The sequence below is a fragment of the Phaethon aethereus genome (assembly GCF_964289735.1).
Source record: "Phaethon aethereus genome assembly, chromosome: 10".
NCBI classification, from domain to species: Eukaryota; Metazoa; Chordata; class Aves; order Phaethontiformes; family Phaethontidae; genus Phaethon; species Phaethon aethereus.
In genome coordinates this window covers 16,275,067-16,406,403 of record NC_138586.1, presented here as the reverse complement: position 1 = coordinate 16,406,403, position 131,337 = coordinate 16,275,067, and the positions used below count along the sequence as shown (strand labels likewise).

Below are 131,337 nucleotides of genomic sequence, written 5' to 3'. Positions count from 1 at the left end.
CCAGTGCTTTCTGCATATTTTTCCACCCAAGCTGCACAGCAATTTCCACTGAGGATAAGTGTTGTCAATTCGATTTCTAATAATGGCATTAAAATGTATGAGCTATTTCTCTGGAGTCAGGGATAATATTTTCAAAGTGCCTGTGTGATACAGGAATGTAAATCTCATTTTTCATAAAGTGAAAATGGTCCCAGGTCTCCCTGGAAATCATGTCAGATCAGAGCCGGGTAAAGACTACACTGAAAAGCATTCTCTATGGGGTCGGTTAGAAAACACTGATTCAAATGTAAAAAAAGGAACAAATATCTTTAAATCTTTCATCAGGGTTAGGATTCAATTTCAGCCAAAACCAGAGAGACCCAGCCCAGAATGGCTGGCAGAGCCCTGCCCTGGTTTGTGGCATCATCTGCAGGATGAAGGCTGTTTCGGAGAGGGAGGCAGGGAAATTGCCACCACCACCACCCCCCTCCCATTCTAGTTTTTTGGGTAACCTAGCAAAATTTCAGTTGCTTCACTGTCTTTGGAAATGTTAAGATCAGTGGACTAATACTTGGCAAGAGATAGTTTGGGCCAAAGCAGGAGGTTGTATAAGCTGATAAATTTAATTTGCCTCTCATTTGCTGAAACAGCAAATACCTTCATACCTCACCTCCACAGGGACAGGCCAGGGCGTTCAGTGGCAAGAGAAGGTCCCCTCTCCTCTCTCATGGTCCCACTGAGGGTCTCACAGTAGCACTGCATGTTACAGCAGTACATTTCTATCAGCGCTCATTCTTGGAGCAACGGGCAAAGTCTATGGGCTGTTATATTTATTAAACACAAACTTTGGAATAAGAAAAATAAGGTACTTAGAAGAGTGCTTGATTTTAAACAGAGAAATAAACCAACTGGAATTGGTACAACTACTCATGTGTTTGATTAAGCCATCCTCTGCTCTGTGGCTGGATCCAGGCCCAAAAAACGATTTTGTTTTCTTTTTCAAGTAGCAGCTAGACAAAGTCGGGGACAACGAGTAACACAGTCTGCAAAGAGAAACAGCTCTTCTCAATACAATTACTGCTAGCTGTCAAACTACTGTCCAAATCAAACTATTAGAGGATCAGCTCCATGTGACAAAAAAGCAGTGCTAATTTCACACAAGTGCCAGAAAAAACTGTCAAAAAGCTAAAGCAGATGTGAAACAGTGGCTTGCTTGCTTTCGAAACCAGCTTGTGCAGCCACATTGCATGAGAGCCCACAAGCACCCGCGTCCCGCTGGGAATGCTGCAGGACAATGGGGAAAGGGTGAGGTTTCCAAATCATCGAGGACTTTTCCTGCAATAGCAAGGACTCTACTGTCCCTTTGATAAAGTCACACCTTGAGCCAAATTCTCTTCTCAACTGTGCTAGAGCAAGCCTGGTAGCAAGCCTTGCCTGCTTTGTACCAGTGTTGAGCAAGGTTAGACTTGGTCCTGGCCAAGTCCCAGATCTGCAAAGTACAGCAGTGTTTTTAGTTGCCCAGAGACAGCCAAAAACCAAACACGCTTGGATAGCAAGTAGGTAAAACACTGGGGTGGGGATATGCTGCTGGGTGAGGATGTGGGGAAGAGACATTGCAGACCCGTAGGGATGCCTGTCCCACTCCCAAACACTAACGTCCACTGCTCCAGCCCATGGAAAAGAGGTGACATAAAGGAATATCAAACACCACATGCAAGCAATTCACGCGTGTGTTAGACAAGCAGTGCCCCGTCTCCAAAGAGCTGCTGAAAGCAGAAGATAAAATGCTGCAGTGGCATTTGTAGGGTTTTTTAGCTGCCTGCCAGCTCAGTTATGGGCAGTGTGGGGGACACGGTGGCCAGGGCACAGGGCTGCACTACACAGCAGAGTAATACAGACTCAAAACCAGCCATGGGGATGGCCCAGCGCTGAGGGCACTACCAACCCTCTGCCAGCTATAAGAGGCAGATGCATGTGGGTGAACTCATGCCTCTCACCCATACCTCACTCAACTATAACTCCTCACGTTAAAATCACCTTCTTTCAAATGCCAACCTGCTACATGTATTAGGGTTTCATGAAGCCCTTCCCTAGAGCCAGGGTCTGAATTCACTGGTGGCTGTGACAGAGCTGCCCGTGATGCTGAGGGACTTGTTCATGTCACCAAAGCATTTCCCACATGGCTCCAGAAAGGAGCTGGAAAAAAATCTATCCACAGGCCTGGAAGCAACTTGCAAGAAGGCAGAGACAGATCATTCCATACTTGTAAAATTATCATAAAAGACTTCCAAAATACAAAAATACCCCTGCTGAAACCACTGCCCTTTTTGTAGATGCAACCTTCATCCCTTGCTCCAGAAAGCTATGAGGTTAATCCAAAAAAAATCGTGGTTTTGCATCATGTGGGTAGGTTCATGGATTACACTTCAAGGGCTCAGCTTTTGTCTGCATTTGTGCTGTTTATAATTGTTATCTGTTTTCACTGTCTTAAAAGATTCAGTGAAATCCATCAGTGGGCCTCTGGTAAGTGGCTTATGCATTGCTTCATCAAGACAGCTACCAGGCGATATGCTGATGTATTTCTACATCATTTCATGTATTTGGTAGCTTAGCAGCAGGGAGCAAAAACCAAGAAAGGGCAACCACTGTGGAGACCACTGCCACACCTTTGTCAGCCTCCCCCCTGCAGCATCTTAGTGCAGAGAGACAGGTACTGCTTCCTCCTACAGACAGACTTTTGTAGTTAAAATTTTTATTTCTTCAGAAAATGTGAATTAATTGAATGCAAGTACATCTGGAAACATCTCTGCCTTAGCAGAGAAAGGTGCAGGATGCTATCAAAGCCCTGCCTGGACCTCCCCTGGCTGGGCTGCCAAAGTGCACAGCCTTTCCCACTGGCACAGCCAGCAGCCTTGCGAGAGCCCCCTCCAACCCCAACCTCCGTCACCCAGGTCTCAGCCCTGCAGCAGAGCAAGAAAGCCACCTCTCTGCTTGCAGCAGTGGCTCTCACAGCACCCGCTGTGCGCTGGCAGGAGGTGACCCAGTGGCTGTCCAAGAGCAGGTCCTCATGATACCTAGTGTTGCCTGCGCGCTTATTCCTGTGAGAAACGGCAGGGACAGGCAGACACAGAAAGCTGCCAAACCCTGCCACTAGCATCAGCCCTTCAAAAGTCAAGTCCTGATCTACTTAAACTGAGGACACTTCAGGGTGAAATAATGGCAGAACCCGAATTTTCAAGCTCCTGCCCTAGGTATGTTGCAGAAGAGGGTTAGGTTTTTCCAAGTCCTTGCTCCAGCCCCTGGAGCAGCAGCAAGGGAGACGCTCTGCCCATCAGATACACCTATCTGACTGTTTAGAACTAGCCCTTTTCTGCAAGTCAAGCATCCCAGTTTTCTCCACAATCCTTGCACAGGAGAGGTTTCCAAGATAGGGGAGATGGCAGAGGAGGCCACCTCTGCAGCACCTTATCCCATTCCCGGGGCTCTCCAGCCCACAGTCCCATCAGGAATATCATTGCCAAACTTCCAGGAATTGTAAAAGCTCAGGCTCAGCAACCAGCCTCACGCACCATCCCTTGCATGATCTCGTTTACAAGGCAAAAGCTCTCTGGCAAAACAACTCGTGCAGCCTCCAAATGTCGGTGGAGCAGACAGCGTTACTGGCGCTGGCTCCCTTTCCATCCGGCTGCTCCAGCTCAGGCACGGACGCTGCTCAGAGGATGAGCTCATCGCTATTTCAGGTTGAATTTGCACTTGGCAATCTCCCTGGTAACCAAAACAAATTACTCATTGGTTTATAATAGATTTATTGGTTGGTCGTTTCAGTGAAGTACACAGAGAGCTTCACCACGTTATAGCACCAACACAGCCTGGGGTGTAAGAGCGCAGAGGATGGTATTTACAGCCATCGCTATGGAGATGAGCTGCATTAGCACTGGAGGTCAGAGGGAAAGCTGACTTCGGGCCTGACCCCAGCGACATGAAACTAAGAAAAGGAGGTGTGAGATATGGCCTTTGCTCACACACACCACAGGTGACCCAGCATGGCAGCCCCCTGCCATCCCAGATACCAGACAGGTCTTACAGCCTCCTCCAGTGAAAAGGAACCAGGGAGGTGCTGTTTGCAATCCTCTCCAGCCAAAAATCAAAAAAAAATCTTTCCCCAGAACAGGTATCGAAGGGTCTGACACTAAACACATCCACTAACACCAGCCATCATCAGCTTCATTTCACATGTCAGGACTATGAGGACACAGGACAGTTATAGGACTTGCTGCCTGTTTATGCTCTTGGGCAGGAATTTGCTCCCATTCATCATCACATGCATCAGCACAAAGGGCACTGAGAAGCCAGGGAAGCAGGACTAACCCCCGGGTATTTGCCCACTCTGATCTGCAAGGTGTAGAGCGCTTACAAGAGATCAGCGGTGTCCGGGTTTCTAGACCTGAGCCAATATACAGCTCAGAATCTGCCCAAATCACCTCTTACATTTAACAAAGGATTTGGGTAGGGTTTTTTTTTTATTACTGAACAAGTTTTTGCAAGAAAGAAAAACTCTGCCCTGACAAGCTCAATCCAGCAAGGTGAAATATTGGTCAAGATATGTAATCCATGGCTAAGCCCCCTTAGGGGGGGCTTCTAAATGAAAGTGGGCAGGTTGTGTCCCCTATCCACTGCAAGAAACCCATCCCACCACAGAGACAGGTCCAGAGTCAAAGTTTCCACCTTCAGCTAAAAATCATTATGGTGATAACAGTATAAGAGAGAAGGGAAGATTATGGCAAGAGGTGGATGATTTGCATCCAACAAAGCAAATCCAGACAGAAGTAAACAGATTTGCATCCCCACTGAGTGCCTTTGTGCCGCTGCGGGCTGAACACTGCTTTCCTGTCCTGCTCCGATGCTGCCACCACTGCCATTTCCAGAGGCAGCACTGAAATATCTTTTACATCAAGTGGCATTTACCTGGCAGGCTGTCCCAGAGGGGAAGCATGACTGGCTTTCAATGGGCAGAGCAAGTGTAGATAGGAAACATGATTTGCATGTGTTGAGTGAAATATATATCTCTGCATATTTTTAAAGTGAAATGAGACCAGAGAGAGAGATTCTTGCACCCTGGACTGCTCATTACTGCCTCTCCTACAGTACTGCCAGAAGCAAGACCACATCAAGACGGAAACTCTTGCTTAAGAGTTCCACTTGTTAAGTGGAAGCAAATCAGTAGGAATTCCTCAGATCTCTGAATGACGACCGCACACCCCTGTGCTTCTGGAGGTGCTGTCTGTGTTTGCATTCCCTCAAACCACCAACTGCCCTGTGATCGATCCTGTACTAAAGAGCAGGACATGGTGCCAGGCCCCCAGGATGCTTTTCAGGATCCTAACACTGCCTCTGCAGGCTGTTCATCTGAACAGACATCAGCCAGAACAACTCATCCACTGCATTAGGTAAGTCATGCTTAGAAAAATCTCCGTAGTACCCAGCAGCAGCGTGAGTGCACATAGCTGTCACAGGGCAGCACATCTTCTGGGATGCAGGCAGTCCTGGGGATGACACACCTACAAGGTATTTTAAAGAGCTCTTTGCATGTCAGTTTGATGAGAAGAGTGGCAAACCAAGAGGCACAGAACAAAGTGGAAAAGGCTTGAGAGTCCAAAAATGAGATAAGACAGAAGCTGGAAAGGCAGGCAGGCAGTGCCTCAGAAATGACTAATTCCAAACCTTTGCTCCAGTGTTTATTATAGAAAAGAGCAGATAAGAAAGGCGGCTGATGGCAACGACAGCCAGGGGCAGCCAGTCCCAAGTTAAACAAATAGCAAATGCCTTGCAAGTAGCCTGCCAAGTCAGAATGGTTCCCACAACTTGGGGCATTTCTTTAAAGAAAGTACTTTCTTTTCTCCCACCCCAGCATCCTATCAGCAGGGGGGCAGCTATATTTAGGGTAGTTTCATAGTTACTCTTAAGGGGAATCTTTGGTCAGAGACCACTAGAAACACATGAAAACTGAATATTCCCAAATGAAGGCATTGGGGAAGAGGTGGGAGCCAATTCCCTGCAGGAAAGCAAACTAGCAACCACTGTGGGCTGGACCAGCCATGGGTTTAGTGTGATGAACCACTTCTATTTTTCTTAGCAAAGGAAGAAAGGCACGTCCAGCACAATGGTTCATAAGACAGTTTTGGAGGATTGAGTGGATTTTCACTGTCTCTGGCCAAGCAAAACAGTGGAGAGCAATTCTTGCTCTGCCAGAAGTTCTGAAGTCCTCTGCTGCTTAGACGCTGGTGTAACACAAGAACCCTCACATACCGGGGCAGCTGCTTCAGTGTTAAGGCTATCTTGAAGCAAAATAGGTGGATTATAGTTCTCTGTACCAACTGTGCCTCCCACCAGGAGTCCCTTGGCATATCTAGCACATAAAATTGCTTGGAACAGTGGTCTCTCAAACCCATCATTTCAGTAGACAGACATCATTTGATTTGAAGCTCCCTCTATCTCAACGCATTGTAAAGCATGAAGGTCTCTGATGTCTTGAAGACAAGTGGGAGGATTTTCCAGGAGGGAAAGTTTCCATGGTTTTGGTTTTTTGTGTGTGTTTTGTGTTTTTGTGGTTTTTGTTTGTTTGTTTGGGGTTTTTTTTGCTATTTCTCCTGTTCTTCCTCCCCATCTACCTCACAGTAAAGACATCAGAACAGACTCATTTCACTGTAGCACTGCAGTTCAACAAGTAAACTGCCTCTGAAACATTTTGGTCCAAATTACTAAACCTCAAGCTATATCTGTCAGGCAGCCTCTTGTGAGACAGATTTTAGTCTCCTCTTTTCCACTCTGCTCTGGTTTCATCTTTCCAGGGGTAGAAAGATACCAGAAACAAGGAAGCCAAAAAGCCACCCTTCAGTGCTTATTCCCAGCAGGAATCTGTTTTTTTTTTTTTTTCCTGTTCTTCATTAGAGGTCTGGGTGACAACTGGTATTCTGCATTTGATCCCAACAGACCACAAACGCAGCCATGTTGCACCACTTTTAATAATCCCTCACAGTTAATGGCTGTTGACTGCCTACTCATGTGCCAAACAGCCAGCTCTGCCGAGCAGGAGGAAGAAAGATGCATCCCAAATTACATCAGTCACTAGGGTCACCTCAAGGAACAAAAAAAAAAATCAGGCACATCTGTGGAATAAGTGGGTCTTCTGAAAACACCAATCTGAAGTCAAGAGGTTTTGAATTTCCTATTTACAAAAATAATGCAATTCTGTAGCAGCATCCAAACCAAAATTGTAACTCTGCCTTAAAGTTTCCAGTCAGGCGCACAGCAAAATACCAGCCCTTCCACCCCGGGCTGCAACTCCACCACTGTCGGGAACCCTGTCCTGGCTCTCCAGCCTTTTCCAGGGCACTCTAATTCATCCTTTTTTGAAAGGATGCTTCCTCAGGACCCTGTCCATCCCATTCCAGGTTGGCTATAATGCAACCCTTGCCCTGCTTTCAAATAGCTCCAAAGCCCTAAATGTCATTTTAGCCCTAAATATCATTTTAGCCCTGTCCTGCCATAGAATACAAACCCTATTTGCCATTTTTTCAGAGGGAGATGAAAAAGCTGGAGAAGCACAAGAGCATCCATCCATCCATCCGTCCATCCGTCTGCCCATCTATCCCCCAGACAACACCGTGCTCTCTTGCTCTGATAGCAGGAATTTGCTCTGGCAGCATTCTTGGCACCACACACCCCCCTGAATCACTCTGCAAGTATCAAGGGCCAAATCCTGCTCCAGTACATGCTGCAGGGAGACAGAGGGAGGGTTAATGCTGCCCTGCCAAGAAGGCTTTTTTGTGGCTTTCCACATGCCAGCTTGGAGCAGAGCAAAGCCTTTGTGGGAAATATTTTGAGCAGCAAAATGAGTCAATCTCTAGTAGAAGATTTTTGGCTATGGGCCTGGGGAGGGTGAGCATGTGGTCAGCACCTGCATCCCCTGGGATTGAGGGTAAGATGGCGGGACAGGGCTCTCTTCTCCTGCCACCCTTCCCCTCTTTGCACCCTGCCTGTTTTGCGGGGCTCAGCAGCACCCACCCACAGGCTCCCCCCCAGCACGTAGACCTCATTTTAGCCCAACTTTCTCACCACCTTTAGATACCACAGGACTACTTCCCTGCACCGAGCAACTCATAATCCTTATTTAAGGGACTTTATTCTACCAATTTACACATCGTTTCAGAGCTCAAGTTTTGGAAGTATTTTTGCTGAGTCTGCAGACTCCCTTTGGGCATAGGCAGAGGGTTAGCAGGGAGAAACGCTCATCACAGACCAGCCTCAGCCTCTCGGCCCCAATTCATTCCCATAGAAGCCAGCTGGGGTGATGTCCCAAGACCTGGCTCTCAGCTGCCCATCTACAAAAAGCTCCAGTCAAAAGGACATCAGGGAGTTGAAACAGGGAGGGATATATCCTGTCTCTGAATCCCATGGAAGCCCCAGTGCCTTTGCTCCTACACCCAGCCATGTGGCTGCAAACAGGGTTTTTACTGGACGTAGTGATAAATGAACTGAAGACAGAATATATGGCACAGTCCTTCTAAAACCGTGCTGCAGAAGTGGAAGCATGCGTTTATCTAAATAGCATTTAATCCTTTAGAGTCCTAGTGTCTCAAGAGCCATCTGCTTAAAACTTCTCTCCAAATCAGGGTATCTAAATGAAACATGAGGTCTCTTCCTTCCTCCCACACTCCCTCTGCCAAAATCAGACATGAAACGACTGATCTCAGCCATTTCTGCTTTGTTACTCTCCCTGTCTGCATCTTTCATAATAGAGAACTGAAAAAAGATAAAAATATATATATTCCAATGAATCAAGCTGAAGTATTTTGACTTACAACGAATTTTTTATAATAAAATCACAGGTCAGGTCCAGGAAGGCTTATTGCCTAGACATCATTTCCATTACCTTTTCAAGCAAAAGTGATTCCATGTAGCTAAAGTTACTGAATCGCATCTGAAATCTCAGCTTTGCTTCCTTTGCACTCGTACATGCAGAGCACGAGGTGACGATGGCTGGGGACCACAAGGGTGAGAGGCAGGCAGCGGCTGCATGGCTCAGCCCTCCACACGTCTGTTGGTGACACCTGCATCTCAGTGTGACCCCAGAGGAAGCCTGGCATCAGCAGCGAGAACTTGGCCATTGCTCTCCAGGAAGCTGCTCTGATTTAGGAGCATACCCAAAGCCTGAGCAAACTTTGCTAGCGGTGAGGCTTACCTTGCTGCATTTAATGCCACTGGGACTTCAGGTCTAAGCAGCACCACAAAAAGGGAAAGTACTAAACAGAGGCTGGACTGTATTGTCTCCTCAGCAAAGGTCAGAGGAATTTTCCAAGGTTCTTTAAGGAATTGGCACCTAAACCCCCCAGTGCATCTGCTGGACGGGGAGTAAACTTAAAAGAACATAATTCACACAGGCTACTGCTGAGGGGACAATATTATTCCTGGCTCACATCATTAGTTGTCTCTACGGAAGCACTAGAAGTTTCAGCCATGTTCCTGCTCCCACAGCTAGGAGCTATATGTACTGACGGCAAGTACATGTTTCCCAGATGGAGATGGGAAGGTGATGACAGATGTGGTACCCAAACCACACTAAAGGAGCACAAATTTCCACCAGCATGCACACAGCACAGGCAGGGCTGTGGGATATCCTATATCACAGAACTACCGTCTTTTCACATAGGTATTGCACAAAAGGAAATAAGTTGCTTTTTGGGGGCAGTTACTTAAAGCTCTTGTTATACTCTAGTGCAATGGATGTGGACTGTAAGTCATATTCATTGGATATGGGCTTAGATGAGAGAAAGTGCATCCCACAGCATCATTCTCCTACTCATGGACACGAACAAGGACCTGACTGGGCTCCCACCAGCTGCTTCGTACCATGCATCTGGATTTTCCGTTCATGGTACAGTTTGATGGTAAGGCTGCTTCTGAAATAAAGGCCAGCCAAGACAGGCTGGAGTATGTTTATTTTCAAGTGTGAGTACCCTAAATGTTGCCTCCTTTTGAATGGCTGCCATTATTTACATCCAGACAGAGAATTACACCAGTGTACAAGCCATTGTTCACAGCAGGGGATAACTTCTCCTGTTAGAAACACTTCAAGAGCCCAATCCTACAAGCCTACCCCAGTGAAAATTCCCCAAGAGCAGTGTGAGTCAGAAGCCAGCTGTAAAACCCCAGCCCTGAACTGGCTCCTCAGAGCCACAGTCCAAAATCTGAGCAATTAACTCTGTTGCACTGAGCTCTTGAGAGGTTTTTTTGCAGTTATGGTATTAGCTCCGAAACACCTAACCCACTTTTTTCTAGCAGGTATGAATTTTTATATACTGAGCTCTCGAAAGAGAAATTAAGAACTGGTTTGTATTCAACAACGCTGTATGGGGCTGGGGGGCGGGCAGGGAGAGGAGGGTGTTGTCACTGAAGTGAAGTATGGGGGTGCTTTTATCATTGAAAAAGAAAGTTTAAATTTTAAAGCCATATTTGGTTGCTTGATCAGCTATTTGCTTTGTACATCACGGCTTAAGAATTTAATCAGTTTCCTTTCAGAAGTTTTTTTGTTGTTGTTTTTTAAAAACACTCTTCCTCTCAAAATAAGGTAAAAGACTAATTGGTAGGTGGATTGTTGTAATGGGTTTTTTTTCCTCCCCCCTTTCATGTGCTAGATTTCAGTGATTTAAAAAGCAGCCACATCCATTTCTAAACCACAGATTAGCTCCTGCTTACACAACACGAACTGGACCAGAGTCACACCATTAACTTATTTTTTGCCTAGTTCCTAAAGAAAAGATTGATGACAGAAACACCCATCTTGCAAACACATGGGCAAATAGTTTCACTCATACAAGTGATTCCACAAATCTAGATGGATACAGGGTGCAGTATTTGTATAAAGATAAAGGTGTTTGCATTCACATGGGGACAGCTGCAAGTGTGGCTCATCAGAAGCTCTGCAACTACCTGATATCCCATAATACAGAAAGAGGAAGATGCTATAACTATTTGGTAAAAGCTTGCATTTCCGTATTCCCCAATTCTGTTACTGTCAGCCTGCTCCCACCATTCAGAGGTTATCAGTCCACATCACCTGAGAGCCCACAAAACAGCTACTGCTTTAGCTATGTCCTCCCCAGCTGTCATTAAAGCTTTTAAACAGGCACATCTGATCACCTGCCTGGGAAAACACAGAGCTGAGAGCTCTTACACAGCTCTGCACCACTGCAAACGCTCCCTAAACACCCACTCGGCTGGGAAGCAAAGAGAAAAGCTGTATTTATACCCCAGTGGCTGCCTGTACTTTCAAAGCTACCACCTTCCAGGAGGAAATCCATGTATCAGAAAAAGGGGATGCAAGAGAAATCAGAAGCAAGCATTTAGATAAATTCCACCCCCAGAAAGCCCCGTAAAACAGAGGGAGTTTCTGAGGTTAACTCTGTGATCCCTGAAGAAACTGCTTGCTAGAAAGAGTGTTTTAGAAGTACATTATACAGCCCCAGACTTCCCATTTCCCCCAGCTCTGCTTTGACAAACCCTTCCCCAGCAGAGCAGTCACAAGGCAGAGAAAAGACCCAACACAAGCCCTGAAATCCAAAGATCTGCAAAGCATTGGATGCTGAAACACTCCCTGCCCTGCTCAGCGAGATGATGCTCGAGAGGGAGAGACAGAGGCATGTGCTTACTGGCTGCCGGAGAGCCTGGGAGCTGCTGCCTGGAGGAGGGAAGGGACGGACCGAACTTGCGTGCGGCTGTGCACAGCACCTCGGCAGTGGGATGGACGTGGGAGCGCTTCGGTCCAGGGCTGTGCCTCCGGCCTCGCAGAGGCAGTGCGGCTGGGCTGGGGTGTCCGGCTGGCGGGACAGAGTCTGCTTTGCCTCTTATAGCAGGGAGGCGCATTGCAATAAAAAAAAATAAATAAATTAGTCCAGCCAATAGCACCGTTCCTGCCTGGGGAGCAGCTGGAGCAGGGGAACAGCCTGCTCCTCCCAGGGCCCCTGCACGGTCCATGGGGGGAAAACCCCATCCAGCAACGGCACTTTGCCAGCATGGCCGTTCCCCTGCTTCCCCACGACAGCAAAGCGCTCTTACTGGGACCCATAGGGCTCACCAGGCTGAGCAAAGGCCTGCTACCCCCAAAGTGCTAGGAGCTGCACTCCCAGACCGTTTCATACAAGGAAAGTGCAGCACAAACAAACTTTGTTTGTGGGGGGAATTTATTGTCAGCCTCCCATCCTGTTCAAGCTGCCCTCTCCCAAAGCTAAAGCTTTTCCTGGCAGCTCTGTTACAATATGTCTCACCTTCAGGTTCACAGACAGAGTTTCCAGGACAGAAAACAAACAGAAGGGATGCGTTTCAAGTCAGCAGCCTGCAGGGAGGGAAGAAACCCATCTGAACAGAGCGCAGCAAAAATAATGCCAGGAGTACTTTTTTTCCAAAGCATGCATGAGAAAAAGTATTATCAGGTAGCAAGTCATTCCTATTTTTAAACAAATCTGCCTGATTGTGCCATACCACACCAGACAAATCTGACAACATTCACTCCTGTTTTCTTTTCCCCCTCCTTTCTCCATCCATTATCCTTCCCCCCCCCGCCCCATTCTTATGTCTTCCAAGTTTGTCCCACTTTCTTCTATTGAACATGTGATCCAGTAAGTAAGTAAGTTTGTTTTTTAACAGAAGGTGCTTGGCACTTGCACTACAAATAGACTTTTGTGGTGCCTTGCAGAGCCACAGAGCTTCTGACTAATGGCAGGAGAGGCTGGGCATCCTGGTGGCTATGCTGGATACACCACTGGTATCCCTGGAAAGCAGATCATTATATTTGGGCCAAGGAATTTCCGTTTGTTCAGTTAAAACGAAACAAACATTAAATAAGAGCAAACACACTGTCCTTAAAAAAGCATTTGTATTTCTGCGTGTCTATATTCTTTCAACAGGTAAATCCTACAGATTCTTCCAACATGCCCATTGTCAATATTAATAACGTCCCCAGCAGGGACAAGAATGCTGGGCTACTCTGAAGTTCAAGGCTCAGACTATCACCACTTGCCAAGAGCAACTTCAGGCACGCATAAAATACAGATGTGAAACACCACAGTTATTTATCATTATGGACTGAAGTTTACATTTGATTTTCAAAGGAATCCAAATACCCTTTTCTAGCTCATTTTTCCAACAGCTCTCACAACAAGCATAAAACTTAGTTACCATCAGCAAGAGCTTTCCTCTAGTAACCAACCATCAGACCAACAAGAACATTAACAAAAGGCCCCTGCCCCCAAAGTACGATATTGTTTATGTGATTGCAGCTGCAGAGCTCCAGGACTCATGACAACTCGCAGAGACTAAGACCCCTCAAGGGTGGGACATTCAGACGGAGGAGTGGCTGAGGACTTTGGGCTTGTCTAGTTTGGAGAACGGGAAGCTGACGGGGGACCCCATTGCTCTCTACAGCTTCCTGAGAAGATGGAGTGGAGAGGGAAGTGCTGAGCTCTTCTCCCCGGGATCCAGTGATAGGACACGTGGGAATGGTTCAAAGCTGCACCAAGGGAGGTTGAGACTGGGCATTAGGAAGCATTTCTTTACCGAGAGAGTGGTCTATGCCCCAAGCCTGTCAGTGTTTAAGAGGCATTTGGTCAATGCTTTATCTTGGTCAGCCCTGAATTGATCGGGCAGTTGGACTAGATGATCGTTGTAGGTCCCTTCCAACCAAAATAGCCTAGTCTATTCCAAATTAGATAAATCAAGCCAAGAGCTCCAGAAGAAGCACAAACTAGGTGTTGCACAGCTGTGGGAAAACATCACCAAGGCCAAGTTAGTCTGCAGCCACCTCCTTCAGGGTTTCTTCCTTCAAAGGAAGGAGCCTTTCCTGGTTCTGGCCATAAGCAGAAGTAGGAGGACACAAGACTAGCAAGGGTCCCGCTCCAGGAGCACCTGCAACAGTGGAGCTTAGTTAATATCCCTGCACCAGAGATTGGTCACTGCCCCTGCCACCATAGGCGTATTTGGGGACTGACCTTTGCGGGTGCATCTCAAAAGATCACAACCACATTACGCATCCTAGATAAGCACAACTGCACTATTAAGTGAACAAGTCTGATAACAGGTACCTGCAGCCCACCAGCAGTGTAAAAAGCAATCCATATCAGCAGGGAACATCATCAGGCTGCTGTCAGGATCCTCAGCCTTTTATTTAAAATATTAAATGCCTTCCACATACAACACAAACTAAAGATTTCACTGCCAAATCCCAAACACCAGCTACCATCAAAAACAACTCTCGGGCAGTATGTCTGTTTGCCCAATAGAGTAGGAGCTAAATAACAAATCGATCTATTTAACATGCCTCTCACTGATTACAGCACAGCAAGCTGTTATTCGAGTAACTCATTGCATTCATTGGATTACAGCTCAAGGCCTGATCCTACACTGGCTGCATCATCCCGATCCCCTTTGGCTTCGCCAGCTGGCCCCACAGGCACAATGTCACATCCAGAAAGAAGTGGCAGAATAAAGGTCTGCAAAGGCACATGGCACAGAGCAACTACTCTACCCCACCTTCAATATTGCTGCTCCTGACAGCGAGTAAATGTTTGCAGGATCAGACCTTAAATCTGCAGATTTAAAATGACCGGTATACCTGACAGAGAAAAATTTAAGCACTCTTAACCTCGCGCATATCACAACAGCTGCTTTATTCTGTTTGGAAAAGAACAGAAGATGATTTAGAGAGCAAGGACAGCACACAACTAGAGTCAAGGAAAAGGCACTGGGGCATTGCTGTATTACAGATACAGTATAGTGCTATAAAAGTCTCTGCTAAAACGTTGGATTAAACAAGAATAAACGGCAAGAATGACAACTCATTTCAAAGGGTTGAGACAACTCTGAGTCAACCCCATGCTATCACCATTGCTTGCGAAGGAAGATAATCAGTTACCCTGCACATTGATTTCTGGCAAACACAATGAATTAGGAAAAACAAAAAAAAAACCCCAACAAAAAAAAAAAGGGACTCCAATGCTCCAGTATATCCTTGACTAGTTATCCAAACAAAATGAACTATGAACTATGTGCAGAAGCACTTAAAACAGAGTCGGTTGAATTACTCACTCAAATCTTACTGCTAGGAAACTTTATTTGGAAATGGTGGAGCTCGTGGAGTCGTGCAGGGAGGCTGCTTTACAGCCAAGCACTCTGCAAGAAACCCCGCGGAGCAGGACGCTACCCCAGAGCAAAGGGCTCACCTCAGAGCATGGGCTGATCCACACTGCTGAAGAAAAAGATGTGTTTTCATCATCCTTTGGGTCTCCATGCTGTTCTTATTAAATCACTCCGCAGCCACAGAGGGAGGAAAGTCTTCCACACAGTGGGGCCCATTTTTGCAAGTTGATGCTCTGTGGAAGGAAGCCACGTGCATTTTAGGGTGAATCCACGCAGAATGGCATTCACATCCCCCTCGGGCAGGTTTGGCTGTCCTGGTTTCCACACGCCGGACTGGGCCCCACCCATGGTGCCCCCAGGCCAGTCCCAGCACTGGTACCAGCCCCTCACGTGAGGGCCGCCTCACTCACCTGCCCTCTGTGGGACACCACAGAGCCACAGCAACCCTTCATGCCAACAGGGATGACCTCCCCACGCAGGTCCTTCAGAGCTCCCCTGCCTTCTTCTCCCAGCACACGGGGCCAGAACCGCAGGGCCGGTACCTCAGCCCTGCCCCTCAGCTGCCCCTGCTCCCTCCTCAGCTGCAGGTGGGGGCAATCACCACACCCCTCGTCCGCCCTCCTTTCTCACAAAACAACATTGCCCCTTTGTCCAAAACGGCCAGGAAGGGCTCTCTTCCTTCCAGTATTGCAGCTGAGGGATTTTGGGGACAAGGCAGCCATCACAAACCTTCTTGCCTCCCCATCCACGCTGGCTCCCCAGGGTCTCTGCCCTGTTAGTTGCCTAATTGACAGGTTTAATCCCTGTAAACGCAGCCACCTCCCTTCGCCAGCCTCTAAGGGTGGGGAGCCTTCCCAGCAGAGGTGGCCTCATGCCCTGGCTGCTCCTGGGCCATCTATTTGACTGTCCATGACTCTGTGTGGAAGTCAGAGTCATGCCCTGTTTTGGGCCGGTTCTTTTCCCACTTGTGTGTAAAGCACCCATGGCCCACTCAGGGCATCCCAGCTGAGAAGCTGGGACGAGAGGAGTTATATTGGAAAGCTGGTCCCTTGAGGCCCCGGTGATGGCTCCCTCCTCAAGCTGTCCTCTCACTTCTCCAGAGGCTGTTTTTAGCCCCAGATGCACAGAGGAAGACACAGTGCCTTGCTGTGACTGGTTTCAAGAGATCTGAGGGGAAAAAAGAGAAAAACAAATAGGGAAAGGGATACAGCAGTCCCCAACCCTCTGAACCATCCCACCATTTTGTTGCCGTGGGGGATAACTTGTGGCCAGCTTGAACCCCCGCCCTGCAGGCAGCTGGGGCTCACCTGCAACCACTAATTACCTCGCAGGCCATTAGCAAAATGTCTCCAGGCAGGCGAAGTAATGGAAAAGCTGAAACATTTCAGAGTCATTCCTCTCGGGGAGTAAGGGTGGGGTTTTTATAACGGTGTGGTTAAAACATCAGTGATGTAAAACCCTTTTTCCATGGAGTTTAAACACAGAATGTGCCGCTTTCCAAGTTGCTGTGACCGAGAGCGTCGCAACCTGTCGGCCACGTACAACGTGCTGCCGTCCGCCGTGGGGAGCAGCCAGGCTGCCCGGTGCACCCCAGCAGTAAAGCGGCGTCAGTCAGCGCTGCCTTTGCATCTGCCGTGCCGTAGTTCTCCCTGTCAGTGGGGTCTGGAAACCATATACGTGCATGGGAGCGAGGGGTTAAATGGCTGCTGAGGGGCACCAGTGGATCTGTCTTCGCTGGTGGCTGTGCAAACCAGCAAAGGACGAAGTAGGGAAGCTCTGCTGCATTTAGTGGGCAAAACGGTAAGACAGAAAAAAGGGGTTATGGTCGTATTGGGTGACGTGCATACAACTACTCAGCTTTCCACCATTTAGTGTCAAAATACATCTGTAACATAGCCCTACAATACCATCAGCAAACCTGGATCAACAGATCAAAAGAGATTTTAAAAAGCCGGACAATCACCTGCTGAAAGACCACTATCAAGTAAGCCCGTGAGTAATTACAGTGACTGTGTTATTCGAGGCATCGCCGCTACTGAGATTTTCCTGAGTGACACCAGAATCTGCACATGGAGACAGGATCTAGCTAGAGCCTGTTCCCACCTTTAAAAAGCAACTGCAGGGATGGCTCAGCTATCAGATTAAGAGGAGCAGCCGTGTCAGAGGCCAAAATGCTTCTCCCAGTACAAGTTGCTCCTCTGTGCACGGAAAATTACAAAGGTGACTCCCGTTATAAAAGATGATGTACCAGGGCCCCACAAGAATGGACCCATCTGTTGACTCTCTGGCCCCAGCAAGGCTACATTCATATTCGAAAAGGCAACAGAAACAAAGGCTTCCAACCCTCTCTCCAGCAACAATTTAAGTTTTCAAGGAATGTTGGCAGCTGTCACAGCTATTTATCTGCAGCCTGCAGGGGACTAGTCAAACACGCCAGGTTTTCTGCCAAGGGTAGGGCTTGAGGTTTTCGGCTCCATGGTCATTTGAACCTCAGCATTTCCATCCACATTCATGCGCTGGGTCCCGGTGTTGTTTCCGCTGCCTGCTGGCTCGCAGGCAGGGATGTGGAGCAGCAGGCAGCTTGTGGCCATGGGCATCGTTCCACCTGGGCATGCACCCCTGGGACCTGGTAGCCCTGCGAGCACACACACCTCTGCTTCTCCATCCCCACGCACCAGCCTCGTCTGATCTCATGGTTTGTGTAAACCCTATCTAATCCTGAGCGGAGCCCACAAACTGAAGCATGGGGAATAGTCTGGGCAAACAAATAACCTTGATCCTGTGGCACTACTGCTATGACTAAAACTTTTCAGACACTGTCTGCTGAAGTCAAGGAAGTTTTCATTGACTTCAACAACTGCTGGGTCACAATTTGCTTAAGTGTTTCCAGACTTTGTCCCTTCCAGCAAACACCTTGGCCAGCCGTTCAAAAACAACAGAAATCCATCAAATATTTGAGTTATTTGCATAAGCAAAACAGATAAAATTTGAGACAAGATTTGGTTCTGGGTTTTTATCTTTTGCTCAGCTTGGTCATTATAGATTATCAATTACTGGATGGATACATATCCAGAAAGATTTAACATAAAAAAGATTCTAACAGCCATGAAGTAAAGCCATAGCAATATAATACAAGGTTTTACTTTTAACAGAGCAAAGGGATTTGTGATGGTATGTGTTATGGACACCTCAAATATGTTTATCTTTATCTTAATATACATACTTACCCTCGCAGTGGTCTTTTTCCTTGTTGTCAGGCTCACCAGGAGTTTCATGTTCCAGATTTGAAAAGATGGCTTCCAGGCATCAGACCAAAATTAGGCTCCTTTATTAATTTTAACTTTAGATTTTAGTCTTGGAAAAAAAAATTAATTCAATGTACCCACAGGCTAACATAAGTAAGTGTTTTAATAGTAGAGGAGGTTTTTGAAGCATCACAAATTTCATTTTGCTTGAGTCTGCAGCTAAAATCAAATCAATTAGAAAGCTGAAGACCATGAAGAAACACATACAACTGGATTAAATCATTGCAATGAACACGAGAAGCGATAGGCACAGCATGGGCTGGGACTTACGGCACTTGCATATGGCTCGGGGGACCAAAATTAAATTCCACATCCTGGTACAAACTTCTTGCTTGACTTTGGGTGAGTCACGTAACATCAGACCCTCAGGTGCTACCGGTCTGTCTCTAGGGCTACTGGCTACACAATGGACATACTCCTGGAAGGAGCAGTTGTGCTCAGTGCCTGCAACCCCTCACTTAGCTCGTTTGCGGCTGCCTTCATCCTGACTACATCGCCAGGCTGGAGGGGTTCACCTTACCTCACTGTGTCTCGGGTTCCTGTATGTACAAAAAGACATGCTAGCACTTTTTGCTTCCCACGCGTTTCCTAGGGAAGCGTGTTATCAAAGATGTGTGAGCTTCTCTTTAAAATTCAGGCTTTGCGAGAACAGACAGGTAGGAAGAGGACAAGCTTTCAGACATAAAAGCACCTCATGGAGAAGATTCAGGTTCAAAAAGCACAGCTGGAGACATGTCATCTCTGCAAGAGACTCACACAAACCTCCTCTGCTGCCACAGCCTCTTCCAGTCCACTCCGATCAGACGTGCGACGGGATGAGAGTCACACCCCAGCCCTCTCCACCACCCGCTGTCAGGGTGTCCACGTCTCTGAATGCAAAGCCTCAAGCTGGGGAGTCTTAATAAATGTTCTGCTGGCTCTTCACATAGTGATTTTGTGTGACTCACAATTAATGCCAGTGAAAGTCTTATTTAGTAAGATAGCTAATGGCAGCTGAAGTTATACAGATGCTTAAATTTGGTGTGCTCCAAGGTACCAACCTAAACTACCCAAACGGTGCCCATGGCTACACCAGGGGCAAAGTGGAGAAAGAAGGCGCTTGTCCAAGGACATGGATGTGATCTGTCCCAGGGGCTGGAGCTGAACTCCAGCCCGGCTCACCAGCCCCGAGTGCCTCTGGCTAAAGCAGAGTCAAGTCTTTTTCTTGTATATAAATGCGCTGGGAATCATACTTACTGCTCAGGCCTGCATTGATGATAACACAGAGAAGCCAGGTTACACCTTTCTGCCTTTTCTGCTTGTTCCTTGTGTCCGACAGCACCGGCTATCTGAGCATTCCTACTTTTTCTGTTGGATCAATTCTCCCTTTGCTACAAAAGCTTGTATTAAAATTGCAAAGCTATTTACGGAAAGCTTAGTTGCAAATAAGGTTGGGGTTTTTTATTCCCTATGCCAAACAAATCAAGTGAACAGTATCCCCTTAAACTATATACTTCGTGTTAACTTCATAGTTAGGCAAAAAGTAAGTCTGTGTGTGCTTTTCAAAGGCTTTGTTTCACAAACAACAAAAAAAAGGAATAGTCATGGGAAAACTGCAAACCGTTTGGCACTAAGGAAATTATGAATGCAATTTCCTGAGCTCAGTGTGCTGAAGGAGCTGCAGTAAATAGCTGTCAGGCAGCTTTCTCTACCAAAAGATTTTAGACATGATTAATGCAGTCTTTCAGTACTTAAAGGGGGCTTATAAGAAAAATGGGGACCAACTTTTTAGCAGGGTCTGTTGCAATAGGACAATGGGTAACAGTTTTAAACTAAGAGAGGGTAGATTTAGACTGCATATAAGGAAGACATTTTTCACAATGAGGGTGGTGAAACCCTGGCCCGGGTTTCCCAGAGAGGCGGTAGATGCCCCATCCCTAGAAACATTCCAGCTCAGGTTGGACGGGGCTCTGAGCAACCTGATCTAGTTGAAGATGTCACTGCTCACTGCAGGGGGTTGGACTAGATGACCTTTAAAGGTCCCTTCCAACCCAAACTGTTCTATGATTCTATGATACCCGGCTTTGGAGGAGATTTGTCTGTGTTGGGACTTTTGCTTTCCTTCCAGCTCAGATGGGATTTTCAACTGATTTAGTTCAGCTGGCACAAAGGGAGCATGGGTGTGTTTCCTTTGGTTTAAACCAAGTTTTCTCGTATCCATCCCTTAGGCAAAAATGAGAGAGGTCACTACTTTGCTGGATTCTGCTGAAGAAACGGGGTTTAAAGATGGTTTGAAGTCAAAGGTGAAAGACACCCAAGAGAAAGATCTCAGTTATATGCATGGATATAGAGAAGCTGTCTTCCTGCCCCTTCCAAATTGAAATAAATATCTTCAGTAAAAACAGATTGTGATTTTTATTTTTTTTCCCCTCAGCAGCTCAAGCAAGGGTTGGGAACAGAAGAAGGAACTGAACCAACAGCAGGGAAAAATATTTGACATTAAAGACTCTGGATCTGAGGAAGAACACGAGAGTTATGCAGAGGCTGTTTAGATTTTGATGAACGAGCCTCTCTCTGGAGAGCCACAAACTACAGTGAGAGGTGACAAAGCTGTCCCCCAAAAAGAAAAGGGCTCTGGGTGCTGTGCATTCTCTTCCCACCTCCCTCATGCACACCTGAGCTGGTCAGTGAAAAATGCTGCTAGACTGACTTTTGCGGGACTCATCGGTGCCTCATGTCGCCCTTTCCAGAGCGGTTGGCTGGGATGCAGGTGCTGGGTGGGTGCAGTGGGTGCTGCTGTGATGTGGCACCACAGCCAGAACCAGCTCTCGCTGCTTGAGTCAGCCGGTGCCCTGGGTGCGGCCAAGCTGGCCCCGCTGCCTTGGAGAAATCGGCAGCAACGCCCCTGGCTCCCTTCAGAGAGGTTTCTGCCCCTTGAGCAACCCTGCGAGTGTCCTTGGCAACTCAGAGCCACAAACATCAAGTGGTAGGAGCCAAGAGGGACCGGCCAAACACGAAACCTGGTAACTGGGCTATAAATATTTACACGCTACGCCTTGGCTTTACTCATTCTGCTGCATCAGGAGCGCGGCCAGCCACAGAAGTCCAGGTATTAACTGTCCTGCTTGTTGTAGTCCAGGACTTTCAGCCGGACCATAATCCCCATCATCTCAGTGTCCTGGGTCAGATCCACTCCCGGGGAGGCCAGTGGATACTCCTCTTCCCAGCCCGAGGTGCCAATGCATCCTGCGCTGATTTTGGCGTATCTGCAGCGTTAGATTTGCCCCTCACTCCTCCGATCAGCGGAGCTTTGCAGCCCAGCCAGCTCTGTGCTGCTGCAAACACAACTGCTCCAATGCCATCTGGGCACGCCGCCGGAGCCCCAGCTGGGTGCTCCTCCTTAGGGCAATGAAATTCGGTCTTGTGAGCACTGCTGAGGCCTGACGCTGGCCATGGAATCTCATATTAAATACCTGTAAAGCCAGGATGATCCATTTTTTCCAGGGAATTTTTTACTCAACCCCTACACCCTTGTCACGAGTGCCATCAGTCTATTATCAGCTCTGTCATCGGAGCACGGACAGTGCCAGCTGAAGCAACAAGTCACTGATGGGAGCTGAGTTTAGGCATGTAACCGTGCCAAACGGCGCTGGCTTCCCTCTAGTGGGACAATAGCATCCAGCCCTTTAAGGCATCTGACCCAGAGCTAAGGCATTTTATCGACAGCAAATATCTCAGCAACAAAGCTCCAGCTGGTGAACCAGCCCATGCAGAGAAGAAACGAAGTCACAACAGAAATTCATTTGCTTTTTGTAACAATTCGGTTGTTCTCATGTGGGCAGTGGACACAGCTCTGAAGTTCTGGGGTAGAAAACATGACCGGGACATGCCTTGTGCATTCGCAGCATTATATCGCTTGACCTGCCTCGTCGGTGGAATCCTTGATTTTGCACCTTGAAAAACGGACACCAATGCAAATAGCGACCTCAGACCACTCAACCAGACATAATTTAACTAAATACCTTTATGACGTTCGTGTCTATTCCAAAGCTAAAAAAGATGGCAGAGTATCTGGTGAAAGGAAGAAGTTTGTATTAATTAAATCTGGCCCTTCCGTCACTGAGACCCAGAGGCATTTCCAATTCTCTCTTATTACAGATCTCAAAAGCTTCAGAGGTGGGAGACTTCACACAACAGATCCAAAAGCACCAGTGATTAATCTTAACTGCCTGGGAAAAAGGAAAAACAAGCAACGTTGCATCTGTTATTCCCCTTCCTCTTGTACCTCTGGGAGTTTTAGGAGCGAGCCGTATCCCAGAAGAGGAGATTTAGCCTTCTGCCATCAAAGAGTGCAGACGAGATACTGTAAGACGCTGCAGAGAATGAGGATGCTGTGGAGATAGAGGAGACATGCTGCCCTTAGCTGTCTTTACGGTTATGCCTAAAGGGCTGCCGAGCAGAAAAGGTGCATTTTGGTACAGGCCAGTGCCACAGGAGGGGCAAGGGAGATGCCGTAGATGGGATGCAAGTGCAGAGCATACCCCCTCTGATTTTCTGTGATTAGCCCACCCTAAATCAGGCAAATGGGCTGCAGCTAGCATGGGTGCAAGGAGGAGGTCAGTGGGTTGCAGGACATTTACTGTTACCAACACTGACATGGACAACAGCTCCTCTTGCTGCGTTTGGAGAGCGAATGGAGCAGAAGCTAGCCAGGGGCTGTGGACATCAGACCACAGAAATGGGGAGGAGGATGAGGAAGACATCCCTGGCAGAAGGATCAGGCAGAATTCAGGATGCAGAAGTCCCTTACAGACAGAAAGGGCTCAGAGCAGCAGAGGCTGCCGGGTACCTGCAGCTCCTGGTTGTGGTTTAGCATTGCTTATAGGAGGAGGAAGGGCAAAGGAAAATATTTCTTCTGCTGCCTCAGCCTAGGCACATTTACATTGCAAAATGCTTTCATGCTCGGGCAGTTGGTATTTTCCTATTCACAAAGCATCCCTTGCACCGTGGTGCCTTCCCAGCTCAGGCCAGCACCCATGTGGGTAGGCTAGAATAACTAACCTTGCTGCTGCGGGTAGAAGAGCTGACATGCTGCTTAAAGCTGACAGCTTTAATTTATACGCTTTTTATCTTTGTCCGCATTCTTGGGAGCTTATGCATACAGGAAAGGGAGCAATGTTCACACATATCCTTAAAAGTAGCTATGACCACACTATTCTGCAAAACACGCAGGGTTGGGAGATTGCAACCATACATGGACTCCTTGGGGCTGCAGCATCGCCGGCACCCCTCGGAGGAGGACAGCTGGTGGAATTTCCTGTGAAAGGCCAATTACTAAAGACCAAATCCTGCTGTATATATGCATGTCTAAATATTGGACAACAAATTCAAGGCTCTGCTACCCCGGAGTCCTGAACCTTACAGAATCTCCTGAAGTCACTGGGATCTTGTAGCCTCTGACTCAGGCTCTAAGTGCCCAGCATGGACTGTAAGGGCTGGAGTAAAGAGAAGCACCAAGACGGGCTGTGCTAGAGCTGTATGTCCCAAGCATGCTCCAGAGCCCCTGGTTCCCAAACTCCATTCTGAAAGCAGACCTTTGCACACCTTTGGTACCACCCTGCCACACCAAGTGGTGACAGACTGGAGCTCTGCTTTCCACCAGCTTTAGGCTCTCCAGTCCCAGCCTCACCCCCGGCATCTCACCTCGGCAGCAGCCAACCCACCAAGACTTTGCCTTGCTTCTTATCAGGCTTGCCCGAGGGCCAGGACCCTCCAGGGACATCAGGCCCTCTGCACCGCTGTGCTGCTCTCCTTTTAGCCACGGTGGCGAGATCAGGGTGCTGGGAGCCAGACTGTCCCCAGTGCTGCTCCTGCCAGCAAGGCGCAAAGCAGCTTCTGATGTTAACACGGTTGAAGGCACCAGGGGAGTTGTAAATGCCTTTCTATTAAGTGACGCCCACATCGCTCCCAGCTCAGCAGAGATGGAAAGCAGCGGACACACATGGTGTTTGCACTGGACGGCGGTGTTGTGCTTGCACTGGACACGGACAGTACACAAATACTCCCACGGCCTCTGAATTCTCTCATCAGCTTGGCAGATTTTGTTATGATTGTCAGCAAGGACACCATTTCCTCATTTCCCTTTTACTTGCCTCATCTTCCAACTATTCTCCAATCACCGACACATGTGGCCAAAAGATTTTTTGCAATTTAGTATTATAAGAATATCTTAGGACCCACTAGCATCCGAGAGACACTTCCACCCACTCCTCCTCTCTTAGTCCCACCAAGATATTTCCTCCAGAATACTCCCCACATCCAGTGACAAACACCGTTTTGGGGTTGTGATGAGCAGGAGCCAAGAAGAGAGAAAAGTCCTCTTGCAACAGTGCAAACTGCCAAATTGGCTGCAGATGACAGCAACTTCTGGTGCTAGGAACAGCTTACAGCCCAGGTGATGCCCTACCTGTGAGAGCTGGGGAGCCTGGAAGGGGAAGCGCTGTGGAAGGAGGTGCCCTTGCAGGCTTGATGCTGTGGGAGGTATTTGAACCAGCTCTGATACTTGTCAGCAGCGCCAGCAAGGGTTGCAGCTCATCTCTGAGGGGCTTAAAACTGATCCTGCAACCAGCTTGTGACCACTAGCCTTAAACTCCTGAGTCTAAAAGCCTAACAGGGGGAAAAAAAATGCCAACAAGCTGCTGGCCTTAAAGGGGAAAGCAAGATGCAGGGTTAGATGTACAGTTTCCAAGCACAAGACCACCCCAACTGCTTCCAAACTCCTGGGTGTTTGAGAAGGTGGTGGCTTCTGCAGAGGGGCTCAGGGTGTAAGAGCAGTCAGTGTTGCAACAAGGTCTCCTCTTTCTGCAGATCAGCACTTGAGCTGGATGGTGCATAAGGCACGGTGAACATGGCAGGGGATGGAGAGGGTCTCTGGAGCAGGGGTGGGCTAGCAGCCTCTGCACTGCCTGGACCTCGCAGGGACACTGCAGTGATGGACAATTACTGTCCTTTCCAATATTGCCATCTAGAGGACCCAGCAAGGACAAGATCTCCTTGCAGGCCACAATGAGAGAAGGAAGAAGAATCAAAATTTGCTTTCTTTAATTCTAACCTCACATAAATGCTTCCCCAGCATGACCTGGAGACAGAGAGCCATGTGCACAGGACTGCCTGTGCCTTGGGCATAAGAATACAGGATTGCTCTAAACACAGTCTGGTGACTTTTTTGAGGCTGTAGATGCCCCGTGTTGGCCCAGTTCCCAGCACTTTACTGATCCCCACATGGCCATGGCCAGGTGATACGATAGCTTGACTGAAAGCCGTCCCTCATCAGCCCAAATTGAACCGGACTAATAAAATGGGGACTATTCAGCAAGTGGCGGCTCTACGCACCTACCTGCGGTGCAAGTCCCCCTCCCCAGACTATGCAGGTATCTGCCTCGTCCCTTCTTCCAGTGTCTCTGAGCAGCACGTATCCAAAATCTTTTTGCACGGCTGAAATGACATGCCAGTTCACGGCACAGCGAGCCCATCCCAGAGGATGCCTGCCTGCAGCCACCTGCATCGGGAAGGGTGGATGCACGCCAGCGGGTCCCGGCTACATTTTGGGCACCGGGGATAGCTGTCACCCATGGTGAGCCCAAGGGCCTGAATCATACCTTATTTCAACAAAACAATTCATTTGTAAGGGGTGTGCTGCACTTCTTTTGAGGGTTTGCGAGGGTAAAGAGCTGCCAAGAGGCATTTGTTCAACTGCTAAACTACATCCTTGTTTTAGCTATGTGCCCAAGTACGACCCAAGCCTGGGCTGGACAGCACGTGTACAGCGGGATTAGCAGTGTTTATTCTGATTGTCAGCATTTTGAGATGCAAGTGCACGGTGGAATTAGCATCATTTCATAGTAAGGAAATAAACAACATTGTCTCCTCTCCCACGGCTGTCACTTCCAGTAGCACAGGCCACCGACAACCAGCGTGACGCTGGACAAACCCTTCTCGTTTGCAGACTCCCGGTACTTTTGTGAGCTGCAGTCAAGGCTTTGGCAAAGCCCAGCGTGAGAGCTCAGGACTCGCTGCTCCATGTGAGGACCACAGTCCCTTCGGAAAGCAGAACAGGCAACCCCCGGGCTGGCTGCTGCTATGGATGAGAGACAAGTGTGTCAGCGGCCACCCTCCCGCAGTGATACAGAGCTATGAACAATGTATTTTTATACCATTCAAAGGATGAAGTTTGTTCTTTGTGATTCAAAGCCCTAAAAACCAGATTCCTGAAGTTTCGGAGGTACCCTCTATATTGAAGGATTGTAAAGCAATTGAACAACTGACCTCTTCAGCTGCTCCGACAGCACACAGCACCAAAAAAAGAGCAGACAGCAGACGGAGGGCAGAATCACCTGCCAGAATCACCAGCTGCAAATTCAACAAAAACACAGAACATAAAAGCCCACGAAAGCTCAGGAGCCTCAATTTTGCAACACCCCATAGTGATGCCTCTCACACAGGTCCACCCGCCACCCCAGGGCACGTGCGAGTGAGCAGCGTCACCCCAGCTGGGTTTTGCTGCTTGTGGAGGAGCCTGGGAGCTGCGACGGCTTTTAGCAGACATCAGCGTCTCTCCGCTCCCCAGCGCCTGTTCCTGCAAGGGAGGACGACGGCCGCAGGGCTGGGCTGTGTCTCAGGAGCGGAGGTGAAGGCAGGAGCATGTGCCCCAGCCCAGCTTGCCCTCCAGCCCACGGGGTTCAGCATCTGCATCTGTGGCTGCTGCCTCACCCCTTGGCCAAAATGAACAAACTGGTCTGAGAAGGTCAAGCGGCACGTCGTCACTTCGCTACAGATTTATTTCTGTGTGAATTAATGAAACGGTACACACAATTCCAGAAAAAAAAAAATTTATAGGCCCATAATCCTTCTTTCACAGTACAACGCAACAGTAAAGGATTTAATCAGTGTAAACAGAAGGTCCAATAGTGATCATCAGCTATCACAGATCAGCTGCACAAACACCACAACTACGGAGTTAATGCCATTACCACACAAATCGACAGTACTAGTACAAATCATAACTTTACCTACAGTGCTTTTTCATGTGCAAAAACCAGGAAAATTCAATTTACAGAAGGACACCTTCTCTAAACCTTCAGGAGAGCTGTGAACTGCCTCCTCAGGGCTGTCTTATCTGTTTGGCGAAAGATCTCGAGGCCTGATTCTCCAAGGTACTCTTAACTTCGTCTGCAGCATGCAAGCCATCAGGGCTCTGCATCTGAAAACCAGGCACTCGTGTATTCTCAGCTGCGGCAGGACAAAGAAAATAATCAGCTGAGGATGAATCTGAGTCATTTATTAGATCACTCCTGAATTTCAGCTTAGATTCATTCATTCACCAAGATTATTTGGAACAGTCCTGGTTATATTATATATGGATCATAAGAGTTCACAGGTAACCCATAAAATCGTCATTTGTTAACTTTTTTTTTTTACTTTAATGTACTAACTGAACCGCCACTGGCGTCAAAAGCTGAGGCTTATGGTGATGTATCGGCAAGCTTAAAGAGGGTGGATAAATTATAGAAGTCGAAGGGTCAGAGAAAGAGAAGAATGCTACCGAGGCTACAGTAAAACATTACGCTGTGGCCATCTCGCAGTGCTCGGCTGCAAACTTGCACCTCAGCTGGGGATTGCCTGGGAGGGAGCCCTGTGCTGCCCTTACGCTGCGCCGGTGCCCGGCGATGGGACCACAGGCTGTCAGGGGCAGCAGAACCATCCTGCACCTTCAGCTGCACCAACACCAGCTCTGTAAATTGAATTCATAGTCAGATTACACAGGAAAAAACAAGAGGTAGTTATTTATCATACCTCTTCAAAAAGGCAAAACAAAAAACAGGATGTAGAAGTGATGCAGTAAACCTAGAGTCAACAGGTACCTACTTTTTTTTTTCCTTTTTGGTTTGGTGGTTTTTTTTTTTAAACACATGACGTTAAGTTACAGACATCATATAAAATGCACACTTTATGGAATTCCTGCATAGCAGGAAACAAAGAGGCTAGCGCTAATCCAACAGCTATGTTAACAGCGAGACTGCCATTTACTGGTGCAAGGAAGATGCCCTATCTAAATATAAACAGAGCGTTACCCCCCTTCTAGAGGAGTCCTATGGCAACACTTACACATTTTGTTCAGAAGGAAAAAGAAAGCATTTTCTTGGGGGATAAACTGCCAAAACAATTATTTTCACATCCGTAAATTTAAGGCAATGTTACTTAGACCTGAGAAAATGAAGAAAACCAAAAAAAAAGTGTAAATTTATTTTCTCAACTATACATATACACTCAAAATTTCAGTATTTCCTGTCTCCTCCAACTCTCAGGTGGTGCTGGGGAAAACAGCCATGGGGACACTGCTCTGAGGTCTCAGGGTCGGATCCTGAGATGCAGAGTTTCTTCCAAGAAAAGCTAACGGGAGCTGAGAGCACTCAGACCCACACAGCTCTTTTTCATATATTCTCTTTTTAAACACCTCTGTTTAAGCCCTCTGGAGAGGGTTAACTCCAGAACGGGCCTTTAGTGCACCGCTAACCCTGAAAGGCCTGTATAGAAAAAACTGCAGCTAAAATAGATAATAAAATTACATACAGTGAATTTCTGTGATTCCCCCTTTTCAGGAGAAAAAGAAGGATGTCAGGGTTAACAATTTCACTGCACCTTTAGCCACTCCCATAACTACAGGGTGAATCCTTTAACACTAGTGTGAAACCTCAAATTGTTCTGTGCTCTTCCTTGGAAAATAAACATTAAAATTAAAAAACACAACAAAAATCAACTCGCAAACATTTCTCATTAAATGGCAAGAGATGTGAGAGAGATCGGGTGGGGATTACAGACACACGGCATGCTACGGAGTTATTAAACAAAGTGCAATGATTTTTGACTATACAGGAGAACGGACGGACAACTCCCCTTCAGTACCACCTGGATGCTCAATACCTCTGGAGAGGTCCGGAGGTACCGTGTCAATCTGTAGCCGTAAAGCTTGTGTTCAAGGTTGGCCGGACTCCACGGCCCCACGTGCAACTGCGGTAGCTCTGCACATCTCAGCTACATCCACGACTGCAGAAGGGATTTGCTCACACAAAGACACGGTCGCTTTCCAAATGTGAAATTTAGTTGCCAGTTGAGGATTTGATGGCTGGTTCTAGAAAGCTGCTTGAGCCACAAATGAAAGATGGATTCAGCCCTAAAATCTGCACGCCTGGTGTAGTTTCTGTGGGATCACCTCTTTCTCCTAAACATGACTACAGATACAAATCATCCCTCCCTCCTGCTCCCATCCGAGCAGCCTCACACCCACAGTCCTTGCCATCAGCTTTGGCCTGCTGTTAGCCCGATAAAGCAGGGCTGGGGCAGAGGGTCACTAAAAAGCAGAAAGTCTCCAGGTCCCAGCTCAGGTTCCCACAAAGCAAACAAACTTTTCACCAGCTGCTGCCTGGCAAGAGGGTCTGTGGGCAGATTTTTCACTGATACTTCAAACGTGACTATCCAAATATCAGAGCCTAAAAAAACCCCACAATCCTCATCTGAATAGAAAGCGATTTCTACTGCTTGCCAGCACCTCCTTATCCTCCTCTCCCAGGCTCAGAGGATGAACTCCTTTACTTACCCTGCTGGGAACGAAACCCTTCGTCAAATCACACATTAAAGAAGCTCGCTGTGTGCAAAAGACTCTTACGCTAAAACAGTTCCACCCTACACAGTGCAGTCAACACAGTTTTTAACTTAAATTTGCAGCTTGTTCTTTACAAGTGCTTGGCAGAGAATATTTATATTCTTCTGACACCATATAAATAATATTTATACAGCTTAGACATTTTGAGACATGCATTAGACTTTAGGTAGTACATATTTCTTGATCATATATGCAAATATTACTGTCAATTAAACTGAGCAACCTTATGCTGGACCATGTCTTGCGTTATCCAGGACGTTTGACGGTGGCTCTGAATCGTCCATGGGAAGGACCAGGCGTGTTCCCCGGATTACGAGTTCATGGTCCCCAAAAGCAAGCTCCCGATCAAGTGCGTCTTCAGAGCTGTTTCCCACGAACCGCCGCGACGTGCCACTGGATGCGACAGAGTCAGTGTTGACGGTGGAATCCCCGTAGGTCAGACTGATGTCCCCATCATTCAAAATGAGGTCAGAGTCATCGTCCTTCAGCTGCTCTTGATTCTGGGCAACAAACAGGAGGAAAGTGCTGTTTAACTCTTCTTGAACGTTTGCAATAACACGGTGGCGGTGAACGAGCAGACAGAAACACCAAATCACAGACTCTCCTGCACCAAGACCATAACCAGATGTGCCACACACACATGTGGGAGCCCAGAAGACTCGCACAATGCACTAACCTCACTGCAGACTGCCTAAAAGGGCGCTCTCAGCTCTTCATTCTGATGCCATAGCCAGATAAGTGGGGAATAGAGTTTTGAGTGGCTTTGACATGACCATGGGAATCACATCACCAACCCATCAAAGCCACAGGAGACCAAGTCTGACCAGCAAACCCAGCTCCTTGAAGAGTGTGGGTGCCCACAGGCTCTGCAGCGATGGTGGAAGAGGCCGCTGCCTATGGGCTCACCAAAGCTGCTTGTCACCCCCTTGCCTCTCTGGGCTGCTCAAACAAGGGCTCTTTATCATTTCAGGAGAAAATCAGCCCCGGTTCAGATGCTGGCAACCCTTTCGGTTGTGAGTGATGCAGCTGAAGGGGCTGCAGGAACAGCTCAACTGCAAGGCTGGAAGAAAGCAGGGGATGGGGAAGATCTGTGTCCTCACAGCTGGGACTGAGGAAGGACACCCATGACAGCTTCACTGAGGAACTACCATGAATACACCACGAGTCCCTTCATGTCCAAACAGTCAGCTGGAAAAGCAAAATGCTCACAGGAATTAGCCCATCCATCAGCCCCAGAATCCGACCTCCCACCAGGCTCCCATGTAGAGCAGCATCCAAAAGCTATGCAGAAATGTAACCACGTCAAACCCCACTGACAGTGTGACAGAAAGGACGGCAATGGACTCACTTCGTATGCCTGCGGACTTGTCAGGCACCGGGCAACAGGCCCACAGCACCCTGGGAGCGTGGTTGTCAGAGGAGGACCGCTGTGCGTCAGCAGAGGCTTTAGATAGCTACAGAGAGGGTTAAGGAAGAAAGAGGAATAGGGCCATGTCGGTGAGTCAAGGGGTGGGATGCAGAGGCACCAGCAAGGGATTCTGTGTCTTGAGGAAATCACAGGATGGAAAGAAACACAAGTCCCTGGAAGCACAAAAATTATTGGGATGAGCAACCTCAATGCAACCAAACACAGCGGGACTCGAGCAGACCAGGACAGCGTCCTGGTAAGAAAAGGTTTAGCAGCATAACTTGTCCCATCATCCTGTGCCTCTCAGCCTGGCAAATCGCTCCTCCACTAATTCATGACAAAGCATTTGAAAGGGAGGAGGGGCACAGATCTAGCAAGAGGGCTACAAATGAGAAGACCCCCTGCTCCTCCTACCCGCCTGCCAGTGAGATGGAGGACGCCCCAGCTTTGAACTGAGCTACCACTGCATTCCCACTGACAGCAAGTGGAAATGGTCATTTCTCGCAGCCACGGACACAAGGAGGCATAAATCAAAAACCAGCAGTGTAACGGGAAAGCAAATGCTGGCTCTTCTGCTAAGCAGGGAGCAAGTCAGGCGCCAAGTTAATGGAGTTGCTCGGAGACACAGGATTTGACACGGCACGCGCCAACCACCATTCAAGGATACTTGTGATCAAAGTTGTACCAGATGCGGAACAGCCAGGCGCTTTCTGCCTTCGTACTCCTCCTCTCGCTCTCCGGGATGCCCTGCAGGAGAGCAAAACATTAAACAGCAGCAGGGCAACGTGCCATGACCTGGATCAGGGCCAGGAGCCCCCACGGGACACCGCGTTATCCCCACAGGGACGTAAAATGACACACACCTTCCCACTGCCTCTTCAGGAGAAACCTTTGGGTTGCAGCGAGCATAAAGGCATTCACGCCACGACGGGCTGAGGGTGCTTCCAGTACCACGCTCTGCATTTAGCGGCATACAACAGCCTTAGGGAGGTGGTATCAAAGCACGGAGTGACCATTTTTCTGCTAGAGCCTTCCAGTTTTTGGCCCTAAGGTTTTAAGTGCCCTGGAGCCAGCGGCTGAGTCCAGACATCACGTTTAATTGCAACTGAGAGGTCCAACCTCCATCAAATTTCGTCTGAAATTTTTGTATGCAAATAATCATGTGTTAGGGGACTCCTGGCTTCCTTTTAGTCAGAGAAAAAAATATAAAATTGTTTGGAGGGGACTATGAATACAATTACGTATTTCACAGAAATTTGGCTTTCAGATTTATGGCTCTGGGATGCCTTTAGCATTTGACACTTTCTCTCCAGGCTCTGAATAAAATGAACCTCCACGGTGCAGAACTCACACCAAAATCAAGTAGAGCCACAGCCACAGCACAACTGGGCTGCAGGTGCACGAGCGAGACAGCTCAGGGCTACCGGGCAGGAAAAATCCTGACGCTGCAGGGCTCCAACATTTATCTCAGCACAGTCAGTGGTTCCTGGGCTGCCACAGAACCACCCACAGGAAACAGTGGGGACAAAAGAGAGGTTGAGGGTACCCATGGGTAAAAGCGGGACAGAAGATGCTACATAAAATGAGTCAGTAAATGGTGTTTCTGTACTGCCCTGGATGCTGGGATGAGGCAGAAAGCCCCCGTGTCATGCACATTTTGGTATTTATTTCAGATCCAGCGAGGGAGAGACTGAATCCATCGCAGCAGTAATGTGGACTGACTGAACAGTCCAGCGCTACTTCTATGCCCTTCTTTCAAACTGAATAAAAGCAAGCCTCATTATAACCACAGAGGGCACAGAAAAGCCATGACTCCCACTGACTGCAAACTCTTTCACCAGAGGAGCTAAAAACCGTCCTACAGCTGGAATGGAGCGGAGCGCAGGCGAGCATTGACAGGGTCTCGATGTAACCCCGGCACCGAGGAGCACAGTGCAAATTCCTCTACAGAGGCTGCCCGGCAGCACCGCACTCACCACGTTCTCCTGATCCGCATCCACGCCGACCCTGTGGAGGAGAAAACAAGGACAGGGTTAGCACACACACGTGCCGCCGTCCAGGGGGGAAGGACACGATCTTCCTCTTGTCTTTTAAACCCAAGCACGCTGCTGTAAGAGCAGGCAAGGGAGAGGGCATGCTGTGCCAGGAGAGCCCTACACGCACCGCACTCACCGGATATTCAGGCAGGACAGCATGGCCGTGGTGCCCCCACCGAAAACCCACACCGTAAAGAAGACGATGAGGAGCGTCGTGCTGAACATCATCTGCCGGGCGTAGGTGGCCGTGTCGCGGATGGCCAAGGCGAACGCCATGGCTCCTCGCAGCCCTGGTGGGGAAGGGACGGCGGAGGAGCGGCGTTATCCCACGGCACAGGCAGCCGCCCCCACCGCAGGCTTCCCCAGCTGGGGTTTACATCACGCTACCCCACGTGTGGTCCTGTCCCTCTGACGAGACACCCACCACCGGAGGAGACCACAGTGCTTTAACAGTGATGATTTAAGCTTAAGCACGCACTGTGAAAGCCAGAGTTACCACCACTCTTTCCCAGCCCAGAAAGGCAAACCCTCCTCCTGCCCCATGCTGTGCACTCAAGTGCAGGACAGGAGAAGCTCATTCCTACGTCTCAAAACCAAGGCATTCACATCACTGAGCCTAAGGGAGCCCTTTCCTGCCCAGCCTCTTCTCCAGACATTGCCCATAAGAGATTTAGAATTGAATAAGGAATATTTCCAGGTGGTCGAGGGCAAGGAATTGCAGATGGGCCACATGGTCAGAGGCAAACATGCAACAACATACCAGCAAACATCATCATATGCTGTAAATTCGTTCCGATCTTATTTCTTCTCCCCAAATTCAGTAAAAATGATAGTGGGTAAATATTGGCAGCTCTTCCTAGGAAGATAGCAAGCTGTATTTGCACACATTAAGGAAATTGCACTTTCTATGTCTCCCATTGCATCCCACCCCTGCACACAGAGCCAATTTCTGCTGCCTGACGGAAATGCCGGGGAGCCTCAGAAACGCCAGTCCTCTGGATGCAAAGATAATAACCCAGCTCTGAGTGCTACAGTAGTGTGGGAAGAGCATGGTACTGCCTCACCAGAGCAAAGCACACATTGCAATTCAGGAATACCATACAGAGACAAGCACAAATATACAAGGGAAATGATGAGAGGGCAGGTTCAATGAGTGAGAGGAGAGAAAAAACCCCATTTCCCACTGTACGCCCTCCCCCACCGGGTCCGTCTTCCACCACAAGAATTATTTGTCCTCTGTGAGGCTCAAGTTATCACAGCTACCACAACCCCTCTGACATTCCCCAGCATGCCGCACTTCACAGCTGGGTTTGAAGCTTTAAGCCAAGTCCCATTCCCAAAGATTATTCAGCAAAACAAAAGCAGCAGCAGTTGAGAAGGGGAGGAAAAAAAAAAATCTAATACTCTTTCTGTTTTCATAGCCTGCGAGATACAAGAATCACCAGCTCCTTCATATTGCTTTTATCTTTGAAGTTGTGTCTTTTAATACCAGCACCCAGATGGCAAAAGTAATCTTGGATCCAGTATTCAGCGCAGCCTTGAATAATATGGAAAATGCTTCCAGCTTTTATGTTCTTTCCTGAACATCATGAATTTGCATAAGAGACGTATTTCATGATGTCTCTCATGAATGAGCTATTTCATCAGCGAGTTAGCCGGTTCCTACTGAAGAGGCACAGCACAAAACTTCAATCTAACCACCCAAAAGGCATCTCCCTGCACCTCGCTCCCTTTACCCCACTGCAGCCCTGCAAAAGCTCATCGGGGAAATTCAGCAGACCCCGCTGCAAACCCATGCGCCAGCATTGGCAGAGATAACATTTTATTTATTGGTATAAACCTGCTTCCTTGCAAAGGGTGAAAATAATTCTGCGCATCTGAGCTGGCTTCCCTGAGACATGAAAAAATTCCTTCAAAATCCTTGTTTTTCTGAGACATACCAGGGCCGATAGCTTGTTTCCATTACCATCAGCCTGCAGAAGGGGAAATTCTTTCTCATGACATCATTCAGAGGCATCTACTGTAGCTTTAACCGTGTTATTTGACCAAAAAAAAGCTTTTTTCATGGTCAACCAAATGGGATAGCAGAAAAAAGGGGAAATAAATGGCTATAGCAGGTGATCCCCATTTGCAAAGCCACCCCTGGTGCCACGCCGCCATATGATGAAGCCTGGTGCTTCAGCACCACGTTCACATCGAATGCTGAGTCCCTGCAGCAGCTAACTCAAATGCCCACAAAAGGATACAAGATGGGGGGAGAGGGGGGGGAAAACCACAAACAGAAAAGCAAGGAAAAGAACCTCCATCTTCTTAAAATAACCAGCAAAGACACCACTACACAGGAGAAATCCCCTTTTAAAAATAAAGCTAGCCTGACTGAGAAAAGCCTCACACATTTGCATGAAAAAACGCAACTTAGGAATGAGGCACCTCTCTTCTTTTCTTTTCTTTTCTCGTTTTATAGAATTGGCTCCAAAGGATACAAAAGCCCCCACCACGAAGGTAGGGTTAAAGACATGGTTCTGGAAGGTGAACAGTGCAAGTCCCATGTAGGAGAAGATAAAGTTTTCTGCCAAGAAATTCAGAAGCTCAAACAACTGAAAAACAAATTAAAAGAGAGTTAGACATAACACAGATTTAACAAGAAAAACATGCTAGCCCATCCATCATGCAATAAATTCTTCTGCAGAAGCAACCCTAGTAAAATCCATCTGTAGAAAGACAGATGCACCTAATTCCGGGTAGAGGGAAGGAAAAAATACTGAACTTGAAATTCACAGAGGCTGAAGGGGGCTGAGGAGCTCTCACCTGCTTAGTTCTGTGTTGGGACTCTGTAGACAAGTTGTTATAGGTGTAATGGGCCTGTGTGATCCCACAGAAGAGTACGGCCACCACACCTGGGGAGCAGAGCATCACGTTAGAGTCCTGGCCATGAAAAGGGAGCCGAGCTTCACCCCAGTAGTGTAGGGGACAATGCAATAACCCCAGAACCCAGAGTAATTAAACTTCTGAAAGCAGAGGGAGAGCCCCGGCTGCAATCGATACCGCGAGAAACAAAACTCAACAGGCCCATCATCCCTGCAGATCTCCGTCCCAGACGCAGGGCTGTGCTGGAGCTTGCCTGTAAAGCCGCACGCTTCGGCCAGCAGGAACGTGCTCCAGGACATCAGGAAGAACAAACCGGTCTCCAGCAACGGGAACTCCCGAAGTTTGGTGAACTTGGTGACGTTGCAGATGGTTAAGGACAATTTGGAGAGAAACTGTAGGCTAAGAGGATATCAAATCCAGCCATGTATTGCAGCAACACTACATAGCCTGCACTTAATAAGACTATGGCATCGCCTTTTATTAATTTAGGCGAAAAAATCATGAAACACTGGGTCTCGGTGAAATGCAGTGCAGACAAAAAAGCAGCTGTTATGCAAACACTTGGAAAAAACAACAAAAAGGATATTAAAGCTGTCACAACTCCAGTAGCTGCTCCCATTGCAAAAGAGCCACTGAATATCCCCAGGAAGATCCCAATGGACTTGAACATCGCTGTGACATCAAACGTGTGGCTGTTGTCACCCGCCGGCTGGTATGCAACAATTGAACTGAAAGAGGGAGGGAAAGCACACTGTGGTGGGTTGACCCAGGCTGGACACCAGGGTCCCACCAAAGCTGCTCTATCGCTCCCCTCCTCAGCTGGACACGGGAGAGAAAATATATTGAAAGGCTTGTGGGTCGAGATAAGGACAGGGAGAGATCACTCACCGATTACTGTCACGGGCAAAACAGACTTGACTTGGGGAAATCAGAGTAGGGTAATGAGAAAGAAAACCTAAATCTTAAAACACCTTCCCCCCACCCCTCCCTTTTTCCCCAGGCTCAACTTCACTCCCGATTCTCTCCCTCCTCCCCGCCAGTGGCGCAGGGGGACGGGGAATGGGGGTTGTGGTCAGTTCATCACACCTTGTCTCTGCCGCTCCTTCCTCCTCAGAGGGAGGCTCCTCACACTCCTCCCCTGCTCCAGCGTGGGGTCCCTCCCACGGCAGACAGTCCTCCACCAACTTCTCCAGTGTGAGTCCTTCCCACGGGCTGCAGTTCTTCACGAGCCGCTCCAGCCTGGGTCCCCCCACGGGTGCCGTCCTTCAGGAACAGGCTGCTCCAGCCTGGGTCCCCCCACGGGTGCCGTCCTTCAGGAACAGGCTGCTCCAGCCCGGGTCCCCCCACGGGTGCCGTCCTTCAGGAACAGGCTGCTCCAGCCTGGCCCCCGCGGGGTCCCAGGTCCTGCCAGCAAACCTGCTCCAGCCGGGGCTCCTCTCTCTCCCCACGGGGCCACAGGCCCTGCCAGGAGCTGGCCCCAGCGCGGGCTGCCCACGGGGTCACGGCCTCCTTCGGGCATCCCCCGGCTCTGGCGTGGGGCCCCCCCCGGGTGCGGGTGCAGATCTGCTCCCCCGTGGAGCTCCATGGCCGCAGGGGCACAGCCGGCCTCCCCGTGGGCTTCCCCGGGGGCTGCCACGGACCCTCTGCTCCGGCGCCTGGAGCCCTCCTGCCCCGACCTGGGGGTCTGCAGTTGTTCCTCTCGCACATTCTCACTCCTCTCTCTGGCTGCAGTTGTACAGGTGGGTTTTTCCGCTTCTTCACTCCATCACCCCAGAGGCGCTGCCGCCATCGCTCATGGGCTCGGCCTTGGCCAGCGGCGGGTCCGTCTCGGAGCCGGCCGGCACTGGCTCTGCCGGACACAGAGGAAGCTTCTAGCAGCTTCTCACAGCTACCTGCTATCAAAACCTTGGCATGCAAACCTAATACACACACACAAGAACAAAACACTCCTTAGTCTGGAGGGAGAGGCACCTCCACGGTGCTACGTGAGGTTTGCAAAGTGCTACGACCGCGGCAAACATCGAGCCTGAGAAATCAGGGAGACAAAACCCAAGTCCCACACTGCAGTCCCCCCGGATATATAATACATACAGCCTGCCCTGTCCTGGGGAGTTTGGGATCCCCTTCACTCCTGGCTGGCTTTCTGCTGTTCAGCCCCCCCTCCTAGGCAAGGCTCTGTATTTGCTCCTTCTAGACATTAGAGAGTGTCAGATCAAAGCCCATCGCTTGCATGATCTCCTGCAAATCCATTTGCTAGGTGACACTCTGTCATTTATGATGGTATTTTGGGTGTTTGGCATCCCCTCTCTATAAGGTCAGGCACTCTGGGATCACAAAGCATTCAAGTGGGAAGCCTACATTTCTCCGTCAACTCCACAGAGGCAGTTGATGTGAATATCTCCTGGAGAACTGTAAGTTATGCCTTTTTACTGCATTTAACGTGCACTACATTGATTTTGCACTGCTCCAAGTTCTGAAGTGAATTTTCTCAGGGTAGCAAGGCAAAGGAACAGTGCAGGTTCACTACAGCAACTCTATATATCCACCAAACTTCAACAGACCTTTGTGATGAGATGGCAAATAGGTCTGCCACGCTGATCCCATCTCTGAATCTGCTCCCTCCTTGCACCAGCCATTCCACTTTTTTACTTGGAAAGGCTGAGATAAAGGGGTCCCCTAGCAATCTCCTAAATTTTAGTATCAACTTCTTACATCACTTTCTTCGATGTAAACTTACTGCAAACATTAACTTCCTAGTTAGCAATCCCTCAGCTGGCTCTGCTAAAACTCTTGCATGTGAACTTTAAACATTTGCTGTTTAACCTCCCGAGTCATGCTGGAATGGAAAGTTACTGCCTCGCACACACATCCTGCACCTTTCTCCCCTAACTACACACCAACATTTTGCTGCAACACAAATGACAATCTTCCCCTTTCCAACACATCACAGGTCAATTCCCTTGCTAAACTTCTTTGCTTTTAATACATTTCATTTTTCTGCATTGCCTTTTACACCACAAGCTGCAGATTTCTCCCTGTCATTTAATTTTTTTCATCAATCCCATTCTCTACTTCCCATTCACCAATGGTTCTTATTCTGGAGCTTGCGGTTTGGGCGGGTTTTTGTTTTTTGTTTTTTTTTTTTCTTTTTAAAGCCAGACTGGTTTTGTTTCCCCTCCATAACCAACTGTTTGGATGTTGGTTTTGCGTTTTAACCCATTACAGTCTTCCTTCTGGTTTTGCTTTTTGCATTGCCAGCTGCCCTTTGTGTGCTTTGTTTCCTCTGCCTCTGCCCATGGGGCTCCCTGGGGCATTCAGCCCCTGTGAAACCTCCCTTCAGAAGAAGCAGGCAGAGACTCTGTGGCTTCGTTTACCCCCCTGCTCCCAAACCACAGCCCCGGCACCTCGCTGCCCACCGGCTTTCGGTTCTGGGTTCAATTCCTCTTCATCCTGCAACCAGTTCCTGCCGCCAAGCCGGGCCAGGCCAGGCCAGGATAGCACGAGGCAGAACAGAAAGGCACGGATCCAGCTCCCCAGGCACAGGAACGGACATTTGTCCAGGACTGAAAGCAGGGAGGAGAGGAGGCTTGGGGTCATCGAGCTTCTGGCAGAAACCATGGAGTCCCAGCCCAAGGCAGCGCCAGCCCTGGCTCCTCGTCCTCGCCCAGAGAAGGGACAGCGCCCGCAGCGCTCGCTTTTACCGCCTGCAAGGAGCTGACGGCGCTTCTCGGGGCAATCACCGAACCCGCACACTCGGCCGGCCACGGCTGGAGCCCTCTTCACCCCCTGGGGTGAGGCATCACCCACCACCAGCTGCCACCCAGGCAGCAGCTCCTCCATCAACACAGCCCACCCCCCCTGAAACTACCCGATTCCCCATCTTCCCGACTCACCCCTGCACTTCCTCACTGGGGAGCAGGTCTTCTGCTTGTGGGAGCAGAACCGTCCCCACATGGGTCCCTCACTTACACCTCTTCTGTGAAACAGGCAAACGCCAAACTAAATTTAAAAAAGGGGAACCATAAATAGGAGTTCTGGACTGCTCTTGGAGGGGCTCTCCTCCCTGGTGCAAGAGGCCCTCACCTCCTCCTTGCACCCAAGATGTGGTTGTGTCCAGGTGACTCAAAGCTGCCCTTGAGATACCTGCCCCAACCGATACCTGCCGTGCTGACCGGGGCTGCCCTACGCTGCTCGTGGTGACCGTGAAGACAAAGACCAAGGCAAGCTTTAAGAGAGGTATGGGCTAACTGCTGAGAAGCCCTTGAGAATTCAGCATGCTGCTGGGCCAGTCTGCACAAAAGCCTTGCGGCAAAATAACTGCTGATTGCAGCTCAGGGCTGCTCTTTTGGTGCAAATTATCTTATTTTAGGGAGGAGGGTGGACTGAACTCAGCATGTGGAAAGAGAAGGAAATCAGAGCAACAGCTACAAAGCTGGTACTGAAAACAGTGCAAGAGGCAAATCACCATGCACGGCGCAGTCATCTCCATGTGCGGAGATCCACCACAAATTTAATTACTGTGATGCCGAACCCACCCACTCCCACCCAGAACCTCCCAGCAGAGGCTGGAGGAGCCCCTCTCCTCCTCACTCGGGATCACTTCTTAAACACAACCTGGCTGTGCAGCATCTACTCTCGTGCCAGCGGTGACACCTCCAGCATAAATGCCAGAGCGATACGAACAGTGTCAGAAACCTCAACAGAAACATTCAGTTCAGCAAACACAACTCATGCGGGTGGCGATACACAGCTCACAATATGTTACTTGCTGCCTCCACCTCAGTAAAACCCACGCAACCAGCACGCCAGAGTGACAAGTATTCCAGAAATATTTTCTGCGTTAGTCTTAGCTATACGTTAACCTGTCATCACTGCAGATATTATATATTTCCAACAAATTCTCATGATGACAACACAGTGGAAACGCAAATAAAATACGTCCTACATGCAGAGGACATAAAATATTAAAGAATATAAAACATTCTTTAGAAAGCCAGCAAGTTTCCCATGTGTTTAGTCCAGGGTACTAACTCTGGCTATAAGAAATACCACCTTCTTGATGCTCGGAAGGTGGGGAGAGAAAGGAAACAGCTGGTTTACCAACTATTTCCACCTAAACAAAAGCAGGTATTTGTGGATGGGAAGGAAGACAGGTAGGAGCAAAGCCATCAGCAAGCGGTTTCAGTGGGATCCTGTGGCTGAAAAGCAGGCATGATGCTTTTCCCATTTCAGAGGGACATGTAAACTTCCTTCTGGCTGGGTCAACTGGCGGTAAAAGCAAAACAAAACTATCCATCACGCAGGGGGAAGTTGTAAGGACAAGCTGCAATCCCAAGCTGCGGTCTGCAATGAGGAGAAGCATCAGAAGGTCACTACAGCTTTTGGGGACGCTTAATATGGAAATCTGCTCTTGCAAACACCAATGCTCCTATTCAACAGGAGCAAGGCCAAGTGGCTCCCCCCAACACCTGACATGTAACATACAAAACAATTAAAAATAAAAACAGAACACACTTACGAAGACAGCACTATGGCGACGGCATCATTGAGGACGCTTTCGCCAAAGAGAAGGGCATACAGCTCAACATCAACCTGGAGTTCATGGAATATGGCAAGAACAGTCACTGACAAATAGAAAAATAGAGAGACATTCAAAAAGGTGCCGTTATTTTGGTGTAATCAAAGACAAAACACCCCTTTTTTCAGAAAGCTGCTTTCCTGCACACCTGTGCCACTCTGCTGCGATGGTGCCAGCTGCCCCCGTGCTCACTTTGGTAGTCCTGCCCTTTAAGATTTGTATTTGCCTTATCATTTCCCTCCTCCTTCTTTTACTAAAACACACCCTGGGCATTAGCTCTATTAAGTCTTCTGTGGGCAGACATGAGTAAACTCTGCTCTGAGCTTCCTGAGGGTCTGAGCTCGTGGGCTGGACCACCATGCTAACACGAGCCACCCCGCTTTTGGGCTGGCGCTAGCCCAGAGCATCAGGCAGAGCCTTCCTCCACCTGCAGAAGGCCAAGAGGATGCAGGCTTGCCCAGGACAATGGCTGTCCTGTCCTTCCATCCCTGATACTCTGAGAAAAATCTTCAGATTCAACTCAGGTTGACACACTGGAAATGCCAGCACTGATGTGTAACATTTCAGTCCTAACTGGAAAAAGCCAGGCATCAGCTCCGAGTGGGGGTTTCTTGTGATTTACAGCCACATGGCAGAGATGGGAGCAACCCTCAAGCCCTTCCACGATCCAGCAGCTCCAAGAAGATAATGAAAACACAGCAGGTCTTGCATATCAGCCTTGCAAAAAAACCCACAACATCTAAAGCAACCCAGATGCAACACACGGTGCATCGTGCGCAGCTCCGTCTGCCACAGAGGGCTAAAGTAATTTCAATCAACTTCACTGAAAGTCCTTTAAAAGAGCATTCAGGGACTCATCTGTGCACACAGAAGGGGGTTTAATCCACTTCCACTCAGGGAAATGCTCCATTTTTACCTGTGAAATCTTCTTGTTCCTGTTTCGAAGCCTGAAGAAGGGGCACAACGCTGACAGCTCATCTGCAGCATTTCTAAGCATTACTTCTACCTACAGTCCTTGCCTGGCCTCTGCCCATCTGCCACCAGATCTGCCACACCACCATCCATGACGTCTGTGAGATGCTCCCCGCTTTGTAAACGTGCCCCCGACTCGATGTCAACATGCCCGCTAAGTTACAGGGAGGATGCTCGACCTCAGCCACAGGGGAACAGCTCCCCACTAAACTAACCAGTGGCCTAAACACACACCCATCCAAGATATGCTCAGAGAAGATGGGAAATGATTTTAACTTATTTTTTAATTTTTTTTGTTAATAAAAATATCAGCAGTAATAGCCACACCACCACCTGGCAAATCTTAGGGAAACGTAAAAAATAGATTATTAAAAATTCATGGGGAATGCACATCTCGCATCCCCACCTGGCAGCCAGTCGTGGCTGCTGCCACGTTATGCTGCGGTTATGTTGTGCGGCATTATTCTTGCATATATGCATATACACACAATGCTCCTCATTTTGCCTTTGAAAACAGAAATGAGTCATTGTTAAGAAGAGCAGGTACAAGTCCCAATTCATCTGGAAACGACAGCCACTGGCACTTGTTTCAGAAGGGCAGACAACTTGGCTTATCCAGGCGTGCAGCCTCTCCCTTCCAAGCAAAACTGACCAATATCTGCATTTTAAAAGATCTGCCAAAGCTCCTGTAACATCGAGAGGGGGGTGATGCTGCCCACCAGCCCCACCACACTGGTCTCAAATGAAGTAGCCAGGCTGCAAAGGAAGAAATTCAAGCCTTGTTCAGCAAAGGGCTGGGGGAAAGAGAGGCCTGCATTTGTGGCCCTGCATTTTTAGGTGAAGCTGGAACATGCAAATAAACAGCTACCGTGTAAAAGCAATTGTGAACTAAATAAAATTCAGTTGGATGAGGCATGTGTTTCACAGTTTTGATTTATAAAGCACATCAGTGGACCGAGATGTCACTACTGTCCTCAGCACTGCTCATTAAGATCAACTTTCAATTAGATCAGCACCTTCCAATATTCCACGCAAATGGAAGCGGAAGAAAATTGCTAAACTAACTAAAACTATCAGCTGAACCCTCCCCACATGACACAACTTGTTCTGTGTCAGCTGTCAGCACAGGATGGCAGAGACACAGTGGACCTGTCCCAAAACCCAGCAAAGTCAAGAGAGAGGCTGCCTAGGACTTCACTGCAAATAAAGATTGAGGAAAGCAGAGGTTTGGAAGGTATATTACACATAACTGGAAGGAAATAAAAAGGCATGGAGACAAATTTGACCTCTAAGAATGTCACAAATAAATCAAACTCCAAAATTAAGACGGAGGGAACTCAGAGATATTTCTTTCCCTTTTCACCACAACTCAAAACAGATCAAAATGTAGGTAAAATGAGGGAAAAAATAACCATCTAACATACCTGGGTCAGTAGCTGATACGATGGCACCGAACAGGAGGCAGTCAGTGAAGTAGAAGTCTCCCCCGAGCTGCCCAGTGACTTTCATCAGCGCCACGCAGCCATACACGACAGAGCTGGTGATTAGAAGAGGCAATTACTCATCTCTGCAGTACATTAAAACGACATTCAAATGGGCTCGATTCCCCTGAATTTGCCGGATTAACCCCCAAAGTTATCCAAATGCCGGAACAATGAAGAACTGGTGAAACCCCAGGACCACGCACATCAAAGCACCCACCACACTGGAAACACGGTGCCAGGGAGGAACCGGGACTGAAACTCCTCCACGAGCATAACATGGCTAAAGAAAAGCAGCAGCCAGGCTCCTGCGGTTTCATGATCGCTTTGCAGTGTTTCACGTGCAGACCTTGGCCTGACTTTGAAATGGCTGAAACTTTCAGCGAGGAACAGATAATGCGGATGCTGAGTTTGCTTGAATCCACCGGACTCTCCAGTGTAAAACACTCTGCGCCAGCCTGCACGCTACTGTTCAGAGCGGGAACCATCTAGCTCCGTCTACGCACAGGGATCAACATCTGAAACACAATCTGTGCTCGCTAGGCACCTGCTTCCAGCAAGTAAGGACAGGACATGCGTTTACAATCCTGCCCTTCCTGTATCTCGCACTTCTTAGGGCTGTGCTTTCAATAATTGGAAGCTACTGCCTGTTTTTTCAAGACAATCTTCAGAGAAGTGTGAAACTTTCCTTGCCACGTATATAAATATTCCGTATGGGATGCTGACAAAGCACTATGCCATCGGACAGCAATCAACCTGTCCACACAGTGAAAGTTTGGACACTAAATAATATTATTTGCTGCTGCTGAGCAGTGGGAGCAGAGAGCCTGTGTGATCTTCCAGGGCTGGGATTAGCGGCCGCAGCTCTGGGCTCAGAGCACTGCCTCCGAGCACAGCTCAAAGCCCCACAGAAGAACCAGACCAGCTCCAACACTCACCCGATCACCAGGCAGGAAATTGCGGTGCCGAGAAAAGCATATGCTAGGATGGATCCCAAGTTTCTGAAGAAGTGCCTCTAGAAGGAGGAGAAAAAAAAAAACAACCAACAACATGAACTATATTTTGCTAACAATTTATTTTTTCAAGCCTTGCACAGGCACCCATGCAGTGTCCGTAGCAGCTTGGGTCTAGCTCAAATGCCATGAGCCGGACAAGCATGGCTGAACGGTGCCCAGCACAACGGTGTACACCACCGGACCAGCAGATGTTAATGCAGCATTAATAAACATGACCATATCATTTTCTTGCACCCATGTATTTCATAAGGTGCTGTTCCAAATCCTGGGAACTGATTTCCTAACGCAGCAGAATTCCTCCTTCCTTCTCCTGCAAGCTAAACAGGATCATTTTCCTCTCCTTCCAAATCAGCATTTCAGAGTGCTGCTGCTTTCTAAAACCTTCCCACCCTCCTATGTGTTTTGAAAGCAAGGGTGGCTGAAATGGCCCAGCTGATCTCAAAAACCCCTGCGCAAACCCATGCTGGAAACGGTTGAAGTTGCTGACCCTTCCCGGGGCAGAGGGATGGACAAGATCGACTGGGGCACTCTCAGCCCTGTTCCCTACAATCCCGCCTGTACTGGGGAAAACCGTACCCAGCTCCGCAGCCTTGGCCTGCTGAGCAAGCATTAAAGCACTCTCAAGTATTAAAAATGCTCCGGAGGCAGAGGAACTAAAACGTAGGCACTGTAAAGGCACGTACCCTTTTCAAGCTGTAGCCTGCATAAAATATAATTGGAGGAAGCAAAATGTTGAAAAATACTTCAGGATCAAAAGTCACCTGTTAAGGGGAAAAAAAAACAACCAACAGTAAAATAGTTTGTTAAGACTTTGCAAGACAAAACACAAATAAGAATGTCATATAACATATATGTAGTAAACCCTGTACCCCCACCAGATGAAATGGTGTCGGGTCAACACCGAGGATGTGTCTGGGATCTTTTGGAGACACAGCCCAGAGTCTAAACATCTTAAATTAAGATCAGCTGAAACTAGAGTTTCATTACATTGTGTTCAACTTATAATTTAAAGCTGATCGCAATCTAACCGAAGTTTAAAAAAAAAAATAAAATCACTTGATCCAGCAGATACAGGACCCGACCCCATGGAGGTAGCGGGGAGCATCGCTCACCCCTCTAATCGCCGCCTCCCTTACCTTTCGCAGCATCTCATTATCCTGGACGTTATTGAGCTCCTGGGCGCTGATTTCCCCCTTCAGGGTGTACTCGTAGTACTTTCCACTGACATTCACCAGCAGCGTGGCAGGACTGGTCTGCACTTGGCAGCTCAGCGTCACGTTGTTGACGTCGCTGGGGACATGGATGCCGTAGCGCAGGACCACACCAACCAGGACCCCTGGGAGGGACACGCATCGGTGAGACGAGCCATGGCAAACTCCTGGGACCATATATTTGAGCATGGATGTGGCATCAGGCATGCCAGGACTCTGACCCTCTGCTCAGCTGCTGAGCACAACCACCATTCACATAATTGCCCGCGCGATATTAAACCATCCACCATGAGCCATGCAAACGCTCCGTGCTCGTGCTGACTTTCTAACACCAACCGTGGACGGGTCCTGAAGGCTTTTCATTACCCAGTAACCAGTCAGACCCTTGCCCTAGTGCAGCGAACGGCCAACACTGAGGGCCTGCTGGTTTTCTTAGGGCAAGCACTCTGGTGTTGCTGGCACACAGCTGGGGACCTGGGCCGGGCACCGCTCACGTGTGCCCAAACTACACACGTTGCATCTGGAAACTTGACGGGATTGTGTTTTGACACTACAGAAATACATTAAAGCCTTAATTTTAGTAGAGGATTAAAAACAGTACTCAGCAACCATCATGAGTGATTTGAGGACGCAAGCATCCTTCGTAAGACGCTGCAGCACTGCACAGCCTCCTCCTGCACCAGGGAGCTTTCGTAGCACGCAGCAGAGATCCCCATCTTATAAAAAAACGTGAAAGTTTTGCTTTCAGGCCAACCACCCAGGTCTGCTCCTTGCACCCTGCAAGCTTCAGCTCTGCGCCACGCGCGGCAGCCCCAGGGCAGCCCCACAAGCCAACGCTGCCTCCGGCTCGGCTGCTGCGCCGGAGTATCATGGGGTGAATTGCAAGTCAGCAATTTACACAGCACTTTTTGTCTGCAGCACAGCTGATGAGCTGCTCTCGGAGGTCTTGCATCCAGATTAATGGCATTCACACGGCACAGGCTCCTCCAGCTCCTTCTCACCCGCACGGTGTGCTGAGGGCTCTCCCGGCAGCGCTTTCTGACATCTGAAGGCTGGGGAGGAGGGAGGTCCCACAAGACATCCTTCCAGGCAGCCTTCAGCACAAAAGGGTTTGGAAACTCCTTGATTAAGGCAGCGCTGAGCTGCCACAGAAATCCTGAATCTTAAACCCATCTCTGAACCACACATTTATGAAAAGCTTTCAGACACGTGGGAACTAAACGGAGACCACGACACTCAGAAGGCTTCTCCATTTGCCGCCCAGGACGCCCCGGCTTCTTGACTGTTGCCTTAATTAAGATCTTGCTCTGTGCTTTCCTACAGGCAGGGCACAACCCCGACCAAGGGGAACACAAAACTCTTCCTCCACTGCCATCTCACAGGAGCAGAGCTCGGGCAGGAGCTCTGCCATGGCTGGGCAGGAGACTGCTGGGCCCCGGTGCGTTCAGCATCTCCTGCAGCCAGTTCCCAACCCGCTGCCCGGATCTTGCCTTCTCTTCCCTTGACAGCAGTTTTCCAGGACGAGATTTGCTCATTTTGCTGATGGCCAGAGGAAAAGCCCCCACCTCCCACCCCAGGGGATGTTATGCACAGCAGGACCACTCAAGCACATATCCAGGCCATGAGCAGAGGCAGAAGAATCGGCTGCAGAGACTCATCACTGCTAACTCCTCACACCAGTGACACAGACGGCTCCTCTCAGGGACCAGGCTTACAGACCCCGGAGCTGCTCCCAAAACCCAGTCCCTGGTCAAATACAGCACTTCTGCAGCACAGCTGAGCTGCTCTCGCAAAGCTACCGATGCTTTTAAGCCATGATCAGTCAACTGGGCTCACCACATGCTTTGGGCTTTATCCTGCACTGCACCATTGATGCAGAATCGCTCCAACAGTAACAGAAAAGGTCCCTCTTTGTGCACAACCAGGCATGGTCAGCTCCAGCAAGGAGAGCTGCTTCACGGAACGTCACACTGTGCAGAGCACCTGAGAGCTCCTTTTACACCAGCATCACTAACCGGGGACACCAAAGAGGAACCCTCTTGCTTACTTTTCTGCTAGCCTCTTAGGTCCTGTGATCTTCCAGTGCTCCAGAAATATAAGTATGGAAACAAAGGCAAGGATGTCAAGAACATCGAGATGCCACAGCACATATTTACATGAGCATGTGGTGGTGGAGTGCACAGCACCAAACACCCAGGTTTCCTTTCATCCAGAAGATAATGACACCCAGAGTACCATGGGAGACAACAAAAACTCTTCACTGGGATAGAGCAAGCTGCAGAGGGTTATTTACATCTGCTTATGACAATTAAGCAGCTTTAAACAGTTACAGTGAGAATTCAAATGAAAGGGAGGAAAGCTAGACTGGACAGCTCATTTACCCTCTATCCTTGCAACTGTTCCGCCACTCCTACGGAGCAGGCAGCACCAGGTCCACCACGCTCTGCCAGCCCTCCAGAGCTACCTGGGGTGGCTTCTAAAAAGTTTTTTTTTTTTAAAAAAAGTTGATTGTGGAGCTTCACATGGGAGTCAGAAACCTCCAACCACAGCAGCTGCCTGTCTTTTCTCAGCTGGAAACCCACGCAGCGATCCCTTTAAATGCCCAGGCTCAGTGCCTTGAGATGAGAGGCAGGAGGGACGGACAGACAGACAGACTGCTGGGAATTCAGAAAGGATCCTGACTCACCCACCTCTCCACTCTTAATCCCTGTCCCAAAGCAGCGCTTACATCTGATAGCACCCTGCTTGTCCTCGCCGTCTCGCTTACCCAGGCAGCTGTTCCCGGCCCCGCGTGCCAGCCGCAGACAAATTCCCACTCCGGCCAGGAATAGGATAAGGGAAAAGGGATGTATAAACCTATGCTCTCTGACAAGACCGCTGTGCTTGGGACTGCAAAAATCAGGCATTTTATCTTGCCCTGTAACACACTGCCTGGGAGGCTCCCAGAGCTGTCCGGACCAGGCTGAGAAAAGACACCCACGTGCAAATACACATCCACGCAAAGAGCTCTTGGTGTGCAAACCGGCCAGCAGCGCGCCAGCGGCTCCCGCCGCGCAGACACCGTCAGAGTTACTTACTGGGAAAGCATGCTGCCGCTCTGCTTAAAGCCAATTACTCTGTCAACTTTAGGATGACCCCACCACCGGCCCCTCCTGCCCAACGGTGGATCTCTAATCAACCCTCCCCACCTAACGATGCTCAGCTGGAGGCACCTGGGACAAACCTGACTCACATGCCAAGGTGTTTCAGACACCAAACCCAGTCCTGGGCTCAGGCTACCTGGACCAAGCCCAGGGGACCATGCAAGTCCTCCTGGTTCTGACGGTCTCTTAGGAAATGGTTCAAACTCTCTTGGCGCTCGAAGGGCTGTCCTAGCAGCAACCTGTGAGCTGCTCCGCCAGTATCGACATGCTTTGGCAGCCAAAAGTTTTACAAAACTGAGCCCTGGGAGGGAGCAGAGCAGAGGGAACCTGACACCGAGGAAGCTGTCAGCCAAAAGCTGCAAGGAGTAGAGAAGCTAAAGGCTAAGCTGGTAAATTAATTGAGTTCTTTTATGCAAAGTGCAAGAGATTATTTTCATTGCATTTCTCCCAACTTCATTAAAAAGAACAAAAGCCCATGGGCTTTTTTTTTTTAGGTGCTGTTGAACATTTCCGAGGTAAGGTTTTAAATGGAGACTAATATATTACCATTCAGGCACTTAACAACAATGGAAGCATACAAGATCCCCAGGCGAGCATTAATCTGGACACTAAAAGGAAAGAAAACTGTAGTGAGCAACTGAAGACATCCTGACAACAAGCAATTTAGACGTACACAATCCAGATGCCAAGTAGGAACAAGTACAAGGAAACTAAAATTCTAGAGAAGCTCCTGCCACATCCACCATCAGACCCTGAAAAGAACTGAACCAAGATTGTTCAATTAATCATCCTAAATGTCAATTACCTCGGATGTGGGAACTTCATTTTAAACATCAAAATGAAACTTAGAGGCTACTAATCACCTATTGCCCATCACCATGAAATGCCTCCAGCCTGTGCCCAGCTCTTGAACATCAGTTCTGAGCCGACAGTGTAATTTGTAAGATATGAATCCACTCAGAGCAACAGCTTTTAACTTACAGTAAAAACACAGACACCAAGGAAAGTCTGATGTATTTCAGCACAAAGAGATGTATGCCAAAGTTTTATCTGCCTTAGTTGTTGGGATTTTTTTTTTAATTAGAAAAAGACAAGCTTTTACAAATTGCTTCTCTTGCCCAGATTTCAGGTTCTGTTTTGCAAGCCTGCATGCTGCAGCAATTCCACATTTTCAGGGGGGCTGAAAGCATCACAGGGGGCCACAGTACCTGCTTTGCTCCATGCAGCTTTTAAGTTGTCGCTGTAAAACAGCAGCATCTCACCACTCCTTGGAAAATTACACATCCCTTTTCCTATGGCAGCTGTCACAACCTGGGAAGCAAGTGCCAAAAGCCTTGAAAAAGCAGGGAAAAACTTGGGATTTTCTGCATGACCAGATGAGTGACCTTACCAATCTCACCAGCGATTCTCTAAGCACAGTCTGCAAAAGAGCAGACAGAAAAGATGCATTTTACGGATCGGCAGGAGACCAAAACAGACCGGGTTATCCTCTGAGAGCAAGGGGAGCACTCAGGTGGGTCAGGGAGAACAGAGGACCAAGAGGAAGAAAACTCCAGGAGAAGAACAAGGTTAAGGGCAAGTTTGAAAGCATGACAGGAATAGAAAGTCCATGTGTTGGCGAGCTCCAGGGCAGCAGGAGAAGGAAGACCTTCCGTGCTAGAAGCATGTGCTCCTGCAGCACAGCTCCCGTGCCGGGGAGGTGACCACACCTGCCCTGGGCAAAAGGCCAGCAACGCCCGGCACCTGCCTCAGCGGTGGCTTGCAGGAATCTGAAAAGGCAGACCAGTATTTTGTGCCTCTGGGCTGACACAAGTGTCTCCACCCCTTCGTTTGGGAAGGACACTTCCAATTAACTGAAACTTAGGATCACAAAAGCCAATGGCCCAAATGGGTCAAGTCACAGCCTTCAGAGCAAAGCTTTCTGCTGGGCGGGGGACTCGGCCATGGTGCTGCTCTGACCAAGCTTGTACATCACCCACAACCAGCAAGGGGAAGGACTGTACAGAGGAGAGACACTTAAACCACAGAACTCAGCAGAAGACACCTTTTCATCCTAAACTCAACAAATCGTGTCTAGATAGGGATCCATGGCTGCATTCATCATTCCCCCAGACAACTCCCAGTCCTGCTTTGGTTGAATTCCAAGTCATGCTAGGTAACCCAGGCAGGGCCACATATGGCATCTCCATACAATGGTTCAGGCCACTTCACAGGGCCATGTCACCTCAATAAATCACAAGCCACCGTTCAAATCCAACCAGCTACGGACCTGCTCCCCCCACCCACAGCCTCACTCCACTTCTTGTGGGAACACAAATGGGGCACCTCACCAAAGGTTCCCGTCACAGCGAGAGGAGGAACACCAAAAGTAGGAGCTCCCACACACAGGTCCCTGAGCAGAAGGACATGAGGCTACTGTCCTTGCGGGTCCCAGAGCATGGCAAAGGGTGGGAGCATCTCCCCAGATGGCCTCTCCACTCTTCTTGGACAGCTTCTGGAAATTCAGGCACTCTAAACATAGGCTGGAAACACAACCCTTGGCCCCAGCGTGCGGGATGCAAGGCTCCTGACCAGTGCAAAGCCTGATCTATGGTGTCCCAAGGCCTCATGCTCAGCCCTGGGGCCGGAAAGCGGGACTTGCCGGTGCTCAGTGACATAGTTTCAAGGCCACTTGGCATGTGGTAGCCCCCGACCCTGCCAGCTTCACCCACACTGCAGCTGCCCTGCAAGGCTGCCTGGGAAAACCCAACCAGTTCCTCACTGCCAGAGATTTCAGAGCAACGCTGCCCTCGACAGCCCTCGATTTCTGGGGTTTGGCAATCAACCAACCCCCCGCCTCCAGCAACACCCAGATAACGCTCAGCACGGGGTGAACCTGGACGGGGCGAGCCAAGACAGGCGAGCCAGGACGGGGTGAACAGCCCAGCCGTCCCAGCGAGACGGGAGCATCCGGCTGCAGCTGGGAGGGGATGTGGTGTGTGTTCCCGGAGCCCCGCGCCCCTTCGCCCACGCGGACGTCTGCAAACAAGCCCTTTTGTTGCCCCTCAGGGCAAGGGGCCACCAGGCACCGAAGAAGGGAGTGGCGGGCTGCTGGTCCCCGCTGGTGGTGCCATGAAAACGGGCGGCCGGGCGCCAGCCCAGGTGCTCCAGTTGGCCCAGAGCAGAGCCGGGACTGGTGTGGATGGGGCTCCCAGTGCTCAGGGCAGGGCGGGCGGCCGCTCCCGCTCTCCCCTCGCCGCACAAGCTTCCCACGGAGGGGAGTGCGTGGGGGGGGGGGGAGGCGTGCGTGGGGGTGCCGGCGCCCCTCACCGTAGATCATGGCGAGGCCGGTCTCGTGGAGGAAGCGGGCGCGGCGGTGCTTGAAGAGCCAGATGGTGAGGATGGTGAGGGTGAGGAGCAGGATGAAGACGAGCAGGTTGGCGCTGTCCTGCCGGTGGCTCTCCTCCGCCGCCTTCTCCGACACGATCTCCTCCTCCAGCGCGCCAGGACGCGCCGCCACCACCTCCCCGCCCGCCGCCCCCCGCGCCCACAGCCCCGCCATCGCCGCCATCGCCAGCCCCGGCCCCGGCCCCGCCACCGCCTCGGTACCGGCCCGGCCCCGCCGCCGCCACCAGGAAGCGGCGCTGGGCGCAGGCGCTGCGGGGCGGGGACGGCGCCGCCGGGAGCCCGGATAGGGACGAGGCTGGGCGGGAGAGCGCGGCCGCCGGGCTTGGAGGGAGCTTTGCGGCCGAGACAAGGGGTTTGGGGTGTTTTTTTTTTTTTAAAGCTAGCGAAGAAGAGCGTGGAGGGGGGAGCGGCGGGGGGCGAAGGCGGCGCCCGGGAGGCGGAAAGCGGGTTGCGGGCGAGCGGGGGGAGGTTCGCCCGAGGGCAAGGCTGCCTGGTTGTGAGGGAGGCCGCAAGCCCGGGAGGGGCGGGGATCAGGCCGCAGGGGGGTAAGGGACAGAGGGGAGGCTTGCAGGGGTGCTGGGAAAGGGCTTGCAAGGGAGAAAGCAGGTTGCAAGGGTGCAAAAAGGGGTTTGCGAGGAGGTGTCCGGCGTGCAAGGTGTGCAGGAGGAAAAGAAATTCCCAAAACAGGCGTGCTGCAAGGAGGAAGCTGTGCACGGGCCTTGCCTTTGCACAGCCACGCGCAGGAGCGGCTGGCGGGGGGGCTCTGGAGGGGTGTGCTGCAGGCCGCCCCTGTCGCAGGCTCCCGGGAGGACGGGGCCATGCGCGTGGGGCCAGCGGCAGCCCACGCTGCTCTGCAGAGCCAGGGCTGGGGGGGCATGCTGGAGGGCCGCGGTGTGTTCACAGCGTGCCAAGGTGTGCGGGTGGTGTCAGGAGCCGCGGTCACCCCCGAGGCGGGATCAGGGTAAGCTTCGCCCCCGTGTTTACCAAGAAATAAGTGGGATTAGTGCAGCCGGTGGGGTCAAGGGCTGTGGTAAATGCCACAGTTCTCAGCTCACAGGCGATCTCTAGGAAACACCCTCGGAGTGGATTTTTGCGCCCTGGGGGCATGGAAGACCCAGGCGGCCTGGCCGTGCGGCACAGTCGGGTTTCCTTGCTTTGCCCAGGCCTTGCTCGGCCCGGAGTCGGGGCGTCCGCGCCTGCGCACGCTTTGCATTCCTTGACACCACTTTGTCGTGCACGGGTTCCTCAAGCTTTGAGGTTAAACACGTGGAAAGTGGAAATTACCCCAGGCCCGCGACGGCCCCACGCTCTGCTTTCAGCCGGGAGGGCACGGGCCGGCCCCGGGGGCCGATGGTCCGCTTCTCCCTCCGCTGTCCCCCCGGAGACGAGCCCACCTCCCGGGGTCCACCCCGACCCCGTGGATTCTCGGTCCCGCGGGCGCGGCCACGCCCCCTTCCGCGAAAGTCCACGCCTCGTGGCGCCAAGTCACGCCCCTCCTCGGGAGCGGCCTGGCACCGCCCTCTCGTGACGCCATCAGCGGGCGCCGGGGGGCGGCGGGCGCCCCTGGCGGCGGCGGCGGGGTGAGCGGCGGCGACGATGGCGGCCGCCTCCGTGTGGAAGGGGCTGGTGGGACTCGGCCTCTTCGCCCTGGCCCACGCGGCCTTCTCGGCGGCGCAGCGTGAGTGAGCGGGCGGCGAGGGGGACCCGGACTGGCGGCGTCGCCCGAGGGGGGCTGCGGCGCGGGGAGGCCCGCCGGGCCCCGTCACCGCCGCCTGGCCGCCGGGGGAGCTGCGGGGCGGGGGCCGGGCCGGGCCGGGCCGGGCCGGGCCGCGGCCGCACCATCATCATCATCATCCCCCTGGGGAGCCCCCGCGGCGCCGCCAGCCCCGCCGGCTGGGCTGACCCTGCCCTTGCGGGCCGGGCTGCGGGGGGAGCGGAGCCGGCGCTCGGCGGGAACTTACCGGGAGGAGCGCGGGGCTTGCCCCGTGCAGGCGCCGCGGCAGCCGGGGCAGGGCGGGGACGGGACAGGACGGGAGGGCTGCCGGCCGCTGGGTCACGGCTTCATGCCTTGCATCTGCCGTCCCCGCTGCCGCCATTCTCCCGCCGGGCAGCGAGGAGCGGAGGCGGTGGCGGGCACTGCGCGGGGTCAGCCGCGCCGGCAGCGGCGGCGTCTCAAAGCAAGAGCGGGAGCAGCCCGGCTGCTTGGGGGTGGTCGGGACTGACACACGCCCAAGACCTACAGCAGCAGCATCTTGTGGGGGTCTGTGTTGCTGTTCCATTTGCTTGCACAGGGTGTTTGATGCGTGTGTGTGTCTCTGTCTTGTAGATCGTTCGTATATGAGATTAACAGAAAAGGAAGATGAAACATTGCCCATAGATGTAAGTTTAAGTTTTTACAGTGTTTGAAAGGCCTAATGCTGTGTGGGTAGTTTAGTCTCTCTCAATTGCTTTTTTTTTTTTAATGTGATAGACAAGAATAAAGGGTAAAGTGGTTTTTAAATTGCACTTTCATTTGAGCTTCCTCTGTCAAAAAGACCCGTATCTTCTATCCTAACTTCCTGTAGTGCGTTATATCTGTCAGAGAGAACAAGCCCCAGGTCCAGAGCTCTCTCTCCTTCTTCAGAACTACCCTGAAACATCTTGTCCAGGAATTCCCTGAACGCAGCTCAGAGAGCTTTTGCATTCATCTCCTTCTTTGCAGCATAAACATCCTCCTCCCTCTGGCTTTTGTTGGCTGACATTTGTTTATCCAGTGTGGCTGTGTGCCCATTTGATCCTAGCACAACCTGCTTCAGGAAGGGGGGGGGGGGTAATTTATTTTATTTGCTGTTTTTTTAAATTCCACTTCAATTATTATCTGTTCCGTTTTTGCTTAATCAGAAAGGTAAGGAGATCAAATACCCATGACAACCAGGCATGGCGTTTGGACTGAGCAGCAGCTGCCACCACTGCACAGCATGCGTTGGCAGCCAACTCATTTCTCGGAGAGAATATTAGATCCTTAAGCGCACAAGAACGCGGTGTTTTGTTTAAGGATCTTGCTGAGGAGCCGTGAGAATCAATTCAATTCGTGCAGCGCAGACTGGTTGTCAGACAGCTGAAGCTCTTCTCAGCTCTACCACTGTTTTGCTATGCTCCATAGGTGGGGTATTTAATCTTCCTGTGCCTCAGTTTCCCCACTGTTGAATTGCCCACCTCTGTAAAGCAGTGACCTTGGATGAAAAGTGCAAGAGGCACTGTTTGAAAGATGAGATTTTTTGGGGTGAATATTAAGTAATGTGTGTGTTGCATTGTGCTTCCCTCTGTTACAGATAGTTCTTCAGACTCTGTTAGCCTTTGCAGTTACCTGCTATGGGATAGTACATATCGCAGGAGAATTTAAAGACATGGATGCCACTTCAGAACTAAAAAATAAGTATGTTTTATTTCTTCTTTTCATAAACACCTGTATCTGGTACTCTCTGCACAAACTGAACGCTGTGAAATAGCTCACTCTTCAGCTCAGTTCTTCTTAAATGCATGTTGTAGACAGTAACACTGAGAGGAACAGTCACACCTGGGAAAGCCAACAATTTCTTGAATTTCAGAGAGAGTTAGGTAACCGGAACAAATTAGGTAAACTTCTTGCTTCTCCTCATCCAAAGTTCTGCCGTGCAGAGTTGGTAGAGGAATGAAATGTCTACGTGGGAAGTAAGACCTCAGCAGTCACAAACCACTGTCATGAGATGGCTCACCCTATGTTTGTCTTTACAAGAGTCTGAATTACTTGAATCTCACACTGAACTATTCAAGGCAGAATAATTGAAAGACTTTAAGAAAAGAAGGGATTTTGAATCGAGATTATGAAAAGGGTATGAAATTGGATGGCCACATGTGGCCTCGCTGGCCATTTCCAAAAACACGGGGGAGTATGAAAATATTGTTGTATTTCATAGCATTCGCCTAAAACCCTTAGCGTTAGGCACAGAAAGGGATGGAAAGCTGGACAGTAAATAGCGTCAAGGTATTAACACAAGTGACAGCTGAACTAAGGCTGGCACATTTGGTACGTGTGCATGCAGTGAGCCACAGGCCTGCCCCTGAGCTCAAGGAAGGAAGGTGAAGTTTGTTGGTGAGGTGGACAACCTCAGTGTATTGAGCAGTCGGTACTTTTCACGCTTGGCTTTCCATTTCCTCTGTGTTTTGGTTTAGGAAAATTAAAAAGCAAGGAAGAGTTTTGGATTCAAAACTTGTATTTCTGTGTCTGTAAAAGTTGGTATACCCTAGTCTGACTTCTAAAACCCCTGTTCTAAAAAGAGTATTAACGTTGACTTTTTACATTTATTTTGAAGGACATTTGACACATTAAGGAACCATCCATCTTTTTATGTATTTAATCATCGTGGTAGAGTATTGTTCCAGTCCCCAGACACAGTGAATTCTTCTTCAAACCAAGATGCTTTGTCATCCAGCTCGTCACTGAAATTTCGAAAACTTGAACCTCTGCGCCGCTAAGACTTTTACAGATTATAATAATAATAATCCAGGACACTGAGATGTAATATTCAAGTCGGGGATGTAAACACTTTTTTAATTTCTGGAGCAGTATTTATATTGATCTTCCAGACTTTATAAAGTATATATATATATATAAACTAAGGACCTTCTTTGTACACTGTTAATGAAAATGACTGAATTGTGAATTGGCAATGCAGTGTAAATTATTCTACAGTTATGCTGTGAAACACATCTTCAAATTTTCATACATTAAAACAAGTTGCAGCTGATTTAACTTCAGTTTAAACAAAAAGCAAGCTAGTTTTTACTGCAATTAATGCTCTTTGACAAGAGGGAATGTTTGAGTGTTATTTATTTTCTCAGTTTGCTTGCACTACAGTTTATGGAACTCCTTCAGAAATACTGTGTGCACTGCATCACTTAACAGCAGAAAAAGGGGTGGCATCTCCTGTTCCTAAGATGCCCAGGAGACCTGCACGGTGTAGGCACAGGAAGTCAAAAAGATTGCTTTCAGTTTTATTTTTTTACAAAAATAGTTGTGTGAAGGGTTTGTTGGGGTTTTTTTCTTCCTATTTTTTCATTATCACATTATTTCCTTGTTGCCCTCCTTTATTTAAATGTGAACTGTCCTACGTTGCCCCAAGTTGCCTGGGATGTTGCTGTAAATTTGGTGCCTGTGTGGGGGAGGCAGCTCACGTCTGATCGCATAGATAATCTGCCATGCTCAGCTTGTTTACCCACTGTATTTATGTTCTCTTTGGTTGTGAATACGGGAATGTTCATCAGATGGCTGAATGCTGTGTTGGCACCAGATACAAGTTCCCGAGCCATCTTCTTTGAGAAGTATTTAAGTATCAATAAGAAATACCCATTCTGTCAGTGGTCCAGGGGCTGGGTCTGTTTGCTGGCACCCGTACAGTACAGGTAATCAACCGGTCACAGTGCAGCTACCCCCTTTTCTGCCAACAGAGCCTTGCAGTTTGATTTCTCTTTTCCAGCTAAGCCCTTCGATGATTTATGATTACTGTCTTGATTTCATGTATTAGGACAGATGATACAGTCCTTAACTCTTACTGATGTCTAAATTCTGATCTCCCCTTAAGGGCTGAATCAATGCTAAAATTTCTCTTGGTCTGGCATTTCACCTACCTGACATAGAAAAGGGATGGTAGTTCGAGATAATGATGGGGCCAGCTAGAATTTTGCCTAGTCTGAGGATGTCCCACTGCCGCCGTGGAAACTCAGCCTTTTGTCCTAGCATCTGTTTTTATTTTGTAACTGTTAAGAACTGTCAAAGGCAAAAAGCTTAGCAAAAATACTGTGTAAAGCGAAGCCTCTTTTTCTAGCTCTGCCCATCCTATGGAGTGGGTGCCCCAGTGCTAGAGCAATATCCTTAGCTGCTGCTCTACAATCACTCTTGAGCATCTGGGTTTGCTTAGAAGGGGTTACTCTGCCAGCTGAAAGCATCTGAGCTGCCAGATTACCTCCTAAAGTGTCCCGGTTCCCCCCTAGCTCCTGCCAGCCACCGTCACCAAAGGCCTCAAAAATACCAAGTATCAGGCCCGCTCTACTGTGGACAGAGCTCTTTCCGTGGAGAAGAGGGCTGCTGCGCGGCAGCCGCTGCATGGGAGAAAGGGCTGAACGTCAGCCGGGTGACCTTGCGAGGCACAGAGGAATGACAGAATTAGTGGAGGGAGGGAGAAACAAGGCAGGAGGCCAGTAACCACTGTACCAGGCTGGTACTGCGACTGTGGTTGGCAGTGAGCCATTTGCAGAGGGTCTCTTAGAGCAGGGCTGCTCACCCTTAACGGCTAAGAAGCCCCATTTGTGCTACTGTAAGGCTACGTGGACCTGCCCAAGGTGAAAGCTGCTGCTGTGGGACAGGGCGAGTGGAGAACATCATCTTCGCAGAGTGGGTCCTGCTAGGAACACCCCGTTGGCTGCATCAGGTCTCTTCTCGTGACAAGTAGCCTTACTCTTCAGCAGAAATGGTTATATCACAAAGCTGTACAAATTATTTTTTCTTATTGATCTTGCAATGTCCAATAAAAATTGATATCCTTAAAGTGTTTGAGTGTTTATTTCTGACCACCCTGGAGCCTGCTGCAGCAAACCCCTGATGACTGAATATTTAAGTGACTGCCTCGCACTGACAAGAAGCAATTGCCTTAATTACGGCAGCTCTGTGTGAAAGTGCATGCCTGGCCTGGTGTTCACTGCTATGAGGTAAGATTAGTAGGGGTATCAAAATAGCATGCTAAAAGCAGCTAAACAAAGCATTTATGAGGGAAATGTCACCAGCCTGGGGATCTGTCTGCCTTTGAGATTCCTACTCAACATATCTGGCAGAGCTGAAATATTTTTCTGTCTTCCATTTAACCATAGTGAAGGCTTTTCTACCATGTGCTAATCCCCTGCCAACCCACGGGACAGGCTCTTGCAAGGTCTGGTGTTGCAACAGTCGCTGGGAGAAACAGCCTACTCACGGAGCTGGAGATAAGTCCAAGATTTTAACTGAGCAAGATCATTTTTCACTCCCTGTTCTGCTTTTCCATTGGGGGAGGTTAAAAAGTTAGCAAAGAACTAGAGTTTGCTTAACTATGGCATCCATCGTGATTGCACCAGACTCACCCTTCGTCTGCTTACCGCGCTGCTGCAGCTGTCTGCACCCAGCGCTCAACACGAGGGTGTAAAATACCCAATAATCGGTGTGTTAAGGAAGGGGCACTTCATCCAGCTCCCAAAGCTGCCTTGTGCTTACCTTGCAAAGGGCAGTTCTTCACCGATGAGCTTCCCTTCTTCAAAAGCAAAAGTTGTGCCAAGAGCTTCCTGGATTAGACCGAAGCGTTTCCAGCCTCGCCCAGTGCACGTTTACTGCCATCATGCCTTGAATTGCTTCGGCTACAGGACGTGATGTTTCTACTACATTAAATACTACAAAGAAACAAACAAACAAAACAAAAAACCAAAAACCCATGCTGATAATTTGCATTTGTTGCTGGAGCAGCAGGTTTAATCTGTGTTAATTTTGCTGTTTTTTTCTACTTCTCCTCACCAGCCGGTGAGAGTTCAGTGAGGAATTTTTGTTTAAAGCTAAGGAGGGCAGGAGTCGTTTGGCCCCTCACAAGGTGAGAAGATGGTGACCACCGTTTGTGGCAGAGATCTTTCACTGTTGCTGCCCTTTCCGAATCGGAGGCTGGGGTGGAAGAGCAGCTGGCAGACGTCCCTTTTCCTAGAGAGTTCGGCGAGGGCTGAACCGTAGCATCACTTGTGAAAAATAACTCCCCACCACCGACGTCTGGCAGTTGCGGAGGAGCTTTTGTGCTTCCCCTCCACACGCCGCAGGACGGAGGGTGCTGGAGCCACCGCTGCGGCGCAGGAAAGCCAAGTGCGGCTTTGAGACCCACGGGCGCTGCTTGTAAGGGGTGAGGCCGATGAGGCCTCTCCCCGCTGCTGCCGAGCGCTGCATTAAAAGAAAACCAGTGGCTAACGGCCATGCCCCGGCCCCTTGAGCCCCTGGAGAAAGCAGGGAACGGCGATTACTTTCTACTCTAAAATGATTTTTGGCCTCCTTATCGCTCACTTCCCATGCTCCGGCTTCCCTCGCCCTTCACCGTGCTGCAGCGGAGCTGCCCTTCGCGGTGACACTTCAGGGAGGACACGAGCTACGGGGACATCCTCCAGCTGGATACAGCCCTCGCCTCGAGAGCGGCACCATTTCTGCTCTTTTTTGGGGGTCACTTGCACCAAAGGGCAGCAGTTTTCCACCAGATGATTCAGAAAGGCTGAGGCTCACCCCACAGCGTCTGGGGCCACGGCATCGCCCCCGAGCTCCCCGTGGGATCCCCCCCGTCCCCCACACCCCCAGCCTCGGCGGGGCAGGGAAACTGCAGCTCGTTCGCAGTTCCCTGCTGCCCCAGCCGGGGCCTGCGCCGAGCTGGCAGGCTGCCTGCGCCGACGGGAAGGGTGAAGAAAGGCTATTTTGAACGTCAAACAAGCAGAAAAAAAACTTTGGTACCCGCTTTCCACAGCTGGCACCAGCAGCAAAGGAAAAACACTCCTTTGATTTGGCCTTGAGGTTCACCTTGAAGCCGTAATCACCTGGGGGAGAACCATGGCGGAAATAAATCTGGTATTCCGGCAGGTAAAAGCCTTTTAATCAGCCCCACATCGGTCTCAGTGATACAATGTCATTTCAAAACACTTCAGACTGCAACAAAAGCTACATCCTTAAAATGGCAGCTAATTAATTTTCCTGTCCTGCTAACTTAATCCTTTTTCCAGCCAAGAAAGGCAAACGGGAGTTCACGCAGCAGCGAGGCAGCCAGAGCCTGGCAGCGCGAGCAGGAACACGACCCCAGGGCTCTCTGGCCGGGGCCCAGGCCGTGCGGTGTCACGGTTTACCAGCCCATTTTCAAAGGAAGGGAGAAAAAAAAAAAAAAAAAGTTAAAAGGTGACATTTGGATTATCAAACCAACGGCTCATCTTATGCTGGTGGTCCCAGGGAACCCACAGACCCCCGCACAGACAGATGCAGCTATTTACTCCCAGCTCATGTCCCTGGTGTAACCCTTGCTGCCAGGCAGCGCAGCCGGCGCTGGCAGTGCCCTCCATGCCCGGGCTGGTGCTGGCTGAACCAGTTTCCCGGGGATTAGCTGGAGGTGCGCCGTGCTGCAGGAGGACTTCACTCTGGATTTAAAAAAAAAGAAGAAAAAAATTCCTCTCCTCCCCCAAGGCATTTCTGCTGCATATTTTAGAGCAGTTCAGGGCCAGCCACGCAAGGCCAGCGTTGACGTCCTCCGAGCCCCAGGCTGCTCCAGCATTCCCTGTCCCCAGGTCTCTCTGCAGCGCAGGATGCAGGACGAGCGCCTGGTGCACACAGCAAATGCTGAAGCAGCGATTTACTCCCCCGTCCCAGATGCAGAACCGCACAAAACACAACACTTGCATCAAAAAGCACTTTTGGAGGAGCCAGTTTGGCAGGCGCTCCAAGGAGAAGCTCGCTTCCCTGCATCCACGAGAAGCTGTCGCTGCCCGGGACGTTACTGAAGCCTCCAAGGCACCCGCAAGCCACAGCGAGGGCAACCCCACAGCAAGGCAGCACCTCCCCAGCACAACACAAAGCACACGGAGAGAAGGGGCCAAATAACCCTCCCTGCTGCTCCATGACCACCACGCAGCATCTGGTTTGCAGCCCCCGCGTCTCATACAGATCTCTGCCCGGGGACCTTGGTGACAGCAGCGCCATTTCAACCTAAAAGTTGCCACCACCACTTTGAAGCAGAAGCCGGCTGCTACTTCAATACCTGTTTGAAGACAGAAGCCTCAGATCACAAAGGGAAAGCCACAGCAGAGCAAGACCTACGTTCATCTCATGTGGGAGGGACCCACATACCTTAAGGGGTGCAACAGGGCTGGTTTATAAAGCCGGGTCTGCTGCGCCGCTGCCTTGGGTCGGTCAGGGCTGGCAGGAGAGGACAACCTCTGAAAGGGACAGGCAGACGTCTGCCCGCCCGGCACGATGTGAACAGTGGTCCGGGGAGGTGCGCAAGGTGTTCCCCTCTCTGCCCTTGCTTCTCACGCTTAAGCAGCAACTGCAGAGCTGGAAAAGGGCCAGAAACGGGGCTCAACCCCGCCACGTTCTGGGGAGCAGGGCACCGGCGCGCTCGGCGGGGATCAGTTCACGCGCAAGTTAAGACAAGAGCACTGGAAGAAGCCCAAGAGGTGAGTCACGACGTGTGCAGTTCCAGGAGGAGCAGAGTGGGTGTCCATCAGCACGATGGGCACCGCGACACCCCGCTCACAAGGCATCGACTCCGGCCGCGCGCCGAGCACGTGCGACGGCCACCCCAAGGACTCCGTCTTGGTGCAGGTTTCCACCTTTCTGAGAAGCTCCCCATCCGCAGGTCCGCAGCTGGGGATGAACAGGGCAAGGCTTTCATTGGCATCTTCAGCCTCTTACTGGTTTCCTATCGTGATGAGAGCAGCCCCTCTCGTTGCCTTGCTTTCACAGCCCCTTCTCACCTCAACAGAGCGGGCACACCAAGCCCAGGGGCGCAACACAGACCCTGGGAAGGGGAGCCCGCTCTGCTTACATCCATAGGGATGCAGGATTTGGCCACCTGGAACCCAGACAAAAAACAACTTCCAGCTGCCCCGCGAGGTCAGAGCCTCCTCAGGGTCCTGCTGTGTGAACTTCTGGAAAGAGGCATCGCTCAAACAGCCATCCCTCAACCTATTACCCAGCAACATTTTCCCATCTCAGCCCAGGCCGTGACTCACCAGCAATCACCTTTCCCCAGGGGAATTCACGGCCAGTTCCCCGGAGTCGCTCTCACCCGGTTTCACCTCCTGCAAGCCGCAGGGAGAGCCGCAGCAGCCGCTGAGCACCCTGCCCAGCACCTCGCGCCAGCACACCGAGCCCCTGCACGCCCTGCCTGCATCCAGCCCACGGCAAGACAAACGCTGCCGCTGCAGCGCAAGTGCCACGCGTTCGTATTCCTGTTTTCTAACAATACTCCCGCAGGAGGATTTGCTGAACGTGATGCACTTCAAACAGCCTCTTCCAGAGCTCATCAGTTTCCCACCGTCTCCTTTTCCACTAACGCTCATTTTGGACAGCAGCTTCTACGCTCTGCCCGCTTCTTGTTGGCAAAAGGTGAAGCCCTGAATGTGGGAACGCCGGGAAGAATTTAAAAATACACTTTTACATGGCTGAGAAAGCACAGGCACCGGAGCAGCTCAGGTCGGAAGCCACAACTCAACTTTAAAGAAGAGGCAGTAACACCATGAGCACCTATGGGCTCGGGCAACTTCTCTACAGCCTTCCCACCTCCCTCTTTCCGAGCTCCCATTTTTTTCCTGCCCCAGAAGCGCACTTCCAGCACAAGGCACCCACTTCAGCCACCTCTGCGTGGAAGCCAGCCATGGGGTGCCTGCGCCGTCCCCACCCCAGGCCAGACCCAGGCTGGCGGGTCAGAGAGCGCAGGGAGGAGCCCGCCGACACGCGCAAGAGCCCAGCAGCCAGCATGTTGTTTTGTGGTGGGATTTTCAGCACCAGGGAAATAATTCGGTGTACAAGACCAAATTAGGACATGGATTTTATAATCATCTTTGCTAGTGACACACTATATGACCTTGGGTAAGTCCCTCCATCCATCATTAAAGACTCTCTCAAAGGAGTGCCACAAGACTTTAATTAGCAGCCCTAAAAGTACTCGAGATAGTTTGTCTCTTCCAAAATAACCAACTGCAGATGAATTGGAACAACCTTATTTTCAAATTCTGCAAGCAACTGTGATCCGGGCTGCTCTCAGATCAGTCACTTCAACAACATAATCGAAGTTAAATGTGCCAGCTGTGCATGAAGGATTTTAATACATTGCAGGGACTGAAAAATAGCTTGAAGAACCAATGTTTTTTTTTCCATGGCTGGGATGTCACTGTCGAGCAGCTGCGTTATAATCATCTGCAATCAGCAAAATGCCTTTTTTTTTTTTTTTTTAATCACTTTTTAGTCTTGGGGAAGAAGGCTCATTTTTATTTCTGTCCTACTTAGGAAAGCACCCTTGAATCCTGAGGCACCCACTACCAAGAGATCAGGCAACTACTACAGCAACGCAGACTGATCAAAACACCTTCAACTGTCTACGATCAAACCCCAATTACACTGACAGGTTCCTAAGCTTTAAAAGTTGTGCTCAGACAGCAACTGCTCACTCTGCTATCACCACAACCTCAAGAAATACTACGTCCATTTCCACAAATTCAGAAAAAATCCAGCTCCAGTGGCCAGGAGGCAGTTGCCCGTCATCACGCATCCAAGACCCGGGACAGGTCCGGAGCAGAGTCGCTCCCCAGGGAACACCCGAGCGCAGTCCAGCATCCTTCCCTGCAAGGGCCACCTCTGCACAAGCAGACAGGTCGCAGCTGCAAGATGAAGCAAGAGGGGAAGTCTTCCAACTCCATCCTTTACGGAAGGCTGAACCTCTCTGACATATTCTACATATTAAATATTTACAAATAAAACTTCAACATTAAAATATGCAGGTACTTTGGAGAAAATGACAAGAAATAGGCCGACCACGCAAATAGAGCTTTGCCCTTGAAACTACCAAAATGCTTTGTAAACCTCTCCTCACTGTCCTGCGAGGCTGTATTTTACAAACGTGCACGCACCATGAGGATGCTTTGCAAATAGCTTTCCGTGCCTCCCACCAGCTGCTCAGCAGTGGCGAGTGGATCATTGGGATACAGCAAATTGCCAGAGGTGCCCAGTATTTTCAGGGACATTATGCACGACTGCTTGCATTAGAGGAGTGACAGTGATTGAGATGACAGCTAGCATATCTAAGTGCCAAGGACCCAGCTACTTCCACTGCTGTTGGAGCTGGTCCAGAAGTAGAAAATAGCTGTGAAATTCCCATTGCAGATGTGGAGATGAAACTTCCCCAAGCTCTCAAAAAAAACAAATATATCTCCAGCAAAAATCCGATTGGGGGTTTCCATTCCACTGCCTTTCCCCGGCCAAACTATTCTTTTGGACTTCATTGGAAATTGTTTAAGAGCCTTAGCTCAAGCTCAAAATCTTATGAAATATGCAGCTGCTTTGATAGCTTCTCAACTCATAGTAAAGGGTGATTTTGTTTTCTTTACATGGTGCCAGCAGTCACCATTCCTGGCAACCCCACATGGCTGCCAACTCAGGGAAGGCACACACAGCTATGTTCTTCCACTGCGTGTGAAAACACCCTGCAGTGAGTTTAGCACAAGGCTGTACCAACAGTTTAACTCCTTCCCTGATGCATTCTTCTTCTGAACTCTGAATCTGCTGCTGAAGTTACCAGATTTGCGCTCCCAGCCCTGAGAAGCATCTCATACGCTTTTACAACGAAGGCTCTGAAATGGACCAAAATTGAACCAGCTTTCACAGCATGCAAGAGGCAGCTGCTTTTCCCTCCGACTCTACCCACAGCCGCTACCTGCACTCCCTGCTCGATGGACAAAAGGGTTTCCACAAAACTGCCGCACTGTTTCAGCCACTACCGAGAGACAGTGACACACGCTGCCAACGCAGAGCAAGAGAATAAAACCACCAACGCTAAAGCCAAGCCAACAGTCTACTTTCAAGGATGAAACAACATGCCAGGTTGCAGCTGAAGTGGAACACAGAAAATCAGACAGGTCCAGCCTTTTTGGTTTAGTCTTCCCTCCCTGCAATGACAGCCTAAATAAGGCAGTCAAAAACTGATCACAAAGTTCAGATTTAAAAGTACAGCTTAACAATTCCTACAGGCCACAAGATTTTTGCTAAGTCCCAAGGCACTATTCTTCTCCAGTTTCTTCCTTTTCCACTTAAGACAGACTCCAGCTTGTTTCTGCAAACCTGAATGCAGCAGCTCCTTTCAAATCCAGTGACTAACATCCTTCCTTCAGATCTCTGCCAAATCTTGTTTCTGCCAGATATGGAGTGTCTTTGGCCTTGTTTTCAGCTTAACTAGGTTGTATATTCTTCAAGACAAGCACTCTAGAGTCCATTTGCTAAAGGTGTGATGTCGCTGGTATGAAACACTGTAGTTCAGCTTTATAGTTTTTTTTAAGTTTGTTTCTGTTAGCCAATGCATTTCCACTCGTATTTTTCCATCAGAAGTTTCTTAGCAGGTATTACAGAAGAGGACAAAAGGAAACAAACTCAATACCCTACATTGCTGCCATTTCAGCCATCCAGTTTAGAGGCAGAACCTGGAAAAAATTACCAGAAGAAAAAAAAAAAAGGGGGGTGGGGGGTGTTTTGGTTTGGGTTTTTGTCCAGCTTCCTGTAAAGGAAGATACATAACTGCTTGACCACTGCAAAGTAAAGCATAGCGCAGTAACAGCCTCTGCAGCTTTTATTTTGGAAGATGACAATCATTTTTCTGATGCTGGTTAAGCCTGGGCAAGAATACACTTGTCTGTCATACATGCACTGCACCCACAAACTGGGCACAGCAGCACCTAACAGACTTCTGCCATCAGTGACTGGACTGGGAGCTGCATGGTTATGGGCTCATCTGAAGAGAGAAAACTCCTTGTTTTCTCCTTGTAAACACCAAGATAACTAGGCATCCTCATCGCCCGTTAACAGAGGGTCAGGAAATAGAAGAACCAGAATACATACAGGTATCCAGACTCCAAAGTACCACACAGCTCTTCCACCCATGGCAGGGAGATTCCTTCATTTGTTAATTCAGATTGTTAGACAACACTCCTTACAGAAAACACAGCGAGCCTATTATTTTTTCCCCACTTCCTAACATTCCAGTTTAAGTGTGCCACATTATTTCAACCTTAGATAAGGGCTCAAAAATGCAGGTTTGAGCAAAGGGCATACAGCTTTCCAGATTCTACCCATGCACCCGTATACACTTGTGGGCCTGTGCAGCCCCCCGAGCCCTCGCTGAGGAACACTCCTGTTGTGCAGAGGCTTATCTGTCACGCAGACTAGACACGCTCTCAGCAACGCAGCTGTTGCTTCTGGGGTCATGGTCTCTACCTAGAAAAGGCAAAAGGCTTCACGCTAGCAGAACATCTCCCGGGCGCCCCGGTTGCACGCCGAAGGGAAGCGTGCCACGCAAAGCTGGCGGCTGTATTTGTTCAATGCAGGTTCCATGCACATCCCACACGGCTGTTGGCCTTATGACAAGTTGTCTGTTAAGCTTCTCCTTAACTCGGATGTGGAGCATTTACTGTTTTCTAAGCAAGCAATGTTAATTTTGTGCTCCATGTGGGACACGGGGCTGTGTGCACGCTTAGACGGATTACTGCCACTCTTTTTCTTCATCTCTTCACTGACGCAACCTGTGAGGACGGTACATCTTCCTTGTTATGAAGACTCATGTCCAGTTCACATAAGGTTTCTTCCCCTCCAATATTCTGATCCAAATTAAATTTATTCAAATAAAATAATGATGAGGTAGAGGAAAAGTCTCACTGCTTGGACTTGAAGGGGCTATTTTGTCATTTCTGTGCATTTGCTGAGGTACAAGAATCCAAACAAGTGAATGAAAGTCACCAGCTTCCTGGAGCTAATTTGGGAGCCAACTGCATCACATCAAAAGAGCAGGCTTACATACTAACAAGGTAACTAGTTAAAAACTCAGCCCCTGCTCAGGCACATTATAATCAAGTGAGTGTCTCTGGAATCAGGAAAGAAAATTAAATAGCTGTTAACTAGATAGAAGAGAGCTACCTCCTCTTAACCACCTACTACTTCAAAAATAGCATATTACATGCAACTTGATGCATGCAACTAGGCCATTTTAAAACAAGGTATGCACAGTATATCTGACCTTCTCTAAATAAATTCCCTTTGAAGAGTCCAACACTAGACATGGGAGGTCTATCATGGTGACATACAGCTTCCATGTAATGATTTTGATGGAGTGAATCCCCCTTTGTATCATTCCAATGTATTTCTGTGTTTTTTAAAAAGTGTTCAATTGTACAGATGAATAAAAGTTACTTCTAAGAATTAGGACACATTTATAATGATGCCTTTCCCCATGTCACTTCATTCATGTAGCACTGGCAGAGATTTGCTGTTGCTGGATTTTATTTCCTTCTCCTTCTTGAATTTCACTGGTATAGTTCCAATGGTCAAACTGCATCTTCCAGAGAGACAAGGCCACTGCTCCAGAGCAGATGGAAGAGATGTCTCACTAGCTGACTAGTACTAAAAATATCAGTAGGAACAGAGAGGTACCGGCCCACCAGCTAAAATCTGTTTCCCTGCCTCTCATGCACTGGCTCGTCAACCGGAATCCCTAGGATATTTGCAGCATGAAGCAAAGAGCTAGTTAACATGAGCACAACTTCAACCTGTCTTTAAAAGAAAGCTGTTAAGAGGATCAGAGAATGTTATGTGTGAGTAACTGCAAATACACAATTATCAGAAGAGCTGCTTCCTACTGGCACATTATTGGTACTGCTTCAAAGGAAAAAAATAATTACATGCAGGTGCTTCAGTCTTCTTTGTATGTTTTGCGATATATAAAATTATCTTTGGACAAAACAGTAAGAGGAACGGAGGAGAGGATACCAGCTCAGGTAACCAAGGGTTTGGTAAATTGCAGCTTAGCAACTTCAATACTGAATAAAAATGTGTACCCTGCACAGGCCAAGCTGAGTGATGGGGCAGGTGCTCCAGGGTACAAGTACATTCTGCAACTATCACCACAAGCTGTGTTTGAGGGTTTACAGATCAGGTTCAGCTGCAATATAGCTACACTACTTACTGGTTTTACAAAAATATTAGCAGTCTGTTGGTAACAGACAACTGGAGGAACTCGGTGCTGCCCGCTACAGACTCCTCAGATTAGCAATTATTAAAAATTAATAAAATGGTTTATTTTATATATACACATATGTTCCAAAAAATTTATACAGTTAAAATATCAAATTAGTGATCTGGTAACAATACTGTTCAAAATAATCTCTTTTGTATGAACATTAAAATACACGTTTTTAAAAGCGTTTCCTTTTAGTGCTTCCAAAGCACAGCGTGTGCCAAGGCCACCTGAAGAATCTCCGTCCTCCTCACAGGATGAAAGAGAACTGAAGTCGGGGACCTGGGAAGCCTCAGGTGCACTTTCATAATGTCTGCAGACAAAACAGAAGAGAGTCTGAGGTAGATTGTTTAGTGACCATCAGGTGGTAACAGTCACAGGGCTGTCTTTAGCTTTCATTAACACAATAGCAGTTTCTTTACTCTCAATCTACACTGAATCTCAAGTTTAAAGGCATGGCTAGCAGTTCTTGGGAACAAGACCCTTGTCTCTGTGGTGGCAACATGCAATTTTACCAGTGCAGGTGTTTCTGGGAGGGTTTTTTTTGGGAACACACGGGCTCTCTCCACGATGCAGACAGTGTGTGCATTTGACAGTGCCCCATTTTAGTGCAACCTGCTGCCTATAGCACGTAAAATGTCTAATGACAGCATTCAAATGAGTAAATTCTCATCACCTGCAGGAGGGGCAGCAATGGTTATTTTCTTCAGCCTGTTGAGCAAATAGCACCCTCCACAGGAAAAAAGCCACACCTTTCATAGCAAATCCTTAAGGTTATAGCCCAGCTTCTGCCGATAGAGGTTCTTAAAGTTAAAGCTCCACTGCTTCTTCTCAGACTGTGACAGTAAAATCACTTGACTGCAAAGATGGTGAGGGCAGCAGCTACATCCTCTTCCATTCTTCTGCGGCACAGCAAACTCATTTCTGGTCCATATTCGTCTGGCCGGTACATTATTATCTACTGTTGACATGATTAATTCTGTTGGGTAGGCTGTTGAACTCTAGCTCCTCTAGTATTCTCTCTAAGTGTTGTATTAAGACCCGTTTTTTAAACCTAAGGAAGAGAAGGAGAGCAATTTAATTTTTTTCTTCCAAAAATACAGTTGAACAAACTCAAAGACTATTCAGCCATGACAAACCATGTTACCAGAGGGTCTCTGTTTCCAGTATGGAAGAGCTTGGAAATTTAATTTAATACAGCTGCCCTTCCCCAACCCACCCAAATTTTGGGTTTATCTTCAATAATGACCCATCTCTCTATTTCACATTTAAACTTTAAGTAAAGGCCACTTACTCCATAAAAATATAATGGTAGTTTGACCACTAAAACTACTACAGTAAATGAAATACGTCAAAAAGGAAAACAGAAAATACCAGTTCTGGAGAAGTTTATGATTTACTGATTTATGATTTTTATTCATGATCTAAATTAACATTCAATTTATGACTCCGAGCCATTTATATCTATACAAACCTTGCTGCTTCCTTGATAGCAAATTCAATGAAATACTTCTGAATTTCCATAGGTCCTTGTACCTCCTCAAGAAGAGAGAAAATTTTTTCATAATCTAAAAAGATAAAAATCCAACCATGTATTAAAAAATAAGTCTTAACAGCCAAAAGAAAAAAATAAAGCCCAGAGTTTCACACTTCTGTGTATGGTAATACATGTTAAGGCAAGAAAAAAGCCCACACTGTCTTTATGCACAGAACGCAGGTGATACCAATAATTTGAAGTGATACTGATGATCTGGTATTCAAATGTGGCACCAAAGAATTAGGTTCTCTCTAAAAGCAGCAGCTAGAAACATCTGCCCTCAGAAAATGCAGGCTAGATAGAGAAGCCTCGTATCTCCATGAACACAGTGCCATCGTTGGCAGTTAATACACACATAGGGCCACCAAGCCCTATTTTAACGTAGAGCTGTCATTTCCAAAAGCAGAGGGTTCTCTTAGAAAGACTAATTATCAGTGCTTAGTGTGAGCACAATTAATATAACTATCTTACTGGTACACAGTAAATACATCCACTGCAAAAGAATGAACTGGATACCTTAAATTAGAAACAAATAAAAAAATAGCATTGTTTCAGTATTTTCCGTAGTTGAACCCTGTATGAAGATATGTATGGTGCTGCGACTAAAAGCCTGCTCAGAGTGATGCAGCAGGCACAGTGAGGATATATGGTCAGAAGTGTGAATATTTGTACATATTTAACCCTACTACCATTTAGCTTCTTTCTTTAACATCTGCCTGAACTCTGCAGCAAGACAGATGACTCATACTGAACATAGTACTATTTTACTCTACATCACCATTTACCAGACTTGAATTTGGTACGATTAGATGAGTCCACTTGGCAGAACAGGAAGCAAAGGCATACCCAAGTAGGAAGTTTTAAAACATCTTAAAAATAAAATACATAATGCGTCATAAAAATGGCTTCATCTCTCAACAGCCTCAGCCTCCCACAATGACTATATGCCTCAACAAAATACTGAGTTTTGGGAAAGCAATGGAAGATCAGAAAAACAGAAGAGTTAAGAATACTCTATTATACTAATTACTGGAACTTGACAATGTATTAGAAAAATACTCAGTAATTTAATTTCTAGAAATAATTCATTCAGACACAGACCACATTAGGGACATCTGTCAGCTAAGAAAAAATGGAAAGATTATGCCTGTGGCAAATACTACAGCATATACATTAGCTGGAGTTTCAGGTTAGTGTTTTGGTTTTGATCCTCTATACAAGTACAGGCAAAACATGTAAGAAAAGCTCAGGAGGCAAGTTACTTTTCCTCACAACATTTTAGGTTTTGGGGGCTTATCAAACCTTGTAGGAAAAAAGGAGAAAGTAATTTTCAGTCTTCAGTTCTTAAGAGTTTGCAATAGTGTTCCATCACTAATTACACTATCTCGCAAAATGGAAAAATACCACTTCGCTATTAACTGTTACGATTCTCTTTCAAACGTATTCCAAGAGGCATCCTCACGCCTTTGCCCTCCAAAGGAAGTTTTGAAGGACAGAGAGCAAAGTACACTATGCATACGCAAGGAGCAGTGCAGCTTAAGGCAGAGTCTATCTAGTCTCATTAGATCATCAGTAACAAAAACAGTATCTCTGAAAGGTGCTTTCACAGGATACCTCTCATACCAGTTAATGTTCAAGGGCAAACAAGGTCACTTGGCACTCAACTTCCCAAGCACTGCTGTCTAAACTTCAACTCACCTGCCCAGCATGCAAGAACTTTCTTCCTTTTTTGCCCCTCCATTGCTCATATACAAGCAATCAGAAATTATTCAAAATCTAAAGTCTTCTCTAGCACCACGTATAATACACTAATAAGAAAAACCAAAACAACTTACTTCTTCCAGGTTTGCGAACCTCTTTCATCACTTTAGTTTTGATATCAGCATTGTTTCCCTCCAACATCATAGGTGTTATTTTGAATGAATTTGGCACAGATTCGGAAGTAGACTCCATAGCCTGTTTTGGGTCATCTCCAGTCACACTGTAATTTACAGGCCCTCGAACAAGTGCGTTGGTACCAGGTTTATGATCCAACCCATCTTCACTTAAACAATTGAATTCAACAGGTAGAGAGTCTAAGTCATTGGGTAACATTTCATCCTCCCCCATAGCAGCTGGAACTGAAGGAGCCATTTGCAGAGGTAAGCCATCAATTTGCTTTTCCAGTGTCTGACAATTTTCTGCTTTCTTCTCTCCATTGCCATCTTGGACAATACTGTTATTGGTATCTACAAATTAGAAATATGTATCTTACTCGTGCATAACTGCAGTATAATAAAAACCAAAAGGAAATAGTTCTGCATCCTTTCTTGTTTGAAGTACTGCGTAGTGATCTGATAGCACTGAGCAACTCTCCTATACTTTTATTCAGCCTTTGATGTGACCAAGGGAACAGTTAGTTCCCTTTGGACTGTTACCATCTTGTATCACTATCATGAAGTCACCATTATCTGTATTCCTATTGCAGTGTTGTGATTTCTAAGCAAACTAGTGTTTTCCTTCCTTCCCCCAATTCTAGCTAGTAGTTTTCTTCTGACTCCATTTGCTGCAATAGGTGGGTAAGAAAATTCCTATTTGTGGGAATTCAAAATGTAACCATATCTTAACTTTCCTTCCCCACTACAGAACAAACAAACGAGAACTAAAAGCTGATCCGAAATCCTTGCTACCTCCAAATCACCTTGGCAAAGACTTTCAGTATTATTATTTTTTTTAAAAACAGTTCATAAAATTTTTTTTTTTATTCCAGGCTTCATTAGCTATAGCAGCAGCCTGTTTATCTAGGCCAACAAAAGAAACTCAGTCCTAATTAACACCAAAACATATATACATGCTGATATACCCTTTTCAATCAACTCGGAAAGCAAAAAGACTTGCGACCATACAGGCTGCTGTACAACTCCTCAGTATACCTTTATTTGCTGGGACACCTTTGAGGTTCAGATACGGTGGGGATCCAGAAGCAGATGGTGGCCCTTTCCCACTAACATGATTTGTTACGACGGGTGGTGACTGTGGCCGTCTCAACAGTGGTGACATGCTACGTCTTCTCTTTAGTGATGCCGGAGTATTGAGCTCTCCAGGACGCTTAATCTTATTCTGAGGCCCAGCAACAAATTCATCTGCTTCATCTATCATCATACCCTGCAAAGAAAAAAAAAAATTGACGAACAGTATAAAATAGAAATTGTATATAATAGAAAGTATAAAATACTCCATCCATGAATTTATGAAACAAGTTCCTCTGTGTTAAAATTCAGGTGGCTTTCAAAACACTTACAGCTCCCAGAACAGAGATGCCCAATGTGTACTGCAAACAGAGACAGACCAGTGCTACTCTGTAAATCAGCATGATTCTTTACACATTTCTCTTGGATCACATAAAAGACACCACTCCTTTCTCCACCTGACAGAAGAGCTACACAGGTTAGCAACATACTGCAGTTGCTGGAGAGAAAATTCTACTCACAAATTATTTTCAAGCCATGTTAAATATGATACATCTCCTCCTACCTTCTTATCCTGTTTAAACGGATTGCCAAATGTATGAAGTCTTTTTGGTTGATCCGGGTCAATCTCCCGAAGTGGTGAAGGCATCATTTTCAGGTATTCCTGGTAATTTCCCATTTGAGCAACAGGAACACTATGAAGGCAATCTGCCACAGAACAAGAAATCTTAATTTAGTCTACCTTAAAACTAAGGCAATACAAACTTCACACTCTTCAATTGCCAGTGTCAGCATTTAAGAACTAGAAATGACTACTTTTTTCCCAGTATAGAGGAAAAGCTGAAGACTAGAATTTTAGAAATAAGGCTGGCAAGACTTGAGCTTAATTGGCAGAAGAATGAAAATTAAGTACGTTCAGTCTCTATGCTAACAACTGCATCTTTAGACCGCCAGCACCTAACAAGGCTAAAACGAAATAAGTTGCGCTCTGCTTTAAGCCACCATCACTATAAAAAACAAGTCTACTGAACGTTATTGTACGGGCAAGCTCTCCCATTAAACTTATTTCTAAAATTCAAAGCAAGCATGTCATCTTGCATGACAGAAGGCAAAAACTTCCTTCTTTCCCCTTCAGAATCAAGAAAAGGACACTGATTGACTCAACAAATGATGCAATGTCCACTTCTGCTCCCACAACCAGGACAGAAAAACATTACTTCAGGGAAGAAAAAAAAAATAACTGTACTCTCTCCAAACTGTTAAGGAAGAACAGTGACTACTTACCTTCATCCTGCCCCAAGATAAGCCTGTGTGTTTTCAGAAGATTGGTTCTCATTCTAGTTAGCTGGTCTAGAAGACTGCGACGAGGAATATCATATGCATTTCTGAATGCCTGTGGCTTCAAATCCTAGTTTTATAACAAAACAAATTAACTTAGCTAACTAAAAGTTAGCTCTCACGCACAGAGAAATTCCTCTATGAATTGTAATAACGGTAACTGCTAAAAAAATTATTCTGAAGTAACTTTAGAGCTTCATAACAGCAGACTCAATGGCTGTCTTTTCAACACGACCTTATTCAGCATTAGCGCTTTCAGCTCCATTAAGACTAAGCATGTTAATTCCTGGATGAACAACACTAGCTGTCTTTTGCAGAGATTGTCACTTAAAACACAGTAATGTTTTTTCACTGCCATGGGATTTTCAAACAGTGTCCCAAAAGCAATGGCAAAAAATTGCATTTACTCTTCTCACTATTTATGCTTATGCTGCACTATTCACGATTCAGTGCAAGTACTTACTTCCTTCTACACTAATTCCATAAAAGTTACCCATTTAAAACAGATGAGATCAACTGCTTAATCATGCAAGATCACTGCACTATTTACCTTGTTTAAAAGTCCTATGTGGAAGCCAGCAAATTCTTTAACATTCATTTCCGCCAGTCTCAGTGGAGATTCCCCAGTGATCCCTTGCAGCAGTTGCTTAAAATCCCTACTGTGTACCAAGGAGAGGCCACTGGAGTGATTTTTCACTTTTATTCCAATTTCTTGTGGAACTTTCTTACCCACTGAACCTATTATCCGCTCCGACTCTATTTTTGTCTACAATGGAATCACACCATGAGTTAAAGAATCAGCAGGCATTGCAGATTTCCAGTATAAAACACATAGTACATTAACAGAATAAAACTATAGATGTAGTTCCCAACTACTCAACAAACAGGACAACCACCTACTCAGGGATATATTGGATTACATAGGTTAAGATCTTGAGTAGAAAGAAATCCTGAAGTGCTAGCATATGGAAAAAAATATTTAGCCAGTGTATCTAAATTCGTATGTCAGTAGGAGGTCTCTGAATATCCCTGATTTTGCTGCAAGTCTGTGACTTTCTTTTGTGCCCCTGAAAAATCATCTTTAAAAAGGGAAAGAAAAAAAAATGCAAGGTGGGATGCCTTAAGTTACTGTGAATTTGCACCTAAACCAATAGTATCATTCAGATACAGTAGCATAATTTCGATTTCATTTTTGATGCAACCTATGAACTAAGGTTTGTACTGTATGTTCACAAGGGAGAAAAGTCATTAGGAGACATTTGCTTCATCAGTAAGCTTCTAAAAACATATTACTTCTCCAATTAGCACAGATTTCTTATTATAGCTACAGATAATTTTACTGTATTAAGCTTTAACTGTATTCAAAGTAAGATTTTTACCCACTTGCAATACACCTCCAAAAAAACCCCAACCAACCAAAACCCCAAAACCCATGGCGATTGCAACCCACTTCCCCCAGATCTCATCCTCTGCAGGGTTTGCTTCATTATCTCTGGGAAACTCTGAATTTAAGGACAGCAGGAACACAGCAGAATTCTGGAATTGCTTGTCCCTATACAGGATCTTATAATGCATCCAACACATTTAAACTGTTTCATGTGCAGAGAATATCTGTGAAAACCACAGTATCCATCTCAAGCCATTCTTACTCCGTATTGCAAATAAGAAAGATGAATTTGCATATCATTAAGTTACTGAAATACCACAGGAAGTTTTATGTCTAATGCTCAATCATTCAGAGGCTTCTGGAATGTTTTTTGTGCATTCTTTAAGGTGGAGGATTTTTTCTTTGTAATTTTAAAGGCTGCGCTGCTTCCCCACTGACTTCTAGATGTTAAACTACCGTTGCAAGAACCATTTGTGCTAAGGAGGCAGGGCTTTCAGACAGTTACACCTGAAATGGCATTCTTAACAAAGAGAAAAAGATATGTAAGACTATTTCACTCAACACATAGAATGGATTTGTCCTGAAGGAAACAGGAAACTTGGATATAAAGCTTGAACTGTGATTTCATTTGCCATGGACAAGGACGTACACTTTTTTTTGGAACATACACATTGCCAAGGCACACATGGAAATAAACATGAGACTGAGAGCAAGCCTGACTTCAGCTGTGAAGAACAATGGCAAAAGCAGTCATAAATCCAATTAGTGATAATCTTTAGAGTTTAAAAATCTAGCAGATACTTAAAATATAGCTGAAGAGGTCTCCTTCGCACTCCCCTCCACCACTTACAGAAGGCACAATCACTGGCTACAGAACCACTCTGGATTCATCCATATGTGCAGTGGAAATGCTCACCGATCTTCAGTTATAATATATGCTGTATACCCATATGAATTCCCACAGGGATTAACTGCTTTATAATGAGATTACCACAAACTAAATAATCAACGCACTTCTAATTGCAAAGGTTTTATCAATACTACCTGTTGGCTGAGTTTTTTAAGGTAAGAGATAACACTGTAACTAAGTCCACAATCTAAATTATCTGATATCAGATTTGGAGCTCCCATCATCCTTAGGGCTTTCTTTAATGGCTATAAGGAAAACAAAATACACAATAGTAAGAGAATAAGTCTTTAAAAAAAAAATTTATAAGATCAATTACAGGAAGCTAAGGCACATGGATTAGTGCTCTAGCTTTTCCACTTTTGGCCACTAAAATTCAAGTCTATTCAGATAACATGAGTTTGGTAGTCTAACTAGCTCGCAATGGACATTATGCCACATTACCAAGACACCACACAGTGTGGTGCCACTGGCAATTTCCACTCAAAGGCTCAGTACCAGAATAGCCGGGATGATGCAAGTCCATATTGAGGTGCATTGTCCAAGCTACGTGTAAAAGGTGACACAGTGCCTCCCCCCACCCTTTGTTTGGCCCAGCCAGTTCTCTTAGTATCAGCTTCCCAAGTTCTAGTGCTTCACCCACATTAATAAACAAATCTGCATCTTCCTGATCAAGTTACAAAAATAATGCCAAATTTTATTTCTCTGAACAATCTAAAGTACTTTAGATCAAAACGTATTTCATATTTAATTAACAGAAAACATATTTAATATCTTAATATAGTTACTGTTACTCAATATTACTAGAAACTTATTTCTTAAAAATGTTTGACCTGATCTACATACCTCTGCAAAGCAAAATTTTTACTACCTAAAATGTCATCATAAATATGTAAACAAAATTCACTAGGAAGAGGTATGATGCACAGGACTCTGGTCACACCAGCCATTATACCCAGCAGGATGAAATGAAAAAAGGAACATACCAGTAAGTAGTAAGGAGGCATTGTTTTTAAGTAGTTGTCAAAAGCCTGTCGCCACTTCAGATTTGGCTTAAGTTTGTGAACCTTAAACAAGTCATCTGCAACAAGGAAAACAACAAAAGGAGGTTTCATTTATATAGTCCCAGACCATTAGCATCACCCAAAATTCCATGTGCCAGGTTTCCCCCCGTTTTTTTCTCCCTCCACCCATCTCCCAATGGGGCTTCCCCACAAAAAACTGTTCTTAACCTTAGGTTTGAAGGATTGTGAATCCCCAGTCCTAGCTGCAGTAGACAATCCAGAACAAGTCCTCATTATAGGCAAACGTACAAGGTACACCAGACTTAAATACTGCACACAACTACTAGCAGCATAGAAGGTGCAAAAGATCCACTTGTTAAAAAGTTTCACCTCCCTCACCTCTCTTGCATCATCAGGGACTCCCTGTATCCGATTAAACCAAACAACATTAATTTGGTTCAATTTCCATTTTCAGCCCCGCTTTGTTTTGTTCAACCTGTATGATGAATTCTGGACTCCAGTAAAAACATTCTTGGGCATCAAAGAAAACAAAAAAAACCAAAACAACAAAACAAAAAACAGAGCAGGGAATCCTTCTGGTCAGCTTTGCTGGACTCTGCTGGTAAGAGCAGAAGGGGCGTACCTCCAAGCCACACTACCTGCCTTGTGCCAGAGCAGCAAACTCTCCCACAGATACAGACAAGAGCCAGTAATTAGCTACAAAAACTGCTGCCCTTTAAGAGGGGGGCAACCAGATTATTCCCTTTGGATACTGTTTTAGAAATACCTTGCTTGCACTAGAAGTATGCATATTGCCGTTTAGGAATCACTGTGTTGAAGCATGTACCTATTTGCTGTGCACGCTATAAACCGTAACAGTGATCTCTAAACATCAAAAACACAGTATCCTGCAATTTATCATTTGAAATTATGGATTATTAATTGAGATCAAGTTTCTCCTTAGCAGGGCTGTAACATGCTGGCAAACTGAGGCTAATGGAAGGATATGCAGGACTGGAGAAAGGGATGTCCAAAAATTAACTGGGGAGAGCTGCAGGAGACAGAGGTGCACAGAAGAGGGTGTGCAAAAGACAGATGCAGCAAGAAAATTGTTTTCTCCAGATTGAGCTTTTATGAAGATATATTTGGAGAAGAAAATTTGACTTGCATAGTATTCTGCACAAATTGAACAGATGTTAAGATATGATTTTCCAAGTTCTCAGTCAGATCACACTTAATTACAGGTATTTTCCAATCTAAATGAAATCTGTATCACACATAAAAGCCACACTACAGATGCTAATTGTTCTCTTTCCTGGCCTGAAGGAAGTGGGGTGGAGTTTGAGAGGACAAGTTAGAACTCCATTTAAAATCTCAGTATACCACATGCTTAGCACCATTATCCAAAAGATCCTGTGACGGTATCATGACATATGGCAAATATAAAATCTTATCTTATAAGCCTATTAGCTTTTTGCAGCAAAATGGAAGTTAAACTATACCCCTCTCCCAAAATTGAAAATAAAAAAAAAAAAAATTTAAAATGTAAAATGTTCAGTATCATACTATGTCCTGATATTTTAAAGTCTATGAGCTGGTTATGAGTACAGCTTGAACATTAAAACCCTTATCAGCACTTTACTACTGTCTGACTTTGTAAACCGTGAAGGTTGTACCAGTATATAACCACTGCGGTTTGACTACACAGACACTCTTAAACGGCACAGACGTTCATAACGCTTAGCTAGCTATGATTCTTAATCCATAGCACAGCTGTAGTCCAAGAAGTCAAATGCAAAAGCGCCTCCCTGATCTTTGCTATTCAAGTAAGAAGTTCTCAGATCTAAGTAGAGCTTCAGCAAAAATTTGTCTATTTAAAATGAGAGCCTCCCCACAGCATGAACTCACCGCAGGAACTCCTATCCTCTAAAAGGAAGACAGTCACAGTGGTAAACACAGCCACAAGTTTCAAAGAGAACATCACCATCAACATCTTACCTGCCTCTATTGCCAAGAGTTTGAGACATACACTGTCATCAAATTGTAAAATAGGCACCCCACTGTGCCCTGGGCTGCACATAATCATTTATATAAATAAGTAAATAAACAGTAACCCAGTTAACTGTCTTTCACAGATTAAATCCCAAACTTTTGTAGATAAAATCCAAAAGTATTTTAAAAAAAATCCTTTCATAAATCAGTTTTAATCCAACCTATTCATTTTCAGATACTATGTTCTGTATAGTCTACTTAATGCAGAATTCTTTTTGCTTCTGAACTCAGAGGGAGCTAAAAGCACTGGATAATTGGGAACATGGTATTAAATACCACTCAAAGGGCCCCAAGCTGCAACAATTCAAAAGATCAGGTAAAACCACAGACAGATCAGTTAATTCAAAACTGTGTTGCGAAGTCTTTATCCACTTCAGATTCATGTACAAAACAACCAAACTGTGACAAACAGGATACCAATACACATCTTTAATACCCAGTACCAAATAAGGGGACTTGAGGAACTTTCAAGTTCAGGGAACAGTAAAAAAAAAAAAGCAGGAGAGACAGAATGTCAGTAAGTAATTTTAGTAGTTCAGCTGGAGCCTAATTGACAAGAACAGTTCATGTGTCAACAGTCTAGTTCTGAGTGACAGCTTGCACCATGTAACCCGAAGTAAAAACTTACACTTAAAAAAAAAAATAATCACCACTCACATTAAATTCCATCCGAGCAAGTACACCACCATTCCCTGTTGACTCCTATAATTCTCTGTGCTTTCTAAAGCCTCTGCACTAATAGGTATATTCCTTTGTTTTAAGCAGTAGAGATTCATGATTCATGGAAAGCAGTACCCTTTCCCGCTAACAATCTAGCCAAAAATAAGGCACTACAATGTAAAATAGTATCCACTATTAAAAAAGGTATTGTGGCACTCTTCTTCCACTGATACAAAATGTTTAGCTCTCCCTCCCAGTGCCACAGCTCGCTATGTTCACATTTGTGAGAACAACCACCCTTGGTTTCCAAAATATAAAATCATTACTTGCAAGTTCTCTCAAGGAGCCTGTAAAGGCATCAAAAGGAAACTGTCCATGTTGCAGTCCTTCAGGGGCAAACATTTTCTAAATGCTCATCCTTCTGCATATTTAGTCCCACAGACAAAGTATTAGCCACATTTTCATCATGGCTGTTTCACTACTGCTTCTGCTGTCACTCACAATGAATAATCACTCCTATTGCCCAGCAGTGCCTGCCCTCCAACTAATGCAGCTAAGATCAGCCAAGGAAACATCTTAGGCAAGGTAGAAGCATTCAGAAGTATACCTCATCTTTGCTAAGCTCTCTAACCCCTTGTTTCATTTCTACTTCATGAACTTGGCTGTACAATTCTTTTTAAAACAGAAGAAGTGCAATAGCTTTGCTTGTATCAGATAAGGGCAACAATCCTTCAAGAGGAAACGTCTATAATCCATAGGCCAAACATATTCAACATGAAAGCATGTCAGCATCTGTCTCTGCAAAGTTCTGTCTTCAAAAGTCTGCCTCACACTGAACAAAAAAGGAAAGACAAGAACTGCACCCCACCTCCTCAGTTCTCAGAGCAAACCATCACCTCAAGTCATAGGAAAGGCTAGAGCAGCATCATGAGAGCAAAAAGGAGCTGCTCAGCTGCAACAGTACCTCTCACAGTCTGTTCTACCTCTGTAAAAGCTCTAGAGACCAGAATTTTTGTCAGACAACCAAATTACCATAGTGTATGGGTCAGGTTAACACATGGACTGTGCACCTTCACTGTTTTATGAAGTCTCATTAATCGGCTCCTTTCCTTACAAAGCTTCAGATTCTAGAAGCAAACCCATTAAGTTACAAGCTAGGACAGGTTACAGCATTCCCAAATCCACTCTTGCAGAAATGAAGATATAAATCACCAAATCTACAGGATGTGGTACAATTTACCTCCTTCAGTCATGGACCACTACAATGTTTCAGGTTGCTCCAGTATCATTTGCAAGCTTCCTCATGCATGCCTACCTTACCTGTCTTTTAGGGCTGTCTCTTACATTATTTTCCAAAAACAGAATTAAAACTTCCCCTGCTCAAGAATGCAGGAGGAATACAAAAATGCAAAAAAAATTCTTAAACACCTTGCTGTCTGTTTATAAGGCTGAACACACATAAGCCACATGATATTACAAATAATGTAATTGTAAAGTGGTTTTGGCTTTGTCTGAAAGAGTCACTAGAAAGAAAGGAGAGAGATTATCCACGGTACTATCCCAAGATAAATCCCAGTCCTCCAACCAGTATGGCAATAGCCACTAGAACCTCACTGATGCACCAATCTGGGTGGTAGTGGCTGAAGAGAGCAGATTTCTCCCAGGCTTGGAAGTTCTCTCATTTTAATCTGAGTGAGAGTAATGGAAGATTGGTTTTACATATGCAAATCAGTCCTCTACTGAACCATCAGTATCCACTACCGGTACGCATTTAAGGCAGACACGGGGGGAGGGTTTAAAAATAGACACAACCCCTACCTACCTACAGACACAAACACAGAGTCAGTCTTTTTTAGAATATCTACAAATAATTTAACACATACACTGCTTATCATCTTAACCATTTTCTGTACTGTTAAGTAGAAGAGGGGCCAGAACTGCTTTCATGTTTTATGTATATTCCACAGAACTTAATTCCACTATGCCTTAGAGACCAAGGATGAACAAAGTCCTGGAACGAGATCTGAACATAACACTTTTGTGTATGTGTTTGTGTTAAAAATATGGAATGCACAATATTTGCATTTTAGAGAAAACATCCGCTTTTAACTCTGGCAACATGGAAGCACTGCATTTTCCTTTAAACAGCCTTCAGAAATTTAAGATGTGGGATACCAGGTGAGTAAACTGCAGAACAGTACTACAGATACTGAAAATTGCCTTTCTCCAAAGAGTAGGAAGAGCTTTACACCCCTGCAAAAAAGGAAGGGGGAAGATAAGAGCCAGCAGGGAAGACACAGCAGAACTGCAAGTGTCAACATCAAAATGAATAAGGAAATTCATTTAGTATCAGTGATGGCTTCTCAGATAGTGGATCTGCTGCAGTAATTCAGTAGCCACAACCTTGCAGAAACTCTAGTTTAGTCTAGAAGTATCCTACTTGCACACTTTGGGACAATTATTAGGCTACATGGATGACTATGTAAGTCATACTCAAATTATTTGCAAGCACAAATTTCTTTTTTTGGTTATGACCAGGATTATGAAAAAGAATTCCTGAACTGTGTTGTGTTTTTTTTCTAGAAATGAATGGAAAAATCCTGTGTAAGACAGTAAGAGTTGGTTTTAATTCTCTTGTATCTCCACTGTTATTCTGTATCACTAAACACACCCACAAAAAACAGAACAAAAAAGCCTTACAGATCTGCAACTAAAAGGGTTAGTAGCACCCACGAAACTCTTCCCTCTGCCATTACCTTTATGCCAGAACCCTTATAGCCACAACTATTATGGCAGTTATTTACACAGCACCTTTTCACACTGCCTTTCCTGTAGAAAGTAATTTCATTGTGGGAGTAAAAAAAAACACTGGTCCTTTGGGCAGGGAAGAAATGTAGACTGTTTCACTGCTCAACTCCTTCTTAACTGCTCTAAACTGCGTCAGGGAATTCCCTCTTCCCAACACCCATGACAAACACTGCATCTCATCTTGCAGTAAAAAAATAGCTGCTGCAAGAGCAACTGCAAAACCTGGATACACCACACCCTAAATGAGGGAAAAGAATGGATGTTGAAGCTTACTCCAGGTTAAGGAAGAGGCTACGTGTCTAGGAGGTGAACAGCATCAAACATGCACTGGAAGCAGGTAGCTCTCCTCCTCTGCTGGAGAGAAAAAAAGGGAGAGGGGGTATGAAAATCCTCTCCTCCCAAATTATGTTAAAGAGTTTGCAACATTCTCTACTCTCTGATCTCCATTATTTTATAATGTCTCAAACTAAGGCAGAACACCAACCATTATTGTTTTTCTTTTACTCTGAAGTAGCTGCATTGGCAGTCCAATGTAAATTTATTACCTACCTAGCAACGGAAGTAAAACAGGATAGTTGTAAGGCATCACAAAGAGGTTTACACAGGTTAAAGTAGTGCTTGCTTTTAAATACCCGAACGGATGGCCAAGTTCGCTGTATTTTCCACTGCTACTCACAAATACCTGGTAAAGAATAAGAGAAGTCACTGCATTAGAAGAATATGAAGAACATTAAGCATTGGGGCATTTAAAAATTAAAATAAATCTGAATCCCACCGCATTAAGACAGCAGATTATCAAGAACAGCCAAGTTTGAGGTTGCACACATCAGGATGAGCATGCAGTTAACATTCCCCAGTCACAAAACTGAGACATGCAACATTTAGTCTACACCAGTAAGTACGGAAATGCTCTTCATAGTATAATCTTTAGTGCTTTAGTGAAACTACTTTGAAGTGATGCCCTGAAAAGTTTTTGAAAATAGGTTAGGGGACATCTGTTGAAAATATGTTAAAAAACAACCTATTTGAAATTAGCCTGACTCATAAAATAGCATGACTACAATTTACAACACTGATAAAAAGAAATCTGAAACTTTTTAAGCACAGAAATTAACCAAAACAAATAATCAAGAAACATCTTTTAATTATTCTAAGTGTCAACATTCTTAACATGGACTTTTTTTTATTTAAAGTGTGTGTGTATATATACGGCGGTATTAACTTTGAAAAGCAATACATGCAAACAACTATTTCAACGGGATAAAGATGGCACATATTCTTGTTGGGACAGTCAAAACAGCCCATATCCAACCAAAAACTGTTTTCCCCCCAAAAAGGAAACCTTGCACTAAAAACAAAGTTATTTTCCTCTATTTTTCTCAGAGCATGAGGAACAGGGTTTATTACATGGTTTCTATGACAATAAGCCTATTTCTCTAGTTTGTAAGGGTCTGATATGTAGCTGGGAGAAGAAAAGCAGTTTTTTAAAACAGCAGAGTAATGTTAATAACTTAGGCAAATAATGTACCTATAAATGCTTAAAGAACATTTTCTAAATTAGTTTATAAAAAGTAACTTCAGTTTTTCTCCTGAATATGTGTTGTATTTTCAGTGAAGTTGTAATATTTAGAGGGAAACGCAAGAGATACCTCCAAACCCACCTTTCCAGCTAAAGTATCATACTAAGCATATGTGCTGGTGTACATATTAAGCTATTCTTTACAAAAACACCATTATATAGAGGATGTGGAAACAAACCACTTATCCAAAAATCACAAGAGGAACATGTGACAAAGGATTTCAGCAACAGAACTTTGACCTCTTCAAGGCCAACCTAGTCACCAAGATCAACAGCTTTCATTCAATTCCCATTAGCAGTTTCAACCATCTAGTGGAAATTATTTGCAGCTGTTGATTAGGTAACATGACAGGAACTAGTGCTAGGTTTTCCCTGTAAGCAAATGGAAGGCTACAGAGAATTTCAATTTAGCCGAAAATGGAACCTGCGGGACACATTTCTTAGCAAAATGAGATGAACCTAGAAACGGAATTAAATGAGATTACAAAGCCTGGACAGCGAACACTCATTCTGACTCCTGATAATTCTATTCAAAAGGAGGTAACTGAAACCTTGACATGTTTCCTCTCATCAACTGCAGAGTGTGCAACCAGGCCCCAATTCTCCAAGCTTACAAAGACTAAAGTACCTTAGGATGCCCACTACATTTCTAGAATAAAATAAAGGGCAAATACCTGCCAGCAGGTATGGGGAGACTTTCGTTCCAAGATGTACTGTGTTAAGGGTGAAGGCTCAAGCTCGTATTTGTCAAAAGGAAGCTTGTCTATTACCATGGGCTCACAATCAACACAGGAGAACCGCACAACAGGGTGAGCTGTGCGCGGAGGCTAAAAGAAAGGGGGGGAAAAAATATATCAATTGTCTGGTATTTATGGCAAACAAATGCTCTTAAAGTTTTATACACATGTATTTTACCATCCTATAGGCTTAAACTCTCAGCTTTTTCAACTTCCTTTAAAAGACAGAAAGACATCATCTATATTCTATTGTGGGAGCTTAAGTCATTCTCTAACTTAAAAAAAAAGCCACCACACACACACAGACATTCTTCCCACCAAGAGAAAAACATGGTTAATATTCAGCTATTTATCTTGATATTTAAAAGCCTCTGTGCCAGTCAACCTATAGTATCATAGATAAGTTTAAAGAAAAAAAAACTTCAACTGCTTCCCAGATTGATGTTCACAGAATTACAGATGTGAAACTGTGCTCACTTCACAAATGATATGTCAAGATATTCCCTGCTGAGTCCAATTTTTTTCCTCTTGAATCATGGGAGGGAAAAACAGTACCTTAAGTACTTGCAAAGTACAGAAACAGAATATGTCTAACAAGAGAGATACGTTTAGAAAGGCTAGTAAGACATGCCAAATGCATCATCATTTCATTAAGAAAAGGAGAAATGAATGCTGGTTTTTCCCCCATTTTCTGAATGAGGTAACTCTTCTCTTTCAGTTTTAATTCTTCCTGCTAATGAAAAAAAAAAAAGAGTCCATACATGAAGTAATACTAAGCAGAGAAAACATGGTTGATCTATCAAAAATATATACGCCTTTTTCCATATAAATGCGTTTTATAAAGTTTTGATTAATATTTAATAGGTTGACTATGATTTGTGGTATGTAAAGTAATTATAGTTAAATTTCATAATCTTTTAAAAACCACTTACCAAATTAACTAACCATATACATGGAAGTAAACCTTCCAGATGCAAAAACACATCACAGCATATAGTACCTACATTAGCTTATACCATTCTGTGTTAAAAATAGCTTTAACTACCCTTTCAAAGCAAAGTCAGATCATATTAGCAAACAAAGTAAAAAAAAAACCCCACACACCACACCACTCCACTCCACAAACACCCCACTTTATTATTCATTTTCAGTCTGTTTCATTAGGTGTAGAATCCTTTTTTCAGTTCTTATTTTACTTACCAGTGTTGGTGAATTCTGATCAGGCCAAAAAGATTCTGGGATTGGCCAATGCCCAACAGGAACACCCGTTTTAGGGTTAGGCCGTACATAAATGAGTTTATGACAACTATGCCACGGTTGAGAAGCAAATGAATTGATGGGCCTGGATGAATCAACAAGTCCATCTAAAATTTAAACAAAGCAAAATAAAAACAAAAAAGAAAATAAAAAGCTACATGCATGCATTTGTCCCCCAGCAAAATTTCTGTATTAACAACCAATAAGGTGTTTCATTACAACTGTTTCAAAGACATTCAGATGTTTACATCAGTGGTTGAAAAAAACTATACATCAAAATTTAGAACAGTATCATCTGAGAAACAATGATAACATTTGCCCACATCTACCCTTCTGCTCCTGTGACATAGCCACTGGATAATTAGTGCAGCAAGGCATAGTCACATATGGAAAATGCTATTTGCTTAAACTTAGTACCTTGTCATAGATCTGATAGGCAACAGCAAGCCTAGCATTTTTAGTCCTGCCACACCTGTAAAGACTAAGAATTTGCATTTACAGTCTTTCTACATGAGATGTGAAGCTCTCTGACTGATGTTGCCACTAGTGGAAACTGGAAGTAGAGAAAACTTTTTCTGTAAAAGTCAGATGCATCTTGCAGGCACAGATTTTGTCACATTTTTCATGAGTAATAATTTGCAGATCACTTAAATCCCACTCTCTACAGGACAGACCAGTGTTTTCTGCCAGTCTACTGCAGTGTACCAGCACAGACACCCGTTCACACTGAGGACAAAGAAGTTTGTCACAGTACAGAATCTCAGCATCAGTTCTCAAAAACTGCTCTTCAAAGCAAATGGCACAGCAGAGATCACACATTTAAAGAATCTTCTTCATTGTAAAGTTATTTTACGCTACTATTTTCCCTGCTTTAGATAGCTGGCCAATACGTATCTGAAAGGTGTTTTGCATGGTATTATATCAGTTTGGTTTCTCTGCATTATATATACAGCATTTCTAGCATTGTTAAATCCCATCAAATTTCTCTCTAGTTTAGGGCTTTCTCAATTCATGTAAAAGAGAGAAAGTCTCAATATTTTTGAACATTCCTATCCACGGTGCATCGCCATTTAAGTGCGACAAAAATAAAACCAAACAGAACAACAAAACCAAAAAACAAATTTCACCAGCCGTTTTGCCACACAGGAGAACATTTGGGACAGAGACACAGGAATTTGCTGAGGTGCTGTCCTGCACAGTATTATAGGAAAGCCTTCGAATAAAATGGCATTTAAATAAGCAAAAGGAGGGGGGGAAAAAAAAAACCATATATATACAGCAAGAAAAAGGTGATTAAAAAAATGAAAGCAGTAAGAAAGCTGGCTATGCTAGGATGCTCAGGGGATCCTATAAACTATTATGTTTCTGACATTCCAGGAACATCCTCATTTCCTAAACATGAACTGGTCAGCTCTCTAGCCTTCCTTTCAGCCATGAATTACTGCAAATCTGAAAAACTGCTCCACATTAAGAGTACATTTTCCTCTTCCCTGTTATGCACTTTACTTGCAGCTAGCAAAATAACTCCTTGTTCTTTGCACACATTTTTTCACTTGCAGTTAAGAACATTCAACTGAAACTTACTGTGTTATGATCAATTAGGAGAATGAAAATGTACAGGAAATTAAGCATTGAGATTACTTTAGAGATGTTTAAGTGTTTAAATACACTAGTCCTGGATGTAATTATTATAAAACAAACTTTTGACAACACTAATTCAAATTTTACTGCTTCCTGAAAAAAATCCCTTCCCTCAGTCCCCAAAAAGAGGCAAGAAGAGAGTGACAGGAGAGCTAGAAAGCAGGTAGATCATCCATACAAATATGTGCAAACATATGGCGCCGTTTAACTTATCAAGAACCAAACTAACACTTGTAAAAATATAACAAGGACAAGACTAAACATAAAACTACTCAAAAGCTATGAACAGCACATGCATTATGATTTTGGGTATTTAAAGAGATACCAGAGCTCTATCACTGAAGCATATAAGCTTAATTGCTTTTTTTGAATGTATTAGGCATTCAATGCATCCTGTAAACTACAGCAAGAAGCTGGTAGGAAGGACACCAAAGACACTTAAGGACATCCACATGCATACAAAACATTTCTTCTTGAACATTGGTGGGGGGACAACGACAACGGACACACAGTTATGATACCTTCTCCAATAGGAGCTGGATCTGGTCCTGACTTTTCAAAGTTAATAACAACTCCACTTTGGACTTTTTGAACTAGAGATTCTAAACATTGATTCAACATTCTCTGTGTCCGAACGCAGTAAGAACGACCTATGCAAGAGATAAATTACACAGGGAAAACACAAAAGCAAGTTTTGAGTAATTTTAATTAAGGAAGATGTTTTATTACATAAGTCACACTGCCAAGGCTTTTGGTTTTGTAAAAAATAATAGCAACAAACTTTTTACAATTTTCTGTAAAAGACAAAATACTTCTCAAATGCAATATAACCAAAGAAAAAAAACAAACAACCTGCTGAGCTTTTACTAATGAGTAAAAGAGGCCATTAAGGCTAAATCAGGCTGGTCCAAGGACAACTTTATAAATGCCCTTAAGAATGCCTGATTTCACCAAGTCTATGTACTCTACCTGCTTTTGTCTACCCAAACCTTACCAACCCCTTTACACTCCCAAACTTCCACCTTCCATGCAACATTTTTTTCAAGCATCAATTCAAAAACATTCTGATGAACATCTCAAGGAACAGGCTCCAGAATTAATTCTTTTAAGATTAAATTTAGCTTTATTAGCCCCGCAGCAGAGTCAACATCTCAATAATACCTGTCCCACTCAATTCAACATTTAAGTAATGAATCTCATGACTGAGCAAAGCCAACCCCTGGAAGGACAATCTAAGAAATTTTCTAATCCCTCCTACTGGTGCATTAAGAAAATTCTCTCACATCTAGAAGATCTGAAATAGGAATACGTGTTTTTTTTAAAGTTCTCCCATGCTACTGAAAACCAAGCTCAAAGTTGAATCAAAGGAAAAGAAATACTTTAAGGCAAACACAAAATGTGAACCAAAACAAAGTAACATCCAGTTACCTCCTGTAACTTCACACATCTGTGTGATAGCAGATTCATCAGTAGGCACACTCCCAAGCTGCTCTGGTTCAGCAGATGCAGCTCCTGGCAAACGCAGCACTAGAGCAAACAGCCTTTGATCCCAACGAAATGGTTCTTTGGTTAGTTCACTTCCAGGCAAAGGAGAATTCAAAGGAAGATGAAGCTGGTAAAGAAAGATTTAAGACTATTTTCAAATACTTGACAAACCAATACTCAAATTTATTCATTACTCTAAAGGATCCCATTTCTCTCCTATCCACTAATTTATCTGAAGTTATAGTCTGGAAACCCACATGAACTATGAATTTAGAGGCTGGGCAATGACAGCACTGTTAGCTTCTGTTCTCTATTATACAACATTATTTAAAAAAGGTAGATGAGGCAGGAAAAAACAACTAATGTTACTCTCAGCATAGCACCAGCTTGCAAGATCATAACTTGAAAGGATTTAATGTAAGTTTACCTCCTCTTGAACTCCAGCCGTATTTGTCAGTTTGTTTCCGTCTGTGATGGTAATCAAAATAGATGGCTCCAAAAAGAATGGATTCCTTCCCTAGAAACAAAAGCACAGGAATGCTAAGAGTAACTTTAACACTCAGTGATAGGATTGTATTTTTGTCATTATAAAATTAACAGTAAGATGAGCAATCTTTCAAAATAATCCTGTAATTTTCTTTCAATAGGTATGGAGCCATACAGAACTATGCAAGACGTGCTACTCTGTGCACTCGCACACAAACCCTAAAGATTTTTAGAATTACTAGTCTTTTTCCTCCAGTAGTAGCACAAAAACCCCTTTAACCCCTTTAGCCCACAAAAGCAGTATATAAATTGGTAATAGTACAATGAACTTGGAATTTCATGGTGACAGTGGAGCAAAAGACAGTACTTTTAACTGGACTCTTCAAATGTGAAAGAGGAGAAGTCAGGACCTTAACTACAGGCAACATAAAACTGCAAAGCAGATTCGCTGCCATCCAGCGTACATAGTCCCATACAGCAATTGTGCAGGTACAGTCAGGGTCATTTCTACTACTGTTTTCTTGGTAGTCCAATAAGGAAAAAAGTGCTAGTATATTCCAGGATATGTTCAGCAGAGGTAGTAAGAAAAAAGAAGAAAAAAGTTTACAGTTCAAGTTTTAACACACAGCTATCCAACATTTAGAAAAAAACAGTAAAATGCAAAACCAAACTTGAACCACCACAATTCCTCCCCTACTGTCATAACTTCAAAAAACACAGAAAAATAAAAGACTGAAGACTATAAACAGATTTGTTACCTGTCCATAGTTGTCTATTCCAGACACTAATCTATTGAGATTTAACAAGTCAAACGATGACCTGAGTGCCTGACCAAGGGTTGTTAGTCCTGAAGCCTGAAGATTTTTCAGTTCATTCATAAACGTTGCATGGTTTTCCTTCCATCCAGCCTGTTACATAAAACAAAAAAAAGCTTATTAGTTATTTTAGCAACAAACTGCAATCAACTACAAGTTGCTATTTACCTCCTTTCCCACCAAAAATTAGATTATATTCTCTATTAATGGATACACTGCATCATTTACATGCTGCACACACCTAATCCATGTATGCACAACTTGATGTGAAACATACAGCTAAGCCTCCAATGGGAGGCTCACAAAACATATGCACTGTCAAGCATTTGAAAAAATTTGCAAATACCCAGCTCTTACCATGAAAGCTGCTACTAATTGTGTTGCCTCTACAGAAGTACGTGGATTAAGCATGTGAATTTTTTAGAGGAAACTGTCAAGTTTGGAAGTCAGAAATGCAGCTGCCGAAGTAATAGCAATGATATTGGGGGTGCTAGCTGACAGCCAGCCCAGGTGGCCAAGAAGGCCAACAACATCCTGGCCTGTATCAGAAAGAGTGTGGCCAGCAGCAGTAGGGAAGTGATCGTGCCCCTGTACTCGGCACTGGTGAGGCCGCACCTCAAATACTGTGTTCAGTTTTAGGACCCTCACTACAAGAAGGACATTGAGGTGCTGGAGCGTGTCCAGAGAAGGGCAACGAAGCTGGTGAGGGGTCTGGAGCACAAGTCTTATGAGGAGCAGCTTAGGGAACTGGGGGTGTTCAGTCTGGAGAAGAGGAGGCTGAGGGGAGACCTTATCGCTCTCTACAACTACCTGAAAGGAGGTTGTGGCGAGATGTTGGTCTCTTCTCTCAAGTAACTCGTGATAGGACGAGAGGAAATGGCCTCAAGTTGCACCAGGGGAGGTTTAGACTGGATATTAGGAAAAATTTCTTTACTGAGAGAGTGGTCAAAAATTGGAACAGGTTGCCCAGAGAAGTGGTGGAGTTACCATCACTGGAAGTGTTAAAAAAAGGTGTAGATGTGGCACTTCACCAAGCCCACTAAAACATGTCCTAGTGTTGCATTAACGGTTGGACTTTATGATCTTAAACGTCTTTCCCAACCTTAATGATGCTGTGATAAAACAAAGAGACAAGCAGCATAATATTGCTGCTTCTTCAGACATACACCCATCCCCCTTTCATTCTTTCCTCCATAAATCAAGGCTGCATCTGCATCAATGCATCTGCAACGTGTGCTAATGCAGGAGTTAAAATTCTAAACAGTGAGAGTTAAAAAGAATAAAGATACAGAAGTAACAGTAACAGCCATCTTTGCTCCCTAGTCGCATCCTTCCCTTCCCACAATTTCCTCAAGTAGGACACAAGCAAGCATATGAATTTAGTAGAAGGAAAAATCAAATCATAATCATCTACTTTTAGTATTACATGAGTCTTGCTCAACTCTTCAATTTTTCTTGTACTTCCTCTACACACCCCTCAGGCTCATTTCATGCTTTTAATGTACTACCAAGCACCCTCTGTCTCTTCTGCATTACAAACCTCCTGCCTTTCTCCTACCTTGGTATTTCAACTGTCAGCCCGCTAACTACACTCTTCTGCTCTTACCTCACAACATAAAAACTTTCTATGGAGTAGCTGCAAACACTCATGTAACAGAGAACCAAATCACTGTTTAGAGAGTCAGTATCACAGCTTGAAATTTTGGAGGTCATGAAAAAAGTTATTGCTGATAAAGCCTGCAGAACATTCAAAGGAACAGCAAAAAGTGATGAGGATGGATCAGTCCTACCAAGCACCCTGGATCCTATGGTAAGCAGGGCTAACAATTCAGCATCAGTTGTGATGCACATACCCTTCTCTTAAAAAATGGTATGCTGCAGAGTTTGGAAGCTATTTCAGGAAACACTAGCTCACAGGGAATTGGTGCAGGATTTAAGCTGCGTCAACGAAAACAAGCGAAGTTTGAAAACCCCAGATATTCACACAATTATCAGCCTTGCTATCACATCTTACTCTCCAAACCATTCTTGCAGTAAGGAAGCAGTTTTTTACCCAAGCTCACCATCATCTGGCACCGGAGATGTTCCTGTGCTCCACAAGGAATCTTATCTACACAGACATGGAGAGAATCATTTCAAGACAGTCTGACTTCTCCTGAGACAACCTCTGAGTAGGTTCTCTGCTCTCTGGTGCACTGAGCTCTGCAGCAATCACCTGTTGAGTACACCATGCTGTGCAAGAACCAAAAGGACGGTATTTTCCCATACTTTTTAAACAGCTATATACCACTGCCAATCTCTAGTACACACTGTAGGCTGCGTAGATGGCCATAGGATTGACAAGTTTAGAGCCATCAACAAACGCAAGAATGGAGCCAAAAGGAAGGACATGAGATGATCAATGTCTCTGCTGCATTCTCAGGCCTAAGCTAGGAGGGCTTCTTTTCAGAATGATAAGTTATCATAAGGAGATTCAACAGAAATAGTTTTTGGTCAAGTTTAGCTCCCTGAACCAGTTCTTCAAGCTTTAAATTAGTACAAGGGAGACAGAAAACTCAGCAATCAGGCAAAGAAAGAACAGACTTTTGGCAGGATTGGCCCAGCTTTATCAAACTGCACTTGAAGCTCAAAGGAACAGTGTAGTTCGATCAGCCGAGCAATGCTCAGTAAAACACCATCAATACCCTCTCACAACCACGGCTTAACAAAACACAGCATCTCATCAGCTGAGCCACAGCAACACCCCACACGTGGTCTCAGCCCAAGGCACAAATAAAGTACAAACACCAAGTCATTGCTTTGGAGTAAAAGTGACTTAGTTAATTATCATCATCCCCCCCGCCCCAGTAAAAGAATACCAAATCCCAACAAGATGATTTGTGTTATCCTAAAGAAGCTTGCCTTAAAACAATCACAAAAATCTTTTTGTATGAATTCTACGAACCCTCATATGTAGGTGAAACTGCTTCATTTCGTCTGGTAAACATACCCATCAGATTACTCCAGCTTCTTGGGAATAGCCAGGCTGTGGTTCCCAAAGGGGCTTCTAGCAAAGACTGCTCTTTGAGGTACTTTGTTGCAAAAACACATGGGGGGGGGGGGGGTGTGGTGTGTGTGTGGTGTGGTGTGTGTAAAACATTTACAATGGAAACACTATTCCTAGCCTACAACTCTTGATTTGAACTCTAATGAATTTAAAAGTATTTCTTTGAAGAATAAACAGTAACAACCTTCACCCATATTTGCAGATTCTGCTATTTTCCTTTCCTAAAAACATTTGCTTGTATTCCAGCTCCTACTGTCTTTGATCTAGCTGCAGCGTGGTCAACTGCCTGCAAATTACACTGCCATTTTTCCCCGTGCATAACCAAGTAAGCTGAAGATACAAGGAGCAGCTGATCACCACTGGTTTACCTTCAAAGAAAATGACTGTTCAGCCTACAGGCTCTCACGGGATCTTTAAAGATAAAGCTGAGGACTACTGTAACTTCTAAATAAACAGAGTAATACTGAAGAACCTCTCATTAAGTGAACAAGGGCAGCAAATGCAAGATTTCCTAATTCCATACCCAGTTTTAAATAAAGGTCTGGTTAGTGTACTATGTTCTCTAGCTTATCCTCAAACAAGCTTTTTGAATCAAAACCATCAAAATTCATGACAAGAAGGTCTACTTCTGTAAATTGTTTTTTTCCAGGAAGACTCTAGCCAATGTATATAATTAAACATGTATTTCGGGGACAGAAACTAAAGCCTCAAAGAACTCTGTATATTCTCCTCTCCATATATAGGGTAGGATCATTCTTAAGGCAAAATAAAAAGAGTCAAGTACATAATACAGAGTATATGCATAATGAGTTCAACAAAGCACTTTGAAGTGATTAAACAATAATCCTTCTCAAATTCAAAATACTGCCACTAATGCTGCTTACAAAAAAAGCACTGCTTTTATGCAGCACTACTTCCATTTGCAAGCAGAAGCACTAATGACCAAAAACCCCCCCAACAACCAAAACCCCACAACCTTAGAGGACCAAACACATTCTACAAAAACTATGTATCCTCTACATGTCAGTAATTACGAAGTCAGATGTAAACATTAATTATCTGAGTTGTTTATGAACCAATTTTAACATTGTGATTAATTTCTCATCATCTTCAATATAACATTCCTACTCAGTCACTTTTATGCCCAGAATTTATCAATAGCAATGTAAGCAGCCTTCGTCTTGCCACTAGGTTACTTAGCTTCTCCTTTGACAATTTATATGAACAAATAATTTTAGCCTGTATACACATACCAAAAGACTTTCAAAGACAGCTGGGAAAAAAACAAGTACTATAAGCAAAAATCTTATCCTGTGTGCTTATGCCAGGAACAGGCAAAAATGCAGTGTCATTTAGCCTTCTGTGTTGACAACTGCAAGATTTGGACACCATCCTACGAAACCCTGAGATTTGGAAGCAGCATACTACCTCCCAGCTCCTGGCTTCGGCTTTTGCAAGCAAATCATACTGAAAAAATGACGTACTTAAAAAGTAACTTTTTTTTTCAGGTGACTTAGTTTTCAGACAAATCCATGCCCTGCTCTATTTGACCATACAGCTACAGAAACATTTCAGCCACTTCAAGAAGCAGGTACGATCAAAATAGCTTTTTTCAGAAATAGATAGGCCCAGATTATCTAGAATTCAGACAAACGTCAAGGTGAAAAACCTAGCAAAGAAGAGAAGGTTTTATTCACCCCAGCCAGAATCAGGACTAACTGAACATCACAAGGAATAGTTGAGCAGCAAAAGAAAGTCTCATTCAGAATCAGTAGCTTAAGAAGACCTTCAAGACATCAGAGAAACAACAGAAGTAGATTTCAGTTGCAAGAGGCAGGAAAGAACATCTTATAAAATGCTTGGAGGGAGGAAAGCCACTACCTTTATCACACAAAAGAGAGCAGTATCAAAGTACAAGTAAAACACTACGGAATTTTGAACAACATACATGTAACATACATGCTGTAATCTCAGTCACACTTGCTTAACTGTCATATTTACTGGTTCTGTTGTAGGTTGGTTGGTTGGTCAGGTGTTTTTGGTTTTTTTAATAAACAATACAACATTTTTGGGCAGCATGGTTGTTTCCAACTATTTCTTAGCACCATTTGGTCAGCCTGTAGGGGCAGAACCAGAGGGTGCGCATCAGAGCACAAGAATTCCAGATCCAAAGCAGTCTCTCCTGATTTCACCAGCTCCATGAAAGCCAGGATAGTGCTTCTGAGGCTGCAAGTCCTCACCTTAGTGTTTCTACAGGCAGTACCAAACAACAGAACTGTAGAGTTTACTGTTCACTGGATTGCTTTCAGATCAGATTCAAAAATTATAGCATTACTAAAAATAATCTTCCAAGTAAGAAGACAATTTGCAATCTAGCATGCCAATCATAACAGTCTGTGTTACAGTAAGTACTCAGTATTTATTTAAACATACAGATTTTCAGAGTTCTGCTAATATTTCCCTAGAAAGAAGAATGGGATTTTAGATATTACAACTTGTTTAAAGCATTTAAGTTTCTCAATAATTCAAGCTATTATTAAGTGCACCCATCTTAGGAAAACTGAGACTAGTTCAGGATAACATGCCTGTGGCATGCTAGGTTTCAGTGACATCCATTTGGAAAAAATAAGGTAAGAAAAAAATCAGATTGTTGAAACACTGCTCCTGCTATGGAATTTCCAAGTACTGTGTGAAATAAGCAGAGCATTTTGCATTCCAAATCATCAGAACGGTTAATTTTTAAGTTACCTTTCGTCTGACTGTTAACGGTACACATGATCACCACTCAAACCTGCTCATGTCTGTGTGAGAACCCAGCAGCTGTTTCTTTTCTAGGGAACTGAAATATTCTTTTGGACCCCCTACAGCGCCAGAGGCTGCTTCTCAAATGCCAAAATACCCTCGCCTCTTTGTAGTCTCCTGAATACAGCCCCAGCATTGCTCAGCGAGTTCTACAGCAGGGAATACCCTCTGGTGCAACCTAGAGCTTCCCTGCCCCAGCTTCAGCAACTTAGGAATAGGAATTCTAGCAAACACAAAGACTATCTTGGTCATCCCAGTTTTGCTATGACAAAACTTAGGAAATGGGGAGAGGAGGAGAGGTCCTGGTACCACCTGTGTCCCTTCCCCATGAAGAACAGGGTTATGCTGTTTGTTGGTACAAAACAGTCAATGCCCACACTATCCCCATGGTTTTTATTTGATGTTCAGAGATTTAATAGTTAGAAATAGTGCACGATAGAAGAAAGGTACTAACTATGACTATACTATAAACATTGTGTACAGTTTTATTTAACATTTAAAAGTCCTAAAATAAGTCAACATCACACAACCTACATCACCTACTAATTTCATCCTCACAAATGTTTGCCTGCACTGTGCAAATGGGGCAGAAGGAAAAGCTCTACGAAATAGAGACATTGACTCCACTCCAAACACTTGTGAATGCCATTTTTGAGGCAACAGAGCACTCAGGATCTATCTACACCTTGGCTGCAGAATAACACTTCTCTCATTTCAGTACCTGTGCTCTCTAGTTACTTTTATGCAATATACCAGCCCTGTCACTGCACAATATCAAACATTCCTTAGTAAAGAAACTCACAAGATCAATTCTTTTTTGTTCTTGGCACAGGACAACATCACAACACCCACCTCTTAGATACAAGATTAGCATACCTCCAGCACAGAACGATACTGGCACACAGGCCTGAAATCAGCTTATCAGGGTAGCGCTGAACACAGTGAACCAGCTTGGATCCAAGCTGTACTGTCCTGGATTCGGAGGACTAGTGAGTACTGGTGGAGGTGCATCAGCAGATCTTACTGGTCTGATGCAATGCTTGTGGGAAGAGGAGGAAGGTTTGATGAGAGCAAGCCAGCTGTGTGCAACTGCTACCGCTGTGTTAGGCTCTCCAGCACACAGTAAATCATTTATATTATTAGTTTTACTCCCCACTCTTCCAGTCTCCCCTTGTCTTAGATAAGGGTTTGAAATATAGCTGCTACCCATATACTTTGCTGTACCAAAGTAAGATTCTAGGACAAGGATGGATGAAAAGACAAATAAGTCTTGGTTAGCAAGCCAGGGGAGCCTATCTTTAGCTTTTCACATGGAAATCTGGTTTTGCAAAGCAGAACAGGGAACAGAGTTTCAGGGTAAAATTTAGACATGACCCTACTGCAGGCAGAAGAGAAACAAGCCCTGGTCAGTCAAGCAGGTAGATGCTGTTGTTTACTATGAGACCAACCTAACAAAAAAACCAACCAAACAAAAAAAACCAAAAACAAAACACCTCTTCAGTTCTTATTTGAGGATTATTTTAACAGATAGGAAGTTCAGAAGTTAAAATCACTTCCTCAATAAGCCCACAGAGCATTCAAGTACAGTGATGAGTCTACAAGAGCAACACTTGGTCCTCCTTACACTAGAGCTAGTGAGCAACAGGTTAGTGTTTTAAGGCTAAAGCATTGTGAATAGTAAGCAAATTGTTTCTTCCTGTCAAGTTATTGCCACTTGCTTTGTAGGACACTCAAACTGAAACCTAGTGGTCAAGAGCTTCTTTAAATCCAGAGTGGACTTTTTTTTTTAATTTATTTTTTTAAAAAAACACTTCCTCAAGTCCCAGGTAAATAAAATTACTCAGAAATTTAATATAGGTAAAACACCTCCAAAAGAACAGAGAAGCCTAAACTGCTTTAATACATCTTTAGAAAAAAAGACACTGGAGTAGATGATTCCTTTAATCCCACACAGCTGAGAAATTTTGACAGCAGATTTTTACCAGAAAGCTTTCATTTTTCTTGTCCTCCATCTCCAAGCACCACGATTTTTCCCGTTTCTCCACCTCTCGAACAGACTATGTACCTTGATAACAAACAGTCTCTCTTCCCCTCACCCAAATTATTTTTTCCTACACAACTGGAAACAGCTTTAGTGCACAGAAGAACATGTCACACACTGTCTACCTTTAGGCCAGCAAGCAGCGCAGCACAAACAAGGCAGCTGTTTCGAAGGAGATGACAGCCACACTACTGCATTTCGGGGGTTTTACTTCAGAATATAGTTCTGTAGTATAATCCTGTGGACTTGCCACTCAGTGGCTGGGGTGCATCATCCAGTTTTATTTCATCCTAAAGCAACCCAGTTCTTACACTCCAAGGCAGGTCTGCAATGTGCACTAAGGTGCAGAGGAGACCCCCTTAATTGCATATTTCTAAGCTGAACTCTCTGTGTAGGTGCACCAATCAAAGACTAATTCATTTATAAAATAGACTGGACCAGCTTATTTTCTAAAGCATATATTAGTGAATGTGAACAAAATCAGAACTGCATTCTGGTGTGATACATTATTATTGACAGGCTGACAATTACATAGAAAAAACCCTATTTCTCCAGGATATCTAAAAAACTTTTTAAAAATCACACACCTTAAGAAACAAGCTCAGTCCAACTACACCACGTGGTTCACCATCCTTTTATGATGACTTCAACATCAAACAAGATACAGAAATGCTTTTTCATCAAGAAGAATTCAAGATGTTTATATAAGAACAACTCATATTAATCTTTAAGCATAGCATCCATGGAAAACACTAGTAGAGAGGCTCTTAAGCTCCAGTTACAAAATGAGTACTGGGGCCTTCTGTTCATTTTGGCATTTATAGAGCACCAGTACCTTCACCTGTTAGAAACGTCAAATAGAGATGCTCAAGATGAAACTATGCTTGGAATCAAGTGATAATAATAATCAATGCCAAGCAAAAAAACCAACCCTACACTACCTTTTTATTTATTACCTGCTCCTGCTTTAATCCATCTCCGGATTTGGTTTTTTGGTCAACAGTATTTCATGTGTTCTGACAGTTGTGCTCACGACACTTTTTGCTGCACAAGGATGGAAAGACTACACATGAAAAAAGGAAAGTATAAATACCAGAGATCATGGTATCACCCTGTTTCAAAAAGCATTCTTGTTTAAACAAAAAAACATCTTCCAGTTTAAAAAGCAGCATTTCTGAGAAACACTCAACAAGACAGGATATTTCAGTACAGAGCTGAACCTGAACAAGCTACGTTTCACACAATAGCTTAACGGAGAGGTAACACAGATGTAATCATACAGTTTGCAGCTCTAGTACAGTAAGCAAAACAAGAGGCTACGTGCTTCTGTTCAGCCGCATAGCAGTCATTTTAAAAATACCATTACAGGTCCACCTAAAACGAACACTGCAGAGAGGGCAACAGTGGTTGAACCATTGAAACAATGGAGGTTTCAATCAAAAAAATAAAAAAAATTGCATTTACTCATAGCACCCGTTCTCTTCCACAGTATCAAACATGCTTCCAACACCAGTGAGCCCCCAGCTCTGTTCTCCTGGCCCCTTCCTACTCCCAGCATGGTTGGAAAAGTCATAAGGAGTAAAGGCAACGGCTAAGAGGTTACAGAGTGTGTGCTATCAGCACAAGGGATTCTTCCTGGCACACTTTTGGGAATAGACTAGAAGAGAATTACTGATCATCCTCTAGCTTTACAGCCCAGAGTTGAGATGACAGAGCATGATCCACACTCATTTTGAGAATTGTCACATTCCTCCCTCCTCCTTCCAAAAGCATATCATAGAACTAGTACAGCACAAAGTTCTACACATACTGCAATTTTACTTTGAATCTCAAGAATGAAACAAATCTAGACTTCATCTTCTAATCAACAATCTCTTCAATTCACATCTGAAATGCTATCCAAGGCACTGCTGGGGGGAATAAAAAAAATAGGCTTTAGATCACAATTAAATTCATATACTCACTGAAGGAACACAAATTGAGAAACCTTAACTAAGTAGTCTAGCAAACAATGTCCACTTCACCTTCAAGTCTGATACAGCAAAAAATACGTTGGTGGAGTTGGTAGCATTGTTATGGTCAGTTTTTTCTTTTAGAGGACAGTAAGACACAGCTTTTCTCCAGAGTCATGCAATTCAAAAATCTACCTCAACTTCAGCTCTTTTGATTAACTGGAGGCACTCGCTCTACCTTGCAGCACCCTCCACACTCCCCACGTACTGTCACGCTGAGGATCTGGCCGGCCTGAGACCATGTCCACGTGAGTCACCAGGGCTCGCAGGCTGCCTGCCCCGCAGCAGGAGGCCAGGCCCTGTTCCCAGCCCCGGGTGCCCACCACGTTCCTGGCCTGCGAGCGAGCGCACCATCAGGAGGCCTGGCAGCAGCTAAAGGCACCAAGTGTTCTGGCTCAACAGATGCAGATTTTCCCACAAAGCAGAGTTTAACACCCCCACTCCCCCGCCAAAACCTACTAGCTCTACTGCTAACATGCTATGAAGACCAATACTAATGCATTATTCTCACTTATAGGCAGAGCATAGCAATACTAGCTTAACCACACTGTAGATCTTTGTCTTCAGTCAAATTAGTCTTTCAACAACATCCATCTTAGGAAGATTTGCATTTTTTTTAAATACTATTTCACACTTTCAAGAGTTTAAAAGCATCTCTGAAAACAGCCAAATCAATAATCTTCATCTTCAAAAAGCAAAATTAAGGAGTTCCGAAGCGTTGGTTTCATAGCCTAGAATAACATTTAACACATCTAGTGCTGCTTTTCCTGCAAAGTTTGCATAGGAGCCCAAGTAAACAGTCACAGTGAATGGGTAAAATGTGAGATTGGCCCTTTAGTTAGAAAATAAGGGGGGGGAAAAAAAAAGCTATTTAAAAGAAAATAAGGCTCTGGTCTACTTATCTGGTAATAAATAGTTCAAGTTTCAGAAATACTTGTGAATGCCATATCTTACACCAAAAGAAACTTTGTCTTTCAAATACTGTGCAGAGTGAATATGCAGATCAATACAATCTATGGGCAAACACAGATTCTGATCTGCACAATAATCAAGTCTCATTAGAAGAATGTACTTTCTCCTTGGCACTTTACTAAAGCCTTAAACCTAGAACATGCTGCTTACAACTGAAGTTGATTATTACACAACTATTTTCTACCTATTCTAAAATTAGCAGGAAAAATGTAAAGCAAAAGATTCCTTTAAATTACAACCTGCTATGCTTTTTTTGCAGCAGCAGGGGGGTGGGTGTAGAAGCACAAGAGTTACATGTTATGTGGTACACAGAATAAAGTTTAAAAGGAAGAAAAAATCCAAGACTCCAAACCTACAAGCGTGAATTACTTAAATAACAATCTGCATTTAAATTTTCAGAACAGAAGCAACTGCTCTTTCCATTGATTATTTGTAGCCTATGTTATTAAATAAAATCAGGGATACAGACATTCAAAATACAGAAAGTGAAGAAGAGGATCACTGAGGACTGGAGACATCCAGAATCTTCTCACAGGGCCCTTGGGTTCACACTGCTCTCCCCTCCAAAAGCACTGATTTCCAGAAGACAAGTCACATGGTACAGAAATTACTTCTTCCCATTTGATTCTAACTGTATGAAGTATGAAAACACTGCAGGAGATAGCACTAAGTTTTGTCTCTTCTTGTTCACAATAAGCTCAGAACATCATTCTCGTACCATTCCTGCAAATCATAGCTCCTTCTGGCAAGCTTTTTTAAAAAAATAGGCAAGGGTGAACACTGTAGACTAAATGTCTGCAACATTAATTACCTTTTTCCATCGTTGCAGTGTGAGACAATCAGCATTTAACACCATATTAGTTTTCCCATGAAGTTTAAAAAGAATAAATGCTCATTTTCAAGATATCACAGAAATGTTTTGTGCTTATTTTTAGCTACACCACAAAGCCAGCTTACAAGGCCTAGGCCTTCTTCTGTAAATGCCAAAGAAGTATTTTTTGAAAAAAAACCCATGTGCAAAACTCAAATACTAATAGCACAACAGAGGAGGAGACAGCCAATAAAGATTACACGTGTCAGGAACCACTAACTTCACAAAGCACCTTCCCTCCTACAGAACATCTCACTACAAAAATACAACTAGGGAGATCCAACTCTACTGTTTGATTCTATATTTCAAGCTTCTATTTTTAAAATAAAAGCAACCTTTGCACTGAGGATGAGTTAAGCCTCTTAGTGCAAACATGTCTACTTTTGTCTAGTTTATCCTGTAGTCTTAAGGGCTTACATCTTTGAATGTGTCCAAGATCAAATAAAGAACCAAATAAAAAGATGAAAAAATAAACTGCTACAGTGGCTATGAACAACAGATGCTGGTTTCCATTCAAAGCCTCTGGCATCTCATCAATAGTAAAAAGCAGCAACACACTTCAGGAATTGCAAACTAAAAGCAATTGCTTTTTCATCTGTAGAAACAGAACTAGTTAAAATCTTTTTCATTAAGAATTAACCTAGCAACACAGACTCCCCCTTCCTGTGAAGGCAGGTAGCAGGTGAAAGCACAAGTATTTAACTAACTTCAAAGACAAATTATAAAAATGACAACCAGAGTTCTGTCCATCATATCTATCAAGTTAATTTCTTTCTTTTCATTCAATTTAAAAATCAATTCCTTTCAAAAACTTCACCACCTCCTTGCATGAACTTGAATTTTTACAAGAGACCTCAATTTCAGAATGTACCAAACTATTTCTTTTAGAAGAATGAATCACTCAAATTACTACTGTGGGTTGGTTGTTTGGGGTGGTGTTTCCCCTTTTTTTTTTGGGTGGGGAGGGGGGAAGTGTTTAAGGGAGAGGTACATTACTATGCACAAAATCCATTAGTATAGTGCTTTCTCCTCATCACACCAGTTCCTGCAAAAGGATGTTCACTAAACTCACAAAACAAAAGGCAGACAGCAAGAAGCAGTCACTCAGGACAGGGAGAAAGTAGTAAGACTAGCATGCTTATGCATGTTTAAAAGCATTTTAATATGCCTTTTGCTACCCAATGTGTTGCCTCTCAAGAAAGTGAATGTGCTTTTTAAAGGATGTTCTCTATTGCAACCCATTTAGTACCTTTATAAGCTAAAAGGAGCTAGAGTACTTCATTGCATGCTTGCTACAGGGATGCCAACTAATAATTCCTAAGTCTTTAGTAAAATAGATTTTCACGTGTTTTGTTTTTTAGATTTTGAGACATGCACTGCAGTATATAAAATACAAACCTACCACTTGCACCAGCAAGAACCGTTTCACTGTCTTTGGCCTTACTTGTCCAATTCCAAAATAGATGCTTAATTTTTAAAAAAATTACCTTTTTGCCTGCATACACACAGAGCACACATCCTTCTTTCAAAGACTTAAGTGATAAGGCAGTTAAATAGAAATGAGCAGGTAAAAACTGTTTGGTGGGGGATTCTCAAACAGTATTAAGTGGAATTTATTTTGTCCTCAAAAAGAACTCAACAATCAGGATTTGCATGAGTGCTCCTTAAACAAATTAAGTGACTTCTTTTTCTTTTCTTGAATTTGTTGTGTTTAACAGAGGAGGAGCAATTGTTGGCTTTTAACCTGCCAGTCATTTATGCTGAAAGTCAGCCTTCTGAAAATACACAAATTCCATGACAAAACCCAAACCAAACACAGTGGAAGATGTATTGCAAGACTGGAGGAGAGGGGTGCTTAGTACTTCACAGGCAATGGAAGATGTTAGTGTTCAGAAATAAAAATATTGCCATGACTGACTCAAAAGGTGTATGGTGGTAAAATAGGAATGGCCATCTCTCTCTGCTAAGCAAATAGAGAACAGAGTCTCCTGAATTCATTATCAAGAATGGACACTGCATATCCTACCTACATTTCATCCAGTTTTTCAGTACTTTATTCTGCATGCGGGTTTTTTTAATCCTTCCAATAATGCTTGGCTAGTAGGTTCACTAAGTTCACACATTATTCACAGCATATCTGGAGAGAAAGATAGGCCTCTCCCATTTACCTCCTTTTTCTTTCCCTCCTGTATCAGCTTCCCTCCTGCCCCTGCAGCTGCTTATCTGCCTTGCACCAAACAATTCTGCCTGCATACCTCACTACTAACTTGTAAACCTCCAACCATATTTCTAGCTGTTCATACATCCTTTTCCACAGTCCAGGTCAGACCACCAAGTACTTGCATTTGCCAGAAGCCAAACCTTTTACATGTAAAACAGATGGTTTCAGTGTCTCAAGGTTCTTGTAAAAGCTTAATCAATTTAAGATTATTCTGTGTATTTGCTACAGATTAGCTTTCTAGGTATTCCTCTGGTTTTCTTCCTTGACAAAAGTTAAAACACAAATGCATCTCCTATCACCTCAGGCATCTTTCCTGAAGATCTCTGCCTCAAACTCAACAAGTTTCTCTTTCACCCTGCAGTTCAGGGTCAGAAGCTCCAATTTCATTTCTTCCAGAAACAGAAAAATACATCTGACACCTCTGTTTTACAGCAGAGCCTATTCATTTGCCACCTCCCTTTGCAGAGTCAGTGGTAATTAGTTACATTCTACACCAGCACAGCTTCGATGTGAAAGCAGAATTTAAAAATGCAGGCAAAAGCTTCTCTACCACTAAAAAAAGAGATGGCAAAGTTAGTCTCCCTGAGTCTGACCTTATGACTTCGCAGTTTTGAAGCACTATTTTAGTACCATAAATGAACAAGTTAGTTACTTATAGTAACTACTCTTCGACGGATGCTTAAAAGAGCCTTCTACAAATTCCTATCCCAGTCTCTAAGGTACCCCAATCCAAAACCAAAATCAAAGGTCATCAAGCTCAACCACTTATGAGAATTTCAGGGAAACCGAAGAGGTTGCTCAGAGTCCATCACGAAGGGCTGCTTCCACAGGAGAGCTCTTTATCACTGAAACGTAGGTTCAGACTAGCAGGGAACAGCAACAGAACTGGAAGGCAGTCCCAGCTTGCATTTCTCAAACTGTAACATGTTTCACATACATTGTATTAAGGATTTTGAGCAGACAGCTACATACGTATTTCTGCGCTCAAATTCAGGGAGCCTGTTTTTATAGTGCAGACATAACTGACTCCCTAATTTAGTGTAACGCATAACAGAAAGAGGAAAATACATGTAATTTCAGATTCAGCAGAGTAAAATATAAGAACTTAAGTTTTCTCAGTCCTCTGACTTATGACTAGATCATTTATGAAGGTCATACTACAGAGCCTCACAAGACCATAAAATAAAAGCCAGATTTCTGTGACCCTATCATCAATAATATTTCTCAAACACTTAAGAAAGGCCACATCACTGCCAGCAGCCAGGTATCCGTCACAAGAGAACAGGGCAGTCTAGTTAATCAGTAACTTCACATAAGACCACCATTGCTTTTTTTGTCTGGGCCTGAACTAGCAGCACAAATCCACAAGTGGACCACAAACTGCTGGATATGAGGTTTAACAAAAACCAAGAATGGAAAAAAAAAAAAGCGCTAAACCTTGCTTTCCTTTTCAAAACCTGTTTTTAGGCAGAGGTTTTGGTATGAGCTTACAGAGAAACCTAGGTAGATCTTGCTGAAGCCTCCTTCCCTCTTTTCTGCATCACTGGAAACAAGAAAAGCTTGGCGGAAGCAGGCAGGTGAGAAGGCTCTTCCCTTCTCCCCATACTTTTACTCTAGCACCACTACTTCAGGAAAAAACAAATAAAATGGCTTAAGATTCTGTCTGTTTATCCCACAGCATGTGCTTAGATGTAGGGAAACACATATACTTGATAGAGGGGAAAAAATAGCAGCTGAGGATGATAAAAGTTTATCTGATTTCAAAAAAAGCAACTGGGCAAATACATAGAAGAAGCCACAGAAGACCATTACTGGCATACCAACCCTCAGCATGCGCCCCTGAACTGCAAACCTTGGGAGCCTGGGAAAGTGCTCTGCAGAACTGTCAGTAATACAGTTGGCCTGTTTTCACCCTCCTCCCTAGGCATTTGCTATCAGCCACCTTTTGCTTAAAGGGATGAGGAAGGTGGAGCTGGTACTGCAACAGCAGGTCAACGCACAGATGGGATGGAGCAGGCTCCGAGCTCTAACAATCCATGAATATAAAGTCTTCAAAACAAGGACATTATCAGGTACCATATTAATTGAATCAAGTAATGTATTTATCTTAGCTAGAAGGCCAAGAACATAAAATACTGTGCCAGGCACCAAGGCTGTTCTTAAACCCATTTTTCTCACCCAAGAGAAAAATGGATACACATGGAAGAGTAAATTCCTTCAACACCTAAATTTAAGCACTAGTGTTTCAATTGTAATAAACACCTGCCACATGCTACTGGACACAAAGGAGTTTTACTGTAGGTATCATTAGCTTCCCAAGCGTGCCAAATACCCAAAACCAGAATGGGCCAGCTTACTTCAAGGCTGCCAACGCACCACTAGCTTGAGACAGACTCACTTGACAGCATCCTACTGTGATTTTAATCTAAAAACAGTGGAGGAAAAGCATATATACAGTATATACATTAGGTTGAACATTCTCCCTTCATGAAGCAACAGACTGTTTTTTCCCTCCTAGTCCATAAAAGGAGAGTCTTGACCGAACATTCAACAGAACTTACAGGTATTTCTCCATTGACTTATACAGGATCACATCATTAGACAACTGCAGGTTTATAAATTTCATAACTTGCTCTTAAAATATTGAATATTTGTTTTTTATTGGAGAGCATTTTGGAAGCAAAGTAAGTGTTGTAAATGGATGCATCATAATTACTGTCACAAATCACCATCTATACATTATGTAACTAACAGGAGCAAATCAGCTGACGATGTTCCAGAGGCATTTGCTGCGGGAGAGGAACTGAGATTCCTACCATCCCCATCTCCCTGTCCCTGCCTCCCCAGGAGAGCACCCTGCCTCCTCTTTAGACACATGCCACCACAGTTCTTTGCAGAGCCACACTGCAAACTCAGAGACTAAATAATCCAATTTTAAAAAGTGGCACAGTTACAAGTAGTCAACTAAACAGAGGTGACTGGGAGAGGGGCCACGGGTCTCAAATAATTTCAAACTCTCTATACTTAAGACAGTTCCAAAAACATCATCTTACTTGCACAGATTTTAGCAAATTGCCTGTGCAGTAGCAGGATCCTTTCGCTTAGCAGAATACCACCATATGCATGATGTTTTCTTGAGATACACTTGTCCCTCAAAAGTGAACCAGCACCATTGATGTGAAGTACTTGAAGGCTACAGGTAAGCTAATTCGGAAACAAAAAAAAACAACGCACTCACCTTCACAGTTACCCCTCCTACAAGCTGAAGTTCCCATAATACCTCTACCTCCTGGGTGGTCTCAACTCCACAAGCTTATTTCCCTCAACTGCTTCACTGGTAACCTTAAGAACTATCTGTGAGATTATATAATTTAATTAGTGTAAATAAAAGAAAACAAGAGGATAAAGCATCCACTACCCAAAATCAGCCACTATTGCACATACTTGTAAAGCAGACTTGCAAAATAGTCACTCGTCAAGTTTGTTTTCTCCTTCCCTAAATCAAGACAGATAAAGTAACTAACTACAGCAGCATTAGCAAAGAAACTAAAATTTATTTCTTTTAAAAGCATGTTTTGTAAGACATACAGAATCTGGCTTAGACCACAAAGTTTTCCTGGCGTAACTATGGTTGTTAGAAAACACAAGAGAGTGGCATCATAAATGCCAGTAAAAGGTCTTGAGAATACATCTTCAAACAGAGGAAGAATCATGTTGTTGCTGTAAGGCTTTCTCTGCTCAAGTAAGAGACAGGATGACAGCCTAACCACACTAATTTATGCCATGAAGTCTTTACGTAATAGCTGGAGTTGCGATCATAATTATTATAATCATATATTTATTGGATCTGCAGCCTGTTCCTACACAAGTTACCAAGTTTTGAAAAAATATTTTAAGACTGTTTAAGGTTCCATGTAAAAATCAGCATGCTAAAAGGCAGAAAAATAAATTTCTAAGAAGAGACATTAACAAGTTAGAAGAACCAAAATATTTTTTTCCCCTTGGCTATTTACTGTGTGATTCCATACTATGATGGGTATCACACAGTCCCATTTCAATTACTATTTACTGAAACTGGGAACACAGTCAGATGCTTATTAGTACATTAGAATGTACACAGATGCTCATTAAACATAAGGATCTTCCTCAGCAAATCAGAGTATTTATGTGGTAACAACCTGTAGCATTACCACACAGACCTCCAGCAGCAGAGTTTTGTTTTTGGGTTTTTTTTTTATTAAATCACCAGTATGCTTATCATTGCAGTGAAAAGGTTTCTTCCTCCAACTTAAGAAAGGTCTACTTGCAAAATACTTGACATACAACTAGGAGAAAAAACCCTTAACAGAAGAAACCTACAGTTAACATTGACATAAAGACTTGGGTTTTGCATCCAGCCACAAATATGGATGGGGAAAAGGATGTGTGCCTTATGCCTAAAAAAAACCAAACCAAAACCAAAAAACCCTTTCCAAGGCAGACCTAGGTTTTTTGACAGATCACAGGTAACTCAAGAAGTATGGTTTCAACTCACAAATAGGATGACTTCCACACCTTCTTCTGAGGAAATGAAAGATGCAACAACAAACAACCAATACGGACTCACTAAATCACTTCTCTCACTTCACAAAGCAGGCTGCACTTCTTCACTGTGTAAATATATTGCTGATGAAAGGAGCCAAGATTCACAGTTCTTGATAATTAAGTTTCCTCATTATCTAAGATGTGAATAGACAGCATCAGTGAGTAGAGTTATTTTTACAAGTGCTCTTCAAGAAGTTTTAGCTGGGGTATCTAAAGAGGGTTCTTGTCTCTTCTTCTCTGGGATGTCCAGCAACAGATTTTTTTTTTACACAAACCTCTTTGGCCTTCAAGTATGGATCTAAGGCCCAACAGTTATGAAAACTACTGTAATACTCATGGCAAACACAGTCCTAATCTGGGACTATTCAGGAGGACTCAAACTCCCGTAGCAATGATGTTTCCTGTGGCATGCTTTATTTATTGAAGTATTTTAGAAGTTAAAATTAAGTCAGACGTTGCCATCAGCAAGTTGAATGCTACAGTTTCAGTGACATAGAGCACCGGTTTTTTTTTTTTTCCCCTCTTGCTCTAACGTCGCGGTGCAGTCGACATGATAAATGGCATGGCCCTACTTGCCTCAATCCTGAGGGAGGACAGAGGGGCAAGAGAAGCCAGCCAGGCAGACTCCAGGCCCAGTTGACCACAACCCTGCACGGAGATGTCTACCCGAGCCGCAATTACAAGCGCCTTACACAAGACCGGTGCGGGTTACAGGGCACAGACAGAGGAAGGAAGGAGGGGGCGAACCCCAAAACACACACACTGCCGCTTCTTCTTGCCTCGAGGAGGCAGAAAACAGCCCCTGGCGCCTCTGCCCCAAAACCCACAGCCGTGCCGGAGGCGGCAGCGGCGAGGAGGGCAGGGGGGGAGGGGGTCCGCGTCTGCCCCCTGCACCCCGCCGCCAGGGGGGTCCCGCAGGCGTGAGGAGAGCGCTGCCTCCTGCACTAATCTCGTGTGGCCGCGGCCCGGCCGGGGCACGACCTCCGCCGACCGGGGCGTAAAACGGCTCCGAGAGGGGCCGGGACGCGCGGCTCAGGGCTGAGGCGAAGCGCGGCCCCCGCCAGAGCCACCGCCTCACGGGAGGCGGGCGAGCACTGGCCCGGGAGGCGGAGCGCGGACGGCCGCCCGCCTCCCTCGGCACGCCGGGGCGGTGAATCACGCTCCCGTCCGTCTCCTCCCCCCCCCTCCTCCATCTCAGCAGCGCCCTCAGCCTCTCTCCTCCATACAAAAGCAAAATGTCCGCCATCTTCACAGGCTGCTGCTGCCGCCGCCGGGCCGGACGGGGCTGCGCCGTGCCGCCGCCACGCGAAGGGCGGCCCCGCAGCTGGGCCGGGGCGGCCGCAGGGGCTCCAGGGCGGCGGCTGTGGGGGGGTTATTACCTTGATGCAATAGGGCGGCTCGTCGAAGGTAACAAGCATGTACCTGTCGCCGCGGCTGGCCGGGTCCCGGGCCCGCAGCTGTGGAGAGAGCGAAGAGAAACGGCGTGAGCGGGCGAAAGGGGCGACCGGGGCGGCGAAGGCGGCCCCCCCTGGCCCCGAACTCACCTTCATGAAGATCTCCACGGCGCCCTTGGCGATGTCCAGGTAGCTGGTGCCCAGATACGCCCGCTGGTTCATGGAGGCGGACGTGTCTATGAGGAAGAGGAGGATCGGCATGGTCCAGGCAGAGCCCCGGCCCGCCGGGCACCCTGCGGGGAGGAGGGAGGAAGGGGGAAGAGGCTCACTCACTCCCCCGGCCGGCCGCCTGTCCGCCCGCCCGCCCCGGCCCCAGCTCCGGCTGCGGCCGCTGCGGCTCGTTACTGAGCTGCCTGTGTTCGCCGAGACTCAACTTCTCTTCCCTGAGCTTCCACCAGCACCATGTGACCAGCGCGCACGCCATTGGCTGCCAATTATACCTATATTTGCATATTCATGGCGGAGAGGGGGGAGCAGGGAGGCGGCGGGGTGACGAGGGACGCGGGAGGCGCCAGCGGACCCCTCCGCGCGCGCGCCGCACCTGTCACCCCGCTCCGCCCCTCTGCGGGGTTCGCCGCCCCCCGCCCCAGGGGCCGCCCCGCCCCGCCGCGGGGGCTCCCCGGGGAGAGAGAACGCTCGGTGGAGGCGCCGCCTCACGGACTCCCCCGCCCTCGGTAACCGTCCTGCGGCGGCGGCCCGTTCGTGCGGCTGAGTCACCGCACGGCCGCAGGGCGCCCAGCTGCTGTCTCACACCTGCCCGCCGCGGCCTACCCTCACCGTGGCCCGGCCTCGGCGGCTGCACGGCCCTCGACGGCCCCGGCGGCGCCTGGGGGAGCGGGCCGGAGCTGTGGGCTGGCTCTGGGGAACAGAGCGAAGCCACTCAGCTAATCACCTGGTGATATAATCGCTCCATTTTTGGTCTTCAGAGGTTTCACTTAAGCCCTCCACGTGCGATTGTTTCCCAGTCAGGTAACGGCCATCTTCCAAAGGCAGCAGCTGCGTTTGGGTGTCATGTACCGTCCTCACGTGCTTGCAGGGCACCTCAGGGAACCTGGATGAAGCAGGATGGCAATAAATTAACTGTGGCAAAACTGAAAATACATAAAACTCCACATTATTTTCTACTACCTGGGTGGGGGAAAAAAAGTAGTCTCTGTCTGAAAGAAGGGATCAAGGTGTCCTGCTGTGAGGGGAAAAAACTGAGGCCTCAGCCCTTGAGCAGGCTGTGCTGGGATGGGCCTCTGCACGCACACAGGCCTGAGCAGCTACTACTGACTGTAACTGGGTAAGTGGAATGAGACTGAGGAAATACTTTGCACGATGTCTGCTCGTGAATACTTGTTTGCTTCCACGATCAAATCCCAAAAACACAAAAGCAGTGCTGTCAACATGAATCTTAGTTTAAAATAATAATTAAGCAGCTGATAATATTTTACAAGGCTTTTACATTAAAAGACTTTTTTTCCACATTTTTTTTTTTTTGCTGTTCATTTGACCAATGGGCAAAGAGTAGGTTTCAGTTTTCACTGCATTTTTTGTGAAGCATTTGGACAATACTGTTGTTTCACAACACCACAAGGTGAATTCTAAAATCCCCATTACAAAGCATTACAAAATATGAATGTTTAAAGATATTACAGATCTTAAAATAATCAGAGATGTAAATTCATTTAATTCAGGGATGTACTTGTCCTTTTTATCACCAAAAAAAACCCCAACATCTGAATACAGGACAGATGTATTGTTTTTAGAAAGAAGTTTGTCCTTTCAAAAATCTTAGCTTCTGCAAATATTTTTCATATAACTACCAAATTATTTAATTTTAGTGAACCAAAAGTGGATAAATTAATAGTTGAAAAGCAGGCAATTTTGAAAACAAATACTGTCAAACTTGGAGATTCCATTCTGTTATCCAGGCTCTCTCCATAAGTTGCATACGTGCGAGTACAACTGTGATCAAAGTTTCTGAATTTTAGCAATCATAGCAGAAATGCCAGGTGAGATAAACAGATAAATATTTTTACGCAAGTGATTAGTACACATGAATGGAGCCAGACTGAAAGAAATGGGATTGGAATCTCTACAGACAAGAGAAAAATGCAGATACTGTATTTTTGTACTGCTGCACATTTGTCTGGAAAGACAGCTCCTGGATAGGAATAGATTTGCTAAGGACTGAATGGAAACTAAACTATTGGTAGAAGATGCCAGCTAATACCACTAGGTCCCTGCACCGAGAACTTGATGAGGCCACCTATGCATTTCTCTCACATCAACCAGATGAGGTCAGAGACTAACTTTTGACTCCAGCTGACCTCAGCCAGTTCGAACTGGCAACCTAAAGGCCCCACGTCCTACAGCGTCCTCAAGTCAGGCTATGTGAAATGTTAAACAATTACAAGTTCATGCCCTCACCATATTTTTTTTTAAACTCCTGACTGCCAGATACCTAAAAGCCACTTCTCTTACATCCAAACATAGTATTTAAAGGTCAAGATGAAACTCTCTTGGTACCCGTTTCAGAGGTTAACCTTTCCAAGGGCAGCAGCAGGCAAGATTCACATACTCTCTCTCTCTTGAGGATTTTGGCTTTTGGAGCCTGCTCCTGCTGGACACCACAAGAGCTGAAGTCTAGGATTTTTCTGGGCACAATGCAACACATTTATTTAGTTTAATGAGACTTTTTTAACTCCTGAAAATAGCAGACACCATGGTTGCTAATGTGCATGAATGCAGCTAGAGTGAGTTGTTCTTTACTGCTCCTCCATACAATTTGTGTTTGCAGTGCTGACCACCTGGCAGCTGTGGCAGCAGACATTTGCTACATCTATAAAGTTCAAACTTCTTTTGGTTTTTAGTTGAAATTACACTCATCTACATTTCTTCAACTGCAATAGTTAAAGAAATTGTCTCTATGGGGAAATTAATCGGAACAGTTACTGGAGATTAAGCTCTCCTATAATTAAATATTTTGAAATGGCTCCTGTGTAGATATTCCATCCCATAGTAAAAAGGAACATAATTCTGGAAGAATTATTTCAGTCAATTTTTGACCAAACACATCAGTGGTATTTCTCCCTGTTGTACGGATAAATTATTATTATTATTATTATGTTCTTCATCCTAACACAGCTTAACATCTAAGCTGTTGCCTCTAACAGGATTTTAGCTCTAACAATCTTCCTTTCTTCTTAAGGCTTTTTTATTGCTTCATCTGTTACTTTTTACCCACCTAGCTGCTTTCTGACCTGAGCAAGTAATATACCCGTGAGACACCAGCCATGCTGCTTTAGGCACTGAAGGAGGTCAGCTTTGGCACAGATTAGCCATCTGAATTTGGGGCACACTTGATACCTTAGTCAGAAATTATCCACTTAAAATCTGGATCAACAGCTAAACCCTTCAAACCTGCCTCTGCTTCTGTAGTTCCCTATCTTGGTCTTGTAATACAGCTGCCCTGATGGCTTTCCTGCTTGATTTAAAAGGCTTCAAGCCACAGCAGAAATGGTCACTGCTAAATCACTATAAAAATACTGATTAATCCATCCCATGAGTTGGGAGGTATAATCCCTATCATACATCAGCCACCAGAGCTAAAGGACTTGCTTGGCACCACACAAGATGCAATTTTCAGTACCACAGTGAGAATTCAGAAGTGTTTAGCTCTTAGCCAGCCACAGATCTATACTGTCGCTTTCAAAAAGATTAAATCCCCCATTTACATAAAGAATTTGTGTACAGCTGAAGTCCAGTATGGAAGGTAAGAAACTGTGCTAAATAATTTCTCCTTCACAGCACCAGTAACTATATAGCAGACCAAGAGTACATAAAATTATATTCAAGATGGCAGAAGTCCTTTGATACTGTGTGCTGTATCGGCTAAATATTCTCACCGATCAGCAGTTAGCTGCTCTTAAGCCAGAAACTAGACCAGGTTGCTTCTGCCAGTGTGTCACACAGGCCCTTCTGAGAGAAAAAAAAAAAACAAACAAACAAAACACAACAAAAAAAAGAGCAAACCAGTATTTTCCAGGATATTGCTCAGCAGCACTTTTTTTTTTTTTTCACTATTTTGTAACTACCCTACAAACTTCCACAAAATTGTAACTCACCCCTTAAAGATTTCTGCCCCTTTCTCTTGCCACGTCTCCTTTCTGCAATCATTCCACTAAAGACAAGCAAGAGTTTGGGAGCCTGATCCAAAACTTGCCTTTCTGCTGCCTTTCAGGAGTCTGGGTTTGCAGAGTGGAAGACGGTAACAGAAGCTGAGGTGCGAATCCTACGTTACTGTGAGCCATCAGGCTTTGTGTAAGTCTCCTATGGAGATGTGCACCTGAATTTCTTTTCACGGGCTTCAGCGAATTCAAGAATCCCATTTTCAGCCTAAGTATAAGGAACAGACTAGAGATATATGCCCTGACTGCAGCACGTTTTTCTGCTGATTTATTGACCCTGCATAAATACTACACTATAACTGTCATATTTATCCACAAAAAAGAGAAAGCTGTATGCTCAGGAAAATAATTCACAGCAACTCTGAGATTTTCATCTGTCTTCCATGCACTTCAGAAAAAGAGGCCTATTAGGAAAGGGGCAGAGTCCAGTCTGCCCCTCTCCCCAACTCATGGGTCGACCCTTTGCAGTGCACGGTGCAGAGTACCTTCTCTCTTTCTGCAGCGCTTTTGTGTGAGCACAGCTATGGTCCAAAGGTGAAAGCCAGATCACCACAGCTTGCATGACAGCAGACACAGGGTATTTTCCATTTTGCTTCAAAGACCAATGAAAAGGGGATGAGGAAGTGATTGGTTTCCTAAGATGGTGGGTCTTTTGCAATAATGGTAGATAAGCAAAATTCTGACAAAATGTCTCCGAGGAGACATAAAATTAATCCCACAAAGCAGCACTTTGAACAGCAAACCAAGGTGGAACAAATTTCCAGACAGGCCAGGCCTTCCATATGAGAGCTGGTTTCAAAGTCCAAGAGTCTCTCCAAAGACGAAACAATACTCAGAATAAAAGTTTGAAAAACATTCTGGCTACTGAAAAAGAAACTGAAACCTTCTTGGTAAATTTAGCAAACTGGAGAATTGAGTTACTCTAGATGTGAAGACGAGAAAAAGAAATTAAAAATCTTGCACATACCTATGCAGGGAGATACAAAACTGGAAGTGTGTGCTTCGGCTTAGTGCAGCTTTGATCAAACGGCAAATAACATCAGACTAATGGGGTGGGTCCCCCAGCCCCAAGACCCTATTTGTGCCACCAAGTTCTCCCCACTTAAAGATTTATCTTCTGTTATAAATGCTGGGAGACACCAGAACTTGTTCGGGGGTGGGGGGAGCAGAAAGGAAAGGGAGAGGGATTTCTGGCCGAGACAGGAGAGACTTGCACCAGGCAGCCACAGCTGCGGGAAGCGGGGGCTCACGGGCCAGGGATGCTCCAACCTGTAAGTGCGTTTGAATTGACAGCCAGCCAAGAACTGTGTGAAATTCCCTGTTACTTCCTTTTACTGGTCTTATGCTAAGTGTTGCTAAGCTGTACCTGGGAATCAGGCCAAATCAGCTTGGGATCTTTGGATGAAAGGCATTATAAAAACAACAAAAAAACCCAACACAAAAACAAAAAACCCCCAGAGTATTACCTATGTGGAAAGCAACAATATTAATTAAATGAATGTGCAAAGTAGCAGGATTTAGTTTCTATTACATTCTACAAGGTAAAAATATAAAGACAGACTAAAAAATTGCCTCTTCTGAGGAAAACTACATCCTTCTGCCTGGGTTTCTGCGAGGGAGAGTCGTAAATGCAGTGTATCACTACCAGAACTGACACCTGAAAACACACATTTTTAAATAGACAAGAGCCAACAGGGACTGGTTAGGAAAGTCATTTTCCTAGGTTGGGGAACACAGATTTGTGCCACTGAGTGAGAAGTGAACATTGCTTCATCTATTGCCTATCAGCATTTATTTTATGACAAAGAATACTCATATAGGCTGGGGACCTGCTCTAAACCGACAGGATTCATCATAAAAGGAAAGCCACGCTTGGCTCTTCCATTTCTGGACACGGTTATGATTTTTTTACTATATACATGGCTTGCCTGCAACAGAAATTCTCCCTTACAGAGTTCAAAGTATCTCCCACAGAGAAAGTTTACCTAACCTGACCGTGCACTCCATATCCTGCTTGTGCCTGATCCAACACAGACCAGACCCTGCTGAGAGTCTCAGGGAGCCTCAGCCCTCATACAGATCCGTCAGTCTCTGATTTTGGCTCTGCAAGTCACTTTTCAGCCCTCAGCATCGTTTCACTCCACCAGGAACACCCGTTGTCCCCCGCTGGCGTGGCACATTGTGTCTCAAAAAAAAAAAAGTTAGGGACAGCATTGAAGATATCGAGGGACACCACTCCATGGGACATTAACTCTGTGCTGAGAGCACCTAAAATCATGTTACTGGTCCCGAACTGGAAGACTGATGTATTATTCAGGGATGAATATAAACATTTCTGACACCACTTTAACAGATCGTCATCACCTTACTGAAACTTAACACTTTCATGAACATCAGTATGTTTATTTTATCATCATTTAGTGGCCAAAAAAAAAAAAAACCAAAGCTACTACAGAAAACACTGTACAATAAAAGCATTGCATTTTACTGTAAGCATTTTTCACTAAATATTATTTTTCCCTCAAAGGAATCCAATATTTCATCCTAATGAGTATTCATCATTGAAGGCGGTTACAGAAGTAGGCAGAATTATCTACTTGGAGCACAAGCTGTGGTGCCACATGAGCTCTCGCTGGTTCTACTACAGACCTTCACCAGCATCTTCCACAGATACCTGGCCTTCCTACCTTGGTTTCCGCAGCTGCACAACTGCTTATTTTGTTGGTTTCACTATTTTTTTTCAAAACCACGCAAAACTCTGCCAAGCCCTCACTGAAGAGGCGAGAGAAATCAACCCTGCCCTATAGTTCTCGCAAGCCAATTTCAGACATGATCTAATGAGTGGGTGGTAACAGGACAGCAAGGCGGGACAGGAGAGAAAGGCCCTAGCAGCACTGTTGAGGTTAGAAGGAAACTCAGTAAAAAGCAAGTGCACGGGAGAATAACACAAAGATCCTTTCATTCTTCAATATTATTTTTTAAATGAATAATGAGGAAGAGGAAGAAAAGGCTCATCTCCTGAGGTATCTGTTAGCTGTTTGGAAGAAACAAGTTTCCAGGAAGATCTTAGGCAGGGACACAACCTCATCTTGCAAGACCAGCTCTCTGTGTAGTGGCATGAAAAAAAGGAGATGGCAGGAGCAGACAGCGCAGTGCAGCAGCGTTGCCAACCACACAGACCAGATGGGAAATGCGAAGAACTGAGACACAGCAGCAAGCAAGAAATAGGTGTGCAGAGTGTTGAAGAGTCAGCTTGAATGCGACGGGGTAGGAAAGAAGGGCACAAGGTGGAAGAGCTGTGACTTCGCAGACTGAAAGGGCAGCAGGGTGTTCCCCACAGATGCTTGTGCCTGGATCTGAAGGCATTTGCCTGTCTCAAGTGGGGTATTTATGCCAGATAGGAACATAGAAATGTAAATTAAAAATGTGCTCTCTCCTTTACTCCTCTGTCTCTGAAGATTTACACATGATAAAAGATACTGTGCTTATTTGGGACTAAGTAGAAAAAAAATACTCTGCTCTCTCTGGAGTTGCTGTCTTTGTTCCTGTTCAGCGCTGCTGACCTTGCGCAGCACAGACTGAATTACTGAACTTCCTGATCTCTCAGGTCCCGATTTTGTCACTTCCTTGCACTCACTCGATTTTTGTGTATTAAGTTGGAAGGTTTGTTGGCAGCAAAGGAGAACTTCAAATCCAGACACTTCTCCTGTTTACCTGCTGCGTGCTCTTACCTAGTTTTGGATATGAATGCAACTTCGAACTGGAGAGGATTACAAGAACAAAGTTTTTACTTCCTTTCAGCAGCTTTTGGCAATTTCCAAGAGCTGAAAGCTAATTATTTTGGCACAAAGAGGCACCAAAGATTCTTTTAACTATGTCATTCCTGTGTAAGGTTTCCTTGACACTTCTGTCTGAGAGGGAAAAGGAGGAGAGGAGTAATAAAAAGCCCACATTTATCTTTTTTGAGATACAGAACAGCTTCACTACAAGAAGAAATTAAGTAGACAAGAGCTCTTCAGGTTGGTAAAAAAAAAAAAAAATGACTGCAGAGGGAAATGATAGCAGTCTATAAAATGCTGAATGGAGAAGGTAAATACAGAATAATTGTTCACTTTCTCTTACAGTACAAAAGCTGAGGGGGCATCCAACAAAGTCATTAAGCAGCAGGTTTAAAACAAACACACCCAAAAGAAAGTACTCTTTCATACCATCCATAATTGCATTGTGGCAGTCAGTGCCTCAGGAGGTTGTGGAGACTTGAAAATGGATTTTAAAAGGCATTAAACAAATTCATGGGGGACAGTGTGATCAACAGCAAATAAACACAGTAGCTTAGGTGAAACTTTTGGGTTTTCAAACCCTTACCCAGCCGATTTCCCAAAACTGGGAGGAGACACCAAGTCAAGAGGATTTCGTATGTGGCCTTTTTCTTCATCGCTAAGCATCTGTCGCTGGCTGTTCCTGGAAACAGCCCAGCAGTTCCTGTTGTTCAGCGCTGAGCTATGAGGCCAAGCGCTGCATGCCGGTGAGGAGCCATGAACGGTTCTCTGCGTTCTCCTGCTTGGCTCTTCTCCATCTTCCAGCGGGCTTCTTCCTCCAAGGGCAGGAGATGCTTCTGGCAGAGCTTCACAATCCAGCCCTCCCCACCATTTTCCTTAGAGCAACCACACTTACAACTGTGCAGAGAGTGAATATCACATTAGCTCTTTCTAGTGCAAATCTCAGGTTAAAACACGGAAAATTTTCATCCTATGTTTTGGTATTTAATTGTAGCTTCTGTAGCTCATATTCCAAGGGTAGAAAATGCAGCTGCCCTTCATTCTTGGTCAAAACGCTCCCTAGTCCCAAATAATAATTTGATACTATCTACAAAAAAAGAAAGACAAGGCAACCAAACAACTGCTCTCCATAGCCAAGTGAAAGTAACAATTTACCTCAGACAGCAAGGAAAAACAAACAAAAAGAAAAACCAGAAACTCCACCCTGAAGTCACTCAGTTTCGTTTTAAAAAATAGTAACTGCAATAAAAGATTTTATATGCAACATTTATAAAAGACAAGAATTTCCAGTTATGATTATGGCCAGCCTTTTTTTTAAAAAAAAAAGCTATAATAATGCCAATTCTCTTCCAAACAATTTCAGAAGACAGTCAGAAGCATTTTCAAACTTCAATTATTCCCTATTCAGCTAAATCCATTGTGTTTGCAAAGAAAATCCAACTGAACTGGGAGATTGTGCCAGCTATTTCCCATGTCACAATATGCTCATTCGTCACCCCAACACTTCTCCAGCCTTGCACAACACATACTCTACCGCATCCCCGAGCCAAGGATGGGCAGCTTGTCCCTTACCCCCCAGCAGCCCTACCCTCTCCTGCCACCCCTTCCTTCTCCCGTCTGCAATCTCCCAATTCCTCCCAACACACACACCTCCTGCTCCCTCATTTTACCATCCAGCAGCAAAGCAGAAAAGGAGGAGAAAGCAGCAGAGAGGAGAGGAGGGAAAAGGACATGATGGGTGATCAGTGCTGGGCACAGACTTCTCTTACATACGAAAAAGGAAACAGGATTGAAAATTCAAGGGGGAAGACCACAAAAGCCTAGTGATGGTCCAGCACTATGGAAATCTGCTATGAGCCCCTGATGACTCAAGGTTTCCTTAGCATTTGTATTCCCAGCTTCAGAGCACACTAAACAAAAAAAACATAAGGCAAGTGGTATATTTGCACTAAGTTGTTCGGCACCCCTGCTAACATGGTTCTCCTGGGAGGGGAGTCACTGATACCGGACTGTGTCCTTTGAGGGTTAGTATCTCAGTGCCAATGCTTCGGAGTTTCCTACTAAGAGCTCACAGACCCTTTGCCCCTCTCCAGATGCTCAGCTCTCCTCGGTGCTCACACACGTTAAGGAGCACAGACCGGAGAGAAATAAAAATGGCAGGAGAATGGATGTATGGAAGCAAAATGGGGAAAAAACACTCTGAAAAGTAGTTGTGGGAGAAAAGTGTAGATCAGAAGGAAAACAGGCACAAACAGAAGCATAGATCTAATAAGGTTCCTGTTGTTCTTTAGGAAGAGCCCCAATTACATAAAATGCATAAATTAATAAACTGAAACCATAAATTACCCTTTGATACACATAAGAAGAGCTTACCTGACTATGTCCCAGGCAATCACAGTCACCTAATAAAACTAAAATGACCATAGAAACAGAAGCTAACTTTTTTGATTTAGAAATTAGGACCAAAGAGGATCTTTAGCCATCAGACTACTTAAAAATTTATAACAGCGTATTACAACTCAGTGTATCGACACTTCAGAATGGTGGCAACAAACAAAAAATTAGCCTTGGCCTTCCAAAGAGAATTTCAGTGAAACACAGGCATTTCAGATAATGGGCTTTGACTGGGGGTATTTTAGCCCTAGGCAGTCTAGCCTGGTGCACTTTGAGCTTAATTCTCAGAGGTATCAAGCACCTGACACTCCAGATGAACTCAGTTAAGATCAGCAGCTGATATAGTCAGACTCCAGCCCAGCTGTCCTGAAATGGTTAATTGAACAGAGGCATAAAAAAATGTGAATCCACCAAGGTTTTGACAAGCAGGGGTTTATCTGCCATGAGATGAAGAGAGCAGCAGGACCCTAAGTCCAAGGGTACTGCCTGCATCACTGGCAGGGCAATAAACAGAAGATAGAAAGACTTTTGTTTTGATACTGATATCCAAACATCATCGTCTCCATACGCTGCACAAGCTGTGACGTGCGGCACTCCTGCATGAAGAAGGGAGTCCCTGGGCCTGGAGAGAGAGCGGGACGGCACCTGTAGCTGTGTGGGTTGCGGCTCTCGCAGGGAATGCATCTACGGCCGGTGCATTCCTTGCTAATTAAATACAGTCCCCAGGCTGCCAGCCAGTTACCCCTGCAACCCTCCCATGGCCACGTTTGCAAACCTCTGGGCAAATAAGGGATATGTGGAGAGCTTAGAAAGTAAGTAAATTCAAATTTAAAGCCTTACTGCATACCAGATGCAACATAATATTTTTCTTGCTCTTTTACTATTTTCAAAACAAAAGCAGGGAAGGATATTTGTTATCAAGCTGGACTCTTACTTCCCGGCTCATGGAGCTGCAGCTTGCTTGCAGAGACTTAGAAAGCTGTCCCGTGGACACTTTGCCCCCAGGACATCCACAGCACCCCTGGCTACTGGGAGCTGGTGATGTGGCAAAGAGGGAGGGCAATAAAATAAGGTAGGACAGTGCTGCAGCAATGCCACGGAAGGCTGGTGTACTTGCTGCAAGTACAACACGGAAACTCTTGCAGTCCGTGCAACTCTTTGTCAAAGTACAAAATGAGAATCTTCTTTTTTTCAAAGCTTTTCTTGAAACGCTACACAGAGCTGCCTGTGTGCAAGCATTATACTCAGCTGCTCCTTTTCCCAGTAGATAGGCAAAAGAATGCTATCTAATTTCATAGACCAGGTCTACACTATGCCTTCTGTCTCAAAATGGAGCTTTTCCCTAATGTCATTAAAATAAAGCAAGCCCATCTAAGAAATGGGACTCTTTGCAGACAGTGGACTTCAGGGTTTTGCTAACTGTTCTTTCCTATTGAGATTTATTTTCTCATCATAGCCTAATCAGTAGTTTTACAGAGGTACAGAACATACACATAACTCAGCAAGGCAGCTGGCAGTGACCATATCCTGCCTCCTGCCAAAACCCACTTACAAGGATCTAAACAAGCTTAGTAAAAGTCCTCATTTTGTGATTGCTCTCCAATCAAGAAAGCAGCCGGGAATGATTCTGTCACAACCAGGTCTTCCCACACACCCTGCTTTCATCTTAATTTTTATTCATAGGAACATGCAAATTTCCTGCAACATGGGCTGGAAATTGCTTCTGTTGCATTTCCAAAAGACATCAGAGGATTTCAGCATCAGTCACTGTGTCACGCAGACCATAAAACAAATTTTAACAGACAATAGTGGAAAAAATCCTGAACCAAGAACTAGCATGACAAACATAAAGAGAAATTCAGTCCTCCCTTTGAAAACGCTATTGTTTCTTGCTGCTAAGGTCAATGAAACTATAAGCAAACTGCTTTAGCAAACCCCACAAATTTATAAATGTCAATACTCTGCGTTGTTAGTTCTGAAGATATTCGAAGAACGGTTAAAATCAGAAGTAAGCAGGCATCAAATACAGCAGCTGAACAAAAACTCAGAGGGCTTGAGTAGTATTGAGGCCAACCTGCTGCTACTCCAACAGAGTCCCTGTCCTTTTGATTCTTGGAGGGAGGGAGGGAGGGAGGGACAAGCATGTCGATTTTCAGGGAACTTACTGAAGAAAGTATGAATTTCTGGCCTCAAAGTCTAGGGACTATTTACTACTCCCTCAAGGGGACCAGAATTTTATCCAGTGTCTTAAGCCATCCCAGATGTCCACCCTAAAATCCTGCAGAGCAAGGAAAGAAGTCCAACATCTGTCCTGAATTTCTCAGGGTCCAGTTAAATCCAAGTATAGGCCAGATTGGAAGCAGCTCTGGAAAAGCCCAAATCTGGTTTAGGATCATAACAAAGTGAAACCCTTCTGCCCAACCATAGTTATGGGCATGTCATGCAGCTCTAGTATTAATTAAACTGTTACGTTGTGTGAAAGTCAAGGCTTTTGTATTTCAGCAAAAACTAAAAAGGGGAGCATAAACAACCAGCAAGACTGAAAAACAGTGATGCTTTCCTATGACTTGCATACTTGCCAATATTTTGGTTTGGTGACAAATATTAATCCCAACTGTTAATAGTCATATAAACGAATTCACATCCAGCATGCTTCACATGGTGTAAGTGTTTTATTCTCATCCACTGAGGGAGAAATCAAAATCTAATCAGCAGGAGCCAAAGGCACTTTTGTCACTGAAAATCACTGTGACTGTTGTGTGCCGCCTGCTCTTTACCAGGATAATTTTGACTATTGGTTACAAGTTTGATTTTTTTTTTAAATTTACAATTTCTGCCTTTTTAATTTATATTAGGGGTCATTTGTAGCGTGGTCTTAAATGACGTAGGGCAATACAGGGAATATAAGGCAGAAATGAGAGCAGAACCTCTATTTCCTCACTTACAGTCATAAGCTTTAACCATTTTTCAGTGCTGCCTGACTTACTAAAATAGTAAAGTATAAATGCAGGCAGTTCCAGTTTTCAGATTATATGATCCTAGCCTTCCTCTTTTGTTGTTGCTCATTCACCCTTTTTATGTAACTGTTGCCTTAGCTGTGAAAACCATAAAGGTCAAGTTGACACTAAACTGTATCATTGGGAAGAGTTATCAAAACTGTGGACAAAGCATAAAAGGTTACCACCCATTTTCTTAATTTTTGGGAGACGGCATGTTGGTAACATTATTCTAAACACAACTGCCCCAGTGAACTGCACTCAAAACACTTCTGCAATTGAATTTACTGCCTAAGATTGTGTGTGCAAGAGGGGGAAGCTGTAAATAAATGGCACAGTCTTGCTAATGACTGTATATAGGGCAGAAGTAAGGTCAGATAACAGTGCTGTTGTTTTCAATAAATTCAGTGGACCTGATTTTTATCATGTTGCTATAATTTCGATAGTATTACTTTATCGACTTTTATCTTAATATAATCCGAAGTATCCGAATTGTACACTGTTTCTCCTGGTCAAAAATTGATTTTTACACTCTTGTGAGTGTAATAAGACTCCAGTGAATTTATCAGTATTACTACAAAAAGCATGAAAAAACTAAGCAAAGAACACAGCAAATGCAATATCTATGCTGTCTGTACTGAACTGTGCTGTTAGCATTCTTTTGGGGAAAGGAGCAACCCAAAGGCTGCACCAGGGTAGAAGTTTTATAAGGACCTGTGCTTCACTTATGCTGGAAACACCCTTCTTATCAAAAGCCCACTTTTACTGCAACTGCCTGCTTCAGGAATTCAGTAATTTTGTGAAAATTTCATTTTAGAGGAAAAGCAAAAATTCTGAGAGCATCTGGTGTCTTGTTTCAGTATTTTCCCTTCGAAGTAATTTTTCAGTACTGTGACATCTAGCATAGTGCCTATAAATATGGTGTATACCATATCGTAGTGCAATAGATTCTAAATTAAAACAGACATTTCGATCTATCCATCATGCCTTTATTTTCTGAACGCTCCAAATAACAAACTAAACTTCACGAAACCAGTGAGAGAGAGCTCTCCTCCAGCGTTCATCATGGAATTTCCTGGGTTTTTTTTCCATTTCTCTCTGGAGTGAGGTGGGTGCAGTCCTGCAAGGAGGACATGGCAGGAGGGCTGCTTTGGGGCTCGCTCTCCACGAAGAGGTTCGCAGCTTAGGCTAGAGCTCGCGTCACCTCGCTTTCCCCACACTCGCCCCTGAGCTGGCACGCCGGCATCTTGCTGGGCTGCGGAGGTCTGCAGTGAAACCCCAGCTTAGGCAGCAATTCTCCTGCCAGTCCCAGCAGACACACGGCAGCTTCGTTGCTATCCTTGTCCCCGCTGACGTTTTCACGAGTTTCAAAAGGGAGGTTATATCTGAGAGTTGGTCATCACACAAAAAAAAAAAGGGAAATTAAATAATTTTTTTTATGTTTGCATTTCAGAATAAATGTAAATTGGCACCAGAACAACAAGCGATGTGAAAAGTGACTTCCAAAAGTGTTGGTACAAGCTTGCACATGGGGCAGTCACAGATGATTGATACAATGACTGATACCATAATTTAGCTTTTTATGCAGTTAAATGAGCGCTCAATTCTGTACCCTTTAATCACAAAGTGGCATTTCACCTCATGAGCAGTCAGCTGTAGTTCAGTAAAAGACAGACTGCCCAATAGGAATAGGCAAAGTAGGCTGAGGCCTCCAAAAAAAACCAGATCAAAAACATTATTTGAAAAATGAAATATTAATATGGGCAAGGCTTCCAACTAAACGTTTCCTTTGGTATTTGCTCAAGTGAATGTTATACCTCTAGTGGCAGCAGAAGTGAATTACTTAGCATAATGACTATGGAAAATTCAGGCTGCAGTTAAGTAGTTTCTACATCTTGGATATAGGTATGTACGCACAAAAATGTGCGTCAGGTTTGAAAAATGAAATCTTAAATCCCCATGTCCGTCATTCACACTGCTCAGAGCCTGAAAAGTCGAGCAGGACACACGAGCAGGCCTTTCCAAGTTAAATACTGTGACTTGTCCCAGTAAGACGACAGAACGTAGGCTCACGCCCAGCGTTGGGATGCGCCCGTGGCTTCTGCTGAAGTTACCTGATATGGCCGCTGCCTCCCCCCAAAGGAAAGCTTGCGATGAAAACGCTCGCGTACAGCTCGCCCCTTCGGGCAGGCGGGAAGGCAAACCGCACGCCGCCGCCGCGCGAGGAGACACGCCGCTCCGCTGAGGGCGGCGTACAGCGAGGCTGGTTTAGGCTGCGACAGGGCCCCAGGTCTGTCTGTGGACGCGCACCCCCTCCCAAATCCAGCTGTGCTGGCAGCAGCGGCCTCCCCCAGCCTGCCCAGAGGCTGCTGAGCATTGCCCTGCCATGGGTTACCACCCCTCTGATCCGGATATACTTGTTTGAGCACTCCCTAACCTATTTCAGCGACAGTCAGCTGGGCCAGCAAACTCCTACTATTTAAAATGTCAGGCCGTGGCTGCACAGACATTTCTTCCTCCCTGCAGAGCAAGCTCCGGCTATTTCTGCTCCCCTCATCTTCAGCTACGCTTTTCAGCCTCTGCATCCCCCACCCCGTTGGTCTATGCACTATTTTAGGTATTTTTATAAATCTACGGGGGTTTATAATCTTTATAAATCTTGTTGGGGGGGTTTTAGTTGGATACCCCCCCACACCTTTTAATCACTTAACCAAGTGTTACGGTCTGTGCCGACACAACGGAAGAGATGGCATTGGGTTGGAAAAAGTGTCCAGGAGGTCCCTAAATCAAATGTGTCTCCGGGAGACACATTTTTGAACCCATGGCCTGATACTTCCTAATCCACCTCTGAATTTGGCCTTTGGTAAACTACACGACTTGAGTTATTTTACAGTCATCTCATCAAAGATCTCAATCTCTTGTTAGTGACACACTCTCCAGATCCACCAAGCTCAGTGGGATCTCCACAATCAAAGGGGGTTTTTTTTTGACCTGGGCCTTCATGTAAGTAATTCAGGATGTGGCTCTTGCTGAGTTGTACCCTCCCATACACAGTTCAGAATACGCCCAAGGCAGGTTGCTTCCATTGCCTTGAGTCAAAAGGGTCACCATAATACCAGATGGGGAAATAAACTCTAACTACGGTCTGTGCAAATCAAGTGCAGGTAGAATCCATGCTGATGGTGTCCTCCTCAAGTCAGTGCACGTAGATTAACTACACCGTAAACTTCTCAGTCATTGGTGGTAGCAAAGCCCAAATCCACAAATTTTTTGAATTTCCAGGTCAGAGATGAAGTCCGGCCTGCTCGCGTCCCAGATCTCTCTTTTCTGCAGCGTGCTTGCAACGTACCAAAGGCTGCACGCACTAAACACGAGACCCTCCACTTAGCAGCAACAACATTTCTTGTTCCTGACTTCTAGCCTTTTTCCAAATTCTTTGTCTTTGTCCTGCTGTCCGTAATAAGGAACAAGTTCAGCAGGAAGGACGAGTGGTTTCCAGAGTAATTCCTGAAGAACTCCATGAGGCAGCCTGGAGCACGCACGCCTTGGCGCCATGCTCAAGAAACAGAGCGTGCAACCTGGAGAGCCCTTCAGAGAGGGGCCAGGATCAGAAAGAGAAGGACACACGCTACTTGTGGTCAGCTTTAAAGACAAATCTAAATATCAGGGTAGGCGTTTGCTAACACAACAGCAAAGCCGACATGGAGGCTGCCCTGCCTCCCCTCTGTACAGTTGCACAAAGACTTAATAAGTTGCACACGTAGAACGCTCAAGCAGTGGAGGTGCAAAATGGATTGTATTAAGTGAAGCTTTTAATACGATTTTGATAACATTGATTTTTATGTTAATCTCTAAAGAGTTTGCTTTTGTAACATTTAACTGATAAGCATATAATCTAGTTTTAATTTAATCTCTGCAGGTGTTTCCCAATGGTAAATGTTAAGTTTTTATTGCTTCCTTAGGCAGTAATAATAGGGGAAATGTCTGTAAGGCTCCTACCGTCCATTTGTATGCAGATAGCATCATATTTTATAATAGCTGTAAATCTGACAGGATAGCCTTTTACTTTTGAGATGGCATTCTAAATATGTGTCATCACTGAAGTAAACATCTTTGCAAGGAAAATGAGATAGAGATGTTATTAGAGGTCTAATGAAACAACCATAACTGCTTATTTATAAGAGATATATGCGCACATCCTTGAAAGAAGCGGAGCCCATGCTGGGTTTGCAGCTTTCCGATGAGCAGGACAATGGAGATTCTCAGCAGGGTCCTACAGACGACGCAGAAATAGATTCTACACTTCATAAAGAAGACGACTGTCTATAAAACTCTAAACGTTTGCTCTCTCTGAGGTTTTAAATGATTATAAGTACCATGGTGTCTAAGACTCAATTATGGCTTCTTTCATACAGCTTCACGGAGCAAAGCATATGTCAGGAGCTCCCACATAAAGAACCGTAAGACACCAAGTACAAGGAAATGAACCCTGATATCTGCCTGCAGTGCAATCCAAGCATACTTTGGGCAAAATTCACTCTGTACAAGACCTGAGAGGGACTTGAATGATCGCTTACATTTTACGCTGGCCTTATTCCCAAGAATGAGCACACATGAAACCTCCCCTTGTTTATATTCAGTATTTTAAAGACCGCTACGCTTTAGGCTATGTTTTCCCCCACTCATTTAATCTGTTCTGCAGCAAGTATGGCTCTCCGGCATGCTGTGCTCACCGTGTCCATAGGCACATCTCAGGGACCCATTAGCACGGGCAGAGAGCTGAGCTAAAGGACTTCTAAGGTGGAACTGGCTTGCCTCCAGCCAGTGTGGAGCACGGGCAGAGAGCGCTTTGAGCTGTCTTTACTCTCCTGTATAGGCATGCCCTGAAAGGGATTACACTTTAACAGAGGTCTAGATATTTCCTCAACGGTGCTTAGATATGTGGCTCCCAAGGTCCACATTATTAGTCATAAAAACAAACAGTCTAACCTCTGACACAAAAAAATACATGCTAGTACGTTTAAGTCCCCAGTGACACGAAATGGGAATACAGCATGCTGCCACTTGGGGGTGGAAATTTGAAAAGCTGCCACATAAGCAAGTGAAAAAAATCCTTTTACTGGTGAATTAAAGTTACAAGAACAGCTTGGACAGTTTAGGTTGAGCAATTCCTGCTTCTATTGTAAGTCAGAACATGTATGCTGATTTAAGGTGGTCGTTTGAATGCAGAGTTTTGTTTCTTTTGATAGTCTTTTAAA

At 45.4% G+C, this 131,337-nt stretch overlaps 3 protein-coding genes across 5 annotated transcripts; 1 reads left to right on the top strand and 2 right to left on the bottom strand.

The window, feature by feature from the left end:
* Window positions 1-30,395: 30,395 nt before the first annotated feature.
* On the bottom strand, window positions 30,396-53,556 carry SLC9A6 (solute carrier family 9 member A6; the record flags this gene model as incomplete). 2 transcript variants are annotated; one of them, XM_082004094.1, is made up of 16 exons in its annotated part: window positions 53,194-53,556; window positions 46,667-46,866; window positions 46,214-46,291; window positions 45,453-45,529; window positions 44,458-44,570; window positions 42,002-42,107; window positions 37,070-37,211; window positions 36,737-36,842; window positions 36,424-36,512; window positions 36,099-36,212; window positions 34,376-34,487; window positions 33,752-33,905; window positions 33,556-33,586; window positions 32,247-32,326; window positions 31,520-31,625; window positions 30,396-30,671 (listed from the first exon to the last, which is right to left on the bottom strand). In XM_082004094.1, the coding sequence occupies exons 1-16, from the start codon at window positions 53,432-53,434 to the stop codon at window positions 30,396-30,398; spliced, it is 2,025 nt and encodes a 674-aa protein (XP_081860220.1). In that variant the 5' UTR covers window positions 53,435-53,556. The 2 variants fall into 2 exon arrangements, with proteins under 2 accessions (XP_081860220.1, XP_081860221.1); XM_082004095.1 differs by having other exon boundaries at window positions 46,763-46,866.
* A 1,311-nt stretch (window positions 53,557-54,867) lies between these two features.
* Window positions 54,868-57,765, top strand: MMGT1 (membrane magnesium transporter 1; the record flags this gene model as incomplete). The annotated part of the gene is made up of 4 exons (XM_082004059.1): window positions 54,868-54,949; window positions 55,598-55,650; window positions 56,583-56,686; window positions 57,603-57,765. 4 exons carry the CDS (start codon window positions 54,868-54,870, stop codon window positions 57,763-57,765), a joined length of 402 nt encoding a protein of 133 aa, XP_081860185.1.
* Window positions 57,766-71,045: 13,280 nt separating this feature from the next.
* On the bottom strand, window positions 71,046-112,936 carry LOC309408343 (integrator complex subunit 6-like; the record flags this gene model as incomplete). 2 transcript variants are annotated; one of them, XM_082004152.1, is made up of 18 exons in its annotated part: window positions 71,046-71,145; window positions 71,566-71,659; window positions 73,464-73,856; window positions 74,541-74,772; window positions 75,142-75,284; window positions 75,861-75,984; window positions 76,465-76,680; window positions 78,346-78,456; window positions 79,195-79,289; window positions 85,282-85,414; window positions 86,986-87,138; window positions 88,249-88,412; window positions 90,468-90,596; window positions 91,375-91,558; window positions 91,859-91,948; window positions 92,676-92,825; window positions 112,661-112,738; window positions 112,826-112,936. In XM_082004152.1, 18 exons carry the CDS (start codon window positions 112,934-112,936, stop codon window positions 71,046-71,048), a joined length of 2,700 nt encoding a protein of 899 aa, XP_081860278.1. The 2 variants fall into 2 exon arrangements, with proteins under 2 accessions (XP_081860278.1, XP_081860279.1); XM_082004153.1 differs by lacking the exons at window positions 71,046-71,145; window positions 71,566-71,659; window positions 73,464-73,856; window positions 78,346-78,456 and having other exon boundaries at window positions 74,090-74,772.
* Window positions 112,937-131,337: the final 18,401 nt, after the last annotated feature.